At 41.7% G+C, this 144,179-nt stretch overlaps 13 protein-coding genes and 3 pseudogenes across 13 annotated transcripts; 8 read left to right on the top strand and 8 right to left on the bottom strand.

The window, feature by feature from the left end:
- Nucleotides 1–50,085: 50,085 nt before the first annotated feature.
- Nucleotides 50,086–50,634, bottom strand: LOC114505649 (ferritin heavy chain-like). Its single transcript, XM_036016887.1, has one exon. It carries the CDS (start codon nt 50,632–50,634, stop codon nt 50,086–50,088), a length of 549 nt encoding a protein of 182 aa, XP_035872780.1.
- Nucleotides 50,635–55,009: 4,375 nt separating this feature from the next.
- LOC114505032 (ferritin heavy chain-like) lies at nt 55,010–55,690 on the bottom strand. The gene has a single exon (XM_036016321.1). The coding sequence runs from the start codon at nt 55,632–55,634 to the stop codon at nt 55,089–55,091; it is 546 nt and encodes a 181-aa protein (XP_035872214.1). The 5' UTR covers nt 55,635–55,690; the 3' UTR covers nt 55,010–55,088.
- Nucleotides 55,691–56,432: 742 nt separating this feature from the next.
- Nucleotides 56,433–57,823, top strand: LOC114505648 (annotated as a pseudogene).
- Nucleotides 57,824–62,681: 4,858 nt separating this feature from the next.
- On the bottom strand, nt 62,682–64,611 carry LOC114505647 (ferritin heavy chain-like). Its single transcript, XM_036016886.1, has 2 exons — nt 64,534–64,611; nt 62,682–63,257 (listed from the first exon to the last, which is right to left on the bottom strand). The coding sequence occupies exons 1-2, from the start codon at nt 64,609–64,611 to the stop codon at nt 62,682–62,684; spliced, it is 654 nt and encodes a 217-aa protein (XP_035872779.1).
- A 3,240-nt stretch (nt 64,612–67,851) lies between these two features.
- LOC114505252 (ferritin heavy chain-like) lies at nt 67,852–68,439 on the bottom strand. The gene has a single exon (XM_036016630.1). It carries the CDS (start codon nt 68,437–68,439, stop codon nt 67,894–67,896), a length of 546 nt encoding a protein of 181 aa, XP_035872523.1. The 3' UTR covers nt 67,852–67,893.
- Nucleotides 68,440–80,787: 12,348 nt separating this feature from the next.
- LOC114504856 (ferritin heavy chain-like) lies at nt 80,788–95,880 on the bottom strand. Its single transcript, XM_036016562.1, has 3 exons — nt 95,150–95,880; nt 83,042–83,047; nt 80,788–80,810 (listed from the first exon to the last, which is right to left on the bottom strand). Exon 1 carries the CDS (start codon nt 95,747–95,749, stop codon nt 95,198–95,200), a length of 552 nt encoding a protein of 183 aa, XP_035872455.1. The 5' UTR covers nt 95,750–95,880; the 3' UTR covers nt 80,788–80,810; nt 83,042–83,047; nt 95,150–95,197.
- LOC114505646 (ferritin heavy chain-like) lies at nt 80,865–81,578 on the bottom strand. The gene has a single exon (XM_036016879.1). It carries the CDS (start codon nt 81,576–81,578, stop codon nt 80,865–80,867), a length of 714 nt encoding a protein of 237 aa, XP_035872772.1.
- On the bottom strand, nt 85,817–86,417 carry LOC114505154 (ferritin heavy chain-like). The gene has a single exon (XM_036016564.1). It carries the CDS (start codon nt 86,385–86,387, stop codon nt 85,836–85,838), a length of 552 nt encoding a protein of 183 aa, XP_035872457.1. The 5' UTR covers nt 86,388–86,417; the 3' UTR covers nt 85,817–85,835.
- LOC114505645 lies at nt 87,594–88,643 on the top strand (annotated as a pseudogene).
- Nucleotides 95,881–99,357: 3,477 nt separating the features above from the next.
- On the top strand, nt 99,358–99,959 carry LOC114504857 (ferritin heavy chain-like). The gene is given in 2 exon segments (XM_036016563.1): nt 99,358–99,837; nt 99,839–99,959. Coding segments are annotated over 2 exon segments (552 nt in total). The 5' UTR covers nt 99,358–99,387; the 3' UTR covers nt 99,941–99,959.
- A 4,239-nt stretch (nt 99,960–104,198) lies between these two features.
- Nucleotides 104,199–104,912, top strand: LOC114505644 (ferritin heavy chain-like). The gene has a single exon (XM_036016878.1). It carries the CDS (start codon nt 104,199–104,201, stop codon nt 104,910–104,912), a length of 714 nt encoding a protein of 237 aa, XP_035872771.1.
- A 12,372-nt stretch (nt 104,913–117,284) lies between these two features.
- On the top strand, nt 117,285–117,830 carry LOC114505267 (ferritin heavy chain-like). The gene has a single exon (XM_036016670.1). The coding sequence runs from the start codon at nt 117,285–117,287 to the stop codon at nt 117,828–117,830; it is 546 nt and encodes a 181-aa protein (XP_035872563.1).
- A 4,672-nt stretch (nt 117,831–122,502) lies between these two features.
- LOC114505642 (ferritin heavy chain-like) lies at nt 122,503–123,048 on the top strand. Its single transcript, XM_036016877.1, has one exon. It carries the CDS (start codon nt 122,503–122,505, stop codon nt 123,046–123,048), a length of 546 nt encoding a protein of 181 aa, XP_035872770.1.
- Nucleotides 123,049–128,054: 5,006 nt separating this feature from the next.
- LOC114505641 (ferritin heavy chain-like) lies at nt 128,055–128,626 on the top strand. Its single transcript, XM_036016876.1, has one exon. The coding sequence runs from the start codon at nt 128,078–128,080 to the stop codon at nt 128,624–128,626; it is 549 nt and encodes a 182-aa protein (XP_035872769.1). The 5' UTR covers nt 128,055–128,077.
- Nucleotides 128,627–134,255: 5,629 nt separating this feature from the next.
- LOC114505640 lies at nt 134,256–135,480 on the bottom strand (annotated as a pseudogene).
- Nucleotides 135,481–135,878: 398 nt separating this feature from the next.
- On the top strand, nt 135,879–136,572 carry LOC114505076 (ferritin heavy chain-like). Its single transcript, XM_036016320.1, has one exon. The coding sequence runs from the start codon at nt 135,905–135,907 to the stop codon at nt 136,454–136,456; it is 552 nt and encodes a 183-aa protein (XP_035872213.1). The 5' UTR covers nt 135,879–135,904; the 3' UTR covers nt 136,457–136,572.
- Nucleotides 136,573–144,179: the final 7,607 nt, after the last annotated feature.

Here is a 144,179-nt window from a genome sequence, read left to right as displayed (position 1 = left end):
CATAGTTAGATCTTGTATGGTGTGTGTGGAAGGAAAATAATTTTCTGTCTGCCCTTCTAGGTTCTTGGTTGAGAACCTCCCCCCAATCCCTGTAATAAAAAAAATAAGAGACTAACAGGAGAACAAACAGAAGTTTAATAAGATGTACACCTCCCATATACCTAGGAGAGATCCAGGACAATTGAGCAACAACCTGAAATGGCCCAAGCCATCATCTTAAATACCAGCTCCAGATAAAGATGAAAGGAGATGCTGGGGGTAGGGGACTGTAATGGGAGTTTACCAGGCAAAACACAAAAAAACAAAGCTAAGGTTGTTCTGAGCTTTAAATCCTTGATTTCTCCTTTGATAAGTTGATAAGATGTTCTAGCGATTTAGTCATCCTCATCTTCCTGGTACAGAGAGGGAGACACTCTTACAAGTGGAGATTTTCTTTATACATGTAGATGTCCCTTACAAAGGCTGACTTCTATAATGTCTTCAGAGCTCTTCTTGTGCCTACTGTTTCTTTAAAAATAACCAACTCAAGACAATCGTTATGCCAGAGACATATTTTGGGGTGGCAAATTCTGCTCCCTTCAAAGAGAAATGACTTATGGCCTACCAGGACATCTTCTTCTTTAGTGCCCCTCCCCTGTGGTTCTGTATCATCATATGGGGGCCTCTGCCTTTCTTTTACTATGACCCTAGATCTCAACGTATTTTAATTGTTTAATTGGGGCTCAAGGCAGACTGTCCTCAACTATGCCAAAATGGCATATTGATTGAAAGGACAAAACCAATGCCATTTGCTATTGTGATACCATTTGCCTAGCAGGCCTATGAGCTTGTTAACCATGACTGCAATTTTACTCTTCTGAGCTTATGTCCCCAGGACTGGAAATTACAGGAAAGCAAGAATAGAAGTGACTAATCCACTCCCTGCAGTCACCGGCAGAAGGTAACATTAGGACAAACTGCAGCCTAGTGTTACAACACCTTAACAGCCTAGGGGCCACACAACAGCAATGGCCCACCTTTTTTTAATCCAATTATAATCCAATAAAAGCTCAAAACCCCCAACCCTCAATATCAGTGTATCTCTCCATACCACCTCTCTCCTTTCTTAGTGAACAAAACTTTACTCTCTGTACTTTCTTGCCTTTCTGAGTTCTTTCACAGTCCATGTCACTGACCATCCTAACATTGATTACTTTGAATTAAAGTTACTTCAGAAGCAGCCAGTTCCAAATGGATAGTCTGACTCTACTTTATCCCCTTGAAAGCAAGAAGTAAATATGCAATATTGCAATAAATATGCAATGTGAAAGGTACCCTTCTTGTACCAACAGGTAGAGAGACATCCTATCACAGAGAGAGAGAATTCAGGACTATGGAGACTATATAAACAAACCTTGTCATTTGTTTACTAATTAAGCACCCAAGCCTATGTTTCTTTGTCCGGTATTCATGAATTTATCATTCCTTTGCCTAGAAAACATAAAAGCTACCTGCTTTAGTCATTTTTAGGGTCACATTTATATGATATTTCTGTATGTATGAATTAAATTTGTTTTTTTTTTCTCCTGGTAATCAGCTTAGTGTCAATTTAGTTGTTACACCAGCCAAAAGAACTAAGAAGGATAGGGAGGAATTTTTCCCCTTCCCTGACATAACCAAAAGAACATTGGTTATGTCTTTCAGGATCTTGGTCCTTAATTTTAACAGGTCTGAGGTAGTTCTGGTAATCTCCAGCATTGTTTCAGTCCTGACTTCTTACTCTTAGTAATATGGGGCTAAGGAAATTATTTTATTGTATTGTTTATTCTTCATTTTGTTCTTTAAAATTTTTTTCAGAGCGATTTTAGAAAGGATATGTACAAAAATTTCTCCTACTTTATTATAAACAACCAGAAATCTTAAAGTATGTTCTATTTTTATACTTGCTCCCTGAACTACTCCCACTGTTAAGTTGGGAAATGAGAACAGAGAGATTAAATTGTTTACCTAAGGAATACATTTAGCCATGCAGAAAGGAAAAAAATCCATCTTGCACAAGGGTCATTCTTGGTCAGCCTACTAATTACTTTATTATCTTGGAACTTAATTCTTAAAGAAATTATTTCCGCAACCTGACAAAAAAGGCAAAGCAGAAAAAGGAAAGGTGTTTAGTATAAAAAAATATTTCCAAAGCCAAGAGATGTTAGAAAGAATGAGCCCAAAAGAATTAGTTAATATAAGGTTAAATCAAAGTTTAAGCCAGTTTCAAATCTTAGGTTTTATTTTCCAATCTCTTATCCACACAACACATATACTACTTAAACTGCTGGATGCTTAGATTCAATGTATGAGGTCTATATGGAAAAAAAATCCAACTGTTGTTAAAATAATGACAATGATTTGCGTGACATTGATGTAACCTGGCAGCCAAGGAGAATAGACTAGAATGTGCGTGCATGAAAAATGACAACTTCGCTGTACTAGTCTATGGGGGCAGTAGATGCCCTTGAGTGAGCATGTGTACTGTGTGGCTGTCACATTCAAAATGGCTGAGCAAGTAGAGCAATGAATCTGCATCAAATTTTGTGTGAAGCTTGAACATTCCTTCATGGAAATCTATTCAGATGATTCAGAAGGTTGCAGCTATGGGCAACTGGTGATTGGCAGCTTTTATCACAAAAAGGCACCTGCTCATGCACCATGTCTCGTGCAGCGATTTTTGGTGAACCATCAAGTTATCCAGGTGACACAGCCCCTTTACAGCCCAGATTTGGTGCCCTGAGTCTTCTGGCTTTTCCCAAAACTAAAATCACCTTTGAAAGGGAAGAGATTTCAGATTTAGGAAAATATGATGGGGCAGCTGATGGCATTTGGGAGAACTGTGTGAGGTTCTAAGGTGCCTCCTTTGAAGGGGACTGAAGTGTCATTGTCCTATGTACAATGTATCTTGTATCTTCTTCAGTAAATGTCTCTATTTTTCATATTACATGACAGTACTTTCTGGACAGAACTTGTATATCTAGTGTTGCCACTCTTTTCTTAGACGTGGCTTTGCAATCATAAGAAATAACCCAAAATGGGTAGCTAAAGCCTAACAGTTCTGAAACAATCAATAGGCTTTAGCAGTTCAAGTACCGTCTTTCAGTTTAAATTGCATTGCAATGCTTTAAAAAAAAAAGGTTGCCACAGTAACCTCAGTTCTCCACCTCTTAAGAATCACATTAAATTTTTTTCATATTGTTCCTCTGGTAATTTATTGTTCCTGTAGAACTCAGAGAATGGAAAGAAGTTTGGGCTAAATGCTATAATTTTATATTCTCACTTGTTGGTTCCAAGCGGGACTAAAGGAAATTATCTTCTACCATGTAGGGTTTGTTTTTTGGGAAAGGAGAAGGCAGCCTTATATTCACACAGCTGCAGGCTATTAAAATCAAACAGTGTGCAATCAAAATAAATTGTGACATCAGAATGCAACACTTATAAGTACTTCTTTGGCTGTGTCTGCTCATATACAAATGTTGGAAAATCAAGCATGAACTAAATTTCTCAAACCAATGGTTAATTTTCAAACAATATGTGAGTAATCGATTGAGTGTATTCTACTATTGATTCAGACTGACTTCTTCACATTGGCCTCAACTTTTGATAATAATACATAGAAAACAGAGGGAATCCCCTAGCATTCACAGTGGGTAGTCTTTAAATGAATTTTTAAAACCCTATGGAATTTTCCACAATTGCTTTTATCCAGATGCTGCTTCATAAATGAATCTCTCTTGCTCTCTTTTTTCTCTCTGTCTCTCTGAAAAAGTTTTGATTAGTTATTTTTTTTGTTCCTCAAAATGTTTGTTTCGATCCAGTTAGTTATCTCCAAAGAGTTTAAAACTAAAGCCCTCTTTATGCTGTACCGAAGCATAAAGCACCAACAAGTTACAACAGGCACAGTGTAACTATGGAATGTACATATGCAGTGTTCCCAAATGAAAAATGTCAGTAAATCATAAGAGATTCAGGCAGGTGGATGGCTAGGTTACATGTAGCATATTCTATTTTCTCTTAAAATAGCTCCCCTTGCAATCTCTCTGCCTGTGCACAACCATGATGGGAAACAAAAAAACTTCATATTCCAGTTACAGTAATTCATATTTCCCTTTTGACATGTTGTCTTTTGAGTGGATGGTGTAGAGGTCATTTCTACTTTTATTTCAAATAAACTATAGGTCCTAACAAAACTTTTATACTTAGAAAATTAAAACATGTTTTATTTGGCTTTGTGTACAAAAACTCACCTGAATTTTTCTACAGATATTTAACTTATACATTTTCATAAGTCAATGTCATATTTTTAGATTAGAGTTTAATCTGAAAACAGGACCAATATTATTGAAAGATATGCTAATTTACACTGAGCACTTTGTTTTCAAATTCATTGTTAAGAGGAAGGGAGGGAGAGGGAGGGAAGAATATCAAGATAAATACCATATTTTTTGGACTATAAGAAGTAACGCCCCCTCCAATTTGGGAGGAATAATGGTTGTTAATGCTCCTGTTGAGTTCTGTTTACATTTACATCGGTGAAATATTATGTTATTCATGTTATTAAATATTTTACCACATTTTTTGCTTCAAAATTTTTTTTCCTATTTTCCACCTCTAAAATCTAGGAACGTCTTATGGTCCAAAAAATACGATACACATCATGTTACAATCAGTTTAAAAAGACTGGCACATACTATTGATGTGAACTTTATCAATTTCATTTTATAAAGTCATGCAATGCAGGACTTTTTTCAACTCTTCACAAAAATGTTATTTGTTCTCATCATATATAATTTTATTACTGATATCAAGAAATGTAATTATCAGCTCTGGCTGGTATAGCTTGGTGGATTGAGCATGGTTTGTGAACCAAAGCGTCTCTGGTTCAATTCCCAGTCATGGTACATGCTGGGTTGCGGGCCAGGTCCCCAGTTGGGGGAATGTGAGAGGCAACCACACATCTCTTTCTCCTTCCCTTCCTCTCTCTCTAAAATAAATAAATAAATAAATAAATAAATAAATTTTAAAAAAGTAATTATCAGGGTTGGATTTTTTACTTTTAATATTTCAGTAACACTCAACTGTATAATCTTTCTCTTTTTTTGAATGGTGCATCCATCCTTTAACTAGAACTAAACAATTTTTTATTATTGCAAGCTTTTGTGCATTCACACTAACATTTGTAATGTTAAAATTTTCTATTTATATGAGTTGTATGTGCAATCTACTCATGATTGATTGTTATTTAGAAACTCAGTTGTAAGCAATGTGCTCATTTTGAAACAGAAGCCAATGACATTGCTTAATATAAGACTTTATAATCAGTTATTATCGATATGCAGGAATGTTTCCTTCCAAATGACATCTCCTATATGATTTTAGCGGGAGCAAGGGTACAGTTATCTAGTAAGAGATAACAACACTCATTAAACAAATGCTGTTCTATAAAACTCTGACTTAATTCACATATTGGAAAATAAAGACAAATACTGCTACTCATGGGCTTTACCTCTTATACTGAGAGTTCACTATACATTGTTAGGAATGTGGGACATAGCCTTAGACTCTCAGAATAGATAAATTGATATGTTAATAAAGTGCTTTACAGCAAGATTTTACCATGCTGAAAAATGCTTAGGAGAGAGTTCTGAAAATGCATATCTACAGTGAGCTTCAGAAAAATGCAGAACATGTGGATGTGTTATACTCTCAGAAGCTCTCTGTTTATCAATTATTTAGCAAGTTTCAGCTGAGGTGTCAATATTTGCTAATTTAGTAAGCTACAGATAGGTAAGAACTTATAAATTCTTTCCATCTTCTGATTTCACATATACCTAGGTCTCTTTTCCATGTTATATCACAAGATACAGTAAGTTTCTGGTCTATTTACAAGGAAAAAGAGGGAATTTATAACAAATGTTCTTTAGGTTTTTAAATTTTTAGTTTGCTGGCTTGTTTCTTTTCCTCCCCACTTTTGTCTTTCTTCCTCCCCACTTCTTTTCAAAAGTATATGTATATCAAAATCTGGATTTTAGTGTTTTTTTTCCCTTCCTTGTGGGTTAACAATGAATGAAACTTTAACTAAAATAGAGAGTTCCAGCCAAGATGGAGGAATAAGTAGAAACCCTTCACTTCACACAACCAAAAGGGGGAGAACAACCAATCTAAAATTGTGACAGATACTGGCCAGCAGTATCCATCTCAGCTGTGGATGCTCGTTGAAACACGAGAAAAAACATACACAGAGACAACCAAGTCCTGTGGGGAAATAGGGACAGAATGGACACTCTCTCTAGTGGGGAGTGCCTCGTCTCCATTCCCAAGCAGATTCTTATTGAGAATACAGACTTAGTTTGTGGATTCACAGTCTGGCAGAAAAGATCAAAAGAAGTAGGTGACTTTCAAAGGTGCAGACAGAACTCCTGGTGTGATTCTGGGCAGAGATTGGAGTTTTAACATTTGAAAGGTCTAACAGGGCTCAAAGGGCTAGTTTTGGTTTCCTGTCTGTGCCTTCAAATTCTAATGTAATAACATCCTCCAGCAAACAGATCTCACAGGATCTTGCATATTCTATGTCCCAGGCCTGATTACCCTGGGGGTCTGCCGTTTCTGGTCTGGGCTGCACTGCCCCTACAGGCCTGAGTTAACAGAGAAGACAAAGGCAGCCAGGAGACTTGAATTTCTCACAAGGACTCAGGCTTTGACAAAGCCGAGGGGGCAGGGGTTGATGTCATCACCCCTTCTTATCTACAGCCCCAAGCCTCTTCCCTTAGGGCATTCCCACATGATCACATCTGTCTTATATTCATTCTTTTTCTTAGAGAATTGTTACCCGTCTTTGACTGCCAATCATGCAAGGGAGCCAGGCATTAGAACAGGCAGCGTTCATGCCAGGGAAATAAGTTTTGTCTCCTTAGTGGCTTCTGGTCCACAGGTCTTTCACTCAGCCTAAGTCACGGGGGGTTACAGCTTCCTGAGATCACGCAGGGCGGTCCCCAACATAAAATCAATAAACAACCAGAGGTACCACAAAATCAAACTGCATGGAACTCCAACAATCAAGGAATTAAAAAAAAATCAACCAGAACAACCAGACGGGCAGTGCTGCATGCAGTGCAGCAAAGAGGATTGCCTTGCCTGGGTGAATACCAAAGGCCCCACCCCCTTACAACTTATAAGCTGTGCCAACAGAAAGAAATATGGCCCAGATAAAAGAACAGAGCAAAACTTCAGAAAGAGACCTAAGCGATGAGTAGATAGCCAACCTGTCTCATGGAGAATTTAAAGTCCTGGTAATCAAAAGGCTCACAGATCTGACTGAGCTTGGTCAAAAATAAAAAAACAAATGAAAGATACCCAAAATGAAATAAAGCAAAATATTCAGGGAAACAACAGTGGCAAGAAGGAAACCAGGACTGAAAGCAACAAATTGGAACAAAAGGAAAAGATAATCATCCAACCAGAACAGAATGAAGAAACAAGAATTCAAAAAAGTGAAGAGAGACTTACAAACCTCTGGCACAACCTGAAACATTCCAATATCCAAATCATAGGTCTACAAGAAGGAGAAGAACAACAGCAAGAAATTGAAAACTTATTTGAACAAATAATGAAGGAAAATGTCCCCAGTCTGGTAAGAGAAATAGACTTTCAGGAAGTCCAGGAAGCTCAGAGAGTCCCAAAGAAGTTGGACCCAAAGAGGAACACACCAAGGCACATCATCATTAAGCTACCCAAGATTGAAGATAAGGAGAGAATCTTAAAAGCAGCAAGAGAAAAGGAGACAGTTACCTACAAAGGAGTTCCCGTAAGGCTATCAGCTGATTTCTCAAAAGAAACCTTGTAGGCAAGAAGGGGCTGGAAAGAAGTATTTGAAGTCATGAAAGGCAAGGACCTACATTCAAGATTACTCTATCCAGCAAAGCTATCATTTAGAATGGAAGGGCAGATAAAGCGCTTTCCAGACAAGGTCAAGTTAAAGGAGTTCATCATCACCAAGACATTATTATATGAAATGTTAAAGGGACTTAACTAAGAAAGAGAAGATAAAAAGTATGAACAATAAAATGACAACAAACTCACAACTATCAACAAATGAACCTAAAAGAAAAGAAAAACAATGAAAACAAAAACTAAGCAAACAACCAGAACAGAATCAGAGAAATGGACATCACACAGAGCGAGTTCAGTTGGGAGGGGGAAGGGAGGAATAGGGAGGAAAGGTACAGGGAAGAAGAAGCATAATCAGTAGGCATAAAATAGATGGGGAGAGATAAAAATGGTATAGGAAACAGAGGACTCAAAGAACTTACATGGGCAACCCATGGACATGAACTAAGTGGGGGAATGCTGGAGGGTTGGGGGGCAGGGTGGAGGGGGGATAAAGGGGGAAAGTTGGGAAAACTATAATAGCGTAATCCATAAAAATACTTTTAAAAATAAAATATTTATTATCTATATAAGAAAAGAAACTTTAGTTAAAATAAAGCCAACATAATTTTCACATATACTTTGGCAATTTCCCCATATTAGGCTTAGAAAAAAAGTCATGTATTTTCATGCATACACACATATAGAGAAAATGTATAAACTATAAATAAATATATACATGAAGTCTAATACAACACATAAATGTCAAGCAATTAAAAACATTGACATTTTCCCTGGCTGGCATAGCTCAGTGGATTGAGAGCGGGCTGGGAACCAAAGTGTCCCAGGCTCGATTCCCAGCCAGGGTACATTCCTGGGTTGCAGGCCATAACCCCCAGCAACCGCACATTGATCTCTCTCTCTCTCTCTCTCTCTCTCTCTCTCTCTCTCTCTCTCTCTCTCTCTTTCTCCTCTCTCTCCCTCTTCCCTCCCTAAAAATAAATAAATAAAATCTAAAAAAAAACAAAACATTGACATTTTAAGTGTGATTCTGAACATTTTATCAAAGTGCAAAACATGGATCCAGTCTTCCTGTGTTTCTTTTTTTAAAAGATTTTATTTATTCACATTGAGACAGAGGGAAAGGGAGGGAGAAAGACAGGCAGAGAAACATCAATGTGTGGTTGCTTCTTGTGCACCACTTACTGGGGATCTGGCCCACAACCCAGGCATGTGCCCTGACTGGGAATTGAACCAGCAACCCTATGGCTCATAAGCCGGTGCTCAATCCACTGAGCCACACCAGCCAGAGGTTTCTGGGTTTGTTTCTTAGGTCTGACTGTACTAGTTGTATTGCCTTGAGCAGTGTACTTAACCTATTTATGCCTCAGTTTTTTTTTTCGTCTATAAAGTGGGAATAATAATAGAATCTACTTTATAGGACTTTTGTGAGATTAAATAAATGAACACACATAAACCTCTCAGAACAGTACCTGGATCAGGAGCTTTAAATAAATACTTGATATCATTAATACTAAGGAGAATATATTACAAAGAGAAGACAGCTGAGATACAAAAACCATGTCACATAGGAAATTTGTTGAAAGGACAAACAGCAATTAACCTGGACAAAGACAGACCTAGAAAATACATTAAAATGTCTTTATGTGCTTCTCCTGAAAACAATGATAGAAACAAAGAGCAGTCACAAAAGAGGTCATCTTTGTTTCAGCCTAAGTATATGTCATATGATAAAGTATATTTCAGATGTTAAAATATTGAAATAGAGTGCTCTGGATATAGCATGACTGATGACTGCTGCCTACAAACTCTGTCACTTGTCCTAACCTGGTCTTAAATGTAACTTGGAAAATTCTTGTACTGGGAATGGGGGTCATGAGAGGAGTAGGAAGTGATAACTTTCTCATTAGGAGGGGAATTTCTGAGTTCAGTGTACACTTAGTTATGTGAACTGTGGACCAAAAAGAGGCCACATACTAAACCTGACAAGCTCAGGGGTGGCCTGCATGGTGGCCTTACAAACTTGGAGAATGTAAGTAACCACATGGGATGGTCTGAGCATAAAAATTCCTCACTAAAAGTGAGTCATGGCAGGTAGTCACATCCTAAGCCTGTAGCTTCCTTGGCAAAGGTCAATCTTTACCTTAAATGAGTCTGTTATCTTTTGTCATCTGAGATAACTTACTGTTGGAATGTCAGAGTCAGCCCCTTTTTCAGGACCCCTCAGGGTATACCCATCGCACCAGAGCCCCTCGTTGTTCTCTTGTTCCCTGAATACCATCTCTATGTGCTGTAAATGTTAACTATCCTGTACCTACCAATATAAAAAAAAGTATTTGCCTCTGTGTTTGCGCTTTATCTTTATCTCAGAAATTTTTCTGCTTTGCTTTCTCCTGCCGCCCTAATCTGTGACCAGTGAATTTCATGCAATCCCCATACATCTTCTCCTTTGACTGTAATGTATAAAGTAAGATACAAAACTGCCATTCTCTGGAGCATTTTCTCAATTTGTTGAGATTTTGTTTCCTGGCAATTGTCATCAATTATTTGAGTTTGGCTCAAATAAACTCATAAAAATTCTCTACAGGTTTGGATGTTTCTTATGTCGACAGAAGTGTAAGCTTCATTCTCTGTACTTTTGTGTTTTTGACAGGTCAGGCTGTTTGAAAGTCTTTTTTTAAACTCAAAATACTGTGACACCACACTGTATGTGATTAAATTTTTGGATACCCCACAGCACACTATAGTGGGCTTTTAGGGAAATCCCATTAGGGTTAGGACAGAGCCTACATTCTAAGCCCCCTGAGTGGACCTCTGCTGCCCAGAATCCTCACCTTTACTCTTGAGACCCCTTGAACCTCTCCATGATCAAGAAACTGCCCAGCAGGTCACCTTGAAGATGCTGCTCAAAAAGAAACCTTTTCTTCATTTGTCTAATCTTATTTGTCAGCCATTGCAGATATTAAATAGCTCCCAGGTTCCCATAAGTGTCTTATTTTTTCTTTTTGGCATTTACTGAGTGATAAGTATTTATATGTTTAGTGCCAAAAGGGCACGATCCTATTCTGTTTGATTCATTACTGTAAATAGAACCAAGAAGAGATTCCCACACAAAGGGGTATACTAAGTAGGTGTTGAATTAATGGATGAGTGAATACATTAATATATATCTATATCTTCTAAATACAGATGACCACTTTTTGAATAATGTGCTATATCTAAAATCTGGCAGGGAATTATCAACAAATTTGAATACATACAATAAATGCAATGTTGGAGACATTTAATAAATACCATGAGCAGACTTAAGATATTAATATTTGCATTTCATTGATATTAAAATTCATGTAATTTTTATCACAGTAGATGAAAAATCCACTCCTTACTTTAATGCTGCTAATTACAATGTAAAATACATTTTAATGTCATCATAATGGATGAGGTAATCTCTGCAAACTTGTGAAACATTATTTAAATAACTAATTAGATTTCAATAAGCATTTAGTAGTTTACCAATGATTTTAAGTCTGCGTAATGAATGATCGGAAACCTTATGAAATATAGCATATTAATAGCAAAGAATATGAATAACAAAAATAATTCAGGAGTACAAGATTTTAAGGGGTCTGTTAAAAAGGCATTCAAACTTTAAGGATATAAAGTTAATGTTAAAAAAGTAAAGTTTATGCCCTGGCTGGCATAGCTCAGTGGATTGAGCGCAGGCTGCGAACCAAAGTATCTCAGGTTCGATTCCCAGTCAGGGCACATGCCTGGGTTGCAGGCCATGACCCCCAGCAACCACACATTGATGTTTCCCTCTCTCTCTTTCTCCCTCCCTTCCTTCTCTAAAAATAAATAAATAAAATCTTTAAAAAAAAAGTAAAGTTTACTTATCTAACATATACATGAATATTTGATTTATGTATAATCTTATAAATGCATAAAATTGTTGAAGTATAAGGAACATTTTACCTTCAGGGAGAGGGAGTAATAGAAGGAATAGTTTGCTTTGGAAATATACTGGTGATAGAAATTCTAGAGGCAGCATGGGTTCATGACTTCAGCATCAGACCTGAATTCAGATTTCACCTTTACCACTGATTAGCTGGTGAGGCAGGAGATAATCAGGAGGGAGGAAACTCTGGAGGTGCCCCAAGATTAAAACAAAAGACATCAACACAGGCTAGAGACCCTGTTCTAAGACTGGTTAACCCTGCTCTCTGGAAAAGCACTGAATCATCGTGAATCATGACTGCATCTGCACAGAAGATGCTACATGACCCCTGCTTCATTATAGTGTTATAATAAGTTACTGTTGTGGGACCCCTTTCCTCCAGTGGGCAATCAAGGAAAATCATGGGAGACCACATGTGCAGTAGCTTAAAAGTAATATAACTACTTGTACATGCACAATAAAAGACCACAAAACTAGCCAGGAATATCTGCCCTATAAGAATAGAATCCCTCCAGTGCCTGAAGTCAATGTCTGCTTGAAGCTGACTATCCCCCATGTTCTGTGGAGTGTACTATCACTTAATAAATTTGCATTGTCTCTTTCTGCTATAATGCTGTGTGTTTGGTTTAATTCATTGTTTGTGATGACCAAGAACCTGGTTACCTGTGCCTACCTGTAATACTGGAAGACTTAGGAAAATTCTGAATACTTCCTAAGCCTGTCTGCCTGCCTTTGTTTGTTAATATTTGTCTTTCTTTCTTCAGTTTTTCATTCTCTTTTCCTTCTCCTGGCCTTCTCCAACTCTTTCTCTGTCTTCTCTCTCTCTCTCTCTCCTTCCCTCCCTCATATGCCCACACATAGATTTGGTAATTGAGAACCCCAAATTTCTTTCTTTATCAATGCAGTATACTGTTAGTAGCATTACTACTACAGAATTTCATTGCTTAATCATGCACAGGACTATTTCCCTTCTAGGGAGACATATGTTTCATGCAAAAGGCTAGCAAACATTATTACAAATATAATAAAGACTGAATTTATTGCACAGAGAAACATTACTCAACAACTCCCACCAATGTCTTCTGAGCCTGTTTTTGAGATAATCTAGTTCAAAAATGTATTGATCTGATTGAACATTTCTTGATGTGTTCAACTCATGTCCACATCTTCCTAGATTGACCAACAGATTTTGTTTTTCTCTGCCAGCCTCCTTTTTGCCCTAAATCCCAAGAGTAGACTAAGTCTAGTATAAGTCCAGTAACAAATAGATGACCAGCACCTTCAAGAAAAATATATATGAGCATAGTTTCTCCTTCTAGTTCACTCTCTCATTCAATAATTATAACTTTTTGATTGAAAATACCATCAGAGAATACAAAAACTTTCAAATATTTGTATTTTAGATTTTATGTAATAGCATGTGAAATATTTATATTTCATGCCTGCCTATGGGATCTAAAATAATGACGACACATTCGAAATAGCATTTTATGAAGTGGCACTATAACATTTCAAGGCAAAGCTGTGAAATAATGGACATAAATATTGTACATTTCAAGCTAGTGTAATAAAGTATCTTGGGATTCAACAACAAAGATGTATGTATCCTTGATTGACAAGGTTATCATACTTTCTGTTAAAAATCTTCCCTGATAATAATCATGGTAGTCCTCTTTGTAGAAGAGAATTTCAGTTCATAAAATTAATATTTTTCATTTTGTTATTCTAAATTTGTAGTCAATCCACTTTTACCTCTGCTCAATTATCATCATCTTTTTCAGTTTTTTAATATTCCATTGTGTCTTTATCATTTTCAAGATTCAGGCTACTTCCAATGATTCTCTGGGTTTCCCCACAAGCAGTAGAGTGCTTAGAAGAGAAGCAGGATGAGCCCAAGAAGCCAGAGATGAAGTCAAGTTAAAAATGATAAAGGATATATCTACAATGAAGATTTTCAGTGAAGATTAAGTTAGGTGGTATTTGTAAACTTGCAATAGAAGATGAACCTTTTAGTAGTCTGCTATACTAATATGGTAGTGAAATGTATCTCAATAAATGATAGTTCTTTTACTTTGTACCCAACTTTCTCTAATTTCAATTTTATATACATAGGCATCATCACATTATTTTTCTATATCTAACTCAGGAAATGGTTTCCAATTTCTTGACATGAATAAGGAACACTGGATTTGAAGTTAGAATAACCTTGTTTCAGAAAGGGCTTCATCACACACTAGCCCTGTGATATAAATTTAAGGCTCTTTATTTAATCTCTCTCAATCTTATTTATAAAATCAGGAAAATAGTTTACAATAGTAATGACTTGAACTGAGATCATGAGTAATGAATATGAACACAGTTTACAAGATATAAAACACCTCATTGTAGTTTAATTAAACAAACATTTGACTCCTCCAGTAGATTTACCCAGAAATCTTCAGAGAAAGACTTGGAAGTTCTCAAGGAAGATTTATTCAAGTAATCTCCCTCCCTAACCCACCTGTTATCTCACAGCCCTAGCCATATATTTTCCTTTTTGGGAGCAAGGAGAGGGATAAAAATAGCTTTGTCTCAAGGGCCTCCAATGCTTTAAAACAAGCATTATTTTCTTCAGAAAGCTATCTTACCAGTTCGAGCAACGATTAGGTGTAATTCTCAAAAGGCTGTTTAGTTTATTTATTCTGATTAGGAAAGTCCACAAGAATAATTTCAAACCTAAAATTGAAGTATGGTTGTGCATGTTAGTGGTGGGAAAATTAGAATTGGTGTAGAGTAGAAGGGTGTCTTTTTTTTTTAAATCACTCTAATGAGCTCTGTTTTTCAGTATTCCTAGGAGGCTAGATTATACCTAGAACTACAGTGAAAATTCATGCACTCAGGCCTGAAATGTGAACTTATCCTAGAGATGTTGAACCAGTAGGTTAAAACTTAATAGTGATGAGATTGAATTATCTGTTATGCATTAGTGAAGTATGTTCTGTTCTGTGATCTCAGGCTTACATCAGAAATTAGCCAATCGTGTTAGCATTGCATATCAAACTGAACTGGATAAATCAGCAAAAATATATCTCCATGATTACAAAAATACCTAGAATTATGTGCCGTACTCTTCTTAATTAGTACTATTATGTTGTGATTTGGAAAAAAGCAAATGGATTTTGAATACAAACTGATAAACTTTAAGCTGAGCCAGTCTCCCTCTGGCCATTAACTGGCCAGATATCTGGTCAGTTAATTTCAAGATGTAAATTTTACCCTTTTAAGTCAGAGCCAGGCCCAGCATAAAAGAGAAAGAGCAGAATAACACTTGATTAAAAAGATTTCCATGTCTGGAAATGATTGATTTTAAGGTGTACCTTATGCTACAGTGAGAGCTCATATTTATGATCAAGTCCCTCAAACCCCACAAGCATCCCTAGAATATACCAAGCACATAACAAATATTTATTCAGTGACTGATAACATGTCAGAAGACTTTGGTTGACTACTCTGTCAAGGATCAGCTCCCAAAAGACCACCAGAAAGGCCTGATGATCAAACAGGTCTAAGTTTATTAGATTAACTAGAGTAAGGGAGAACATTTGACAGACGGTTAGTAATGTTTCAAAAGTGGGGAAATTAGGAAAGAATATTTACAGGGTTTTGGGGCCTGGGATGGATGATTTTAAGTAAGGTCTTGCAATAGGGAGATTGACTGTGAGTGGACAGAGTTTATAACATAATAGCTTTCAATTGGTAAACAAGGAGGCAAGAGCTTGAAACAGTCTTGATGAGCAAGCTGTTAGTCTAGATAAAAAAAGTGTTTTAGTTGGCTCAGTCTTACCCTTGAGGAATGGTGTTTCTTGGTGCAAGAACTAAAGTGCTTTTCTTTGGTACCAGTACAATGGACATAAGGAAAGAAGGTATCCCAGTACTGTTTAACACAGGGACAGAAACTAATGTTGGTTTTCATTAATTAAAAAGAAATGAAAAATGAGTAAACCTTCAGTGAACCACCTAATGACAAAAATTATCTTCATGAAATAGCCACATTTACCTCATTGCAAATAAATTACTATCTTGATGCAAGGAAACCAATTGTATTATTCTGAGTTAATTATCTCTTTTTTATTTGATGTTTTCCTGAAAATAATTGAATGCATTGAGAGAGCCGTCATCCCTTTTCTGAGATAGTTAATTTAAATATATTTATAACATAAAAATGTTAATTAACTATTTTTGGCACTCTGTACACACAAGAGCTTTTTCATCTGGACATCTGTCGAACTTAGTATTTCATACTCCACGTGGGAGTCAGTAAGCTGTAAGAGAAGAATTTCTTTACTTTGAATTTCTTTTCTCTTTCTGCTTATCAATATTTCTGGCATTTCAAATGCTGGTACTTTGTTATATGCTGTAAATCTCTTTTTGGCTATATTACCTTCCTTGCATTTTCTATAGATTTTTGCTCCCTCTGCTTTGCTTCCTTAGCCCATGGCATCCATCTAGCAGGAGCTCACAGAAATCTCTTTTCTTCTGTTCTCTCTGTTGTTTGGGGTTTTTATATTTTCCCATTGCTTTGCTGTTCTTTAACGGGGTTTTAGGAGAAAAGAGTGTGTATTTGGTCTGTCATCCTGACTGAAAAACTCTTTGATTAATTTTGGGCATCAATTTGGATATTACATTTGTTTTTAACAGATTATTAAGTAATGAAACCTATCCTATTCTAAAATATATTATGTATCTTAATGGAAAGCAACATAGAATGATGAAAAATACCTCTATATTAAAGGTTAATTTAGTTCTAGTTCCAGTTTTGATGATTCTAATATATGAAGTTGAACAAATTACTTAACCTTTTTGATTTCAGTACCTTCATCTGTGAGGAACAGGTTATTCTACATGCCCTTCTAAGATTCTCCCAATGCCAATATTCTGATTCTATTTCATCCCAAGACAAGGTATCTAAATTAACTACATTTGAGTACAGAACAATTAGTACATGTTTTAAGACCATTAAATCTCAAATCCCAACTTGTCGATCTTAAGTCTCAGGTCTACATGCTTTCAAATATTATAATGCATTTATAGATATAGATATAAAGCAACTAAGTGTACTACAATTCAATTAAATTCTGACACTGACTACCTGGTGTTAGTGTCTGGTTCTGCAAGTATAAGGGCTTAGTCCCACAAGACTGGCCCTGGTTCAAATGGCAGTCACAAGTATTGTTTACCTGGATTACCCACACTTATGTCCTATTTGGCTACTAAGTTGAGGATTCTCACAACACCCCGTGAGTTTGATAATTTGCTAAAATGACTCACATAACTCAGGAATAAGTTATATTTACTATAACAGTTTGTTATAAAGAATACAAATGAACACCCAGATGTAGGCTACATAGGGCATGGTCTAGAAGGGTCCTGAGTTCAGAAGCCTCTGTCCCGTGGAGTTGGGGTGTGCCATTTTTCCAGCACACAGATTATTTCACCAATTCAGAAACTCCTTGAACTTCATCATTTAGGGTTTATATTCATTACATAGGCATGGCTGTGCCCATTGATGATGAACTCGGTCTTCAGCCCCTCTCAACTCCCTAGAGGTTTCAGGGAGGGGACTGAAAGTTCCAAGCTTCCAGTCAGAGCTTGATCTTTCTGGGACCAGCTCTCAGCCTGAAACTATTTAGGGGCCCACCAAGCGTCACCTCACTAGACCAGAAAATGTTCTTATCGCCCTTGTCACTTAGGAAATTTCCAGGGTTGTAGGAGATATGTGCCAGGAAATGGGGACAAAGATCAAATATTTTTCTTCTTATAAAATATAATATGTATGTATATATAAGTGAAATTTGATAGCTATTTCTTTCACATTTTAAAAATTCATTGAAACGTCTCCTCGTACTTTAAAAAGCCTTAGATTTTGATTCATTTCTTTACTAAAGGAACTTTGTAAGAAACTGATGAGATTACATAAGCAAACAATATCTAGAATTTTACACACACAAATTCAATTGGCTTCAGCAGGGGCATAAACTACTCCCTTGTGGTTTATTAGGTACTTTGGGAAGCTATGTTGACTCTTTGAGTCACCAGGGTACAATTTAGTAAATTGCAACTTCAGTGGATTATTAACTTTTTACATAATATATTTCAATTAAAACAGAATTGGATCTCAATGAAATCAAGTGCTTGATGCTGAGTTTAGTCTATGAGCAGGATAATAAGCACTAGGAATGTTGCTTAAGGATATATTATCTACAAGAAATCCTATCACTTATATTTGACTGCAGGCAAGCACATATAGAACCAGTAGATAACATATCTTAACCCTTTATTTTACTCAGAGAATTTCCTGGATATTATCTCCAAAAGAGAGATTTTCAAGGAAATCCTCACCTTAATACTACAAAAATAACCACTTTTAAAAATCTAACTTGAAAGGTATGGGTATTAATTTCTCCTCACATTAAATTATTTTGGGTAAGTTCAAATTCTTCAAATGTACTATACTTACAGACCTGGATTGTATCTATGTGTATAAACTACACTCTTCTAATAACTAACTCATTTTGAAAGTAGAATTAACTATTTCTTGACCACTAAGAGCCTGTTTGAATGCAGCGAAGAGCAGTCATTGTAACCCACATCACCTAAGCTTTTATATACTGGCTTATTTTTGAATTGTAACTTGAAGCCTTACTAGATTCACTGAATCTTATAGAAAGAAGAAGCATTTTATTATACTTATTTATGTTTTTTTAAAGATTTTATTTATTTATTTTCAGAGAGGGAAGGGAGGGAGGAAGAGAGAGAGAAACATCAATGTGGGGTTGCTGGGGGTCATGGCCTGCAACCCAGGCATGTGCCCTGACTGGGAATTGAACCTGCGATACTTTGGTTCACAGCCCGTGCTCAATCCACTGAGCTATGTCAGCCAGGGCATATTTATGGTATTTTTGACTGATTGGTTTTTGCTATACTATTTTAACTGTGTATGGTTATCATTGTCTATTCCTATTAGTGTCCTGATTGGCCTCTATACATAACCCACTGAGTAATGGATCCATTAAACTGTGCTACTGTTAGTACAATGACAGTTCTGTATAGTGCCAGTATAAATATTTAATGAAAAATTTCACTCTCTCTTGAGATCTTTTGACTTTCTCTTCCACCCTTCATATCTGTGCTTCTAATTTAAGTAGGCTAACTCAGTACTTCCTCATTCTGACTGAGTTAAATTTTTGGTGATACCTGTTTCTAACATATCCTCGTTTTTAGTTCTGTCCTTTTAAAATATATCTTCCACATTCTGTACACAGAAAATATTTTGATAGCAGAATGCAGCTAAATTGTTAAATAAAATATTCCCTCTTCCCTTCCTCTCTGTAAAAAAATATAGATATATAAAAATATAATTGCAATTGTTACTTCCAAATTACTACTTCATCATTTGACCATCATGAGCACATTGTAATCATGCTCACCTAATATAGCAAATGAACTAGTTTATAAAACATGATGAACTTGAAACAATTCAAGCTTGTTTAATGTAACTTTAATGGATGAAAAAAGACTTTATAATTTGGAATACCAACTGATCCCCTGTAACTAGCATCTCTTGTGGTATGGCTGTTCCAACTGAGAACCTCCATGTTATATAAATGAGCCAAAAGATGGTATCTGTGTATTGTTTATTTCATTTCTACAGAATGAGATTCATTAGCTCAAAAGCCCACTGGAGCCATACTCAAATGTTTCCACATTCAAATTATTATTGTTTAATTGAGATATATTTGACATATAACACAGTATACATTTAAGGTATACAACATATTGATTTGATACATTTATATATCAATCTATATTGCAATCTAAACAAGCAGATTTTCAGTCTTTTAGAGCCTACATGAAACTGTACCCAACATCAATCAGCCATAGGTAAGATATAGCTTGTGATTAAAGGATCCCAAACTGCTGCTACCCATTAGAACTTTCTGACCCAGAGATTTCCTGCTCTGCTGCTGAGTGACATCACCATGATATTTAAAGACCATTTCACTTGGTCTCACTCTCTTGTAAGTTCAGTAGCCTCTGGACAGTCTCTTGCTATGAGGAACTTCCTTGGAATGCAAGCATGTCAAAGCATTGTCCCCACAAAGCTTTTGTGTGTTCCTGTCATCTTGTAGCCATACCTTCTTCCTTGATCAACCTTCAAATCCCTTGAACCCAAGAGTATTTTATGATAATTTTCAATGCAGGGCATGCTTACAACAGAAACATACTTTTTCTTTCCATTTATTAGATGGGACAAGGTAAGTAGATTGTAATATATTTATACTGTTTTGAAAGAAGATTGAAAATAGTTAAACAAAGAGTATCTTAAGTTAAATCAAATTTTCTCATTTTCTTCAATCATTTTAGTAAGTCCTGTTTTTCTTATATTCTTTCACTGTATGCAATTTATTATCCATCAGCTATGTAAGAAATACTCTACCAGCAGTCATGGGGTATTCATAGATGAAAAACACGCAATTCATGTTGTTAAATTTTCAGTATGTAATTTTAAAATCTCATTTACATGAGATGTATGAGAAAGTCATATTTTCATTTCTACCATTTACAACAGATATAATGGTTCTAGATGATTTATTTTATTTGAAGCTGTGGTTTTACAAAAGCTCAAAGTTTTTATTATTGGAAAAACATCTACCAAGCAAAGGGAAAAATGCCCATATACTCAATTTATAAAGAAAGAATTTTAGAAATTAAAAAGATGTTTAAAATTTACATTATTTCAAAATAAAAAATATATATTATTTGAAATATATTTGAAATATATTATTTCAAAAAATAGGAAAAAATGGAAAAAGAACAAATAAAATTCCCTTAAAGTATGAGTCAATTTTGGTTTAATTCTACACTTAGATTAATTTACATTTTAATGTATTACAATATATACACATATACATACACAATAACATTTGATTTTATAGGTTTAAAACTTCTACTGCATTCTGAAATTTAGATTCATCTTTAGCAAATTTATTATCTCCTATAGACCAAGCAGAGTTCAAAAGAGCAGCTTATGCTAAACTAGGGCAAGGAATTTTTCAAATATTGTCCAAAAAACAACAGAGAGTGACATCAGTATCACGGGAGTATAAGACATCCTTTGTATTTGTCTTCCCCCAACAACAAAACTTCAGCATCCATCTACAGACAAAAGTGTCTTTGTGGGAGCTGTGGGGTCTAGCACCATATACCGAGGAACCTGAGAGGAGGCCATCCACCTATGTGTTAGATAAAAGGCAGAAAGACATCAATGACAGCTGTGGAACCCTAAATGGCCCTTGAACTGGCTCCATCCCCTCTTAGCCACAGTCCAGGAGCCCCTGGAATACACACTTAGACAATCACCCATGTATAAGAGAACCTTAGTGGAAGTCCAGGTTTCTAGAGAAGAAGTCACAGTTTGGATGCATTAGAGTGGGTAAGAAGAACAGCTTGACTTGACCCAAACCAGCCCTACCCCAAGAGGGCTCTGCTTATGGCCATGAGAGATCTTCCTGGCCCATGATTTCTCCTGCAAGGGAAAGGACTAGTGTGTGAGTGAGCACCTGGCTTCCCCAGGAGTATGGAGTACTGCTAAAAGAGCTAATTTCTCTCTCACCCTATCCAGAGTCCTGAATTTTGACTTACATAACTAGAACACAGAAAGAGGCTGGGAGAACAACAGATAGGACTCTTGCAAAGCATATAAGGCAGAGGTCCCCAACCTCCAGGCTGTAGACTGGTACAGGTCCAGGCCTACTGGGAACCTGGCTGCACAGCAGGAGTTGAGCTTAAAAGTAATGAGCTTGACTCAAAACCATCCCTGACCCTGACCTGTCCATGGAAAAATTGTCTTCCATGAAACTGGTCCCTGGTGCTAAAAATGTTGGGGACCACTGATTTAAGGTATGTAGATCCTGTTATCTGCATCACAGAGTCCATTGAGGAGCCTGCTCATAAGCATCTTGGAATGTTTCATTTGTAGATCACCCCCATCTGGCCCCCAGACACTCCCAGTACACTATGTGCCTCAACCACATACCACCCTACCTTGTGACTTGCCCACTGTGCATGCTCCTCATGGTGGTGGCAAAAGCAAGCTTTAGCAGATGGCTAGAGGACATATGCAGAAAGCTGCCCAAAATCTTCAGGCCAGGGAGAGACCATTAACATGAGCTGTAGGTCCACATTGGAAAAGACAAAAGAGAGGCTATCAGCACTTGGACTGGTGCCTTGCAGGATCCAGAGAAAACATATAAGCTTAAGAATTTTGCCACAAGAGGGAGCAAGAATCATGGACTGAGTGTACTCCTAGAAGGTCTGGGAAAGGCTCAGAATCTCTAGCAGGACTGATGAAAGTTATCTTTCTCCCAAAGGCATTTAGTAAAGACTTGAGAGGGTGATTGTTATTCATATACGGAGAGTAATACTTCATGGGTCATGAAAAAAATAAGAAAACATGACACCATCAAAGGGTTACAATAATCTTTCAGTAACTGAACCTGAAGACATGGACATCTGTGATTTAACTAATAAAGATTCAAAACAGCTGTTTATTTTAAAAAGATTTTATTTATTTATTTTTTAGAGAGGGGAAGGGAAAGAGAAAGAGAAGGAGAGAAACATCAGTGTGTGGTTGCCTCTCATGCACTCCCAGCTAGGGACCTGGCTGCAACCTAGGCATGTGCTCTAGACTGGAAATCAATCAGGTGACCCTTTGATTCGCAGGCCAGCACTCAATCCACTGAGCCATACCAGCCAGAGCTCAAAACAGCTGTATTAAGGAAACTTGGTGAGCTACAAGAAAACTCAGAAAAACAATTCAGGGAAATCAATACACCAACAAAGTGAGAGGTAAAGGAAAGAAATAAAAATCATATAAAAGAACCAAACAGAAATTTTGGAACTGAAGAATACAAAAACAACAACAAAAAAAAATGCAATAGACAGCATCAACTTTAGAATGGCCGAAGTGGAAGAAAGAATCTGTGAGTTAGAAGACATGAACTTTAAAATTAACCACTCAGAGGAGAATATAGGAAAAAAGATGTATGGGATACTATCAAAATGACCAATTTGTGTCCATCAGTAAATGAATGGATCAAAAAACTGTGGTACATTTACACAATGGAATACTATGAAGCAGAGAGAAAGAGGGAACTCCTAACCTTTTGCAACAGCATGGATGGATCTGGAGAGCATTATGCTAAGTGAAATAAGCTAGTCAGTGTGAGAAAAATACCATATGATCTCACTTATAAGTGGAACCTAATCAACAAAACACACAAGCAAGCAAAATACAACCAGAGACATTGACGTTAAGAACAAACTGGCAGTAACCAGAGGGGAGGTAGAAGGGGATAATGGGGGGAAAGGGGGGAAGAGTTTTCAGAAACATGTATAAAGGACATGCAGACAAAACCAAAGGAGGATAGGATCGAGGGAGGGAGATGGGGATGACTGGGGTTGGGGGGAGTGGGGAGGATGAGATAACTGTACTTAAACACAATAAAAAATGTGAAAATAAATAATACATAAAATTTTTTAAAAATCTAAGTAAAAAAATAACGAATTTGTGAATTGTTGGTGTCCCAGACAAAGAAGAAAGGGAGAAGGGGTACAGAAAGCTTGCTTAAAGAAATAATAGCTGAGAACCTCCAAAATTGGAAGAGATTTGTATATCCAAGTTCACAGGTCCATAACAACAAAAAATCAGCTTAAAGAAATCTTCTCCAAGGCACATTATGATAAAACTGTCTAAAATCAAAGACCAAGAGAAAAACTGAAAAACCAAGAGAAAATAAGCTTATATTTTTTTGTATCTGTATTTTTAATAAAAGCCTGCTCAGGAAGGAAAATGGGGTGCTCTCCACTAGAGAGAGTGGCTGTTTAGTCCCTATTTCTCCACAGGACTAGGTTGTCCATGTGTATGTTTTTCTCGTGTTTCGATGAGCATCTACAGCGATGGATACTGCTGGCCAGTATCTGTCACAGTAGAGTTTTTGTAGGCAATTGAAATTTAGTTGTTATTAGCATAGAAGAGACTTATATCTTTGTGATATTTTATGGTATCCTTATGATAACCTAAAAACAAAAATATACATAAGATTCACAAAAGATAAAGTGAAGGGAATCAAAGTATATCAATATGGAAAATCAATTCACAAAGGAAAGCAGAAATAGTCAAAAAGGAAAAGGGAACTACTAAACAGCCAGAAAACAATAACATGACATGAGTAAGTCCTTACCTATCAATAATTACTCAAAATATAAATGGATTGAATTTTATAATCAAAAGACATAAAGTAGTTGAATAGATGAAAAACAAGATACAACTATATGCTGTCTATAAGAACTCACTTTAGGTTTAAGGACACACAAAAACTTAAAGAAAAAGGATAGAAACAGATATTATAAGCAAATAGAAACCAAAAGAGAGCAGCGGTAGCCATACTTATGTCAGATAAAATAGACTTTAAGCAAAAGGTATTAAGAGAGACAAAGAGGCCATTTTATGTTGATAAAGAGGTCAATTCATCAAGAATTGAAAATGTATATACACCTAACATCAGAGCACCTAAATAAATTAGTCAAATACTAACAGATCTGAAGAAGAAATAGACAAAAATATGATAGTACCAGGGAACTTCAATACTTCATCTTCAGCAGTGGATAGATCATACTGACAGAAAATCATTAAGGAAACATTGGACTTAAACCATACTTTAAACTACGTGGTCCTAACAGACCTCTATAGAACATTCCATCCAACACTAGGAGAATACACATTTTTCTCATGTGCACATGGAACACTCTTTAGGATCATCACATAATAAGTCAAAAAACAATTCTTATAAATTTAAGAAGGTAAAAATCATATCAGACATCAAACTTTAAGTCAATAAATTAATTTCAATAAAATAAATTTAATAAACTTTATTAATTTATCTAATTCTTAATTAAATGTATTGCATTACATTGGCCAGCTAAATGAATTAAGTGTTGCAGGTGTCAACTCTCATATAACTGCATAGAAAAGTTCTTGTGCTATAACACAGCAGAAAAGAAAAACATTTTTGCTCTAAATGTAATTCTGAACTACCTAGTTTGAGTAAGGACCATCTGATCAACAGAATACGTGAGGGTGCACAAAATTTTGTTAATTGTGCTAACTCTTAATATTTGTAGTCATATTTTGAAGGAGAAATAATATTAACATTACTTCTTTTGAAATAAATGTGACAAGTTGCTAAATGATACTTATCCTCTTGACACACAATAACTAAACATATTTTAATTGCAACCTTTCTTTATAAAAGTGAATGTATTAGAGTCAAGATAAAAAGATAATTTACTTAATAATGCCATACTATGATTTTCTCTTATATACTGTAAAGTATCAACCTAGATTAGAGATGGAAGGATGAAAATATTCTTCAGAAATTAATATTGTGTAGAAAATATATGTTTGAACACTAAAATAACTGCAAGTGAAGAACAAGAGCCAAAGACTACAAAATCCTCATAGGATACTGGCCTGGTACTAGGTTTATAGGACTCCAGACTCACAAGTGATAAATAAACTCACTTCCTAGCAAGCCAGGAACCTTGAAGACCTTAGCATATTTTGAAGACCTTGAAAAGAAAGGAATTTATTAATTTGGGGGTATTACAGTTATATCTAAGGGAGAGAGTTTCTTGGCATTGACTTCCCAGCCCAGACTTTTATAGAGTCTTTTAAATGTTTCAATCCTAGATTCTTTAAGAAAATTTACAAACAAGAGCTAACAATTTTGTCTCAGTATCTGTTAAAAACTACATAATCAAGGAAGTTTATTTTATTATTTAACATCTCTTATTACATCTATGAAAAGAATCAGTCCAAACTATGATAAGGCCAACCTTTTTCTGATCAATATTTGGAGATAATTTTGGACTAAAATGAGGAATGCTATGAGGTGAATGTTTGTGCCCCACTACCTGAAAATTTTATGTTGAAACCTTAATCCCCAATGTGATAGTATTTGGAGATGAGATATTTGGAAGTAATTATGTCATGAAGTTGAAGCCCTCATGAATGGGAATAGTGCCCTAATAAGAAGAGCTGCGAGAGAGACCATCTGTCTTTCTGTCATGTGGGGACACAGCAAAATAATAGCCATAGGAAAACGAAGAAGGGGGCTCTCACCAGAAACTGGCCATGCTGGCACTCTGATCTTGGACTTCCCAGCCTCCAGAATTACGAGAAATAAATAGTTATTTCAGCCACCCAGTTTATTGTATTTGTTGTTCCAGTCTGCACTAAGACATGGAGAGATTTAAGAAAATTATTGAAGTTGAGCATCTTTTTATATATCTGTTGGCTATTTGTATATCTTCTTCAGAAAAGTTTCTGTTTAGGTCCCCTGCCCATTTTTTAATTGGATTGTGTGTTTGTTTGTTTGATATTGAGTTGTGTGAGTTCGTTATAAATTTTGGATATTAACCCCCTGCCAGAGCTGTTTGCAAATATCTCCTCTCATTGGTCGGCTGCCTTTTTGTTTTGTTGGTGTTTTCTTTTGCTGTGCAGAAGCTTTTTAGTTTGATATAGTCCCATTCATTTATTTTTGGTTTTACTTCCCTTGCTTTTGGGGTCAAATTCATAAAATCCTCTCTAAGACCAAGGTCTATAACTTTAGTACCTATGTTTTCTCCTATGTAATTTATTCTTTCAGGTCTTACATTTAGGTGTTTGATCCATTTTGAATTAATATTTGTACATGAGAACAAACTGTAATCTAGTTTCATTCTTCTGCTTGTGGCTTTCTAACTTTCCCAGAACCATTTTTTGGAGAAGCTTTCTTTTCTTTATTGTGTGTTTTTGGCTCCTTTGTCAAAAATTATTTACCCCTATACATGTGGTTTTATTTCTGGGCTCTCAATTATGGTCCAATAATCTGTCTTTTTTTTTTGGTCAATACCATACTGTTTTGATTGTCGTTGCTCTGTAGTATAATTTGAAGTCAAATTGTGTAATACCTCTGGATTTGTTCTCTTTTTCTCAGGGTTACTTTGGCTATTGGGGTCTTTTGTGCTTCTATATAAGTCTTTTAAAAATTTCATTGGAAATTTGATGGGGACTGAATTAAATCTGTATATTGGTTTCAGTAATATGGACATTTTAACTATATTGATCCTTCCAGTCCATTAACACAGAATATTGTGTTCATTGTGTCTTTTTCAATCTCTTTTCATAATGGTTTGTAGTTTTCAATATATAGTTCCTTCATATCTTTTGTTAATTTTATCCCTAGGCATTCTATTCTTTTTTGCAATTGCAACTTCACTAGATATTAGGGAAATGTATATCAAAACTACAATGAGATACCACCTTACACCTGTTAGAATGGCCATTATTATCAAGTCAAGTAATAAGTGTTGGAGAGGCTGTGGAGAAAAGGGAACCCTCATTCACTTCTGGTGGGAATATAAACTGGTACAGCCATTATGGAGAACAGTCTGGTGGTTCCTCAAAAAATTAAGAATAGAGTTGCCATATGACCCAGAAATCCCTCTTCCAGGTATCTACTGAAAAACCCGGAACCTTGAGAAGCTAGAAAACATTTATTTGCAAAGATATACACACCCTTATGTTCATTGCAGGATTATTCATTGTGGCCAAGACATGAAAACAACCAAAGTGTCCTCCTATAGATGACTGGATAAAGATGTGGTCCATATATACAATGGAGTACTACTCAGCCATAAGAAGAGATGAAATACTGCCATTTGTGACAACATGGATGGACCTTGAGAATATCATGCTGAGTGAACTGTCAGTCAGAAAAAGCAAAGAACCATATGATGTCACTCATATGTGGGATATAAATCTGAAACTCATAGACACAGACACTAGTATGGTGGTTACCAGAGGGAAGAAGGCAGGGGAGGGCAAATATGTGATGATGGAAGATGATTTGACTTTGGGTGGTGGGTACATAGTACCATGTCCAGATCATGTATCAGAATTATACACTTGAAACCTACATACTTTTATTAACCAATGTCACCCCAATAAATTTCATAAAAAAAGAAAATAATTAAAACTGAAAAAAAATGGTAGAAGAGGTAGATGGCACGTTTTTTCAACATTATCCTGAGACATTATTTAATTAGCTCACCCAAGGATAATATACTTTTCTAGGGGAATGTACCTTTGTTTCACTTTGCTATTTACTACTTGGTGCAAACCCAGGCACTATTAAGTTATTTAGTGTTATGTAACTTTATACCTGCTGGAAAAGATCATTGTGATGGTTATGATTTGACAATAATGAAGGACAATAATGAGTTGTATATCTGATTTAGCAGTCCTACTCTATAAAACTTTTAATTTTTAGATGACATTGTTGATAGACTATATAAATCCCTGTTCATCAAATGCTCTCAGAGCAAGTTTTACCATTTTAGTGGTTTTTCTTATTAATTAATGAGTTGAATAAAATTAAAATATGCTCATTTTATATTTATGTGTCATTTTTAACTTTTTAAATATTGTGACCCATGTAAGGCATTTTGTGTTTATTAAAGTTTCATTTTTATATAAATAGAAGAATTTATATGGGTAATCCCATAAGGATTCAATGTCATAGAACAGAAAACAAGGCTAGATTTCAGTCTCCTTTTACTTTGAGTTATACTATTTAAATTTCCTGATTCAGATTTTGGATTAATTGCATGTGTATCCTTCTGTGATGACAAAAAAGATGACAGGCATTCTGAACATAGATTAAATGGTCCTAATATCATGAACCAGGAACTGTTCCTAGAATTAACTGATCCCATTTTCTCAGTTACTTTCAGAAATGGCAGAATAATAGTGAACCTGCCAAAGCCAAAATTGTTTTTGGAAGATATTTTCCAGAGGTCATATTGGGAATACTAATGAAGCCAGCACAGCAATTTCGTTGTTTCAATGCACGTTTAGCAGCTAACTCAAACCTGCCAGGCCACTGGGAAGTGCTGTTGCACAAAGACAGTCAGAATTTTTTCCTCCATATGAGCAACACTTAAATTTTCTTCTGGTCAGGGTGGAATACACTCACATTTACACATTTCCTACATGAAGTGTGTATACCATACTCTGTAATATGGAACTCTGGGGTCTTCATCAACCACTTGCTAAGGCAGGTGAACAAATTCAAAGCTACTTGTAAGATAAATGCTGACAGAAAATTACTAGAGGTGAGAAATTAATTTATCTCATTTAGGAGACAATAAGGTCCTTTACAATCTTAATTTAAAGACTCATACTGCCATCCCTAACCTGCAGTATTTACACCTTTCTTCTTAGCAATTATCAACACATAATACCTTTTTATTTGTTGATTTTCTGTTTTCCTTACTAAAGTATAAACTTCATGAGTTCAGTGATTTTTGTCTGTGTATAGGGTGGGGCAAGAGCAGGTTTACAGTTGTTTGTATGAAAAATAATATAATAATTAATAATAATACAAAAATAAACTGTTTTGTGCACTCAAAACTGTAAACCTATTTTTGTCCCACCCTGTATTATTTTCCTGCCAAAACTCACTAGTTAATAAATGTGTCTGGTGCATAGTAAGTGTTCAGTACATATAAATTAAATGAACTGAATGAAATGAATGAATGAATAAATGAATGGGCCTTATCTAAGTCCATTTAATACTATGATAATATAAGAAACTTTTAAGCTGGCTAAAGCATCTCTACTTTGAAGATTCCTTTTATTAGATTATGAGATGCATATGACTTTTTTTGTTTTTATTTTGGTTTAGCAAAGTTTAATGTTTAATAACTGGCAGAAACTATTACCCCAGGTCATTACTATCTTACCTTCTTACAAATTTAACAATTTTTAAAGTTTTTTCTTTCCATTTTAGTAATTTCTTGTGTATCTTTATAGGTCATCTCAAATTCTCTTGTTAATCAGATAAAATATACATTATAAATAAATATCATCTATATATAACCCATAAAAATCCATTTTAAAAACTCTGAAATAGTTATGTTACTCATATACCTATTCTACCAAAATCCTCCAAAAAACAATATCAATTTGAAAGAGAAATATTTTTCTATGTTGCATGCATGAACAACCAACCCTGAATTTTGAATAATGAAAAAATTCCCACAAAATTATTACATACATTTAAGTTAATTTGTAGTAACGGAAGTTTTCTTTTAGGATATGTGCTATGCATACATTGGTAAGAGAAGTGCAACATTTTCCCCTATTGAAAAAGATGTGATGATCAAAGGCACTTAGTGTGGAGGAATAATTAAGTACACGCAAAAATTAAATTTTAACTTCTGGGAAGCTATGCCTTCTGTGTGGTGGGTTCAATTAAAAATTTTCCAGCATAAAAATAAGCTGTTAGATAGTATTACTTCACCATCAACAATTCCACTCAATCCACTTAGCTATACCAGGTTCGATTCCCAGTCAGGGCACATGCCTGGATTGTGGGCAGGGTTCCCAGTGGGGGCCACATGAGATGCAACCACACATTGATGTCTCTCTCTCTCTCTTTCTCCCTTCCTTCCCCTCTCTAAAAATAAATAAAAAATAAAATCTTAAAAAAAGACAAACTGTTTACTAAAAAAAAAACCCTCTCATTCTACTGAATTCATAAAGCATTTCCAGAAAAAAATAAATAACTGTACAATCCAAAAGGCACAAAATTACTCTTTTATTCTAAGGAATAAAAAATGACCTTTGAAACCTCTGCAATAGTAAGTACAAGAGAGAGTTGAATAGAATTTGCAATATTTTCAGAGAGAAAAGAACTAAAAATTTATATGCCAAGTTGTTTGTCAGTCACATACACAGGGTGAAGAAAGTGAACCACCCATGTTGTCTCATAAGGAAACCCTTGAAGATATATTCTAGCCAACATAAATATGTATTACTTTTGAATTTATTAATTAAACACTTAGTGATAGCTATCTGTAGTACAGTTATTACAGTCAGACATCATGGTAGGCACTCAGGATAAAAAGGTGGGCCAAATTTCACATATTAGTACAAAGTGGTACTTCTACTTATGCAGTACCAGAGAGTGTATAACTAAGAGAGAGGACCCACAGATAAAATCAAGGATACCTGAGAAAGTTTTCATTAAGTTTAGAACTAAAGAGTGAGTAGGAGTGGTCCAGTCTGGGTTGCTTAGTTGGTTCTAACATCGTCCCAATATGCCAAGGTTGCGGGTTAGATCCCCAGTCGGGGTACATCCTAGGATCAACCAATGAGTGCATTAATAAGTGGAACAACAAACTGATGTCTCTGTCTCTGTCTCTGTCTCTTTCTCTCTCTCCTATCTTCTCTCCCCTGTCTCTAAAATCAATTTAAAAAGGAATGAGTAGGAGTAATTAAAGTTATTGGGATGAAGTGGAAAGTATATTCAGAGGGAGTAACAACAACACGGTCATGGAACTGAAAGAAATCACTGTGACTATAGACAAGAAAAGAGGTTCATAATGCCACATGACAAATGGGAAGTGGTAGGAGACAGAGAGCGTGCAGGTCTTATAGGCCATATTAACATCTGTGGCCTTTATCTGAAAAGCATGGGAAGCCATTGATTAATTTAAGTATGTGTGTGTGGGGGGGTATATTTAGATTCACATTTTTAGAAGTTGACATTGGTTGAGGAATAGATGAAAAGAGAACAATTTGGGACAATATGGACATAGGGAAAGAATATATGGGGTTATTTTATTTGAACACCTCCAGAGATGGTGAATTAGAGTGGTGGCAATGGGGATGACGATGGCAAAAGTGAGCATCTTTAAAATGTGCCGAACTAAATAGTAGGTTTTTCATGTGTACAATTTATTGGACATTAATACTTTTCACTAAGAGTAAACATGTTCGAAGAGGTGGGTTCATTGTTGGGGAGGTTACATGTTCAGTGTGGGGAACTTTTAAAAGTGTATCCTTTGAGACATGTAAATGAAAATCTCAAATTTCAAGAAAGCAGTTGGGGCTGCATTTCTGAGAGTTCTCAGAGAGAGATACAAGTCTATGAATCTTAAAACATGGGATTTATTAAAAACTTTGGAACTGGATAGAACAGAGGAAAGACCTCACAAATGTATAAACCTAGTAAAGAGGAATTGGTGCTAAATCCTGAAAGAATTCAAAATTCAACTAATAATAACTATTTTTATAAACATAATTTTTTAAAGTTTCTTATGAGAAGATATATAATAAATGCTCTAATAAGATAGAGGTTTATTATTCTTCTTACCTAACAAAAGTTACATGTGTATGCAATCCAGGGCCTGTTTGGTAGTTTCAGGTTATCATGATCTTTAGTAATCATGATAACTAAACTAAATTTTAGTAAGTGATTTCGATTCTCAAATTTTCCTCTGGTTCTAAGATTCCTGCTGTGACCCTAACCTCATATCTTTGTTCCAGGCCAGGAAAGGAGGAATGATGGAAAATATCCAGGAGTCTTATCTGATTTATGCTCCATCTCACTGCTCACTCCTGGGCCCAAGGGCCTTGGGGAATGTAGTTTTGGGCTGGACACGTTGCCATCTGGAACTGAATGTGTTTTCTGTTAGTGAAGTAGAGAATAGGTATTGGGGAGGTAACTAGCTGTCTCTGCTATAAACATACTGTGGGGAAAGTACTCTCATATACTACTATTTATGGCATGCAGTATTACAGGTGCTCTGAATGAAATGTTAAAAAATTTTGTTCAGATAGTTAAAATGTTTATACATTTTGGTAGAGTGTTTTCACTTTTAGAAAGTCATTCTAATGAAATGGTAATTCTGTCTCACCAAGCAGACTTGGGAAGTTTATAGCTATGACTCTCTTGGTATTTAGGTTGGAAACAATCCAAGTGTCAAGAAGATTAGTCAAAGGTGTAGGTTCTGAATATCAACTAATTACTTCTTGAATGGGGTACAGAATATACAGTGTGGGCCAAAAGTGGATTTACAGTTGTTCATATGGAAAATAACACAATCATTAATATATAATGATACAATTATAAACTCTGTGTTTCACATACTCACATCTGTAAACCTACTTTTGCCACACCGTGTAGTTGTGCCCATGAAGAGAATTCAAATCTGACCTCCTGGTCTCATTATTATCTTTAATGATAAAGATTAACTAGTTACATCAAACTGAAGCCTTTCACTAAGTTTTGGTATCCTTTACCCTGGTCAGCTTTCCCAAAATAATCTATTCTTTCACTCTCACTTGTCTAATGCTCTGTAGCTTGCTACCAGTTAAATACTGTATATTACTCTGATCTGTCATCATTATTGGAGACAAGTAAGTCTTACCATTATCTGATTATATTTTGTGTTGTCAATCAGAGATTCCATGTCCTGATAAATGAGGAAATATGATATTTGGTTCATTCTTCATCTTGCAAAACCAGTTGAAATTTCTTCCTCTGTGTAGTGAGAAACCTTCAGTTATAATCAATTTATTTCTGAAGGATCCTAATTTTCCTAAACAATTTGGCTTATGTAAAAACTATTTGGAAAGGTACAAATTTATTCTTTATAAAAAGATAATTATCTAACAGAAAAAAATAATATACATTATACTTCCTTATCATTAAATAACAAAGTAAATACAAATAAATTACTATTATAAAGAGTCATGCATTTATTCACAGACTAAAATAATTAACAGTACTATTTTCTCTGTTATGTGCATATTGTCAAAACTTAGAAAATGAGAATACTTTTCAAAGGAGCTCATTTGTCCTTGCAATACACAAGCCATCTTTGAAATCCTCTTCATTTTTGGGCAGCCATGACATGTTGCAAATCATGGGATCAGCTACTATCCAAGAAGTGCTACCTGTTTTTCTTTTTCCTTTTTTCAAAAGGAGAGAAAAAGTATTGGAAACTAAATTCTGGGCATTGAGTATTGCATATCAGATTTTTCCACACAAGTAAGTTTGGTAGGTAGGAGGATTAATACTGAGTCAAACTGTGATGAGAACTAGAAAAGACACTACTCTTAAAAAGGCCACAAGTTCGTAACATTTACTGTTTAATGTTATTAATCTTTATTTTTTAATGTGAAGTTAAGTTTATTTTTTCAGTGGCATACACATAGATTATAAATCTTTCCCCAAAGTTTAAAATATGCCCCTTTTTCTTTTATAGTTTTCATGTCTCATTGACTTCCATTCTAGAGCCACTTCATTGTTTTTCATGACTGGTTACGGTAAGAGAAAGAAATGTTTTTAATGTTTTTGTTCTTTTAAGTCATCTTATTGAGAGGTAGTGAAATAAAATGTACAGAAATAAAGGTTTATTTCATTTTTATATTGTGCATATGAAGTTCTAGTTTATTAGAGATTGAAGTAATTATTTTAGATAAAATGTCAAAATGCACACTGTCATAATTACATTTTGTGATATATCTACAAAAATGTTTTAAGTTAAAACAGATCATTGTATGCAATTATTTTTAGCAAATATAATTATTAGTGGAACCATTAAGTGTGCTGTTATGAAGCATACCAGTTGTTATTTTGGAGCTCTCAATAATCCTTGTGCAAATATGATATATGAATACATAATAGTTAACTTATTAATCATTTATTTAAAATATCTGTTGATTATGTGTTCTGTGCCAAACATTCTTCAAGGTCTAGGGATACAATAATAAGCTCAATATTTACATCTCTCTTTTCCCATAAAATTACAAAACAGTTGAGAAAACACCCAGTTAAATAAAGGATTATAATATTATGGCAGGAGAAATTGTAATTTTATGGGAACTACAGCCATAGAACAAAATCTGTCTTCATGATGATCTTCTTGAGAATGCCACATTTAGGCTAAGAAATAGAGTGAATATTTAAGTCTTTTATCCACTTTGAATTTAGTTTTGTGTAGTGTAAGTTGGTGCTCGAGTTTCGTTTTTTTGCATGTAGCTGTCCAGTTTTTCCAACACCATTTATTGAAGAGACTGTTTTTACTCCATTTTATGTTGCTGCCCCCTTTGTCAAATATTAATTGACCGTAGAGACTTGGGCTTATTTCTGGGCTCTCTGTTCTGTTCCATTGGTCCATGTGCCTGTTTTTATGCCAGTACCAGGCTGTTTTGATTACATTGGCCTTGTAATAGAGTTCAGTATCAGGTATTGTGATCCCTCCTACTTTGCTTTTCTTTATCAAAGTTGCAGCAGCTATTCGGGGTTGTTTATGGTTCCATATAAATTTTTGAAGTGTTTGTTCTATGTCTATGAAATATGCCATTGGTCCTTTAATAAGTATTGCATTGAATGTGTAAATTGCTTTGGGTAGTATGGACATTTTGATGATATTAAAGAAAGAAGGAACTCCTCCCCTTTGCAACAGCATGGATGCAACTGGGAAGTATTATGCTAAGCGAAATAAGCCAGGTAGTGAAAGACAAATACCATATGATCTCACCTTAAACAGGAACCTAAACAACAAAACAAAGAAACAAGCAAAATGTAACCAAAGTCACTGAAATAAAGAACAGACTGACAGAGTTCAGAAGGGAGAGGAGAAGGAATTTCAGGGGAAAAGGGGAAGGGTTTATAGCAACGAGTATAAAGGACACATGGATAAAAACTAGGGGCAGGTGGAAATGGGAGGGAGGAAGGGAGGGCTGGGTGGGTGGGTTGGGATGGGAGTAAAAGATAGAAAATTGTACTGTAACAACAATTTAAATAAAATTAAAAAAAAGAAATAGAGTGAATAGATTTAGCCAGGCAGAAGGTGGAGGTTGGTTGCATCATGGAAGTGATGGCCTAGTGGAATGAATGTCATCTATTTTTAGGAGTCAGACATTATCCAGAGGACAAAAATAAGTCACGGAAGGAACTTAGGTAGTGAATGATCAAATTTGTATTTTTAGACATATTGTTTAGACTTGGAATTTTGAATTGTAGAGAGGCAGGGCTAGAGGCAACAGAGCAATTAGGAGGTTGTTTCAGAACTGCGGTAAGGGAGGATAATGGCCTAGAAAAGTGTGGGAAAGTGACAATAGAAGGATAGAAAATAACCCATATCCAAACCATCAAAAGGCCTGCTGAACTTTGTAAAAAAATTGATTTTAGAGAGAGTGAGAGAAAGGGAAGGGAGGGAGGAGGGGAAGAGAGAGAGAGAGATGGATTTGTTGTTCCACTTGTTTATGCATTAATTGGTTGATTCTTGTATGCATCGGGACCAGAGATTGAACCCACAACCTGGGCATACTGGGATGGTGCTGTAACTAAATGAGCTACCTGGCCAGGGCCCTAAAAGTCCCTAACATCAAAATGTTTCCAGAATCTGACCACTGCTCACCATCTGCCTTGCCACCATCATGCTACAAGCCAACAACAAATTTCATCTCAATTACTCTTAACTAAAATTGTCCGATATAGCCAATAAAAATTTTATCTGACAATCCTGCTCCTTACTGTTCTCCCACCTTCTGCCTCTTCTCCCCTGTCAGTCTCTTCTCAACATGGCAGCCAGAGCACCATTATGAAAATGCAGCTCAATTTTGAAAAGTTCTAAAAAGTTCAACTGGGCAAGATGTATTATGTTCTCTAAACACTGCTGGGTTAAATTAGCTAATATTTTGTCTAGGATAATATTTTGCACTTACGTTAGTGAGTCCTTTGGTCTCTAATTTCTCTTTCTCAGTTTGCCATGGTTGGGTTTTGCTATTGAAGTTACATTCTCATCATTGAATGACTTGTGTTGTGACCAATATTTTGGTCCCTCTATTCCAGGGGGTTCAAACTCATTTTCACTGGGGGCCACAGAAGCCTCTTGTTTGCCTTCAAAGGGCCGAATGTAATTTTCGGACTGTATAAATGTAACTACTACTTAACTAGGGGCAAGGACCTTGGTGCTGCCGCCAGGTAGAAACAAGGTGCCAGGCTAGATAAAACAAGGTTGAAGGCCAGGTTTGGCCCATGAGCCTTGTGTTTGCTACCTGCACTCTATTCTTTGCAAACTTGTTTATAAGATTAGATTTATCTTTTTAAATTTGGTAGAATTTGCCTAAAAAACCACTTGGGCCTGATGTTTGTTATCATTTTACATTTGAAAATACTCACTCAGCCCTGGCTGGCGTAGTTCAGTGGATTGAGTGCAGGCTGCAGACCAAAGCATTGCAGGTTCGATTCCCAGTCAGGGTACATGCCTGGGTTGCAGGCCAGGTCCCAAGTGGGAGCCATGTGAGGGACAACCACACATTGATTCTCTCTCTCTTTCTCCTTCCCTTCCCCTCTCTAAAATAAATAAATAAATAAACAAACAAATAAATAAAATAAAATCTTTTTTGTGCAAGCCACTTGACTAATGCAATTTTTTAAAGATTTTATTTATTTATTTTTAGAGAGGGGAGGGAGGGGGAGAGAGAGAGAGAGAGAGAGAGAGAGAGAGAGAGAGGGAGAGAAACATCAATGTGTGGTGCCTGGGGGTCATGGCCTGCAACCTAGGCATGTGCCCTGACTGGGAATCGAAACTTCAATGCCTGGTTCGCAGCCTGTGCTCAATCCACTGAGCTACGCCAGCCAGGGCAAATAAAATAAAATCTTTAAAATAAAAAAGAAAATACTGATTCAATTTATTTATTAGACAATTTTTGAGTCAATTTTTATAACATTATTTTCTAGGAAATTGATTATTTTGTCTAAATTTTCAAGTTATTTGTCATAAAATTCTTCATTGTTTTTTCTTGTAATCTGAGTTTTATCTCTACTTATGTCTTCCCTCTTATCATTTGTATGTGGGGCTGTTGTTATTGATTAGTTTTGCCAGCACCTGTGCAATTTTATTTTTTTAAATAATCGGCTTTTGTCTTACTGATTCTCTCCATTGTGTATTTGTCTTGAATTTCATTAATTTTTTATTTTATATTTATTATCTCCTAATTTCTATATTTTTGGTTTATTCTACTTTTCATATACTATTTTGTTTTTTTGTGTTTAAAGTTCTCATATTTTTTTCCTACTTGTCAAAATTTTATATAACTATTTGTTAGAGGTCTAGTTGATTCAGTTTATTTTATTTTATTTTGGCAAGAAAATTTCATCCTTATGAAATAAGCACTATTATATCTCAATAGCAGTGCAGTGTAATTCCTATTGATTATTTTATTTTATGTATGAGTTTCCTTAATAATGAACTGGTTACCTAAGTAAAATCTCAAGTAATGAACACTGAATGTTTAAGCAAAATTATGATAATCAGTGTTATTATTGATTTTAATAGATTTGATACATTTCAGTGCTTCTTTTTGAAGCTCATTGTCCTATTTTTGGCTAATGGGAGTCCAAGTTGCCTCCTGTGTTCTTGTATAGTATGTGACAGAGTCTAAATATAGGATTCTGACTTGACAAGGTAACCAGGCTCATTGTGAATATTTCTGGTCATAACTTGGAATGACACATAACTCCAAGGCACCCTGGTAGTTTTTTAGTGGAAAGTTATATTTAGAAAATATATCTGGGTGGTAGGTTTGCTTTTTCTACTGGGTTGTCAGTTTCTTCAGCATTTCAGTGGAGAGCTAAGAGACATGTATTTTACTTAGTTTAGAGTGAGAAAAAGAAATTCTACCTTCCCAGAGTACCCTGAAAGGAATCCATATGGTATTATTCTGTTTTCCTCTCAGAAAGGGAAACTTCACAATGTCTGGAGCCTGTGATGTCCTGTGAATGAAGGAGGAAGATATCCTCAAATTCCTTGCAGGAGGGACTTACTTAAGTGGCATCAACTTTGACTTCTAACCAGGACATCTACAAAAGGAAAAGTGATGGCATCTGCATCATAATCTGAAGAGAACCTGGGAGAAGCTTCTGATGGCAGCTCCTGCCATTGTTGCCATTGAAAACCCTGCTGATGTCAGTGTCATATTGTCCAGGAACACTGGCCAGCGAGCTGAGCACTTTGCTGCTGCCCCTGAGGCCACCTGTTGCCAGCTGCTTCACTCCTGGCACCTTCATTAACCACATCCTAGCAGCCTTCTGGGATTGGGGACTTCTGGTGGTCACTGATCCCAGGATCACCACCAGTCTCTCACAGAGGTGTCTTAGGTTAACCTGCCTATAGCACTGCTTCTGTGTAACAGAGACTCTCCTCTGCTCTAGGCGGATATTGCCGTCCTTTGCAACAACAAGGGGCCCCACTCAGTGGGTCTGATATGGTGCTTACGGGCCTGGGAAGCACTGCGCATGTGCAGTACCGTCTCACCGTAAACACCCATGGGAGGTCCTGCCTTAGGTCTACTTCTACAGAGACCCTGAAGAGACGGAGAAGGACGAACAGGTCGTTGCTGAAAAGGCTGTGACCAAGGAGGAATTTCAGGGTGGTTGGACTGCTCGAGCTCCCGAGTTCACTGCTGTTAACCCCGGAGGTTGTGGACTGGTCTGAAGGCGCAGGCGCCCTCTGCGCTTCTTCAGCGGTTCCTACTGAAGACTGTCCAGCGGACCCCATGGTTCAGGCCACTAAATGGGTAGGGGCAGCCACCGAGCAGCCTTAAGCTGGTCTTCCACAAACTCTTAAACAGAACGGAAATAAAGTTGAGGGAAAATAGTTTCTGAGAAAGTAAGTAGATAAATTCTGAGTTCATAGATTTAAGTCATTCTAATTTCCCAAATTTAAATGGAGATTATAGGATTTTATTTAACTATTTTGTATCCTTGTCTTTTATACTGAAAATCTTGATTCCTAACGATATTAGTGTAATTACTTAGATTCTTTCATCTACTTTGTGTATAGGGAAGTATGTGTATGTATTTATAATATGTTTAAAATTTTATGGTAACTTTTGGGTTGATCCCAGGTTTTGGTATGCAACAATTTAAATAAATAAAATAAAATTATACTAACATTAAACCTAATAACAGGACCACCAGCTGCAACTTAAGATTTAGTGATCTTTGTTTTTGGATTCACATAGGTATATACAGACGAAATCTTATTTTTAAACTCATTGCTTCACTATTTTCTTTCAAATATATACATAAACACGGTTCTCAGGTCAAAATTATAAAACGAGGAACAGTAGAAAATATCTAGCTTTTGTCTTTGTTCTTCCCATCATCTCTTTTTTGTCTTCTTCCCCTCTAAAGTTCACTATTTCTTTTAATTAAATTTTGGTTTATCTTCCTACTGTTTCTATTTGAAATTTTAGCAAATATGTGTGTATATGAATGAATGTGTATATGGGTTCCCACATCTTTGATACCTAAAAGATACTCAAAAAGGTGTAGCATATTTCTCTTTTTTTTACATCTGTTTTGCTTTTGCAAATGGTAGAGAAATAAATAGTCTTGTGCACAAGTCATTTCATATTTCTGTGCGTGTATCTTAGGGATAGTTACCTAGCAGTAGGATTACTGAGTCAAAGGGTAAATGAATGTCTAATTTCACTAATTAATAATTTGCATTTCCACTAGCAATGTGAAGATTATTGTTTTCTCACAGCCTAAAGAACAGAGTATGTTGTCAAAGTTTTTTGTTTTTGCCAAGGTTAGAAATGACACCTCACTGTAATTTTAATTTGCATTTCTTTTGTTATATATGTGATTATTTCATATGATTCAGGGCCATTGTCCTTAATCATGTGAATTGTTTTCCATATCATTTGCCTACTTTTTCCCTAAAATTTTGGGATTTTTCTTCTTATTTTTCATAAGTTCTTTATACAGGGTCTGGCAGAAGTAACACCTACTTGAGTGTGGTTGGTAGCGTAATAATATGGGTATAATAACTTGTAGTTTTAATTTGAATATTTCACCTAAAATGTCATGTGGTGTGCTTGAGTATGATATCGTTGTTACAGAATTACATGCTTATAATTTTGTAATAAAAGATTTTGTAATAAGAAGGGGCATTATTTGTGCTAGACCCTGTATAATAGTGATATTTGCTTTCTATATATGATGTAAGGTGTGACTATTTTATCCAACTTCATAATTTATATTCTTTCTCTTCTTTATTATTTATACCATGCACATTTTAAATGTTATTAAATTTATCAATAATTTTTCTTTTTGCTTCTAGATTTTGAATCATAGTAAGGCATTTTTTTATCCTTGTGAGATAATAAAGGAATTCATCCATATTTTGTGTTAATACTAATACAATTTTATTTTAGCATTGAGATATCTGATATTTTTAAATATTCTCATGGTGTACAACACATGCCATTTTTAGATATACAGCATTTTATTATTGGTTAGTTCTGAATATTTGTTAAAAATTTGTATTATGATTTTTTCAATAAGTTATTTAAAAACTAGGCTGTATCAAACCACTCCTTTGACATTTTTTTGAGACTTGCTTTAGGAATTAGGTGGTCATTTTCTAAATGTATAGTATATACTTAAGTTATTCTGCATTTGTTGCTGCAGATGTCTGCATATAGCCATTTAGTGAAGTGTGTTCAGAGTTTATTATTCAAAATTTCTATATTTTACTATTATGTCTGCCTAATTTGTCAGAAACTGAGAGAGTTACATTAAAATCTACTACTACATTGCTGGATTTGTCTGTTTCAACTTGTAGTTCTGGCCAATTTTGCTTCACATATTGTAAGAGTATTTTACCACATACAAAAATTAGCATTTGACCATCTTCTTCAAAAAGTGGCATTTTTCTATATACAAATATATTATTTATATTTAATATATACTAAATCAACCCTGCTGAAGTTTATTTTTTCTGATACTAGTGTAACTGACTCAACTGTAACTTCGTTAGTGTTTGCCTGGTATATATTTATTAACTTTTAAAATTTCAATCTTTATGTCACCTTGGGTTTTAAGTACATACATTATAAAGATCATGTAGCTGAAATTTGATATTTTTAAGTAACCTAAAAAATTGTATCTTAATTAATAAGCTTAGTTCATATATTATTGAGAGGTAAGAGTTAACTTGCTCCAGAACGGCCTCTGGTAGGTTGGTTCCCAGAAACAAAAAAGTTGAGTTCATATGCTAGTAGCTGTAAAGCTTCATGGAGATGAGTTATGGCCTGGTGACTAAGAAAATCATTCTTGGTATATATGAAGATTTGGACCTCAGCTCTTTATGATATGAAGGGAACATGCCAAGTCTTGCTGGTCTGTTGACCTATCACATGGCCTGATCCAGAATGGGCAGATAATGCTGTCTATCTACCATAAATGCACACTCCAAAGTTCCACCAGATTAATAATACAGTGTATGTTACTTAGTACTTGATGTTCTTTAGTCTGTCATAGCTATTTATACCTCATTTATCTATTTGTTCTTAAATCTTTTTTTTTTGTTATTGGATGTGGTGGGCAGAATTCTAAAGATACCTCCACCTAAGGTTCCTCCCCCTTGATTATTCAATCAAACAGTAATCTTGGGGCTGTTGTGAAGGAATCTTGCAGGTGTAATCAAAGTCTCAAGTTAGATGAAATTATCCAGGAAGGCCTGTCTTAATCAAATGAGCCCTTTAAAAGCAGAGTTTTCTCCAGCTGGTTGCAGAAAGAGAAGTCACAGAGATTTGAAGTATGGGAAGGAATTGACTCACTAATGCTTATTTAAAGATGGCCTGTAGGATAAGGGAGCATATGTGGAAAAGAATGTAAGCAGTTTTAATTTGCTGAGAGAGGCCCCTGACCAACAGCCAGTAAGAAAATGTGGCCCTCAGTCCCACTACTCTATGGAATTGAATTCTGCAAACAACTTGAAAGGGCTTATACACAGATTCTTCCCAAGAGTCTCCAGATAATAGACCAACCTGGTCAATACTTTGATTTTAGATTGTGAGACCTTGTGCTCAGACTTCTGACCAGCATAATGGTGATGGAATAAATAGGTACAGTTTTAAAATGCTAAATTTGTGATAATTTGTTATACAGCACTTGTATGCTTATATATTTGCTAAGAGAGTAGATCTTATATTAAGTGCTCTTTTAACAAAGGAAAAATGTTTTTTTAAAAAAGCAATAGAAAATTTGTATCCTGGTCCTCCATACTCCTGGCTCTCCTCTGACCATTATGACTACTTTATCTCTGGCTCATCTTCTGGATTCTCTTCCTTTGGCCAATTCTTAAATCTGGGGGTTTTCCATAGATATTCAGTCAATCACTACTTTTATAATTTTATCACCCAGAACAAGATAGTGCATCAATCTATGCAAAAGTCCTCTCTTTCTTTTTCCTTCTTTTTTTACTTTATGAGGGAATTGGCCTCATTGTGGTTGTGTTTAAATAGTATTTGCTAATATTGAGTATCATCCCACAATTCTTCAGTTCAAAGAAAAATATAAGGATGCATATAAATAAAGTATATAAACAATGTTTAAATTTTATACTAAAATTTCACGTGTAATTTAATTGAATCCATAATTTTTAAAACTATTCTAGTATTCCCTGATTTATTTCTTTTCTAATCTTTATTGTTTATTTGATTACATGTAGAATTTAATATTTTTGTGTTTAATACAAGTTTCTGACTTACAGAGAGAATGAGAACTAAAAAGGTGCTTCTGAAATAAAGGAGAGATGGGGCTATTTTGCAAAAGTTCCTCACACTGCATTATCTTGAATTTCTCTCCACTGTCAACATCTTAACTCAGCAGTAGCAATATCATAGTGCTACAACAGAGAAAGAGGAGGCTCATACACTATGTGTTTACGTTCCTTCCTTGCCATAAAGTGCACAAATCTATGTCCAGCATCTCCTGTGTATATCTACTCTGGCTATTTTCTTTTTGGCTTTATTAAGACACAGGGTTTTCGAAAGCAGATTCCTTGATTTGTTTTGACAGAGACAGCTAAGACGGCATTTGATAAATGCTACATAATCAGCACCTAAATATGTCTGCCAGAGCTGGAAGATCATGCCCATTTACCTTTCTCTCTCTAATGCCCACGCTGGCCTTCTGCACAGCTGGGATATAACAAGTTCTTTCCCATGATAAATAAGAATACCCTGAGGGCCATAGGCTATGGCGACCTAAGGTCATACCCAGCCACTGTGCTTCTCCTTTGTCCCAAATCTGAATTTATTCATGATTAGTTCTGCTCACAACTATAATCAGAAAAGCTAAGGAGGTCATATGGAAAGCAGAGGAAAAAGATGTGATGGATGTGGAAACAGTAGGAAATGATGAATGATCCTACAGTCTCCCTGGGCAAGAGGGTTCAAAAGAATGCATATGAAAGAATAGATTTTCCTGTGCTCTGAATGTATTCTCAAGAAATAAACTACTTAAAATGCACCTTTTTTAATGTTGTCATTTATCTTTTCTACATATCTCAACACACCCTTTTGCAAAAGTAAAATACCACTGCTTGATACAATACTACAAACCCCCACACATATAGTCTGTGATAAAATATTTAAGTGAGTGTGATTATAGGAATTTCAGAATATTATGATACAAGTTAAATGAAAATGAAGGTGAAGAACTATAGGAACATAGAAATTATTGATAATAAGATAAGAATAACAGCTACTGTTAATTAAACATTTTCCACATACTAGTCACACTGCTAAGCAGTTTATATAAAGTAGCTCATTCAATATTGTTTAAAAAGTGTAGTTATGTAGACAAAGGATAAAATGGAGGAAAGGTTTGTCAAAGGTCATACAGCAAATATAATATAGAATCTATAGTTTTGCCCATTTCTGTCTGACTCAAAATTAAAATACTTGATATACTGCCGCTCAAAAAGAATTACCATTGCCTTCGAATGTATTCCTTGAAAATGGGGATAGGGGACTTTTGTTGAAGATTTATATTTTATTTGATACTATTTTCCTAGTGCCATCCTAAAAATAACTGTTTCAGAAATAGAAATGTGCTCATGAACCACATTACTATGCATTTATTGCACTTCCCATGTCTTATGTCAATTGATGTTAATGGATAAATTTGAGAGAAATATGTGAGGTATATTTAAGAAGTAACATGCCTTCATCAGGTTAGATTACAAATGAAGCTGACACAGATTAAGGGAAATAGTGTGAATAAAAGGCTTCATTTTTTTCTAGATAAAAATATTTTCAAGCACAAATAGAATACATGAATCAAATTCAACTTAACTCCAATTTTTAAAATCTATTGAAAGATGCAAGCACAAAGTCTCTCTGTAATTCTGATGGTTTTTCTTTGTCTTTGTAGTTCATCTACTAATTTGAATATCATGTTAATAAAGCACTGGTTTTCTTTTGTGGTGTTTAAATTGATATCTTCTACATGGCAAGCTTATAATGACTCATTTGAATAGGTAACACATTGTAGTAGATGAAACAGAAATGTTGCCATACTTTTTGTGATAGATGTATTTTATATGTGGTAAAATAAAGATTTTTAAAGAATGTGCATATTTTATTTAAATTTTTATAGCTTTTATATCTACTGGATTTTGAAGATATGAATCTAATTTTCAGAGAGAACAAGAGATTTGTGGAAAATTATGAACAAATATCTAGCACATTATATTAAATGTTGTGATAGCCATCTTCAAAGAGATCTTGGAGCAGATAGCGTTAGCTACCATAGAGGATTACAGGGGTTTTTTTGTTGAATGCCTCTTCACAGAAGGTTTGATTGTAAGATGGGGCCAGTCCTAAAGAGTTTGGGGCTAGAACTAAATATACTCACTAGTGGAAAATTTGCTGGCAGGTGAGGAAGTCCAGCCATACTGTAAAAGTCAGTTATCTTGAGAGAAACTGACAGGCAACTGGCCAGCCTGAGGAGCTACAATAAAGGTGACACAGCTGGCAGACAGGGCGTAAAAAAAGGGAGCTACAGGAAGGCAAGATGGTGTTGAGATGTGGTAAGCAGATAGGCTATTACTTGTCAACATACATGAGGAAGCAGGAAGCCAGCCCTAAGGCATGGGGCATGAAGTTCAGAATCAGGTCTTAAGTGGCAAAGATGGGGGCATGAGAAAATCACAATCCCAGTCCTGAAGCCATTGATGTGCTGGGTTTCTTATTAAGATCGGGACTAATATTAGAGTCCAGGTAGGAAACTGAGTCATAAGGTATACTTGATCCCAAGAAGAAACTAAGTTTCTACAACTGGAACATAAAGTAGAACTACAGGAGCAGCCAGATCAACTTGAGTATTGATTGTAATCACGGTTTTCCTCTTCAGCAAGGCTCGAGATCTTTCTAAAACTGACACAGGGCCTACATGTTGGCATTAGTGCCTGTGGGCAGATGATTACATGAGACATTTTTAAAGTCTTCTAGGAACAATACACCTGAGAGATTAGGGTAAGGTTTCAATTAGGACTAGTATTTAAGGCAACAAGAGTATAATTCATTCTGGCTGTAGCTGAGTTTGTTTCCATAATCATTTTCATTATTAGCATATATACATGATAGAAGTAAAACATGGATAGAAAGAGCTACAGCTCAACAAACCAAATTGGAGAAAGTATATAAAGAAAAGGTACAATAAGATCCAAAATGTTACACTGAAACACCATTAAAAATTTATGTTCTGACACATAAAAACAGTAATGATTTGATCAGCCTGATAAGTTGCCCCTTTAAGGAAAACATTTGTCAACTTTGTGTTCAAGAACTTGACTGAGAGAAGGGAGATTTTACTTTTACTTCTAATTTACTCACTATCCAAATATGAGAATTCTTCGGGCCATTGGGTCATTCCTTCCCAAATAAGAAATTAAAAAAAAATAAGATCTCTTAGAAATACCTAATTAAATAATTCTCTATTCAAGGAAAATTACTGTAGCAATACACACTTGCTAATAGAACAGGATCTTGCTAATATCACTGATGTTTCAAAAGAGTATGTTAGTTAAAAAGTTAAATGATCACCTTAAAATTCTGATCACATATTTGCTTCTCAATCATAAGCACACACAAAGATTATAATCACCATCAGAAGAGATGTCTTTGAAAATGAAGTCTAGTGATAAATAGCTATAATTCCACAAATATCACCCCATTCTTCAAACTCTATTAATAATTTCAGTTCTCACTGTGGACTTTATATTCTAAATTATGTTTTATATTAAATGTATTAGTTTCTTTCAACAAAAATGAGATAAGCCAGTATATTATTATAAAGTGAGAGCAATGATATAAATTTGTACATTTTGTAACTTTAATGGAAAATTCAACTCATTTAGTTTAATGAGCATAGGTGGATTTCTTAGTACTTCAACCAATATAGAATTTTATATCTGTTTTTAAAAAGAAAAATAAGTAAATCAGTACTATTTGGGGATTTTGTACAACCAGGAAAAGAAAGGCTGACACAGCTAGCATTGAGGATGTGATGCTGAAATCATGTTTGCATACATAGAATCATTTTCTTTTCACATCTCAGAGTCACTGAGTTGCTGCTTGGTGGCCATGGCAGTTTGATTACTTTCCATGCTGGCATCTGCTTTTCTATAGCCTGATGGACTTAACTACCCAAGACAGATGCATATATTTGTTCTCCAAATGACTTCAAGGTAGCTACTTGAAGGTAACTGAGGCCCAATCCCTGAAGGTCTTACTTTCTTTTAATAACCCATGTAGTTTTTATATGCTCCCTTTATTCTTACTGCCCTCAGCTCCAAATCAGATAAATCGTAAGTGTTTTCAACAAATACACTTCAAGTTGGTAAACTGTCTTTACTGAAACCTAAGAAACATACTTATTGTCAAATTTTCCAGTGATACAAATATCTTAATAACTTAATACTTCACACCTTGGTTTCTTCATCTTTCAGGCTTTAGATGTTTTGCCGTAGAAGGGGAAATATCTGAATAGAATTTGCAATTAATACTAAGAAAAGGCTCAATGTGAGATGAAAATTTAAAAAAACTGACCCCCAATGTGGAGTGTCGGTGCGTCATCACTGACCCCCTAGAGGCCTTCACCCCTTTCACCAGGCTTGCCAGTCTCTGTCCTCTTAGGGAAGCACACACTTCAGTTCCCTCTGGCAGGAAACAGAAGATTTAGGTGCACCCTTAGAGAGAGCACTTAACTATGTGGATGTATTCATCACCTCCAACCTCATTTTTAGTTTCCCTGCCACTCAGTAAGCCTTTTTTTTTTTTAAGGCTTTCAGTTAAGATCTAAGGAATGAGCCACAGTAGTGGAGAATATCACTGATGTAAAATTGTCTTTCATTCATTCAATAAATACTTATTATCTAAAATGGCCCAGGCAGTAGTCTAGGGTTTGGGTAAATAATAGTAAGAAAGAGAGACTTCTTCTGTTCCCATGGGAATTGTATTCTAGTGCAGAAGCAGATCAAAGCACAAACAGACAGAAAACTGCCATCTTTCTCCCCTTTGTGTCCTAAGTAAATACACCCAAGATATTACACATGTATGGAAATTAAAAAGAAAACATGTTCTTACAATTCAAGGGTATTATAGTGAAACACATAAGACCAACTTAGGTATTTATAATTCATTTGTTTATGATTAATTCAACCACCAAACATATACTCGAAATATGTGTTGGACACTGAGATTCTGGAGATACACAGAAGAATCAAACGTGGGTCTGCTCTCAAGACCCAGCATAGAGTGACAGAATATTGTAAGTGCTCTCACATGGTGTGATGGTTATGAATAAAATGCCTACTTTCACTTAAGGCTTTATTCCCATGGCTTTGATTACTGTACCTTTTCTGAGTTGCCTATTTCTGTTTGGAAACTTATGCTATTTCATTTTTATTAAATATCTTATTGCTATTCTATTACAGTTGTCCCAATTTTCCCCCTTTGCCCTCCTCTGCTCAGGTCACCCTCACTCAGTGTTTATGAAAAAAACAAAGGATCAAATATCACAAGGTAAACTTCACAGTTTTAGAGGCTTTTAATTTGTTCATTTTGTAAAAATGGAATAATAACCATGTCTATTTGATGTGTTGATTGTAATGACAGAATCATACACTAGACATGGAAAAGAACTACATGATCAGTTGCTCAATAAGGTAAATTTTTAATCTGTATTTCCTTACATCAGTGTTTAGTGTTAATATAATTTTGACTTAATATAATTATATATTAAGCTTTAATATAACTGTAGACACCCCCTCCCTCCATCCAAGGTCCAGGGAATACCCCCTCTATCCTTACAGGGATACAGGGCTACCCCCTCCCTCCATGCAGTATCACACAGAATAGCCCCACCCTCCTCCAGGGTTCAGGGAATACCTCCCTCACCATCCTGATCCCAGGGAATATGCCCTCTCTCCTTCCAGAGTCCAGGAAATACACCCATCCTCCTCCAGGGTCCCAGAGATACCACCTTCTTCCATCCAGGGTTCAGAGAATACCCCCTCCATCCTTACAGGGAAACAGGGATACGCCTCCCTCGATCCAGTATCCCCAAGCATGCACTCACCCTCCTCCAGGGTTCATAGAATACCTTTAACTCCTTCTGGGCTCCAGGGAGTACCCCCTCCCGCCACCCAGGGTCCAGGTAATAACCCTCCTTCTATCCTCAGTCCTACCTAAGACCCCTCCCTTCAGCCAGGGCCCAGGGAATACCTCTCCTTTCCATCTAGTGTCCCACAGAATAGCCCCACATTCCTCCAGGGTTCAGGGAATACCCTGTCTCTCCATCCATGGTCCAGAGAATACCTCCTTTCTCCATCCAGGGTCCAGGGAATATCTCCTCCCTCCATTCATAGTCCAGGCAATACCCCTTTCTCCATCCTGGGTCCCACAGAATACCCCTCCCTCTATCCAAGCTTCAGGGAATAACCACTCTCCCTCCATCCAGCAACCAGGGTATACCCCCTCCTTGCATCTAGGTTCCCACAGAATAGCCAAACCCTACTCCAGAGTCATGGAACACCCCCTCTCTACCTCCTAGGTCCCCCAGTATACACCCCTCCATCCAAAGTCCTACCAAATACCCCTTCTTCCAACTAGTGTTCAGGAAATACCCCCTCCCTCCATCCCGGGTCCCACAAAATAATCCCCCGTTCTATCCACGGTCCCATGGAATATTCCCTACTGTCCATGGAGATAAGCTTAGAAGATGAGGGTTTTATACACATGAATTAATGAAGCAGCTTTACTTATTTACTAACCAATAACTTTGTTGGAAGAAATGATAAAACAGGAACATAAAAACTTAAGTGAACGTTTTGAAGGGCACTATGGCAATAGCCATGCTTGGCACAGTGACCAGGGGTAGTAACCCCGTGGCTCTCGGGAAGGCAATTCAGGATCAGTTGTTCTTGCTGTCGCCCAGAGTGAGCTTGTCAAAGAGGGACTCTGCCAGGCTAACTTCTGGGGCCCCCAGCTTGCCCAAGTTGGTGACATGGTCCCCCAACTCTTGGATGAACATCACTTGCTCATGCAGGTAGCCACCCTCCAGGAAGTGATAGGCCTGGCCGTGCTTCTCTTTGGCCACCTGGTGCAGACTCAGCAGGCTCTGCTGCACTCTCTTAGCCAGCTGCAAGGCGCACTCCAGGACCCTCAGGCCATTCTCCCAGTTCTCTTCCTCAGGCTTGGGCATGTTCCACAGGAGGGGGTTGCTGGCACTCCGGTTCTGCAGCCCCAGCAGATACTCTGCATGCTCCCTCTCCTTCTTGGACTGCTGAAGGAAGAACAGGCTGAAGTGCTTCAAGGCCACGTCTCCATGGTCTAAGTAGCAGGCCATGGACACGTACAAGTAGGAGGCGTGCAGCTCCAAGTTGACCTGGTTGTTGATGGCAGACTCACACTCGGGGTGGCAGCTTTGATGCACATGGCAGGGTCCCAATGTGGTTGCCATATCTGGGAACACGGGTGCGGGGTGGGGGTGCCAAAGTGAAAAAGAAGTCATGGAAGCTGGAGCTGGAGTTGTGGGGTAGCCTCAGAGCATCCCCAAGTGAGTCAGCGTCACTGCACAGGGGTGGTGTTCCAGTGGTCTGCAGCAGGCGACTGGTGGTTGGCTCTGAGATGGAACCGGAAAAGGGAGGGTGGGACCTGAAGACAGAAAAAGTGAGCAATTCTCGTGAGTGTTCCGGAGAAGGAACGAGGAGGATCCCTGGGGCAGGGGTGGAGTGGCAAAGGGTGGTGCAGGAGTGGGGGCGGTCCCAGTGGGAAGTGAATCAGCAGCATATTCCAGGTTCCATCTCAGCTTGGGTGAGACCGGGAGAATCTGTTCTGACATCTTGACATTTAATGTTTTCAAGTTTGCAATAATATGTCTATGTTGCAAGGACTTAATCTGTCATCTAATTCCTTCTATAGGAGACATTTTTATTGTATAGATCCATTTTCTTCCCTTAAAGTTGTGAGAATATGAATTTGAATTTTTGGTAAAATTCTCTTCTGTTTCCTGTGTTATATCTGGGTACCCCCTGCCCAGAAATAGTTCTGTGTATTCATTGTTCTTTTTTCTTTTATCTTCCTCATACATTTGGCAAACCTGTGTTCCTTTATAGTTAGGAATAAAGGACTTATTTCATCAACCAAGGTAATGAGCACGGATCTGATCTAGAGTTGTGATGTGCATTTTATTACAGGTTTTCTGCTCCAATGGAAGCCTGGAGTATGCTGAACTACTCAGTGGGTGTTCCTTTGAGGATACATGGCATGGCTTATAGGTAGGACAGGGACACTCCTCGTGACCAAATTAAATACGATATTTCTGACATTGGGAGACTAATACTTTTTTCTTCTCGGTAGATGTGTCCTACTGTGTCCCTTCTCTGGAGGTCTGAAATGTCTTAAGCTCAGTTGCTGTTTTAGGAGTTTACTTTGGGCAGATTAAAGATGTCAGATACCACAGTTGAATAAAATTCACCTGTGAAGCCATCCAGTCCAGGGCTTTTATTTGTTGGGTGTTTTTCTGTTTTTGTTTTCTCTAATGACTGCTTTGATTTTCTTAACTGTAAGCCATCTGTTCAAATTTCCAGTTTCTTCTTGATTCAGCTTCAGAAGATTGTATGTTTCTCAGAATTTATTCATTTCTTCCAGATTGTCTCATTTGGTGGCATATACTTGTTCATGATAGTTTCTTTTGCTGCTTACACACCTGAAACATAGATATTATTGTATCTGTCTCATCATACTAGTGGGTGGGTGAACAGTGCCCACTGTGGGTAATTAACACCTACTGTGCAGGAATGAGTCAGCATGGCAGGACTGGCACCACTGTCTTTAGAAAGGCCTCCTCTAGAGGTTGGGCCTTCGGCCTGGTGTCTGGGAACTTTAACTGGGGAGTGTTCCCACCTTTCCTAATTGATAAGCACGTCCTTGTGCCTAGAGTGGGTAAACAATATAATTTACACTGAACACATGTTTTGTTGCTGTGTGTATGAAGTCTTGATACTTGCTAAGCCAAGGGTGCCTACACACCCAGCCCCCTGATACAAACCGGGAGCAGTGGGTCTACAATGACCTCAGAGTTATCTACAAGATGGTTCAACTTGGATGTCCAACTGGCATCTCAGATTTTACATAATATGGCAGTCTCACCCATAGACAAAAGTCCTCAAATTAATAAATAGTATTACCATCAACCCAGGTATGCAATTCTAATCACCAGAACCTAGATTATTTTCCTGGCGTCCCACTCTTCACCTGTGGCCCATAAGCTGAACTTATCAGCTCATCCAGTCCCTGTGGAATTTGCCCACCTCTCTTCATTTTCTCAGTCACCACCAGAGTTCAACCCCCAGTGCCTTTCACCTGGATCAGCTACAAGATCTCTTACCTGGCCTCCCAGCTTCAGCTCTCCCCCTCCCTCTACATTCTTGAAAGCACTGAGTCACTGATAACGTGCAGGGGAATGTGTGCTACTTCATATTCAATGCCAGGAATTTGACTTTCGGCCTTGACTTTCTACTTTTTCCTACTATGGAGATAATTTTGTGTTTGGGTACCATATTGTCCCAATGCAAGAAAGAGGACAACCCAAGCAAAAAAAGTATATGTGGATGTTTTGTAAGGCTAATATTCACGACCAGGAAGGGGATCTTGGGAAGTCACTCGCATGTCCCTCAGAAAGGCAGCCTAAGGCTCGGCTATCATTGCAGTTGCTCAGTGAGAGCTTGTGGAACTGGTCCTCTACAGCGAACAGATCTGTGTGGCGTGGGGAATGTAGCCCAGCCCCTGACTCAGAAAATCCAGTGAGGAGGGAGTCGACACAGGACACAGGCCCACGGATAGGTTCTCCTGTGGGGAATCAGGCCTACATTGTACCTAGGCTGCTATGAGTCTTGCTCTTGCTGAAGCTTGCTCACTGTGAATTGAGGCATCAAAAGTTTACTTTACATCTTTAAAGTCACTTCCTAAAATCTATGCTAGAGTTGCCCTGTATGGAGTGTATCCAGTTCAACCACTTTTCCACTTGATCTGTCACATCCTTCTCTTTCAAGTAGTTAGCCACATTCTTTCCTTTGCTATCTGTAAAAAGCAATCAGCTACAGGAAACCTGTGCATAGTAAATGAGGGCCATTCTGGATATAACATACCCCGAAAAGCAATAGAATCCTGTCCAGGCAGGGGTCTGGGCCCTCTCTCTCAATTAGGGAACAGCTATGACGTCCGTTTTTCTCCACAGGACATCTGTAGTCCGTGTGAAGGTGTCCCTCACAGCCATAACACAGGGAACCTGTGGACCGGGGTTCGGATCAGTACTCTGCCAAGATCGCTTCTCCAGTCGTCATCTTGCTACATGTTTATTGTTAAGAAACATTAACAGTTGGGTACTATCGTAAAGTAAAAACTTTCAAATAAATTGTCAGAACCTTCTAATTCTTCCCCAATCTCACTCCATTTATTGTTCCTCCAGTGGCAAGCACAGCAATAATTTTAAGGCCAGGCTTTGTATTTGGAGCATGGACGTGCATCTGTTTCCATGCACCAGGGCCCCAGACCATCCACCTGACCACTCCCTGCCATATACCACATGGTTTCTGAGGAGCAGATAACCTCTGCATATTCCAGGGTCCCAAGGAAAACCCTCTCACTCCATCCAGGGTCCAGGGCATACCTGCTCTGTCCATTCAGGGTCCTGGGAGTACATACTCCCTCCATTCGGGATGAGAAAATACCCCTGCCTTCCATGTAGGATCCAGTGAATACCCCCACCCTCCATCCCAAGACCAGGGAATACCCCTCCATACATTCAGGGCCCAGGAACTACAACCTCCCTCCATGCAGGTTCCATATAATATGCCCTCCCTCCATCCAGGGTCCCACAATATAGCTCCATATTCCTCCAGGCTTCAATGAATACCCAGGCCCTCCACCCAGGGTCCTGGCTATACTCTCTCCCCCTATCAAGTATCCAAGGAATTGGTCCTCTTTCCATTCATGTCCCAGGGAAAATACCCTGCCTCCATGCTGGACCCAGGGATTAACCCCTCCCTCCAACCTGGGTTCCACAGAATGCTCCCCCCTCCACCCAGGGACCAGGAAATAATTTTTCCTTCCATTCAGGGCCCAGGGAACACTTCCTCCCTCCAAGCAGGGTCCACGTAATATTCCCTCTCTCCATCATGGCACCCATGGAACCCGCCTCCAGTATCTAATGTCCAACAGACAAGCCCCAACCTCCTCCTCGAGTGTTCAGGGAATACCACCTCATTCCACCCAGCATCCAGGGAATAGCCCCTCCCTCCATCCAGGGCCCAAGGAATAGCCCCTCCCTCCCTCCAGACTCCACAAAACACCTCCTCCCTCCATTCAGGGCCTAGGAAATACTCTCTCCTTCAATCCAGGGTCCCAGGATACCCCGTCTCTCTATCTAGTGTCCCACAGAATAGCCCCACCTTCCTCCAGGGATCAGTGAATACCCACTCCTTCCATCCAGGTTCCTGGGAATAACTCCTCTCCTCATCCATGGTCCCAGGGAAAAACCCTCCCTTCATCCTTTGTCCCACAGAACACCTGTTCCCTACAACCAGGGTCCCAAACCATACTTGCTACCTCTATCGATGGTCCCAGGAAATATGCCCTCCCATCCAAGGGGATCCTGATCTACAAGTGATGGGGTGTGTTTGGAAAAAGATTCCTACACACCTGTTTCATTACCTAGAAATTTTGGGTTTCAAACAAAAGGAATCAATGAAACACCTTTATTTATTTAGGAACCAATACCTTTATTGGAAGAAATGGCAAAACAGGAATATAAAAAACTTAAGTGCACGTTTTGAAGGGCAATACGGCAATAGGCATGCTCAGCACCGTGACCAGGGGAAGTCACCCCATGGCTATGGGGAAGGCAGTCCAGGCTCAGTTCTTCTTGCTGTCGCCCAGGGTGAGCTTGTCAAAGAGGTACTCTGCCAGGCCGGATACCTGAGCTCCCATCTTGCGCAGCTTGATGACATGGTCCCCCAACTCTTTGATGAACATCACCTGTTGGGGCAGGTAGTGGCTCTCCAGGAAATTGCACAAGTGGCCGTCCTCCTTCTCGGTGGCCAGCTGGTGCAGACTCAGCAGGCTCTGGTTCACTTTCTTCGCCAGGTGCAAGGCGCATTGCATGGCCCTCAGGCCATTCTCCCATTCGTCCCAGGGAGGACTGCTGATGTCCTGCAGGCGGATTCGGCCCCCGCGCTGGTTCTGCAGCCTCATCAGCCTCTCTGCATGCTCCTTCTCCTTGTTTGACCTCTGCAGGAAGAACTGGCTGAAGTGCTTCAGGGCCACGTCTTCACGGTCGAAGTAGAAGGCCATGGACGAGTACACGTAGGAGGCGTGGAAGTGTATGTTGATGTGGTTGTTGACGGCGGCCTCACACTCAGGGTGGTAGTTCTGACGCACAAACGAGGGCCCGGACAGCATCTCTGCGTCTTCAGGTGCAGGCGCAGTGCAGCGAGACTAAGGCGGGGCTGTAGCCGAGACTGCCGCGTAGGCTGAGGCAGGAACGAGGGTGGAGACTCCAGGAACTGGGAGTGTCCTGCAGAGGCGCGAAACACAGGCGTGCTCACGTGTCAGGCCTCAGGCGCTGCAGTTGGCTCTGAGGTTAGACCGGAAAAACCAACCCAATCGACTGTTTTGAGGGAGGGACTTGAGGGTCACACTGAGGGCACCGCCATGTTGGCGGGGGTGCTTGAGGGGGGCCCAATGGGGCCGCAGCATTGACACTTTCCAAGTTCCATACCAGCCTGGCTGACAGGGCCTCTCAGGGCTGGGCATCTGGCAGGTATGACATTTTAAATGTTCTTCAGGAATACGAGTGCTACGGTTTTGAGTTAATTCCCTGCATGTTTTACTTGAGCAGCGTATTTAAATATTGCCCTGATGTGACTGTTTCATTGAACATAGCCCTTTTGTGGTATCACGGGTTACATTTAATATTACAAAGCTTTGTTTGAGTGACTTCGCGGGGACAAGAGGACAGTTCCAACAGCCCCGCTGACTTCCTAGACCTTGTTCCTCCAGTGATCTCCCCTTTCTCCCCCATTCATGATCAGCTTCACATTTCGCTGGCGGCAGAGCAGTGCCTCCAGCGTCTCAGTGACTCGGGCACCTCTCCATCTTTCACTCTTGGAATTTGTTCTTCATTCGCTTTACTCTCTCCCGTCTTAACCTTTCAGCGCAGTCCGGGGACACTTTTCCTTCTGCCCTGTCAGCACCCCGATGTGGAGTGTCGGTGACGTCATCACTGACCCCCTAGAGGCCTTCACCCCTTTCACCTGGCTTGCCGGTCTCTGTCCTGTTAGGTAAGCTCAGACTTCAGTTCCTTCTGGCAGGAAACAAAAGGTTTAGTTAAATCCTTAAAGAAAGCACTTAACCATGTGGATATATTCATCACCTCCAACCTCATTTGTAGTTTCCCTGCCACTCAATAAGTGTTTTTTTTTTCTTTAAAGCTTTCAGTTAAGTTCTAAGAAACAAGCCACAGTAGTTGAGAATATCATTGACCCCAAATTGCCTTTCATTCATTCAACAAACACTTATCATCTAAAAGGGCCTAGGCACTAGTCTAAGGTTTGGGCAAATACTAGTAACGAAAAGAGACTTGTTCTCTTCCCATGGGATTTGTATTCTAGTGCAGATGCAGATACAAACACAAACAAACAGAAAACTGCCATCTTTGTCCTTTTTTTTGTCCAAAGGAAATACATCCACAATATTACACATATATGGAAATTTAAAAAAAGAAAATATATTCTTACAATTCAAGGGTATTATAGTGAAACACATAAGACCAACCTAGGTATTTATAATTCATTTGTTTATGATTAATTCAACCACCAAACATATACTCCAAATTAGTGTTGGACACTGAGATTCTGGAGATACACAAAACAATCAAAGGTGGCTCGGCTCTGCAGACACAGCATAGAGTGACAGAATATTGTAAGTGCTCTCACATGGTGTGATCATTATGAATAAAATGCCTACTTTCTCATAAAGTTATATTCTCATGGCTTTGATTACTGTACCTTTTTTGAATTGTCTATTTCTCTTTGGAGCTTATGCTATTTAACTTCTATTAAATAGTTTATTGTTATTCTATTACAGTTGTCCCAATTTTTCCTTCTTTACCCTCCTCCACCCAGTCTACCCTCATTCAGTGTTTATGAAGAAAACAAAGGATCAAATATCACAATGTAAAATTATCTAATTGGTTTCAGAGGTATTAAATTTGTTGGTTATATAAAAATGTTAAAATAACCATGTCTATTTGATGTGTTGTTTGTAATGATATAATCATACATTAGACATAGAAAAGAACTACATATCCATGTTTCTGGTGGGAACAACCTCCCCATGACAACCTGCCTCTCTCTAAGGATCTCCTTCATTCCTCTCCAGAAGAGAAGAGGAAACACAACAAGAAGCCCCTGGTGTAGATCCCCAATTCCTCCTTCATGGGTGGGAAATGCCCAAGATGCTAGAAGATCACCAATGTCCTTAACCATGCACAAATGGTAGTTTTGTGTGTTGTCTGCCCCATTGTCCTCTGTCAGCCTACAGGAGGAAAAGCAAGGCTTGCAGAAGGATGCTCTTTCAGAAGCAAGTAGCACGAAAAGCACCCTGAATCAGGAGGAGTGGGGGACCAACCGTGTAAACACATTTTGGATAGCAAAAAAGAACTACATGATCAGTTTCTCAATGATGTGAAATTTTAATCTACATTTCCTTACATCAGTGTTTAGTCTTAATTATAATTGTAGACTTTCCAAATATCTTTGGGAGATTTCATTGTATCTGTTGGGAGAACTCACTGTGAGAATCTGTTTAAATAGAAGAAATCTTGCTATTGTAGATTGTTTCTTATTATGTTCCAGTATTATGTAATAATTCATCCTTATCATTTTACTCTACCTAAGGTTGAAAAACTATCTTTTCTAAGGGAAATCGATAAATAAGCATGGGCTGGGAACCTCAGAATTCCATGAAGAAAATATACATATGTGTAAAGAAAAGTATCCCCTCCAGTTTTTCTTTAATGAGCAATATAAGAGTAAATATAAACACATAAAGAGAAATTATAACACAAGATCATATTTTTAAACAATATATGAATATAAGGCTATAAGATAAGGTTTCCTTGAAAGGTTTGTGGTCAGTGTCTATACTGTTTTAGTGTTAGTCAGAGTTCTCCAGAGAAACAGAACTGATAGAATATTATCTGTCTGTCTGTCTGTCTGTCTGTAAAGTAAAGAACTGGATCATGTGGTTATGAAGGCTCAAAATTCCCCAAATCTGCATTTGGCAAGCTTCAGACCAAGGAAAGCTGCTGTTGCAGGTCTGGTCCAAAGGCCAATAGGTTCAAGAGCCAAGAAGTGAAGTTGAAGGCAGGGGAAAGAAACAGTGTTCCCCACTCAAAGGCAGTTGAGAATGAGGAGTTCCTTCTTCCTCAGAGTTGGCTCAGCATTTTTGTTCTCTTCAGGCCTTCAACTGATTAGATGAGGCCCACCCACAGTAGGGAAGACCATCTGCTTTACTCAGTGGACTGTTTTAAATATTCATCTCATGGAAAAATACCCTGACAGGCACACACAGAATAATGTTTGATTGAATTATCTGGGTATACCCTGGTCCAGTCAAGTTGATATATAAAATTATACAACAGAGTCTTATTCATACCAAATGCAGAGTCAACAAATAAAAATTCTAGTGTCACAATTAGCAAAAACTCTGTCTTGACTTTTGGTTCCCTTCATCGATTAAAAATGCTACAGATCTAATAGTTACACCACTGATTTTAGACAATAAGTTTTGACTCAGTGTCAGTGATGAGCCTTCATTCATTCAAAATTCACTATATTTCTATTGAGTACATATTATATGCCACATATTTTATAGGTCCTAATATAAAAACCTGCCCCACAAGCTCATCACATATGAATTTTTTTGCAGGTAAGTGTTAATCAATGTTCTATATAATCTTAAAAAATTAATACGTGCAGTAGGCTTGATGATATATTTACAAGGAAGCAGATCATAAGTAGCAGCAGTTGGTGACTTACTCTGTGTGTGTTTGCATATGTATGAAACTCATTTAATAAAGCAGCAATGAAAAGTGAGAGCAATCCAAAATCAGTATTATATTATCCATCCTTAATATCATCTGTTCCTGGACTGTTGATACACTATTACCTCATTGTTACAGATACTCTCTCAGTTAATTTTTTACCATCACCAGCCATATTTTACAGATAAAGATGCTGTGAATTTGAGAGCCAGTAACATGCTCCAGCAAGCACACATCTTGTAATTAGCAGCCAGTGACACTGTGATCTGGATTCCTCTCTGGGTAATTTGGAATGTTTGGCTGCACCATGAGCTCCTTCAGGGCAAAGACTGTTTAACTGCTGTGATACTAAATTTCACGTAGTGGGGGCTCAGAAACACTAGTTAAAATGTTGAAGTCCTCATTAAAAGCTTTATTTTATTATTTCTCATCATGTCTCATTATTTCCCCAAATTAAAACTATGAGTGGGAGTGGGTGTTGAATGTGTTTAGACTGGGTTTCCTTGAGAAGGAAAAAAAATGAAAGACACCCAATGGTGACAAATTATTCTTATAATTTTCTTTTAATATGCACAAACATAAAACTAGGTATAAAAATCTCTATGCTTAAAGGCATGCCTCTCTGGCTGTAAAACTAACAATTTATAAAGATATGCAAATAAAACTACAACACTGAAATTAAGAAGATTCAGTCACACTTCAGATTATGCCTTTTGTCTTAAACATAATCACTTCTGACTGAGAATACACTTGCTGCCTCTTCTCTGTATGCTGGGATGCAAGTTCTCTTTCAAGTGTCATGCCTTCATTCCCTGATATGTGTGGACCATTTCAGGTCTGGACCACTCTTCTTTCTGGAACAGTTGGCACACTTTAGTTCTCTGGGTGATTCATGAAGTAAATTTTCTTTCAGTTAGTGGAAGGCATTTCTTAAGTATTGCCTGTCCATTTTTATAAACTTGTGAAAAGGAAAGTGATACTTTATCCTGATGTACTTATTCTGGTCTCATGAAGTACCATTAAAGGTCTCACTAATTTTAATAATTGAAGGTGCTGCAGTTTTGTTCTATTAAAATATTATATAAATTATGTAAATTAGCCTACAGATTCGGAATGTCTTGGTTGAAGTTGTAGATAATTTGCTTCACTAAAATCAAGTGTAAGTATTTCCAAATAAGTTAGGCCAAAAATATGATCATTATAAAATTGTCTATGCCTCATAGTCATATTGACCTTGAGTGCTAATACAATAAATTTTACATGTAATCATTTTTGTTCATGATTGGATATGAGCTATTTTTCTCCCATTTTAAATTTTTTTTAACTTTTCTTTCATACTCTCAAATGTTTATATGCTCTTTCTCTCATTCATAAAAATATAATAACCTCAACTAGCCTATGTAAAACTCAGTAAAAAACACCACTTACAAAGGTAGATTTTGCATAGTGTTTTCTGTGTGCTATTCACAGAATTACCTTCCTTCGAAGCTTTTCACTCTTCAGTTTTTGCTCATACTTGAAGAATAAACAATGTCCTTTAGATTTATTTCCTTGAAGGGTTTTCCCATTTTCCCAAAAACAAGCAAACAAACAAACAAAACCCCGTCAGTATTTAAGGTCAGTTAAACATATTAAGGCAATTTCAAATTCCTAGGAAATACCTGATTATTTGGTAGCTGTCTGCCAAAATGATTTTAAACTTAATTTATTTCAATGTCAATCAATGGGTTGGGATATATTCTTTAGGTAGAATATAAATACTTTGCTTTTGCTTCTGTGGATGGAGTTCTCAAGTTCTGGGCACTTACCTGGCAAACACTTAAGAGGAAAGGCTCATTAATCTGCCGAGTACTGTCAGCTGTATGACTTATTTCTCCTTCAGTAATGTTATCCCTTGAATTTACCTAGCCAGAAGAGTGCTGATTTCTTCCAAACCATTAGCAGTGATGCAAATATAGTGTGTGTGTATGTATGTCCGCATGCCCCTATGTATATGTAGGTATTTACACACACACAACAACAACAACAACAACAAGAGGCACTGAGTGCAAAGACAAAACCTAGGATTCCTTTAAACACATCAATCAGTTGAGTTACAGAGTTATTGGAGGAGCTGGTGAGGCCAAAGGCAGCCCACTTGAGGGAAGAGGCTGTCAAATGCCAATACCTCATTCAGTGTCTGACAGAACAGCCCCATCCACCTCCAAGGTTCAGGGAATACCACCTCACTCAATACAGCATCGAGGGACACCCCCTCCCTCCATCTGGGGTCCAGGGAATACCTCTTCCTTACATTTTGGTCAAGGAATACACCTGCCTCCATCCAGGGTCCAAGGAATACTTCACCCACAATACCGGGTCCCACAGAATTCTCCTCCCTCCATTTTAGCCCAGGGAATACAGCCTCTCTCCATCCAGCATCCAGAGAATAACTCCTCCCTCCATCCAGAGTCCCAGGGAATATCACTTCCCTCTATCCAGGGACCAAGGAATAAGTCCTCCCAGCATATAGTACATAGGTGATAAACACAAGGCCCCTGGGCTGAATCCGACCCTGTACCTTGTTTTTATCCAGCCTGGTACCTAATTTCTACCCTCTGGAAGCAATGAACCCTTGCTTAACAGTTAAGGAGTAGTTACATTTATGCAGTCCTAAAATTACCTGCAGCCCTTTGAAGGCAACCTCGAAGCTGATGTGGCCCCCTGTGAAAATGAGTGCGATACCCCTAACTTGGGGTCACACAGAAAACCCGCTCACTGCATGGTCCCAAGGTGTACCCACTCCCTCCATCCAGGATCTTGGGAATACCTCTTCCCTCCATTCAGGGTGGCAATGATAGCCCCTGCCTCAATCTAGGGTCCAGGGCATACACCCTAATTCCTTAAACTGTGCAGCATATACCTCCTCCCTTCATTCAGAGTCCTACAGAAACATCTAAGATCTGTCCAGAGCCCCAGGGAATACCTTCTCCCTCCATCCAGGGTAGTCCGGAATACCCTGTCACTCCACTCAGACTCCCAGGGAATAGTTCACCCTTCATTCAGGGCCCAGGGAATACCCCTACCCTCCATCCAGGATCCATGGAATGCCTCCTTCCATCCAGGGTCCCACCAGATATCCCCTCCCTCCAGCCATGGAGATCCCATTCTGCACACAATGGGGCATGGGTGAGTGAAGAGACTCCTGCACACTAATTTTAAAACTTAAAAGCTGATGGCTTTGCACACACAGACCAATGAAACACCTTTAATTATATAGCAACCAATAACTTTAGGAAGTAATGATAATACTCAAACATAAAAACTTAACTGAACATTTCGTAGGGCAATTAGGTAATAGGCATGCTCAGCACAGTGGCCAGGGCAGGTCACCCCCGCGGCTACTGGGTAGGCAGTCCTTCTCAGTTCTTGCTGTCGCCCAGAGTGAGCTTGTCAAAAAGGGACTCTGTCAGGCTATCCTCCGGGGCCCCCAGCTTGCGCAGGTTGGTGATATGGTCCCCCAACTCTTGAATGAACACCACTTGCTCATGGAGATAGTCACACTCCAGGAAGTTGCAGACACGGCCCTGCCTCTTGGTGGCCAGCTGGTGCAGACTCAGCAGGCTCTGGTGCACTCTCTTCGCCAGCTGCAAGGCGCACTCCAGGACCCTCAGGCCATTCTCCCAGTTCTCTTCCTCAGGCCTGGGCATGTTCCACAGGCGGGGGTTGCTGGCACCCGGGTTCTGCATCCGCAACAGATACTCCACGTGCTCCCTCTCCTTGTACGACTGCCGAAGGAAGAACAGGCTGAAGTGCTTCAAGGCCACGTCTCCACGGTTGAAGTAGGAGGCCATGGACATGTAAATATAAGAGGCGTGCAGCTCAAAGGCGACCTGGTTGTTGATGGTGGCCTCACACTCGGAATTGTAGTTCTGAAGCAGATGCCAGGGAGCAAAAGCATTCCCTATGTCTGGTAGCGCAGGTGAGGGTGGGGGCACCTACGCGAAGAAGAAGTGGTGGAAGCTGGAGATGGAGTTGCAGGTAACCTGGGTGCGCCCTGGGTGAGTCAGCAACACCGCAGGTGGGTGGTGCTCCAGCGGTCTGCAGCAGGCGACTGGTGGTTGGCTCTGAGATGGAACCAGAAAAGCGAAGGTGAAACCTGAAGACTGGAAAGGTGACGATTCTCGCGAATGTTGTGGAGAAGGCGCAAAGAGGATCCCTGGGAAGGGGAGTGGCAAAGCGGGGTGCGGTGGGAGGGGTTGTCAAAGTTGGCAGTGCACCAGAGGCCACTTCCTGGTCCCCTCACAGCCCGGGTGAGGCGGGGAGAATCTGTTCCATTTAATGGATTCAATTTTGCAATAATGTGTCTATTTTGCAAGGACTTTGTCCTGTAATTCTTTCTGTAGGAGAAATTTTTATTGTATCGATCCATTTTCTTCCCTTAAAGTTCTGAGAATATGAATTTGAATTTTTAGTAAAATTCTCTTCTGTTTTCTGTGTTAGACCTGGGGTCCCCCTGCCCAGAAACAGTTCTGTGTATTTTTTGTCTTTTTTACTTTTATCTTCGTCATGCATCTGGCAAACCTGTGTTCCTGTACAGTTAGGAATAAAGGACATATTTGATCCGCTGAGGTAGTGAGCACTGGTCTGTTCTGGAGTTGTGATGTGCATTTTCCTACAGGGCGCCTGCTGCAATGGAAGCCTGGAGTGTGCTGAGTTACTCAGGGGGTGTTCCTTTGAGCATGCATGGCATGGCTTATAGGTAGGAAAGGGACACTCCTTCTGGAAAAAATAAATACGATATTTCTGACATTGGGAGACTAATACTTTTTTCTTCTAGGTAGATATGTCCTATTGTGTCCCTTTTCTGCATGTCTGCATTATGTTAAGCTCATTGACTGTCTTAGGAGTGTACTTTGGGGAGATTAAAGATGTCAGATACCACAGTTGTATAAAATTTACCTGTGAAGCCATCCACTCCAGTGCTATTGTTTTTGGGGAGTTTTTTTAATATTTTTTTTTCTTAATGACTAGTTTGATTTCCTCAGTTGTAAGCCATGTGTTCAAATGTCCAGTTTCTTCTTGATTCAGCTTCAGGAGATTGGATGTTTCTCAGAATTTATTCATTTCTTCCAGATTGCCTCATTTGGTGGCATATACTTGTTCATGATAGATCTCTTTGCTACTTACACACCTTAAACACATATCATTATGTCAGTCTCATCATACTAGTGGGTGGGTGATTAGTGCCCACTATGGGTAAATAACACCTACTGTGCATGAATGAGTCAGCATGGCAGGACTGGCACCACTGTCTTTAGAAAGACCCCCAAGAAGGTTCCACTTCGGCATGGTGTCTGGGAACTTTGATTAGGGAAGTGTTCCCACCTTTTCTAATTGCTAAGCATGTCCTTGTGCCTAGAGTGGGTAAACAATATAATTTACACTGAACACATGTTTTGTTGCTGTGTGTAGGAAGTTTTGCTACTTGCTAGGCCAAAGTTTCCTACGCACCCAGCCTCCTGATACAAACCTGGAGCACTGAGTCTATAACAGCCTCAGAGTTATCTACAAGATGGTTCCACTTGGATGTCCAACTGGCATCTCAGATTTTACATAATATGGCAGACCTACACCTGGAGAAAATCTTCAAATTGATAAACAGTGCTAGAATCAACCCAGGTATTCAATTCTAATAACCAGAACCTAGATTATTTTCCTGGTGTCCCACTCTTCACCTGTGGCCCATAAGCTGAACTTATCAGCTCATCCAGTCCCTGTGGAATTTGCCCACCTCTCTTCATTTTCTCAGTCACCACCAGAGTTCAACCCCCAGTGCCTTTCACCTGGATCAGCTACAAGATCTCTTACCTGGCCTCCCAGCTTCAGCTCTCCCCCTCCCTCTACATTCTTGAAAGCACTGAGTCACTGATAACGTGCAGGGGACTCTGTGCTACTTCATATTCAATACCAGGAATTTGAGTTTCAGCCTTGATCTTGTATTTCTCCATCCTATGGATATAATTTCATGTTTGGGTTATCATGTTGACCTAGTGAAAGAAAGAGGACAACTGAAGCAAAAAACTGTATTTGGAAGTTTTGTAAGGGTAAAAGCATGACCAGCATGGGGACCTTGGGAAGACACTCCCATGTCTCTGGGAAAGCCAGCCTCAGGCTCAGCTATCAGTGCAGTTGCTCAGTGAGAGCTTGTGGAACTGGTCCTCTACAGGGAACAGATCTGTGTGGCATGGGGAATGTAGCCCAGCCCCTGACTGAGAAAATCCAGTGGGGAGTGAGTCCACACAGAAGACCCAGGCCCACGGATAGGTTCTCCCATGGGGAATCAGCCTGCATTGTACCTAGGCTGCTATTTGTCTTATTTTGCTAAAACTGCCTCAGCCTGGATTGAGGCAGCAAATGTTTACTGCATACCTTTAAAGTAATTTACTAAAGGCTATTCTAAACCTCCCAAGTGTGGAGTATAGCCAGTTCAACCACTTTTCCCCTTGGTCTGCCACATCCTTCTCTTTGAAGTAGTTAGCAACATTCTTTCCTTTGTTATCTGTAAAAGGCAGTCACCTACTTAGAACCTGTACCTAGTAAATGAGGACCATCCTGGATGTCATATGCCCAGAAAACCAAGAAAAGCCTCTCCAGGCAGGAGTCGGGTATTCTCTATCACTCAGAGAGCTGCCACGCTGTCCCTTTTTCTCCACAGGATCCGTAGTCCCAGTGAATGTGTTCCTCACAGCCACAGCACAGGACCCCGCAGGCTGGAGTCTCCATCAGGACTCCATCAAGATTGCTTCTGGGGTCTTCATCTTGCTGCATAGGTGTTGTTAAGAAACAGTAACATTTGCATACTCTGGTGAATTACAAACATTAAAGTAAAATATAAGAAACCTCTAATTCTTGCCCAATCTCACTCTCTCTCTTTTTTCTTCAGTGGCAAGCACAGCAATACCTTTAATGCAAGGCTTTGTATTTTGAGCATGGACATGCATCTATTTTCACCAGGGCATCAGACCATCCACCTGACTGCCCCCTGCCATATGCCACATGGTTCCTAAGAAGAAGAAAAAGTCTACATTTTCCAGGATCCCATGGAAAGCTCTTTCACTCCATCCAGCACCCAGGGAATACCTCCTCCATCTGGGGCCAAGAAGATACAATCTCCCTCCATTCAGGGTCCAGAGAATACTCCACCTCAAGACAGGCTCTCACGAAATGCTCCTCCTCCATTGAAGGCCCAGGGAATACCTCTCCCCTCCATTTTAAGACCGTGAAATACCCTCTGTCTCCATCCAGGGTCCAGGGAATCCCACCTCCCTCTGCCCAGTGTACAGGGAATACCTTCTCCCTCCATCCAGTATCCCAGGCAACCCCTTCCCTATATCCAGGGTCCAGGTAATGCCCCCTCCCTCCACCCAGGGTCCACAAAATACATCCATCCTCCATTCAGGGCCCAGGGAACACTCTTACCCTCCATCGGGGGTCCCAGGATACCCCCTGGCTCCAGCCATTATTCCTCAGAACACCCCACCCTCCTCCAGGGATCAGTGAATACCTCCTCCCTCCATCCAGGATCCCACAAAATGTCACACCCTCACCCAATGTTTATCCCCCTCATCCATTAAGATCCAGGGTACAGCCCCTCCCTCCATCCTGGTTCCTAGGGTATGCCCCCTGCATCCATGGTCCAGGTTATACATTGTCCATCCATTCATGGTCTAGAAAATATGACCTCCCGCCACCCAGGGTCCAGGTAATATTCCCTCACTCCATCCTGGGAACCACGAGATGCCCCTCCTTCATCCAGTGTCTCACAGAAGAGTCCCAACCTCCTGCAGGGATCAGGGATACCACCTCACTCCATCCACGATCCCAAGATAACTCTTCCCTCCATCCAAGGCCCAGGGAGTACCTCCTCCCTCAATCTAGGGCCAAGAAAATACAATCTCCCCCCATCCAGGGTACAGGGAATACTCCACCCACAAGACTGGGTCCCATGGAAGGATCCTCCCTCCATCCCTGGTCCCAGGAGTAGCCCTTCCCTCCCTCCAGGGCCCACAAAACAGCTCCCTCCATTCAGGTCCCAGGAAATACTCTCTCTTACAATCCAGGGTCCCAGGATACCACCTCTCTCTATATAGTGTCCCACAGAATAGCCCCACCCTCCTCTAGGGATCAGTGAATACCCACTCCCTCCTCCCAGGTTCCTGGGAATAAATCCTCTCTCCATCCATCCTCCCAGGGATACCCCCTCCCTTCATCCTCCATCCCTCAGAACACCTGTTCCCTCTATCCAGGTTCCCAAAGAAGTTTGGCACCCTGTATCCATGGTCCCAGGGCATATGCCCTCCCATCCACAGTAATCCTGATCTACCAGTGATGGGGTGTACTTGGAAAGAGACACTCCTACATACCTGTCTTACTACCTAGAAGGTTTGGGGTTCACACACAGGAATCAATGAAACACCTTTATTTAGGAACCAATAACTTTATTGGAAGGAATGGTAAAACAGGAACATAAAAAACTTAAGTGAAGGTTTTGAAGGGCAATACGGCAATACACTTGCTCAGCACGGTGACCAAGGGAAGTCACCCCATGGCTATGGGGAAGGCAGTCCAGGCTCAGTTCTTCTCGCTGTCGCCCAGGGTGAGCTTCTCAAAGAGGTCCTCTGCCAGGCCGCATTCCGGAGCTCCCATCTTGCGCAGGTTGGCGACGTGGTCCCCCAACTCTTCGATGAACATCACCTGTTGGGGCAGGTAGTGCCTCTCCAGGAAATTGCACAGGTGGCCGTCCTCCTTCTCGGTGGCCAGCTGGTGCAGACTCAGCAGGCTGTGGTTCACTTTCTTCGCCAGGTGCAAGGCACACTCCACGGCACTGAGGCCACTCTCCCATTCATCCGAGGGAGGACTGCTGTTGTGCTGCAGGAAGATTTGGCCCCCGCGCTGGTTCTGCAGCCTCATCAGCCTCACTGCGTGCTCCTTCTCCTTATCTGACCGCCGCAGGAAGAACTGGCTGAAGTGCTTCAGGGCCCCGTCTTCACGTTCGAAGTAGATGGCCATGGACGAGTACACGTAGGAGGCGTGGAAGTGCACGATGATGTGGTTGTTGACGGCGGCCTCACACTCAGGGTGGTAGTTCGGAGGCACAAACGAGGGCCGGGACAGCATCTCCAGGTCTTGAGGTGCAGGCACAGGGCAGCGAGACTCCGGCGGTGCGGTAGCTGATGCTTCCGGGTGCGCTGAGGCAGGGACCTTGGAGACTCCCGGAACTGGGAGTGTCCTGCAGTGGCGCCAACGCGGGGGTTCTCAAGTGTCAGGCCTCAGGCACTGCAGTTGGCTGGGAGGGGGGACCGGAAGAACTAAGGCTCTTAAAAATGTTGAAGGGGCGGGGAGGCACAATCTGGTACCTGGGCTTGTGGGTGGGGCTCAGGGCAGGGCCTCGTTGGTGGAGGTGCTTCAGGGGGGCCCAATGGGGCCATTGGCATCGGCACTTTCCAAGTTCCATGCCAGCGTGGCTCACAGGGCCTGTCACGTATAGGCATGTGGCAGATATGACATTTTAAAATGTTCCTCAGGAATATAAGTGCAACTGTTTTAAGTTAATCTCATGCATGTTTTACCTGAGCACCTTATTTGAAAATTGCCCTGATGTGATTGTTTCATTGGAGATATGAAACAATCGTGGTATCACGGGTTACATTTAATATTACAAAGCTTTGTTTGAGTGACTTCGCGGGGACAAGAGGACAGTTCCGAAAGCCCCGCTGACTTCCTAGACCTTGTTCCTCCAGTGATCTCCCCTTTCTCCCCCATTCATGATCAGCTTCACCTTTCGCTGGCGGCAGAGCAGGGCCTCCAGCGTCTCAGTGACTCAGGCACCTCTCCATGTTTCACTCTTGGTATTTGTTCTTCACTTGCTTTATTGTCTCCCGTCTTTACCTTTCAGCGCAGTCCTGGAGACACTTTTCCTTCTGTCCTGTCTGCACCCCAATGTGGAGTGTGGGTGACGTCATCACTGACCCCCTAGAGGCCTTCACCCCTTTCACCTGGTTTGCCAGTCTCTGTCCTCTTAGATAAGCTCAGACTTCAGGTCCCTCTGTCAGGAAACAGAAGACTTAGGTACACCCTAGGAGAAAATACTTCACTTCTATTCTATCCTACTTACTTGACCAACAGTGATACTTGCATCCTGCCATTTCTACTTGTCTGTGATTTTTAAAACAAGAAAAGGAAACTTTGGGGCAATAAAACAAAATGGTGGCTCATTTTTTATTCCTTTTCTGTGGGCCAATATAGAAGTGAATGGATTGAAATGCTTTTCTTCAAAATATGACGTTTAGATTGGTAGTAAAATGTTAATCATCTTTTGTTACTCGTCAGAGAATGTTGGATTAGAAAATCAACGCTAATTCATATAGTTTCAGTTTGTTACTAAGCATTATATTAATTGATAAGTATGGTCACTGGATAGGACATTGAAAATAATCCCTTCCTACTTCCCTTTCACCTTCCTCTTACTATTGCATATGTCCAATAAATGTCTTCTAAAGATCCATGCAGCTGTCTGCGGCCCTATCAATGCCAGGATTCACTTGTCTGAATCTGTGCATTACATTAATACAGAGCAGAAGGCTCTATGCTCAAATTTACTGCCCTTCTTACAATAACTCCAGAAATCTCTTGGACATTTCAGAGCACAGGCTATGTCAGTTTATACTATTGTTCCTTAAGTGATTGAACCTGTTATGGATGTGTGCCACTGGACTGACATTCCCGTTACACCAGGCTTTTAGGATCTCTTCCCTACTAACATCCTGCAGCAGACACATTATAACTCACATTATTGCCACATTATAACTCACTGGGCTTGTAAACTTCTCATGTATTCAATACCATGTAGACTCATAGTTAAGTTCTCAGGCCCTTAAGTTACACTGCATGTGTTTAAATTTAAGTGCAGCCATTTATTAAGCTGTGGGACATTAGGGAATTGATGAATCTCTAAATTCACTGTGATCATCTGTGAAATGGTGGTAACGATAGTACTGCCTTTGGTGTTATTGTGAGGAGGATATGAAATAATGCATGTAAATGCCTTAATCTGATGTCTAATACAGAGTGAGCTCTCAATAATTATAAGCTATTTTTATTACTGGATGCAGGAAGTGATGCTATAAAAGCTTTCAATAAGTACATATATTTCTTTCTTAAATAGAGAAGTGCCATTGGGGATGCCCTAGTTGTTGTTTTTTTTTTTTTTTTAGATGACATCGATGTATAGATTTCTTACAGATTGGAATCACAGTGTAAATAACACTTGTAGTTCTGAAAACATGTTTTCAATCTAGTCCCTTAGAAGACTCCTGTGTGATTCATACTAGTGAAACATACCTTCAAGGGCTTCCTCTTTTTCATGCAAGTAGAGCATACACTATGTAAACAAATGAGTAATCTTCTTTGTGAAAATTTAATTTGATAATTATGTTGTATTGTTGCTCTTCTTCAAATTCTTTCTTCCCCTCAGGTGAGGACTTTCACTATCTGCAAGAGGAAGTCCTTTAATACACGATTTTGACAGCATAAGTGTTCAGATGATTGTCAGTATCACGATGCTTCAGATTAGTTTAGGGGCCACTATTCTGAGCGAAAGAATAGCTGGCCTACATTCTCCCACACACCTTATTAAAACAGTCTGCATTTCCACTTGTGAGAGTTTGTTGAGAGACTGTGTAGCATACCTGTTTCTAAAGTGGACAGTAATAAAGGAAAACACTGCCTATCTATATGCTAGGTTTCACTGGTTAGTAAAATCATCTCCTATTGGTTCAGCATTTTACTTTTAGGAAATTGGCAAAATGCTAATATATTTGTTTCAACTAGACCAAGTCCATGTAGTTTTTAACTGTGATTCCCCAGCACAAACTCACTTCCTAAGAATAAATGTGTGTTCGGTGTGTCCTGTAGCTTGGAAATGGCCCCAAGCCTGGCACTAGGGAAAGCCAGCATTGCTTCAAAGCCCTGCCAGTCACAGGAGCCTCCAGGTCAAACACGGGCAGCTCCTCATGCAGATCACTTTGTATCTCCTCCCAGCCGCCCCTGGCTAGGAACAGCTGCTGAACTGAGCCTGCACCAGAGACCCTCCCAAGAGGCCCCAGAACCAGCACTGCCTGTGCCCTGTTTCAACCACAGCAGAGCACCATCCAGAGCTTCTCCAACAACACACCAAAGGGTGGGATTGGCAGGCACCACTCAAACCTATCCTGTTCTGTGTAGTCCACCCCCACACAATAGCACATCACCTGTACTCAGGGCCAGTCTCCACAGCCAGGCAGCCTGAGGGTCAGTCCTGTCCACTGATGTGCCAACAGCAATCAAGGCTCAGCTACAATAGGAAGGCACAGGAAAGCCACACAGGTGACATGCCTGGGGAGCCCAGCTCAGGTGACCAGGGACAATGTGCCATTGGGCTGCACAGGAAACCTACCACATAATGCTACCCTCCCAAGATGGGGAACTATAGGAGATCTGCCTACAGAGAAAAAACACAGGCAGGCGGCCACAATGAGGAGACGGAGAAGAAGCAAATAAAGGGATGAAACACAACTCCGGAAAGAGAACTAATCAAAATCGGGGCAAGCCATCTACAGATACAGAGCTCAAAACACTGCATATGAAGCTGCTCAATGAATTCAGGGGAAGAACAGATGAACTCAGTGAGAAATGACAGAGATAGAAACCATGAAAAATAACCAGTCAGAAATGACTGAAAGGAACAGTGCTTCAGATAGAATCAACACAAGTTTAGATGAAGCCGAGAATCGAATCAGCAATTTGGAAGACACACAATTACAAAACATCCGATCACAATAGCAACAAGAAAAAAAATTAAATGAGGATAGGTTAAGGGACCTGTGGCAAAACATCAAGGGTGACAACATTCACTTCACAATAGTACCCGAAGGAGAAGAGAGACAGCAAGGTACTTGAAAACCTGTTTGTGGAATAGTGAGAGAAATCTCCCATAACCTGGTGAAACAAATAGACATGTAAGTCCAGGCAATGCAAAGAGCCCCAGCCAAATGAGCCTGAGGAGGGTGACACAAAGACACAGCCTTATTAAAATCCCAAATGTTAAAGACAAAGACACATGCTTAGAAGCAACAAGGGAAAAGCAGTTAGTTACCCTCAAGGGGCCTCCCATAGACTATCAGCTGTTTTCTCAACAGAAACGTTGCAGGCCAGAAGGGATGGGCACAAAATTTTCAAAATGATGAAAAGGGAGAACTTACAACCGGGATTACTCTACCCGGCAAGGCTATCATTTAGATCAAAGAAGAGTTAAAGAGCTTCCTAGACAAGAAAAAGCTGAAGAAGTTAATAGCCACCAACCAGTACTACAAAAAATGTTGAAGGGACTACTTCAAATAGAAGAAAAAATAAAAAATATGAATAGTAAAATGGCAGGGACTACATTCCTACCAATAACTACTTTAAATGCAAATGGTTTAATGCTCCAATCAAAACACATAAGGTGGCTGAATGGATAAAAACACAAGAGTTATATATATGCTACCTACAAGAACCCCACTTTATATCAAAATACACACAGAGGGAAAGTAAAGGCATACAAAAAGGCATTTCATGGAAATGAACAGGAAAAACAAAAACTGCACTAGCTGAGCTTATGTCATACAAGATAGACTTTAAAACAAAGGCTACACTAAAAGGTACCAAAAGATATCACATAAGATAAAGGGATCCATCCCACAACAGGATATAACCCTTGTAGGCATTTATGCACCCAATGTAGAAGCATCTAAATATATAACAAAAACATTGACGGACATAAAAGTGGACATCAAAAGTAGTATAGTAATAGGAGGGGATGTCAACACCTTGTTGACATCAGGGAAAAGGAAAAGATTATTTGGATAACTAATCAACAAGGAGATACTGGGTTGGCTGAAAATCCATTGACATTTTCCCATAAAATAAAAGACACATTTTTCATTTTCACTACTAACTTTCTTGATTTGGATATTTTAAGTATGTTGGCTAGATGCTGCTACTAGCTTCCAGTGACTAGAGGCCAGGGGTCCTGCCAAACATCTTCCAATGCATAAGACAGCCCCGTAGGAAAGAATTATTTGGCCAAGGTACCAATAGTACCAAGAAATGTCACAAACCACTTTTGACACATTTGATCAGTCACAGCACCTTGTCCATACACTGCAAAGATGTTCTTTTCACGTTTCGGTTGCATTTTACCTTTCTTGAAATAATAAACCATAATATGCCAAAAATGTCGCATAGCTTCTTCCACCTTCAGTAGTAAAATGGCTGCACAAAAGTTCACCAGGTTTGCTTCTTTTTAATGCATGCTGTTATGACAATTGTCACAACACAATCTAACAAAATTGTTTCAAATGAATTCCAAGATAACTAAGCACTGCTAGAGCCATTGTATGCATAAAAACTAAACGAACTTTCTGGCCAGCCCAATAATTGTCTTTAAGGGTACATTAGAGCAGATTGACATCACTGATATCATTAGGACATCACACCCAAAAGCAGCGGAATATACATTCTTTTTGAGTGTACGTGGAACATTTTACAGGATAGAACACATGTTAAGACACAAAACAAGTCTCGATAAATTTAAGAACATTAAAACCCTAACAAAACCCTATCTTCTCTGATCACAATAGTATAAAATTAGAAATCCATTACAAGGAGAAAACTAAAAACTACGCAAACACATGGAGGCTAAATAACATGCTAGTAAACAATGCAGGTCTATCCTGGCTGGTGTAGCTCAGTTGATTGAGCGTGGGCTGCCAACCAAAGTGTTGCAGGTTCGATTCCCAGTCAGGACACGTGCCTGGGTTGCAGGCCACAGCCCCCAGCAACCGCACATTGATGTTTCTCTCCTTCTCTCTTTCTCCCTCCCTTCCCTCTCTAAAAAATGAATAAATAAAATCTTTAAAGAAAAACAACAATGAAGGGCTTAATGAACAGATTAAGGAAGAAACCAAAAGCCCCCTTGAGATAAATGATAATGAAAACACCATGACCCCAAATCTATGGAACACAAGCAAAGCAGTTCTGGGAGGGAAAACATAGCAACACAGGCCTACCTCAAGATGAAAGGCAAGCCTTAAGCAATCTAAATTCACACCTAAACGAAATAAGAATAGAATGAGAAACAAAGCTCAAAGTGACTAGAAGAAATGAAATAACAAATATCAGAGCAAAAATACATGAAATAGAGTCTAAAACTACAATAGAAATGATCAATCAAATCAAGAGCTGGTTCTTTGAGTAGAGACACAAATTTGACAGACCTTTAACCAGATTCATCAAGAAAAAAAGAGAGGATCCCAATAAATAAAATCAGAAATGAAAGCGGACAAATGACACCTGACAGCACACAAGGCAAAGGAATAGAAGAGAATACTGTGAACAATTTATATGCTGACAAATTGAACACCCTAGAAGAAAGAAATTCCTACAAATATACAATTTTCAAGACTGAATCAAGCAGAAACAGTAAACCTAAAGTGGGCAATAAATACTAACAAAATCAAGTCAGTTATTAAAAAACTCCCCACAGACAAAAGTCCTGGACCAGATGGCTTCACAAATGAATTTTACCAACTATTCCAAACATTAACATGTATCCTTCTTGTACAATTCCCAAGATTGAATAGGAGGAAAGGCTCCCAAGCTCAATCTATGAGGCTACCATTACTCTGATTCCAAAACCAGATAGACACTCCCAAGAAAGAAAATTACAGTCCAATATCCCTGATGAAAGTATATGCAAAACTCCTGAAAAAATATTAGCAAACAGAATTTAGCAATACATTCAAAAGTTCACACACCACGATCAGGTGGTATTTGTTTCCAGAATGTGAGGTTAGTTTAAGAGTAACGTGACACCACAGAAACAGAAGAAAGGATTCTATGTTTTTTAAAAAATGGGCAAAGGACCTGAATAGACATGTCTCCAAAGAAGAAATACGATGGCCAATAGACATATGGAAAGATGCTCAATGCCACTAATCATCAGAGAAATGCAGATGAAAACCGCAATGAAATATCACCTCACAATGATCAGGGTGGCCATCATAAATAAGCCAACAAACAAGTGCTGGCGAGGATGGGGAGAAAAGTGAGCCCTAGGGCACTGTTGCTGACAGTGCATACTGATGCAGCCACTGTGGAAAGCAGTACAGAGGTAACACAAAAACTGGAACATGGAGCTGCTTTATGGCCCAACCATCCCACTTCTGGGAATATATATGAAGAAACTAGAGACACCACTTGGAATGAACATAAGCACCCCTATATTCATTGCAGCATTACCGTCGCCAGGTTGGAGAAGCAGCCCAGGTGTCCATCAGTAGATGAGTGGATAGAACTACTATGGGACCTTTACACAATGGAATACTACTTGGCCACAAATAAGAAGAAAATTTGACACTTTGGGACAGCATGAAGGGGCCTGGAGAACATTATACCAAGTGAAACAAGCCAGTCCCAGAAAGACAAATATGATTTCACTCATATATGGAATCTAATGAATACACTGAACTAACAAGCAAAATAGCGCCAGACTCACAGATAAGAGAGCAGGCTGACAGCTCTTGGAGGTACTTAGGAGTGGAGGGATTGAGCACAAAGGGGAAAGACTCATGGATGCAGAGAACAGTGTGGTGATTGCAGGGGGGAGGGGGTAAAAAGGGGATAAAAGGTAATGGGAAAATACACTGAAACGTCTGAATGGCTATTAATAAAATTACAAACCCCAAGTGTTGGCAAGGGTGTCAATAGAAGGGAACCCTCCTCATGCATTGTTGGTGAAATTTCCATGGGTGCTTGCCATGGAGAACAGTATGGAGGTCCTCAAAAAATTAAAAGATAGAACTACTATATGACCCATCAATCCCATTTATGGGCATTTACCCAAAGAAATCCAAGACATTAATTACCAAAGACTTATGCACTCCTACGTTTATTGCAACATTATTTACAAAAGCCAAGAGATGGCTTTTGTAAAGAAGAGGTACATTCACACTGTGGAATATTACTCAGCCATAGTAAAGAGTGAAATTTCATCGTTTGAACAAAATGGATGCACCTAGAGGATGTTATGCTAAGTGAGCTACGTGAAACAGAGGAAGGCCAATACCCTATGATTTCATCTATATGTGGAATCTAAAAAGCAAGATTCACGAACAAACAAAACAAAAGCAAACTCATGGAGGTCAAACTATTTGTCAGATGGGTTGGATTTGGGAGGCTGGGTGGAAAAGGTGAAGGAGTTAAGAGGTACAAATTGATAATCACAAAATAGTGGTGGGGATGAAAGGCAAGCCACAGAGAACACAGTCCATGTTATTGGAATAATTATGTGTGCTGGCACATGGGTATTAGACTTCATAAACTATATAAATGTCCAACTACTATGTTGTTGTATACCTGAAACTAATGTAATATTGAATTTCAAGTGTAATGAAAAACATTTCTGTTGTTTACAAAAGAATAAATTCTTGTTGAATAGAATTAGGCAGCCAAAGAATAGACAAATAAAGGTCGTGGTTAATAAGATGGATCAGACTCAGGTACAATTCTTGTTGAGAAGTTGACCTTAGTTATTTTGTGATTTCCTAGCAAAATATAGACTATTTTGCAGATTGAGAAAATAATGGCGTCGTGTTATGTTGGTATTTGCCTAGGACCGAAATAGGCATTTTATCAAATTCGTTGGAGGTGTCATGAGAATTGAGACCTGAGAGTAGTTGCGGGAACATGTTTAAATTAAAAAATCTGCAAGAGTTCACCTTTAGATAGTGCCCCACACCAACTACTCTTTGGGATTAGTGCCGTTGCAATGTATGGAATTGCATCATGTATTTTAGGTCTGGAGAGAAACCTGACAGGCCCTCTATCGAACTCAAGGAGAAATGTATTGCAATCAGGTACTCACCCAAAACCGAATACTCGTATAGGCCGTAATATTGATGATCTCCATTGGAGGGAAAAGATGAAGTGCGAGATGCTGAATAGGAAGCACATTGTTTACTGTGTCCTTATTTCTTATGATCTCATTGATTCTTTCATTGAAGCACTTATCCAATTATATTTTCTTATAGTCTTTAAACTTATTTTAATTTTTCAACTACAGTTGATATATAGTAAATTATATATTTACTAACAATCCGGACTTTATTAATAAAATGCTTTATAGCATATATGCCTTGTTCTGTTTTCTCGCAGTTAAGTGTCTGCATCACTCCAAATGAAGTGCTAAGAAAAAAGAAAATTCAGAGCAGTATGTATAACAATTTAATTTGTGAAGGGGGAAATATAAATATGTATAATATATATTTATATATTCTGGAATTTTATCCAAGAAGCTGCTGTGTGAAGCTCAGCTATCAGAGGATGTCCCACTGTACTGCTGAAAGCTTTTATCATGAATATGTACTATTGAACATTTTTACTTTAATTTTTTAAAAATGTCTGAGTTTTGAGGAACTTCTGCACTTTATTTCCCCAAAAACACAGGCACAAATTGCTTTCGACCCAAAGGTGTGTAACTGACCAAAGTTCAGCAGTCTAGTCTGGAAAATGAAAATGAGGAATTCTGCTGTTGGTGAGATTAAGACATAGGGCGAGAGGCAGGTGAGAAATGTAAACTACTTAGCCTTTCTCCCTTTGATTTAAGTACTGAAAACATATCATTGTGGTCATTCCCAGAAAGCCATTCAGTTACAAACAGAAATTAGAATATGATGGAAAAAGACCATGTTAGGAGTCACCCATTGGGGAACAAAACGGGTATGTGTGATAGCTACCGACTGTCATGGTGAGGGCCCTGCATTACATTTACTGTCCCAAAATGTACTGTGCTGGAACCTTCACAGCAAACTTTCCTATTTCTCATAAAGCATTCTTTTTTAAAAAAATATTTTATTTATTTATTTTTAGAGAGGGAAGGAGGGAGATAAATAGAGAGAGAGAGAGAGAGAGAGAGAGAGAGAAACATCAATGTGCGGTTGCTGGGGGTTATGGCCTGCAACCCAGGAATGTACCCTGGCTGGGAATTGAACCTGGGACACTTCGTAAAGCATTCTTAATGAAAATGACTGAGGTGTAGCTACAGGGATGTGCTTGTGGAACAACACATGATGAGATCTTTTAACATTGTTTCCAAGGCTACCTTTTTGCAATGGTGTTCTATGAGATTTGGTAGAAAAAGGATCCCATGATTAGAATGTTTTGGGAACGGTGAATATTTTATCCCCGCGTTATAAATTTACAACGTATGTTTTTTACATCAGAGACGTAAGGTTCCTAAACAATAACGGAAACGCTAAACCAGAAATCCCTCTAATTTGACTGATACAAACAAGTGTGTGTGCATGTGTGTGTATGAATTCCTTTTATGCTGAACACCTGCCAGTATTTTGTGGCACTGGCTGATACTGAACACAGTCTTGGAAAGGCTGGTCTAAAAGTTCAAGACCTGCAAATTAAGGTGAAAACACTTTCAGGCCAGAAGGGAGGCCTGTGGTAGCAGCCTTCATTAGTCTCCATTCCCATCCAGGCAATTATTTGTTTTTATCCCTCATACTCTTTCATCTTTATTTTTTCTTTACAGAGGAATCTGTACTAGGGACAGAGAGAAAAATGTCATTTACTCCTACAGTAAATACAGTAGGTATTTACAGTAAATACAGTAGATATTTACAGTAAATACAGTAGGTATTTACTGTAAATAGTTATGGCATAGCCTGGTAAGGTTGTGGTGATAATAAGGACACATACTAGCTTAGGCTCTCTTGGGAGCAAGTAAGACTTACTAAATTAGAATCGGATACCTGAAACCTAAAGGCAGATATACAGCCAGGCTCAGGAAAGGTCTGGAATGCAGCCACCTCATATCTGATTATGCCGTCACTGAAGTGGTTTTGAACAAAGGGTGTCTTCCTAAGCAAACGTTTTCAGAATCTAGTCTGCACATTCAAAATGGACTGCAGTGCTGAAACTATATATGAACTTTTATACATGAAATATATATATATATATATATATATATATATATATAAAACAAATGAAAGAAAACATGCATAAGTACACGTATCTGTTTTCTCACCACAGTGCGCAAGCCCGGCATTGGTGACTATGGAGTCACTCCTCTGACTCTGGGGAAGCCAGCCTGAGGCTCACTTGCCAGTGTCACTTCTGTCCAGTGTTAGCTTCTCAGGGATACTCCACCCTTAGGACTTCCAAGAACCCCATCTGGCTACACAGACTTAACTATTAGTTTCTGCATGATTTAATGAACATAAACATGTCATGTAAAGCTGATTATGCCTTTATTTTAGCCCCTGCCCAACACCGTTCTTCACTACTTCCTTACAGGAAACCAGTATCATGATTTTCCTACTGTTTTTAGTATGCTTTCACCATGCACAGGCAACCTACTTAACCAGGGCCCTACCTGACCTCACCCTCAGGTACCTACATTGTTTATAAGGGGAGATTGATTCTGCCTCTCCCAGGGTCCCATGCAGTACTTCCTGCCTCCATCCAAGGTCCCCCGGAATGCCTCTCCCGCCATCCAGGGCCCAGGGAATAAGTCCTCCCTCCATCCAGGGCAGAGGTGGCAAACACAAGGCCCGTGGGCGGAATCTGGCCCTGCACCTTGTTTTTGTCCATCCCAGCACCTTGTTTCTACCCCATGCAAGTGCTCAGCTCTGGCTTAACAGTTAAGGAGTAGTAACACTGATAGAGCCCTAAAAATGCCTGCAGCCCTTTCAAGGTAACCACGAAGCTGATATGTCCCCTGGTGAAAGTGAGTGTGATACCCTGATCTAGGGTCACACAGAATACCTGCTCCCTCAGGGGGACCAAAGTGTACCCACTCCCTCCATCCAGGGTCCAGGGCATACTCCCTAACCCCGTAGTAAAGAGTGCAGGGTATACCTCCTCCCTCCATCCAGGGTCCCACAGAAACCTCTACCCTCTGTCCAGAGCCCCAGGGGATGCCTCCTCACTCCATCCACAGTGCCAGGGAATACCTTCTCCCTCCATCCATCCAGGGTCTCAAGGAATGCCCCTCCCTCCCTCCAGAGTCCAGGAATTACCTCCTTCCTCCATCCACGGTAGCAGGCAATACCTCTTTACTCCACTCAGGGTCCCACGGAATAAGTCCACCCTTCATTCAGAGCCCAGGGAATACCTCCACCCTACATCCAGGACCCATGGAATACCTCTTTCCATCCAGGGTCCCACCATATCCCCTTCCTCCATCCATGGAGATCCCAAGCTGCACACGATGGGGCATGGGTGAGTGAAGAGAATCTTGCATACTCTTTTTGAAACAAAAAGGGTGACAGTTTTGCGCACACAAAGCAATGAAACACCTTTAATTATTTAGCGACCAATAACTTCAGCAAGTAACGATAACACGCGAACATGAAAACTTAACTGGACGTTTCTTAGGGCAATATGGCAATAGGCATGCTCTGCATGGTGACCAGGGCAGGTCGCCCCGTGATTATTCGGCAGACAGTCACGGCTCAGTTCTCGCTGTCGCCCAGAGTGAGCTTGTCAGAGAGGGACTCTGTCAGGCCATCGTCCTGAGCCTCCAGCTTGCGCAGGTTGGCGATATGATCCCTCAACTCTCGCATGAACATCACTTGCTCAAACAGGTAGCCGCCCTCCAGGAAGTTGCAGACGTGGCCGTGCTTCTCTTTGGCCACCTGGTGCAGACTCAGCAGGCTCTGCTGCACCCTCTTCGCCAGCTGCAAGGCGCACTCCAGGACCCTCAGGCCATTCTCCCAGTTCTCTTCCTCAGGCATGGGGATGTTCCACAGGCGGGGGTTGCTGCCACGCTGGTTCTGCAGCCCCAACAGATAGTCCACGTGCTCCATCTTCTTCTTGGACTGATCAAGGAAGAACAGGCTGAAGTGCTTCAAGGCCGCGTCTCCACGGTCGAAGTAGGAGGCCATGGACTTGTACGCGAAGGAAGCGTGCACCTCCAAGTTGACCTGGTTGTTGATGGCGGCCTCACACTCGGGGTGGCAGTTCTGGTGCAAATGGCAGGGCGCGAATGCAGTGGCCATGTCTGGTAGCGCAGGTGCGGCGTGGGGGCACCGAAGCAAAGAAGAAGTCGTAGAAGCGGGAGCTGGAGATGCGGAGTAGTCTCTGAGCGTCCCGGGTGAGTCAGCGGCACTGCACAGGGGTGGTGTTCCAGCGGTGTGCAGCAGGCGACTGGTGGTTGGCTCTGACATAGAACAGGAAAACGGAGGGTGGGACCTGAAGACAGAAAAAAGTGATCAAGTCTCGCGAGTGTTCTGGAGAAGGTGCAAGGAGGATCCTTGGGGGAGGGTGGTGAGCAAAAGGTGTGCAAGGGGGGGGGGAGGGGGCGGGTTCCATGTGGGCGAGGCGGGGAGAATCTGCTCTGACCTCTTGACATTTAATGTTTTCAAAATTGCAATAATATCTTCATCCTGCAAGGACTTTGTCCTCTAATTCCTTCTGTAGGAGGCATTTTTATTGTATAGGTCCATCTTCTTCCCTTGAAGTTCTGAGAATATGAATTTGAATTTTTGGTAAAATTCTCGTCTGTTTTCTGTGTTATATCTGGGTTCCCCCTGCCCAGAAACAGTTCTGTGTATTCCTTGCCTTTTTTTCTTTTATCTTCCTCATACTTTGGGGAAACCTGTGTTCCTTTATACTTAGGAATAAAGGACTTATTTCATCAACGGAGGTAATGAGCATGGATCCGATCTGGAGTTGTGACGTGCATTTCCCTACAGGGCGCCTGCTGCAATGGAAGCCTGGAGTGTGCTGAGTTACTCAGGGGGTGTTCCTTTGAGCATGCATGGCATGGCCTATAGGTAGGACAGGGACACTCCTTTTGGCAAAAATAAATACGATGTTTCTGACATTGGGAGACTAGTACTTTTTTCTTCTAATACATGTGTCCTATTGTGTCCCTTTTCTGCATGTGAGCATTGTGTTAAGCTCATTGACTGTGTTAGGAGTGTACTTTGGGGAGATTAAAGGTGTCAGATGCCACAGTTTCCTAAAATTTACCTGTCAAGTCATCTACTCCAGGGCTTTTGTTCTTTGGGAGGTTTTTAGTTTCTGGTTTTTTTTTTTTTTCTTTAATGACTGCTTTGGTTTCCTTAGTTGTAAACCATTTGTTCAGATCTCCAGTTGTTTCTCAATTCAGCTTCAGGAGACTGTATGTTTCTCAGAATTTATTCATTTTATTCAGGTTGTCTAATTTGGTGGCATACACTTGTCGGTAATAGTTTCTCTTGCCACTTACACACCTGAAAGATAGATATTATTGTATCTGTCTCATCGTACTAGTGGGTGGGTGATCAGTGCCCACTGTGGGTAAGTAACACCTACTGTGCATGAATGAGTCAGCATGGCAGGACTGGCACCACTGTGTTTAGCAAGGCCTCCTCTGGAGGTTGGGCCTTCGGCCTGGTGTCTGGGAACTTTGATTTGGGCAGATTCCCAGCTTTCCTAAATGATAAGAATGCCATTGTGCCTAGAGTGGGTAAACAATATAGTTTATGGTGAACACATGTTTCGTTTCTGTGTATGAAGTCTTGGTACGTGCTAAGCCAAGGGTGCCTACACACCCAGCCCCCAATACACACCAGGAGCACTGGGTCTAGGAAGAGCTTCAGGGCCTCAGAGTTGTCTACATGATGGTTCCACTTGGATGTCCAACGGGCACCTCAGATTTTATGTATTATGGCAATCCCTCCCTGGGCCAAAAGTGCTCAAATTAATAAACAGTGCTACCATCAACCCAGGTATGCAATTCTAATCACCAGAACCTAGATTATTTTCCTGGCGTCCCACTCTTCACCTGTGGCCCATAAGCTGAACTTATCAGCTCATCCAGTCCCTGTGGAATGTGCCCACCTCTCTTCATTTTCTCAGTCACCACCAGAGTTCAACCCCCAGTGCCTTTCACCTGGATCAGCTACAAGATCTCTTACCTGGCCTCCCAGCTTCAGCTCTCCCCCTCCCTCTACATTCTTGAAAGCACTGAGTCACTGATAACGTGCAGGGGACTGTGTGCTACTTCATATTCAATGCCAGGAATTTGACTTTCGGCCTTGACTTTCTACTTTTTCCTACTATGGAGATAATTTTGTGTTTGGGTACCATATTGTCCCAATGCAAGAAAGAGGACAACCCAAGCAAAAAAAGTATATGTGGATGTTTTGTAAGGCTAATATTCACGACCAGGAAGGGGATCTTGGGAAGTCACTCGCATGTCCCTCAGAAAGGCAGCCTAAGGCTCGGCTATCATTGCAGTTGCTCAGTGAGAGCTTGTGGAACTGGTACTCTACAGCGAACAGATCTGTGTGGCGTGGGGAATGTAGCCCAGCCCCTGACTCAGAAAATCCAGTGAGGAGGGAGTCGACACAGGACACAGGCCCACGGATAGGTTCTCCTGTGGGGAATCAGGCCTACATTGTACCTAGGCTGCTATGAGTCTTGCTCTTGCTGAAGCTTGCTCACTGTGAATTGAGGCAGCAAAAGTTTACTTTACATCTTTAAAGTCACTTCCTAAAATCTATGCTAGAGTTGCCCTGTATGGAGTGTATCCAGTTCAACCACTTTTCCACTTGATCTGTCACATCCTTCTGTTTCAAGTAGTTAGCCACATTCTTTCCTTTGCTATCTGTAAAAAGCAATCAGCTACAGGAAACCTGTGCATAGTAAATGAGGGCCATTCTGGATATAACATACCCTGAAAAGCAATAGAATCCTGTCCAGGCAGGGGTCTGGGCCCTCTCTCTCAATTAGGGAACAGCTATGACGTCCGTTTTTCTCCACAGGACATCTGTAGTCCGTGTGAAGGTGTCCCTCACAGCCATAACACAGGGAACCTGTGGACCGGGGTTCGGATCAGTACTCTGCCAAGATCGCTTCTCCAGTCGTCATCTTGCTACATGTTTATTGTTAAGAAACATTAACAGTTGGGTACTATCGTAAAGTAAAAACTTTCAAATAAATTGTCAGAACCTTCTAATTCTTCCCCAATCTCACTCCATTTATTGTTCCTCCAGTGGCAAGCACAGCAATAATTTTAAGGCCAGGCTTTGTATTTGGAGCATGGACGTGCATCTGTTTCCATGCACCACGGCCCCAGACCATCCACCTGACCACTCCCTGCCATATACCACATGGTTTCTGAGGAGCAGATAACCTCTGCATATTCCAGGGTCCCAAGGAAAACCCTCTCACTCCATCCAGGGTCCAGGGCATACCTGCTCTGTCCATTCAGGGTCCTGGGAGTACATACTCCCTCCATTCGGGATGAGAAAATACCCCTGCCTTCCATGTAGGATCCAGTGAATACCCCCACCCTCCATCCCAAGACCAGGGAATACCCCTCCATACATTCAGGGCCCAGGAACTACAACCTCCCTCCATGCAGGTTCCATATAATATGCCCTCCCTCCATCCAGGGTCCCACAATATAGCTCCATATTCCTCCAGGCTTCAATGAATACCCAGGCCCTCCACCCAGGGTCCTGGCTATACTCTCTCCCCCTATCAAGTATCCAAGGAATTGGTCCTCTTTCCATTCATGTCCCAGGGAAAATACCCTGCCTCCATGCTGGACCCAGGGATTAACCCCTCCCTCCAACCTGGGTTCCACAGAATGCTCCCCCCTCCACCCAGGGACCAGGAAATAATTTTTCCTTCCATTCAGGGCCCAGGGAACACTTCCTCCCTCCAAGCAGGGTCCACGTAATATTCCCTCTCTCCATCATGGCACCCATGGAACCCGCCTCCAGTATCTAATGTCCAACAGACAAGCCCCAACCTCCTCCTCGAGTGTTCAGGGAATACCACCTCATTCCACCCAGCATCCAGGGAATAGCCCCTCCCTCCATCCAGGGCCCAAGGAATAGCCCCTCCCTCCCTCCAGACTCCACAAAACACCTCCTCCCTCCATTCAGGGCCTAGGAAATACTCTCTCCTTCAATCCAGGGTCCCAGGATACCCCGTCTCTCTATCTAGTGTCCCACAGAATAGCCCCACCTTCCTCCAGGGATCAGTGAATACCCACTCCCTCCTCCCAGGATCCTTGGAATAACTCCTCTCTCCATCCATGGCCCCAGGGATACCCTCTCCCTTCATCCTCTGTCCCACAGAACACCTGTTTCCTCTGTCGGGGTTCCCAAAGCACACTTGCTTCCTGTATTCATGGTCCCAGGGAATATTCCCTCCCATCTACAGAGATCCTGATCTGCAAGTGCTGGGTGGTGGTTGGTAAAAGAGACTCCCACATACCTGTTTTACTACCTAGAAGGTTTGGGGTTCACACACACGAATCAATGAAACACCTCTATTGGTTTAAGAACCAATAACTTTATTGCAAGAAATGGTAAAACTTGGACATAAAAACTTAAATGAACGTTTTGAAGGGCAATATGGCGATAGGCATGCTCAGCACGGTGTCCAAGTCACCCCATGGCTATCGGGAAGGCAGTCCAGGCTCAGTTCTTCTTGTTGTCGCCCAGGGTGAGCTTGTCAAAGAGGTCCTCTGCCAGGCCGGATACCTGAGCTCCCATCTTGCGCAGCTTGATGACATGGTCCCCCAACACTTTGATGAACATCACCTGTTGGGGCAGGTAGTGGCTCTCCAGGAAATCGCGCAGGTGGCCATCCCCCTTTTTGGTGGCCAGCTGGTGCAGATTCAGCAGGCTGTGGTTCACATCCTTTGCCAGGTGTAAGGCACAGTCCATGGCCCTCAGGCCACTGTCCCATTCATCCCAGGGAGGACTGTTGATGTCCTGCAGGCGGATTCGGCCCCCTCGCTGGTTCTGCAGCCTCATCAGCCTCTCTGCATGCTCCTTCTCCTTGTTTGACCTCTGCAGGAAGAACTGGCTGAAGTGCTTCAGGGCCACGTTTTCACGGTCGAAGTAGAAGGCCATGGACGAGTACACGTAGGAGGCGTGGAAGTGTACGTTGATGTGGGTGTTGACAGCGGCCTCACACTCAGGGTGGTAGTTCTGAAGCACAAACGAGGGCCCGGACAGCATCTCCATGTCTTCAGGCTCAGGCACGGGGCAGCAAGATTAAGGCAGTGGGGTAGCCGAGACTTCTGGGTGGGCAGTGGCAGGCAGGACTGTGGAGGCTAGAGGGACTTGGAGCGATTCCACATTGGGCAAAGTTGTGAGCTGTGGAGGCTGCTGGATCTTGGAGGGTCCTGAAGTGGCACCAACGCAGGCGTGCTCACGTGTCAGGCAACAGTCACTGCAGTTGGCTCTGAGTTGAGACCGGAAAAACCGACCCACCTAATAGTGTGGGGTGGTAGGATCCGGTATCTGGGCGGGGCTTGGGCGTCCGGGGTTGGGGTCAGGACACGGCCTTGTCAGCAGGGGGTGCTTGAGGGGGGCCTAAGGGCGCCAGCGGCATTGACACCTTCCAATTTGCATGCAAGCCTGGCTGACAGGGCGTCTCAGTGCTGGGCATCTGGCAGGTATGACATTTTAAAATATTATTCAGGACTGCAAGTGCTACTGATATGAGTCTATCACCTGCTTGATTTATTTGAGCAGCTTATTTGAATATTGCCCTAATGTGATTGTTTCATTAAACATAGCCCTTTCGTGGTATCACGGGTTACATTTAATATCCCAAATCTTTGTTTGAGTGACTTCGCATGGAAATGAGGACAGTTCCTACAGCCTCACTGACTTCCTCGACCTTGTTCCTCTAGTGATCTCCCCTTTCTCCCCCATTCATGATCAGCTTCACATTTCGCTGGTAGTAGAGCAGGGCCTCCAGCGTCTCTGTGAGTTGGGCACCTCTCCACCTTTCACTCTTGGAATTTGTTCTTCACTCGCTTTACCCTCTCCCCTGTGTTCATCTTTCAGTGCAGTCCTGGAGACACTATTCCTTCTGCCCTGTATGCACCCCATTGTGGAGTGTGGGTGACGTCATCACTGACCCCCTAGAGGCCTTCACCCCTTTCACCTGGCTTGCCAGTCTCTGTCCTCTTACGTAAGCTCAGACTTCAGGTCCCTCTGGCAGGAAACAGAAGACTTAGGTACACCCTAGGAGACAGTACTTAACCATGTGGATGTATTCATCCCCTCCAACCTCCTTTGTAGTTTCACTGCAATTCAGCCAGCCTTCTTTTTTTTTTTTTGAAGCTTTCAGTTAAGTTCTAGGGAAGGAGCCACAGCAGTTGAGAATATCACTGATCTCAAATAGCCCTTAATTCATGCAACAAATACTTATTATCTAAAATGGTCCAAGCAGTATCTAGGGTTTGGGTAAATACAAGTAAGAAAGAGACACTTTGTCTGTTCCCATGGGATTTGTATTCTAGTGCAGAAGCAGATCAAAACACAAACAGAAAACTGCCATCTTTCTCCCCTTTGTATCCCAAGTAAATACATCCAAGATATTATACATGTATGGAAATTAAAAAGAGAATGCATGTTCTTACAATTCAAGTATATTATAGTGGAAGACATAAGACAAACCTAGGTATTTGTAACTAATTTGTTTATGATTTATTCAACCACCAAACACACACTCGAAATATGTTTTGGACACTGTGATTCTGGAGATACACAGAACAATCAAACTTGAGTCCGGTCTCAAGAACCAGCATAGAGTGACCGAATATTGTAAGTGCTCTCACATGGTGTGATAGTCATGAATAAAATGCCTACTTTCCCTTAAAGTTTTATTCCCATGGTTTTGATTACTCTTCCTTTGTGTTGTCTATTTCTCTTTGGAAGCTTATGCTATTTCATTTTTCTTCAATATTTTATTGTTGTTCTATTACAATTGTCCCGATTTTTCCTCCTTTGCTCTTCTCCACGTAGTTAACTCTCATTCAGTGTTTGTGAAGAAAACAAAGGATCAAATATCACAAATTAAACTTATCTAGTCAGTTTTAGAGATATTCAATTTGTTGATTATGTAAAAATAGAATAATAATGGAGTCTATTTGATGTGTTTACTGTAATGACAGATCATACATTAGACATTGAAAAGAACTAGAGGATCAAGTTTCTGTTGGGGACCACATCCCTATCACAACCTGCCTCTCACTAATGATCTCTGTCATCCCTCTCCAGAAGAGGAGAAGAGGAAACACAAGAAGAAGCCCCTGGTGTATATCCCCAGTTCCTCCTTCATGGGTGGGAAATGCCCAAGATGTTAGAAGATCACCAATGTCTTTAGCCATGCACAAATGGTAGTTTTGTGTGTTGTCTGCCCCATTCTTCTCTGTCAGCCTACAGGAGGAAAAGCTCACAGAAGGATGCTCTTTCAGAAGCAAGTAGCACGAAAAGCACTCTGAATCAAGAGGAGTTGGGGACCATCCCAATAAACACATTTTGGATAGAAAAAAAGAACTACATGATCAGTTTCTCAATGATGTGAAATTTTAATCTATATTTCTTTACATCAGTGTTTAGTCTTAATGTAATTGTAGACTTTCCAAATTTCTCTGGGAGATTTCATTATAGATCTCACTGTAAGAACCTGTTTAAATAGAAGAAACCTTGACATTGTAGAATGTTTCTCATTATGTTCCAGTATTATGTAATAATTCATCCTTATCATTTTACTCTACCTAAGGTTGAAAAGCTATCTTTTCTAAGGGAAATAAATAAACAAGCATGGGCCGGGAACCTCAAAATTGCATGAAAGAAATATGCATATTTATAAATAAAAGTATCCCCTCCAGTAGTAAATATAAACACACAATGAGAAACTATAAGTTAATATTATATTTAAAAAATATGAATATAAAACTGTAAGATGTCCTTGAAATGTTTGTGGTCAGTGTTTATACTGTATTATTATTTGTCAGGGTTCTCCAGAGAAACTGAACTGATAGAATATTACCTCTCTGTCTGTCTGCCTGTCTGTCTGTAAACTAAAGAATTGGCTCATGTGGCTATGAAGGCTCAAAATTCCTCAAATCTGCATTTGGCAAGCTTCAGACCAAGGAAAGCTGCTGTTGCTGGTCCAGTCCAACGGCCAATAGGTTCAAGAGCCAAGGAGTGAAGTTGAAGGCAGGGGAAAGAAACAGTGTTCCCCACTCAAAGGCAGTTGAGAATGAGGAGTTCCTTCTTCCTCAGAGTTGGCTCAGCATTTTTGTTCTATTCAGGCCGTCAACTGATTAGATGAGGCCCACCCACAGTAGGGAAGACCATCTGCTTTACTCAGTGGACTGTTTTAAATATTCATCTCATGGAAGAACACCCTGACAGGCACACACAGAATAATGTTTGATTGAATTATCTGGGTATACCCTGGTCCAGTCAAGTTGATATATAAAATTATCCATCACAATATTATGCATGACAAATGCAGAGTCACCAAATAAAAATTCTAGTGCCATAATTAGCAAAAACTCTGTTTTAACTTTTGGTTCTCTTCATTCTTTCAAAATGCTACAGATCTAATAGTTACACCATTGATATTAGACAATAAGTTTTGACTCAGTGTCAGTGATGAGCTTTTATTCATTCATTCACTATATTTCTATTGAGTACATATTATAATGCAGGTATTTGTATAGGTCCTAATATAAAAGGCTGTCCCACAAACTCCTCACATATGCCTTTTTGCAGCTAAGCATTAATTAATGTTCAATGTTGTATTTAATCTTTTCTTTAAAAATTAATATGTGCAGTAGACTTGATGATATATTTACAAGGAAGCAGATCATAAGTAGCAGCAATTGGTGACTTACTCTGTGTGTGTTTGCATATGTATAAAACTCATTTAATAAAGCAGCAATGAAAAGTGAGAGCAATCCAAAATCAGTATTATCTTATCCATCCTTAATATCATCTGTCTCTGGGCTGTTGACACTCTATTACCTCACTGTTACAGATACTCTCTTGTTAACTTTTCACCTTAACCAGCCATATTTTACAGATAAAGAAGCTGTGAATTTGAGAGCCAGTAACATGCTCCGGCAAGCACAGATCTTGTAATTAGCAGCCAGTGACACTGTGATCTGGATTCCTCTCTGGGTAGTTTGAAAAGTTTGGCTGCACCATGAGCTCCTTCAGGGCAAAGACTGTTTAACTGCTGTGATACTAAATTTCACATAGTGGGGGCTCAGAAACGCTAGTTAAAATGTTGAAGTCCTCATTAAAAACTTTATTTTATTATTTCTCATCATGTCTCATTAATTCTTCAAATAATGGAGTTGGACTGGATATTGAATGTGTTTAAATTGGGTTTTCTTGAGAAGGAGAAAATCAAAAACACTCAATGGTGACAAATTATTCTTATAATTTTCCTTTAATATGCACAAACATAAAACTAGGTATAAAAATCTCTGTGCTTAAAGGTATGCCTCTCTGGCTGTAAAACTAACAATTTATAAAGATATGCAAATCAAACTACAACATTGAAATTAAGAAGATTCAGTCACACTTCAGATTATGCTTTTTCTCTTAAACATAATCCTTCTGACTGAGAATACATTGCTGTCTCTTCCCTGTATGCTGGGATGCAAGTTCTCTCTCGAGTGCCATGCCTTCATTCCCTGATATGTGTGGGCCATCTCAGGTCTGGACCACTTTTCTTTATGAAACAGTTGGCACACTTTAGCTCTCTGGATGATTCATGAAGTAAATTTCCTTTCAGGTAGTGGAAGGCATTATTTAAATATTGTCTGTCCTTTTTTATTAACTTGTGAAAAGGAAAGTGATACTTTATCCTGATGTAGTTATTCTGGTCTCATGAAGTACCATTAAAGGTCTCACTAATTTCAATAACTGAAGGTGCTGAAGTTTCCTTCTATTAAAATATTTTTCATTTCCTGATTATTACTTTAAAAGGAAATACTAGTTTTTGAAGCTGATGAAATCAGTCAATGTGACTATATATGTGGACATGGGACAGTTGTCTTTTTTACACTTGGACAGACCAGTCAGCAACAATCACACTCGGCAGGATTCAAAACATGTGCAATTGTGCACACTGTATCTGTGTGGCTGTGACGAGCTATAAAGAGATTGAGAGAATCCTGAAAATGCCTCCAGTATTTTTTCTTTGTTTTCCTTCTTTAAACTTTATTTTTACTGTTGACATTATTATAGATTTTCCTCTTCTTTGCCCCTTTGCCAACCTCCACCCAGCCCACACCCCCTTCCCTCTGGCCATCACCACACTGTTGTATTTCAGTTAGATGTAAACACAAGAACAAATACAGATAAAGAACACTGAGTTAGAATGACACAAATGTACCATATATCTAATCAGTACCTATTTAGCATCTAATGTAAGTCCAACTTTGTGCTGAATGAGTGCAACTGGCAGTGACTTTGATTTCATGGGCCCAAGAGTCTGTTTCAGTTCCTTTGTTCACCAACATTATTTATATATATCTATATATATAGGTTAAAATTAGTTCCAGATGAGTTGATAATAAGAATGTTTTTTGATATGTATTTACCTTGAACTATTCACATGTATTCAGTAATATTTTATTTAAAATCTTTCCTTCTATTGTCACAAGTACAGAAGTTGCTACAGAAGTGTTCATACCCTTTCCTTTATAACAATTATGTTTGACAAAAAAATATTTGCTGCAATTAAGTTCATTAGCCTATAGATCCAGGTCTTGGTTGAAGGTGTAGATATTTTGTTTCACTGAAATCGAGTGTAAGCTTTTCCAAACAAGTTAGGCAAAAAGTACAATCTTATAAAATTGTCTATGTTTCGCAGTCATATTGACCTGGAGTGCTAATAGGATAACTTTTGCATGTAATCATTTTTCTTCATGATTGGCCATGAGTAATTTTCTCTCATTTTTAATTTTTTTAACTTTTCTTTTATACTCTCAATTGTTTATATGCTGATCTTCTCATTCATAAAAATATAATAACCTCAACTAGCCAATGTTAAAACTTGGTAAAAAACACCACTTACAAAGGTAGGTTGTGTATAGTGTTTTCTGTGTGCTATTCACAGAATTACCTTCCTTCTGAGCTTTTCATTCTTCAGTTTTTGCTCATACTTGAAAAATAAACAATGTCCTTTAGATTTATTTCCTTGAAGGCTTTTGCCATTTTCCCAAAACAGACAAATAAAACCCCCTTCGTATTTAAGATCAGTTAAACATATTTGGGCAATTTCAAATTCCTAGGAAATATCTGATTATTTGGCAGCTGTCTGCCAAAATGATTTTAAACTTAATTTATTTCAATGTCAATCAATGGGTTGGGACATATGCTTTAGGTAGAATATAAACATTTGGCTTTTGCTTATGTGGATGGAGTTCTCAAGTTCTGGGTACTTACCTGACAAACACTCAAGAGGAAAGGCTCAGTGATCTGCCGAGTACTGTCAGCTGCATGACTTGTTTCTCCTTCAGTAATGTTATCCCTTGAGTTTGTCCAGCCAGGTAAGTGCCGATTTCTTCCAAACCATTGGCAGTGATGCGAATTTATACTGTATGTGTGTGTGTATGTATGTATGCATGCCTCCATGTATGTGTAGGTGTTTACACACACCACCACCACCACCAAGAGGGACTGAGTGCAAAGACAAAACCTTGCATTCCTGAAAGACATGATTCAAAGGAGTTATGGAGTAATTAGTGGAGTTTGTGAGGACAAAGGCAGCCCACGTGAGGGAAAATGCTGTTGAATGCCTCTCCCTCATTAATTGTCTGACCGAACAGCCCCATCCTCCTGCAAGGTTCAGGGAATACCACCTCACTCCATACAGCATCCAGGGATACCCCCTCCCTCCATCCAGGGTCCAGGGAATATTGTGGGGGGAATACTCCACCCACAATACCAGGTCCCACAGAATGCTCTTCCCTCCATTAAAGGCCTAGGGCATACCCTGTCTCTCTATCCAGGGTACAGGCAATACCTCTTCCCTCCACCCAGGTCTCAGGGAACATCTCCTCCGTCCACCCAGGGTCCACAGAATACCTCTCCTGCCATACAGTGTCCCACAAATAGCCCCACTTTCCTCCAGGTTTCAAGGAAAACAACCTTCCTCCCTCCAGCTCCAGGAAATACCCCTCTTACCATCCAGGGTCCAGTGTACACCTCCTCCCTCCACCCAGGGTCTCACAAAATAGCCCCACCCTTCCCAGAGTTTCAGGGAATAACCCTACTCTCCATGCAAGGTGCAGGGAAAAGCTGTACATTCCATCCTGGGTCCCACAGAATGCCTCTCCCTCCCTCCAACACCCAGGTAATACGTGTCCCTCCATCCACGGTTCAGGGAAGACCCTCTTTCTACATCGAAGGTCACAGGGATACACTGTCACTCCATGCAGTGTCCCACAGAATAGCCTAACCCTCTGCCAGGGTTCAAAAATACACCCTCTCTCCATCCAGGGTCCAGGTAATACCCTCTCCCATCATCCAGCCAGGTAATACTGCCTCCCACCTTCCTGGTTCCCAGGGATACTCCCTCTCTCCATACAGTGTCCCACAGAATAGTCCCACCCTCTTTTAGGGTTCAGGGAATACCCCCTCCTTAATCAAGTTTCCTGTAAATATATCCTTTCTCCATCCAGGGTCCAGGAAACTTCTTCCCTCCATCCAGAACACAGGAATGCCCCCTCCTCCCATTGAGGGTAAGGGAATAACCCATTTCTGCTTCCGGGGTCCCAGGGATACCGTATCACTCCAACCACTGTCTCACAGAATAACCCTACCCTCCTCCAGGGTTCAGGGAAAATGACCTCCCTCCATCCACAGTACAGGGATTAGCCCCTCCCTCTATCCACAGCCCTGGAAACACCTCCTCCCTCCATCCAGGGTCCAGAGAATACCCTCTCCCTTCATCTAGGGTTCAGGGAATACTCCTCCTTCAATCCTGGCTCCCACAGAATGCTCCTCCTTAGATTCAAGGCCCAGGGGATACCTTGTCCCTCCATTTAGGGCCAAGAGAAGAACCCCCTCTCCCTCCACACAGGTCCCAGAGAATACCTCCTTCCTCTATCCAGGACCCAGAGAATACCATCTGCCTCATCCAGGGTCCAGGGAATACCCCCTACCTCCATCCAGGGTCCAGTGAATAGGGTCCAGTGAATACCTTTTCTCTCCATTCAGTGCCCAAGGAATAACCACTCCCTCGATCCAGTGTCCAGAGAATACCTCTTCCATCCATTCTGAGTCAAGGGAATATCCCCTCCCTCATTCCAGGGTCAAGGATACCTACTCTCTGGGTATCCTTCTGGGTTCCAAGGAATCCCCCTACGTCCATCCAGGATTCAGGGAATACCCACTTCCTCCATCCTGCGTCTCTTGGAATGCCTCCCCCTCCATCCAGGTTGCAAGGAACACTCCCTTCCACCCTCCAAGGTCCAGGGAATACCCTCTCCCTGCATCCAGGGTCCAGGTAGTAGTCCTCCCTCAACCTGGGTCACACAGAATGCACCTCCCTCCATTGAAAGCCTATGGAATACCTTGTCCCTCCAATCAGGGCCCAGGGAATACACTCCCCCTCCATTCAGTTCCCAGGGAATACCCCTCCCTCCATCCAGTGTCCCACAGGATAGCACCACTTTCCTCCATGGTTCAGTGAATACTCCCTACATCCATTCAGGGTTTAGGGAACACCTCCTCCCTCCATCCCTGAAGATCCCGAGCTGCACGGGATGGGACATGGGTGACTGAAGTTATCCTGCCTGCCTATTATAAAACTTAAATAGCAAGGATTTTGCACACACAAATCAATGGAACGCCTTTACTTATGCAGCAACCAATAATTTTTGGAAGTAATGATAAAACTCGAACATAAAAACTTAACTGAACATTTTGTAGGGCAGTATGGTGACAGGCTTGCTCGGCACGGTGGCCAGGGCAAGTCACCCCGCGGCTATGGGGAAGGCAGTCCCGGCTCAGCTGTTCTTGCTGTCACCCAGGGTGAGCTTGTCAAAGAGGTACTCTGCCAGGCTGGATTCCGGGGCCCCCAGCTTGCGCAGATTGGTGATGTGGTCCCCCAACTCTTTGATGAACATCACTTGTTCATGCAGGTAGTGACGCTTCAGGAAGTTGCAGACGTGGCCGTCCTTCTTCTCGGTGGCCAGCTGGTGCAGACTCAGCAGGCTCTGGTTCACTGTCTTCGCCAGCTGCAAGGCGCACTCCATGACCCTCAGGCCATTCTCCCAGTTCTCTTCCTCAGGCCTGGGGATGTTGCGGAGGCGGGGGTTGCCGCCACGCTGGCTCTGCAGCCACAACAGCTTCTCCGCGTGCTCCCTCTCCTTGTTCGACTGCCGAAGGAAGAACAGGCTGAAATGCTTCAAGGCCACATCTTCACGGTCGAAGTAGAAGGCCATGGACAGGTACACGTAGGAAGCGTACAGCTCCAAGTTGACCTGGTTGTTGATGGCGGCCTCACACTCGGGGTGGTAGTTCTGACGCACATGCCAGGGCGCGAATGCGGTCGCCATGTTCGGTAGCGCGGGTGCGGGGTGGGGGCACCGAAGCGAAGATGTCCTGGAAGCGGGAGCTGGAGATGCAGGGAAGCCTCGGAGCGTCCCCTGGTGACTGAGCAGCACCTCAGAGGGGTGGTGCTCCAGCGGTCTGCTGCTGGTTGGCTCTGAGATGGAAGTGGAAAATGGAAGTTGGGACCTGAAGACGGAAAAAGTGACCAATTCTCGCGAGTGTTGTGGAGGCGGTGCGAGGAGGATCCCTGGGAAGGGGGCGTGGTAAAGGGGGGCCTCAGGGGGGTCTAAGTGGGCAGTGCACCAGCGGCATGTTCCAGGTTCCATCACAGCCTGGGTGAGGCAGGGAGAATCTGTTCTGACCTCTTGACATTTAATGTTTTCAGTTTTGTAATAACGTTTTTATTTTGCAAGAACTTTATCTGTTCTCTAATTCCTTGTATAGTAGACATTTTTATTTTATAAATCCATTTTCTTCTCTTACAGTTCTGAGAATATGAATTTGAATTTTTGGTTAAATTCTCTTCTGTGTCCTGTGTTATGTCTGGATTCCCCCTACCTGGAAATAGTTCTGTGCACTCATTGTCCTTTTTTCTTTTATCTTCCTCATACATTTGGCAAACCTGTGTTCCTTTATAGTTAGGAATAAAGGACTTCCTTGATCGACTGAGTTAATTAGCATTGCTCTGATCTGGAGTTGTGATGTGCATTTCACTACAGGGCTTCGGCTGTAATGCAAGGCTGGACTGTGCTGAATTACTCAGTGGCTTTTTCCTTCGAGGATACATGGCATGGCTTATAGGTAGGAAAGGGACACTCCTTATGGCCAAATTAAATATATTTCTGACATCGGGAAGCTAATACCTTTTACTTATAGGTAGATGTGTCCCATTGTTTTTCTTCTCTGCAGATCTGTAATTGCCTTAAGCTCATTCACTGTCTTTGGAGTGCAGTTTGGAGAGATGAAAAGGGTCAGGTGCCACAGTTGCATACTGCCCTGTGTAAGTAGGGCTGGGGGAGGGTTAGAGCAGGGCAGGGTAAAGCAGGCCTGCTGTACACAGAGTAGCTCTTTAATTTCACAGTTGACCAAGGACCCTCTACAGCGCTGTAATTTCGTTTACTCTCTTCTTAGACTTTCTCTGAATGTGATCAGGTTTTCTACTGTCGTTGTTTCAAATTCTCTGCAATAACCAATCTGGTAGCCTCCGCTTTTCCTGTCTTTCAAGAATCCCTCATAATTACGGGTTTCCTAATGACATTCTTTCGTGTGTGTGCGCAATAATGTCTGTGTTTAGTTTAAAAACATGATTCAATGAACATTTCCTAAGCATTTAAGAATGAAAATACCCACTTTTTCAATATCCAATACATTCACAGATTTCAGAATCCACAGAGTTCTCTCTGAAGGCCACCATTGGGTATTATTTGTTATAATCAGGAGAAAAAAAAGAATTAAAAACAAGAATACTCATGTACTCATGTTAGGAAAAATACAGTCAGAGTGAAGAAACTTTACAAGCATATTCCTGAGTAGCAAATTTTTTCAAGTGCATGTAGACCATTTACCAAAATAAACCATATCCTAAGCTACCATACAATGTTCAATACATATAACATTCATATCGTGAAAGACATGTCCTCTGCTCACAATGAAATTGGATTAGAAATAATTACATAAAGATATCTGAAAAACACTCAAATATTTGGAAGCTAATAATACATTTCAAACACTCCAAGTGTTGAAAAAGAAATTATTTGGGATTTAATGTCAACAAAAACTCAGCCTATCCACATCTGTAAGTTAAAGCAGTAGTTGCATATTAATTTATATTGTTGCATCCCTATATTTGAAAAGAGGAAAGTTCTCATATCTATTATGTAACTTTTAACCTTAAAAAGTAGAAAAAGACTAAAATAAACCCAAGTCAGGGAGAAAGAAGGAAATTATAAAGACAGGAGCAGGTAACAATGAAATGGACCCCTTGGAAAAACAAAAACTCTACCAAATCAATGAAATCAAAGCAGTTTCTTTGAGAAAATTGAACAAACAAATAAAAACATAAATCTCTAGACAGGCTAACCAGAGAGAGAAGGAGATGGAGGAGGAGGAAGAGATGAGAAGGAGGGAAAAATTGGGAGTCAAGAAAGAGAAGGAGAAGAAGACAGAACAAGAAAAAGCACAAATTAACAGTTTTAAGAATGAGAAAGAAGACATCACTATGGATCATACACTTACTCAAAGGATGAACAGAAAATACAATTTTGATACTGTATTATAGGAAATGTATATTTTGGTTTTCACTCCCAGCCCCTGGCCAGAGCTCCTAAAACCCTTCTCATAGTTCTGTAGTTTCTCTTTGTTACTAGTATTTACTCAAACCCTAGAGTATTGCTGGGGCTTTTTAGTTAAAAGTGTTTGTTGAATGAATGAAAGTCAATTTGAGATCAGTGGTATTCTCAACTGCTGTGGCTTCTTCCCTAGAACTTAACTGAAAGCTTTAAAAAAAAGAAGAAGGCTGACTGAATGGTAGTGAAACTACAAAGGTTGGAGGGGATGAATACATCCACATGGTTAAGTACTTTCTCTAAGGGTGTACCTAAGTCTTCTGTTTCCTGCCAGAGGAACCTGAAGTCTGAGCTTCCCTAAGAGGACAGAGACTGGCAAGCCACGTGAAAGGGGTGAAGGCCTCCAGGGGGTCAGTGATGAGGTCACCCACACTCCACATTGGTGTGCAGACAGGGCAGAAGGAAAAGTGTCTCCAGGACTGCGCTGAAAGATGGATGAAAAAAGGAGAGAGAGAGTAAAGCGAGTAAAGAACAAATTCCAAGAGTGAAAGATGGAGAGGTGCCCGAGTGACTGAGGTGCTGGAGGCCCTGCTCTGCCACCAGCGAAATGTGAAGCTGATCATGAATGGGGGAGAAAGGGGAGATCACTGGAGGAACAAGCTCTAGGAAGTCAGCGGGGCTGTCGGAACTGTCCTCATGTCCCCACGAAGTCACTCAAACAAAGATTTGTGATATTAAATGTAACCCGTGATACCACAAAAGGGCTATGTTTAATGAAACAATCACATTAGGGCAACATTTAAATAAGCTGCTCAAATAAAACATGCAGGGGATTGATTCAAATCAGTAGCACTCATTACCCTGAAGAATGTTTTAAAATGTCATACCTGCCAGATGCCCAGCCCTGAGAGATCCTGTTACCCAGGCTGGCATGGAACTTCGAAGTGTCAATGCTGCTGGCTTCATTGGGCCCCCCTCAAGCACCCCTGCCAACAAGGCCCTGCCCTGACCCCTACCCTCATGCACCACCCAGGCACCTGATGTTGCCTGCCCCTGCCTCGATGAACACTATTGAATGGGTCAGGTTTTTTTGGTCTCACCTCAGAGCGAACTGCAGCGCCTGAAGCCTGACACGTGAGCACACCTGTGTTCGCGCCACTGCAGGACACTCCATGTTCCCTCACCCTCACGGTCACCCATGGTGGAGACATTCCAAGTCCCCACAGCTCACAACTTTGCCCAATGTGGAATCGCTCCAAGTCCCTCTAGCCTCCACAGTCCTGCCTGCCACTGCCCACCCAGAAGTCTCGGCTACCCCACTGCCTTAATCTTGCTGCCCCGTGCCTGAGCCTGAAGACATGGAGATGCTGTCCGGGCCCTCGTTTGTGCTTCAGAACTACCACCCTGAGTGTGAGGCCGCTGTCAACACCCACATCAACGTACACTTCCACGCCTCCTACGTGTACTCGTCCATGGCCTTCTACTTCGACCGTGAAAACGTGGCCCTGAAGCACTTCAGCCAGTTCTTCCTGCAGAGGTCAAACAAGGAGAAGGAGCATGCAGAGAGGCTGATGAGGCTGCAGAACCAGCGAGGGGGCCGAATCCGCCTGCAGGACATCAACAGTCCTCCCTGGGATGAATGGGACAGTGGCCTGAGGGCCATGGACTGTGCCTTACACCTGGCAAAGGATGTGAACCACAGCCTGCTGAATCTGCACCAGCTGGCCACCAAAAAGGGGGATGGCCACCTGCGCGATTTCCTGGAGAGCCACTACCTGCCCCAACAGGTGATGTTCATCAAAGTGTTGGGGGGACCATGTCATCAAGCTGCGCAAGATGGGAGCTCAGATATCCGGCCTGGCAGAGGACCTCTTTGACAAGCTCACCCTGGGCGACAACAAGAAGAACTGAGCCTGGACTGCCTTCCCGATAGCCATGGGGTGACTTGGACACCGTGCTGAGCATGCCTATCGCCATATTGCCCTTCAAAACGTTCATTTAAGTTTTTATGTCCAAGTTTTACCATTTCTTGCAATAAAGTTATTGGTTCTTAAACCAATAGAGGTGTTTCATTGATTCGTGTGTGTGAACCCCAAACCTTCTAGGTAGTAAAACAGGTATGTGGGAGTCTCTTTTACCAACCACCACCCAGCACTTGCAGATCAGGATCTCTGTAGATGGGAGGGAATATTCCCTGGGACCATGAATACAGGAAGCAAGTGTGCTTTGGGAACCCCGACAGAGGAAACAGGTGTTCTGTGGGACAGAGGATGAAGGGAGAGGGTATCCCTGGGGCCATGGATGGAGAGAGGAGTTATTCCAAGGATCCTGGGAGGAGGGAGTGGGTATTCACTGATCCCTGGAGGAAGGTGGGGCTATTCTGTGGGACACTAGATAGAGAGACGGGGTATCCTGGGACCCTGGATTGAAGGAGAGAGTATTTCCTAGGCCCTGAATGGAGGGAGGAGGTGTTTTGTGGAGTCTGGAGGGAGGGAGGGGCTATTCCTTGGGCCCTGGATGGAGGGAGGGGCTATTCCCTGGATGCTGGGTGGAATGAGGTGGTATTCCCTGAACACTCGAGGAGGAGGTTGGGGCTTGTCTGTTGGACATTAGATACTGGAGGCGGGTTCCATGGGTGCCATGATGGAGAGAGGGAATATTACGTGGACCCTGCTTGGAGGGAGGAAGTGTTCCCTGGGCCCTGAATGGAAGGAAAAATTATTTCCTGGTCCCTGGGTGGAGGGGGGAGCATTCTGTGGAACCCAGGTTGGAGGGAGGGGTTAATCCCTGGGTCCAGCATGGAGGCAGGGTATTTTCCCTGGGACATGAATGGAAAGAGGACCAATTCCTTGGATACTTGATAGGGGGAGAGAGTATAGCCAGGACCCTGGGTGGAGGGCCTGGGTATTCATTGAAGCCTGGAGGAATATGGAGCTATATTGTGGGACCCTGGATGGAGGGAGGGCATATTATATGGAACCTGCATGGAGGGAGGTTGTAGTTCCTGGGCCCTGAATGTATGGAGGGGTATTCCCTGGTCTTGGGATGGAGGGTGGGGGTATTCACTGGATCCTACATGGAAGGCAGGGGTATTTTCTCATCCCGAATGGAGGGAGTATGTACTCCCAGGACCCTGAATGGACAGAGCAGGTATGCCCTGGACCCTGGATGGAGTGAGAGGGTTTTCCTTGGGACCCTGGAATATGCAGAGGTTATCTGCTCCTCAGAAACCATGTGGTATATGGCAGGGAGTGGTCAGGTGGATGGTCTGGGGCCGTGGTGCATGGAAACAGATGCACGTCCATGCTCCAAATACAAAGCCTGGCCTTAAAATTATTGCTGTGCTTGCCACTGGAGGAACAATAAATGGAGTGAGATTGGGGAAGAATTAGAAGGTTCTGACAATTTATTTGAAAGTTTTTACTTTACGATAGTACCCAACTGTTAATGTTTCTTAACAATAAACATGTAGCAAGATGACGACTGGAGAAGCGATCTTGGCAGAGTACTGATCCGAACCCCGGTCCACAGGTTCCCTGTGTTATGGCTGTGAGGGACACCTTCACACGGACTACAGATGTCCTGTGGAGAAAAACGGACATCATAGCTGTTCCCTAATTGAGAGAGAGGGCCCAGACCCCTGCCTGGACAGGATTCTATTGCTTTTCGGGGTATGTTATATCCAGAATGGCCCTCATTTACTATGCACAGGTTTCCTGTAGCTGATTGCTTTTTACAGATAGCAAAGGAAAGAATGTGGCTAACTACTTGAAACAGAAGGATGTGACAGATCAAGTGGAAAAGTGGTTGAACTGGATACACTCCATACAGGGCAACTCTAGCATAGATTTTAGGAAGTGACTTTAAAGATGTAAAGTAAACTTTTGCTGCCTCAATTCACAGTGAGCAAGCTTCAGCAAGAGCAAGACTCATAGCAGCCTAGGTACAATGTAGGCCTGATTCCCCACAGGAGAACCTATCCGTGGGCCTGTGTCCTGTGTCGACTCCCTCCTCACTGGATTTTCTGAGTCAGGGGCTGGGCTACATTCCCCACGCCACACAGATCTGTTCGCTGTAGAGGACCAGTTCCACAAGCTCTCACTGAGCAACTGCAATGATAGCCGAGCCTTAGGCTGCCTTTCTGAGGGACATGCGAGTGACTTCCCAAGATCCCCTTCCTGGTCGTGAATATTAGCCTTACAAAACATCCACATATACTTTTTTTGCTTGGGTTGTCCTCTTTCTTGCATTGGGACAATATGGTACCCAAACACAAAATTATCTCCATAGTAGGAAAAAGTAGAAAGTCAAGGCCGAAAGTCAAATTCCTGGCATTGAATATGAAGTAGCACACATTCCCCTGCACGTTTTCAGTGACTCAGTGCTTTCAAGAATGTAGAGGGAGGGGGAGAGCTGAAGCTGGGAGGCCAGGTAAGAGATCTTGTAGCTGATCCAGGTGAAAGGCACTGGGGGTTGAACTCTGGTGGTGACTGAGAAAATGAAGAGAGGTGGGCACATTCCACAGGGACTGGATGAGCTGATAAGTTCAGCTTATGGGCCACAGGTGAAGAGTGGGACGCCAGGAAAATAATCTAGGTTCTGGTGATTAGAATTGCATACCTGGGTTGATGGTAGCACTGTTTATTAATTTGAGCACTTTTGGCCCAGGGAGGGATTGCCATAATACATAAAATCTGAGGTGCCCGTTGGACATCCAAGTGGAACCATCATGTAGACAACTCTGAGGCCCTGAAGCTCTTCCTAGACCCAGTGCTCCTGGTGTGTATTGGGGGCTGGGTGTGTAGGCACCCTTGGCTTAGCACGTACCAAGACTTCATACACAGAAACGAAACATGTGTTCACCATAAACTATATTGTTTACCCACTCTAGGCACAATGGCATTCTTATCATTTAGGAAAGCTGGGAATCTGCCCAAATCAAAGTTCCCAGACACCAGGCCGAAGGCCCAACCTCCAGAGGAGGCCTTGCTAAACACAGTGGTGCCAGTCCTGCCATGCTGACTCATTCATGCACAGTAGGTGTTACTTACCCACAGTGGGCACTGATCACCCACCCACTAGTACGATGAGACAGATACAATAATATCTATCTTTCAGGTGTGTAAGTGGCAAGAGAAAATATTACCGACAAGTGTATGCCACCAAATTAGACAACCTGAATAAAATGAATAAATTCTGAGAAACATACAGTCTCCTGAAGCTGAATTGAGAAACAACTGGAGATCTGAACAAATGGTTTACAACTAAGGAAACCAAAGCAGTCATTAAAGAAAAAAAAAAACAAAACAGAAACTAAAAACCTCCCAAAGAACAAAAGCCCTGGAGTAGATGACTTGACAGGTAAATTTTAGGAAACTGTGGCATCTGACACCTTTAATCTCCCCAAAGTACACTCCTAACACAGTCAATGAGCTTAACACAATGCTCACATGCAGAAAAGGGACACAATAGGACACATGTATTAGAAGAAAAAAGTACTAGTCTCCCAATGTCAGAAACATCGTATTTATTTTTGCCAAAAGGAGTGTCCCTGTCCTACCTATAGGCCATGCCATGCATGCTCAAAGGAACACCCCCTGAGTAACTCAGCACACTCCAGGCTTCCATTGCAGCAGGCGCCCTGTAGGGAAATGCACGTCACAACTCCAGATCGGATCCATGCTCATTACCTCCGTTGATGAAATAAGTCCTTTATTCCTAAGTATAAAGGAACACAGGTTTCCCCAAAGTATGAGGAAGATAAAAGAAAAAAAGGCAAGGAATACACAGAACTGTTTCTGGGCAGGGGGAACCCAGATATAACACAGAAAACAGACGAGAATTTTACCAAAAATTCAAATTCATATTCTCAGAACTTCAAGGGAAGAAGATGGACCTATACAATAAAAATGCCTCCTACAGAAGGAATTAGAGGACAAAGTCCTTGCAGGATGAAGATATTATTGCAATTTTGAAAACATTAAATGTCAAGAGGTCAGAGCAGATTCTCCCCGCCTCGCCCACATGGAACCCGCCCCTTCCCCCCTCCCTTGCACACCTTTTGCTCACCACCCTCCCCCAAGGATCCTCCTTGCACCTTCTCCAGAACACTCGCGAGACTTGGTCACTTTTTTCTGTCTTCAGGTCCCACCCTCCCTTTTCCTGTTCTATGTCAGAGCCAACCGCCAGTCGCCTGCTGCACACCGCTGGAACACCACCCCTGTGCAGTGCCGCTGACTCACCCGGGACGCTCAGAGACTACTCCGCATCTCCAGCTCCCGCTTCTACGACTTCTTCTTTGCTTCGGTGCCCCCACGCCGCACCTGCGCTACCAGACATGGCCACTGCATTCGCGCCCTGCCATTTGCACCAGAACTGCCACCCCGAGTGTGAGGCCGCCATCAACAACCAGGTCAACTTGGAGGTGCACGCTTCCTTCGCGTACAAGTCCATGGCCTCCTACTTCGACCGTGGAGACGCGGCCTTGAAGCACTTCAGCCTGTTCTTCCTTGATCAGTCCAAGAAGAAGATGGAGCATGTGGACTATCTGTTGGGGCTGCAGAACCAGCGTGGCAGCAACCCCCGCCTGTGGAACATCCCCATGCCTGAGGAAGAGAACTGGGAGAATGGCCTGAGGGTCCTGGAGTGCGCCTTGCAGCTGGCGAAGAGGGTGCAGCAGAGCCTGCTGAGTCTGCACCAGGTGGCCAAAGAGAAGCACGGCCACGTCTGCAACTTCCTGGAGGGCGGCTACCTGTTTGAGCAAGTGATGTTCATGCGAGAGTTGAGGGATCATATCGCCAACCTGCGCAAGCTGGAGGCTCAGGACGATGGCCTGACAGAGTCCCTCTCTGACAAGCTCACTCTGGGCGACAGCGAGAACTGAGCCGTGACTGTCTGCCGAATAATCACGGGGCGACCTGCCCTGGTCACCATGCAGAGCATGCCTATTGCCATATTGCCCTAAGAAACGTCCAGTTAAGTTTTCATGTTCGCGTGTTATCATTACTTGCTGAAGTTATTGGTCGCTAAATAATTAAAGGTGTTTCATTGCTTTGTGTGCGCAAAACTGTCACCCTTTTTGTTTCAAAAAGAGTATGCAAGATTCTCTTCACTCACCCATGCCCCATCGTGTGCAGCTTGGGATCTCCATGGATGGAGGAAGGGGATATGGTGGGACCCTGGATGGAAAGAGGTATTCCATGGGTCCTGGATGGAGGGTGGGGGTATTCCCTGGGCTCTGAATGAAGGGTGGACTTATTCCGTGGGACCCTGAGTGGAGTAAAGAGGTATTGCCTGCTACCGTGGATGGAGGAAGGAGGTAATTCCTGGACTCTGGATGCAGGGAGGGGCATTCCTTGAGACCCTGGGTGGATGGAGGGAGAAGGTATTCCCTGGCACTGTGGATGGAGTGAGGAGGCATCCCCTGGGGCTCTGGACAGAGGGTAGAGGTTTCTGTGGGACCCTGGATGGAGGGAGGAGGTATACCCTGCACTCTTTACTACGGAGTTAGGGAGTATGCCCTGGACCCTGGATGGAGGGAGTGGGTACACTTTGGTCCCCCTGAGGGAGCAGGTATTCTGTGTGACCCTAGATCAGGGTGTCACACTCACTTTCACCAGGGGACATATCAGCTTCGTGGTTACCTTGAAAGGGCTGCAGGCATTTTTAGGGCTCTATCAGTGTTAACTCCTTAACTGTTAAGCCAGAGCTGAGCACTTGCATGGGGTAGAAACAAGGTGCTGGGATGGACAAAAACAAGGTGCAGGGCCAGATTCCGCCCACGGGCCTTGTGTTTGCCACCTCTGCCCTGGATGGAGGGAGGACTTATTCCCTGGGCCCTGGATGGCGGGAGAGGCATTCCGGGGGACCTTGGATGGAGGCAGGAAGTACTGCATGGGACCCTGGGAGAGGCAGAATCAATCTCCCCTTATAAACAATGTAGGTACCTGAGGGTGAGGTCAGGTAGGGCCCTGGTTAAGTAGGTTGCCTGTGCATGGTGAAAGCATACTAAAAACAGTAGGAAAATCATGATACTGGTTTCCTGTAAGGAAGTAGTGAAGAACGGTGTTGGGCAGGGGCTAAAATAAAGGCATAATCAGCTTTACATGACATGTTTATGTTCATTAAATCATGCAGAAACTAATAGTTAAGTCTGTGTAGCCAGATGGGGTTCTTGGAAGTCCTAAGGGTGGAGTATCCCTGAGAAGCTAACACTGGACAGAAGTGACACTGGCAAGTGAGCCTCAGGCTGGCTTCCCCAGAGTCAGAGGAGTGACTCCATAGTCACCAATGCCGGGCTTGCGCACTGTGGTGAGAAAACAGATACGTGTACTTATGCATGTTTTCTTTCATTTGTTTTATATATATATATATATATATATATATATATATATATATATATATATATATTTCATGTATAAAAGTTCATATATAGTTTCAGCACTGCAGTCCATTTTGAATGTGCAGACTAGATTCTGAAAATGTTTGCTTAGGAAGACACCCTTTGTTCAAAACCACTTCAGTGACGGCATAATCAGATATGAGGTGGCTGCATTCCAGACCTTTCCTGAGCCTGGCTGTATATCTGCCTTTAGGTTTCAGGTATCCGATTCTAATTTAGTAAGTCTTACTTGCTCCCAAGAGAGCCTAAGCTAGTATGTGTCCTTATTATCACCACAACCTTACCAGGCTATGCCATAACTATTTACAGTAAATACCTACTGTATTTACTGTAGGAGTAAATGACATTTTTCTCTCTGTCCCTAGTACAGATTCCTCTGTAAAGAAAAAATAAAGATGAAAGAGTATGAGGGATAAAAACAAATAATTGCCTGGATGGGAATGGAGACTAATGAAGGCTGCTACCACAGGCCTCCCTTCTGGCCTGAAAGTGTTTTCACCTTAATTTGCAGGTCTTGAACTTTTAGACCAGCCTTTCCAAGACTGTGTTCAGTATCAGCCAGTGCCACAAAATACTGGCAGGTGTTCAGCATAAAAGGAATTCATACACACACATGCACACACACTTGTTTGTATCAGTCAAATTAGAGGGATTTCTGGTTTAGCGTTTCCGTTATTGTTTAGGAACCTTACGTCTCTGATGTAAAAAACATACGTTGTAAATTTATAACGCGGGGATAAAATATTCACCGTTCCCAAAACATTCTAATCATGGGATCCTTTTTCTACCAAATCTCATAGAACACCATTGCAAAAAGGTAGCCTTGGAAACAATGTTAAAAGATCTCATCATGTGTTGTTCCACAAGCACATCCCTGTAGCTACACCTCAGTCATTTTCATTAAGAATGCTTTACGAAGTGTCCCAGGTTCAATTCCCAGCCAGGGTACATTCCTGGGTTGCAGGCCATAACCCCCAGCAACCGCACATTGATGTTTCTCTCTCTCTCTCTCTCTCTCTCTCTCTCTCTATTTATCTCCCTCCTTCCCTCTCTAAAAATAAATAAATAAAATATTTTTTTAAAAAAGAATGCTTTATGAGAAATAGGAAAGTTTGCTGTGAAGGTTCCAGCACAGTACATTTTGGGACAGTAAATGTAATGCAGGGCCCTCACCATGACAGTCGGTAGCTATCACACATACCCGTTTTGTTCCCCAATGGGTGACTCCTAACATGGTCTTTTTCCATCATATTCTAATTTCTGTTTGTAACTGAATGGCTTTCTGGGAATGACCACAATGATATGTTTTCAGTACTTAAATCAAAGGGAGAAAGGCTAAGTAGTTTACATTTCTCACCTGCCTCTCGCCCTATGTCTTAATCTCACCAACAGCAGAATTCCTCATTTTCATTTTCCAGACTAGACTGCTGAACTTTGGTCAGTTACACACCTTTGGGTCGAAAGCAATTTGTGCCTGTGTTTTTGGGGAAATAAAGTGCAGAAGTTCCTCAAAACTCAGACATTTTTAAAAAATTAAAGTAAAAATGTTCAATAGTACATATTCATGATAAAAGCTTTCAGCAGTACAGTGGGACATCCTCTGATAGCTGAGCTTCACACAGCAGCTTCTTGGATAAAATTCCAGAATATATAAATATATATTATACATATTTATATTTCCCCCTTCACAAATTAAATTGTTATACATACTGCTCTGAATTTTCTTTTTTCTTAGCACTTCATTTGGAGTGATGCAGACACTTAACTGCGAGAAAACAGAACAAGGCATATATGCTATAAAGCATTTTATTAATAAAGTCCGGATTGTTAGTAAATATATAATTTACTATATATCAACTGTAGTTGAAAAATTAAAATAAGTTTAAAGACTATAAGAAAATATAATTGGATAAGTGCTTCAATGAAAGAATCAATGAGATCATAAGAAATAAGGACACAGTAAACAATGTGCTTCCTATTCAGCATCTCGCACTTCATCTTTTCCCTCCAATGGAGATCATCAATATTACGGCCTATACGAGTATTCGGTTTTGGGTGAGTACCTGATTGCAATACATTTCTCCTTGAGTTCGATAGAGGGCCTGTCAGGTTTCTCTCCAGACCTAAAATACATGATGCAATTCCATACATTGCAACGGCACTAATCCCAAAGAGTAGTTGGTGTGGGGCACTATCTAAAGGTGAACTCTTGCAGATTTTTTAATTTAAACATGTTCCCGCAACTACTCTCAGGTCTCAATTCTCATGACACCTCCAACGAATTTGATAAAATGCCTATTTCGGTCCTAGGCAAATACCAACATAACACGACGCCATTATTTTCTCAATCTGCAAAATAGTCTATATTTTGCTAGGAAATCACAAAATAACTAAGGTCAACTTCTCAACAAGAATTGTACCTGAGTCTGATCCATCTTATTAACCACGACCTTTATTTGTCTATTCTTTGGCTGCCTAATTCTATTCAACAAGAATTTATTCTTTTTGTAAACAACAGAAATGTTTTTCATTACACTTGAAATTCAATATTACATTAGTTTCAGGTATACAACAACATAGTAGTTGGACATTTATATAGTTTATGAAGTCTAATACCCATGTGCCAGCACACATAATTATTCCAATAACATGGACTGTGTTCTCTGTGGCTTGCCTTTCATCCCCACCACTATTTTGTGATTATCAATTTGTACCTCTTAACTCCTTCACCTTTTCCACCCAGCCTCCCAAATCCAACCCATCTGACAAATAGTTTGACCTCCATGAGTTTGCTTTTGTTTTGTTTGTTCGTGAATCTTGCTTTTTAGATTCCACATATAGATGAAATCATAGGGTATTGGCCTTCCTCTGTTTCACGTAGCTCACTTAGCATAACATCCTCTAGGTGCATCCATTTTGTTCAAACGATGAGATTTCACTCTTTACTATGGCTGAGTAATATTCCACAGTGTGAATGTACCTCTTCTTTACAAAAGCCATCTCTTGGCTTTTGTAAATAATGTTGCAATAAACGTAGGAGTGCATAAGTCTTTGGTAATTAATGCCTTGGATTTCTTTGGGTAAATGCCCATAAATGGGATTGATGGGTCATATAGTAGTTCTATCTTTTAATTTTTTGAGGACCTCCATACTGTTCTCCATGGCAAGCACCCATGGAAATTTCACCAACAATGCATGAGGAGGGTTCCCTTCTATTGACACCCTTGCCAACACTTGGGGTTTGTAATTTTATTAATAGCCATTCAGACGTTTCAGTGTATTTTCCCATTACCTTTTATCCCCTTTTTACCCCCTCCCCCCTGCAATCACCACACTGTTCTCTGCATCCATGAGTCTTTCCCCTTTGTGCTCAATCCCTCCACTCCTAAGTACCTCCAAGAGCTGTCAGCCTGCTCTCTTATCTGCGAGTCTGGCGCTATTTTGCTTGTTAGTTCAGTGTATTCATTAGATTCCATATATGAGTGAAATCATATTTGTCTTTCTGGGACTGGCTTGTTTCACTTGGTATAATGTTCTCCAGGCCCCTTCATGCTGTCCCAAAGTGTCAAATTTTCTTCTTATTTGTGGCCAAGTAGTATTCCATTGTGTAAAGGTCCCATAGTAGTTCTATCCACTCATCTACTGATGGACACCTGGGCTGCTTCTCTAACCTGGCGACGGTAATGCTGCAATGAATATAGGGGTGCTTATGTTCATTCCAAGTGGTGTCTCTAGTTTCTTCATATATATTCCCAGAAGTGGGATGGTTGGGCCATAAAGCAGCTCCATGTTCCATTTTTTGCGTTACCTCTGTACTGCTTTCCACAGTGGCTGCATCAGTATGCACTGTCAGCAACAGTGCCCTAGGGCTCACTTTTCTCCCCATCCTCGCCAGCACTTGTTTGTTGGCTTATTTATGATGGCCACCCTGATCATTGTGAGGTGATATTTCATTGCGGTTTTCATCTGCATTTCTCTGATGATTAGTGGCATTGAGCATCTTTCCATATGTCTATTGGCCATCGTATTTCTTCTTTGGAGACGTGTCTATTCAGGTCCTTTGCCCATTTTTTAAAAAACATAGAATCCTTTCTTCTGTTTCTGTGGTGTCACGTTACTATTAAACTAACCTCACATTCTGGAAACAAATACCACCTGATCGTGGTGTGTGAACTTTTGAATGTATTGCTAAATTCTGTTTGCTAATATTTTTTCAGGAGTTTTGCATATACTTTCATCAGGGATATTGGACTGTAATTTTCTTTCTTGGGAGTGTCTATCTGGTTTGGAATCAGAGTAATGGTAGCCTCATAGATTGAGCTTGGGAGCCTTTCCTCCTATTCAATCTTGGGAATTGTACAAGAAGGATACATGTTAATGTTTGGAATATTTGGTAAAATTCATTTGTGAAGCCATCTGGTCCAGGACTTTTGTCTGTGGGGAGTTTTTTAATAACTGACTTGATTTTGTTAGTATTTATTGCCCACTTTAGGTTTACTGTTTCTGCTTGATTCAGTCTTGAAAATTGTATATTTGTAGGAATTTATTTCTTCTAGGGTGTTCAATTTGTCAGCATATAAATTGTTCACAGTATTCTCTTCTATTCCTTTGCCTTGTGTGCTGTCAGGTGTCATTTGTCCGCTTTCATTTCTAATTTTATTTATTGGGATCCTCTCTTTTTTTCTTGATGAATCTGGTTAAAGGTCTGTCAAATTTGTGTCTCTACTCAAAGAACCAGCTCTTGATTTGATTGATCATTTCTATTGTAGTTTTAGACTCTATTTCATGTATTTTTGCTCTGATATTTGTTATTTCATTTCTTCTAGTCACTTTGAGCTTTGTTTCTCATTCTATTCTTATTTCGTTTAGGTGTGAATTTAGATTGCTTAAGGCTTGCCTTTCATCTTGAGGTAGGCCTGTGTTGCTATGTTTTCCCTCCCAGAACTGCTTTGCTTGTGTTCCATAGATTTGGGGTCATGGTGTTTTCATTATCATTTATCTCAAGGGGGCTTTTGGTTTCTTCCTTAATCTGTTCATTAAGCCCTTCATTGTTGTTTTTCTTTAAAGATTTTATTTATTCATTTTTTAGAGAGGGAAGGGAGGGAGAAAGAGAGAAGGAGAGAAACATCAATGTGCGGTTGCTGGGGGCTGTGGCCTGCAACCCAGGCACGTGTCCTGACTGGGAATCGAACCTGCAACACTTTGGTTGGCAGCCCACGCTCAATCAACTGAGCTACACCAGCCAGGATAGACCTGCATTGTTTACTAGCATGTTATTTAGCCTCCATGTGTTTGCGTAGTTTTTAGTTTTCTCCTTGTAATGGATTTCTAATTTTATACTATTGTGATCAGAGAAGATAGGGTTTTGTTAGGGTTTGAATGTTCTTAAATTTATCGAGACTTGTTTTGTGTCTTAACATGTGTTCTATCCTGTAAAATGTCCCACGTACACTCAAAAAGAATGTATATTCCGCTGCTTTTGGGTGTGATGTCCTAATGATATCAGTGACGTCAATCTGCTCTAATGTACCCTTAAAGACAATTATTGGGCTGGCCAGCAAGTTCGTTTAGTTTTTATGCATACAATGGCTCTAGTAGTGCTTAGTTATCTTGGAATTCATTTGAAACAATTTTGTTAGATTGTGTTGTGACAATTGTCATAACAGCATGCATTAAAAAGAAGCAAACCTGGTGAACTTTTGTGCAGCCATTTTACTACTGAAGGTGGAAGAAGCTATGCGACATTTTTGGCATATTATGGTTTATTATTTCAAGAAAGGTAAAATGCAACCGAAACGTGAAAAGAACATCTTTGCAGTGTATGGACAAGGTGCTGTGACTGATCAAATGTGTCAAAAGTGGTTTGTGACATTTCTTGGTACTATTGGTACCTTGGCCAAATAATTCTTTCCTACGGGGCTGTCTTATGCATTGGAAGATGTTTGGCAGGACCCCTGGCCTCTAGTCACTGGAAGCTAGTAGCAGCATCTAGCCAACATACTTAAAATATCCAAATCAAGAAAGTTAGTAGTGAAAATGAAAAATGTGTCTTTTATTTTATGGGGAAAATGTCAATGGATTTTTCAGCCAACCCAGTATCTCCTTGTTGATTAGTTATCCAAATGATCTTTTCCTTTTCCCTGATGTCAACAAGGTGTTGACATCCCCTCCTATTACTATACTACTTTTGATGTCCACTTTTATGTCCGTCAATGTTTTTGTTATATATCTAGATGCTTCTACACTGGGTGCATAAATGCCTACAAGGGTTATATCCTGTTGTGGGATGGATCCCTTTATCTTATGTGATATCTTTTGGTACCTTTTAGTGTAGCCTTTGTTTTAAAGTCTATCTTGTATGACATAAGCTCAGCTAGTGCAGTTTTTGTTTTTCCTGTTCATTTCCATGAAATGCCTTTTTGTATGCCTTTACTTTCCCTCTGTGTGTATTTTGATATAAAGTGGGGTTCTTGTAGGTAGCATATATATAACTCTTGTCTTTTTATCCATTCAGACACCTTATGTCTTTTGATTGGAGCATTAAACCATTTGCATTTAAAGTAGTTATTGGTAGGAATGTAGTCCCTGCCATTTTACTATTCATATTTTTTATTTTTTCTTCTATTTGAAGTAGTCCCTTCAACATTTTTTGTAGTACTGGTTGGTGGCTATTAACTTCTTCAGCTTTTTCTTGTCTAGGAAGCTCTTTAACTCTTCTTTGATCTAAATGATAGCCTTGCCGGGTAGAGTAATCCCGGTTGTAAGTTCTCCCTTTTCATCATTTTGAAAATTTTGTGCCCATCCCTTCTGGCCTGCAACGTTTCTGTTGAGAAAACAGCTGATAGTCTATGGGAGGCCCCTTGAGGGTAACTAACTGCTTTTCCCTTGTTGCTTCTAAGCATGTGTCTTTGTCTTTAACATTTGGGATTTTAATAAGGCTGTGTCTTTGTGTCACCCTCCTCGGGCTTATTTGGCTGGGGCTCTTTGCATTGCCTGGACTTACATGTCTATTTGTTTCACCAGGTTATGGGAGCTTTCTCTCACTATTCCTCAAACAGCTTTTCAAGTACCTTGCTGTCTCTCTTCTCCTTCTGGTACTATTGTGAAGTGAATGTTGTCACCCTTGATGTTTTGCCACAGGTCCCTTAACCTATCCTCATTTAATTTTTTTTCTTGTTGCTATTGTGATCGGATGTTTTGTAATTGTGTGTCTTCCAAATTGCTGATTCGATTCTCGGCTTCATCTAAACTTGTGTTGATTCTATCTGAAGCACTGTTCCTTTCAGTCATTTCTGACTGGTTATTTTTCATGGTTTCTATCTCTGTCATTTCTCACTGAGTTCATCTGTTCTTCCCCTGAATTCATTGAGCAGCTTCATATGCAGTGTTTTGAGCTCTGTATCTGTAGATGGCTTGCCCCGATTTTGATTAGTTCTCTTTCCGGAGTTGTGTTTCATCCCTTTATTTGCTTCTTCTCTGTCTCCTCATTGTGGCCGCCTGCCTGTGTTTTTTCTCTGTAGGCAGATCTCCTATAGTTCCCCATCTTGGGAGGGTAGCATTATGTGGTAGGTTTCCTGTGCAGCCCAATGGCACATTGTCCCTGGTCACCTGAGCTGGGCTCCCCAGGCATGTCACCTGTGTGGCTTTCCTGTGCCTTCCTATTGTAGCTGAGCCTTGATTGCTGTTGGCACATCAGTGGACAGGACTGACCCTCAGGCTGCCTGGCTGTGGAGACTGGCCCTGAGTACAGGTGATGTGCTATTGTGTGGGGGTGGACTACACAGAACAGGATAGGTTTGAGTGGTGCCTGCCAATCCCACCCTTTGGTGTGTTGTTGGAGAAGCTCTGGATGGTGCTCTGCTGTGGTTGAAACAGGGCACAGGCAGTGCTGGTTCTGGGGCCTCTTGGGAGGGTCTCTGGTGCAGGCTCAGTTCAGCAGCTGTTCCTAGCCAGGGGCGGCTGGGAGGAGATACAAAGTGATCTGCATGAGGAGCTGCCCGAGTTTGACCTGGAGGCTCCTGTGACTGGCAGGGCTTTGAAGCAATGCTGGCTTTCCCTAGTGCCAGGCTTGGGGCCATTTCCAAGCTACAGGACACACTGAACACACATTTATTCTTAGGAAGTGAGTTTGTGCTGGGGAATCAAAGTTAAAAACTACATGGACTTGGTCTAGTTGAAACAAATATATTAGCATTTTGCTAATTTCCTAAAAGTAAAATGCAGAACCAATAGGAGATGATTTTACTAACCAGTGAAACCTAGCATATAGATAGACAGTGTTTTCCTTTATTACTGTCCACTTTAGAAACAGGTATGCTACACAGTCTCTCAACAAACTTTCACAAGTGGAAATGCAGACTGTTTTAATAAGGTGTGTGGGAGAATGTAGGCCAGCTATTCTTTCGCTCAGAATAGTGGCCCCTAAACTAATCTGAAGCATCGTGATACTGACAATCATCTGAACACTTATGCTGTCAAAATCGTGTATTAAAGGACTTCCTCTTGCAGATAGTGAAAGTCCTCACCTGAGGGGAAGAAAGAATTTGAAGAAGAGCAACAATACAACATAATTATCAAATTAAATTTTCACAAAGAAGATTACTCATTTGTTTACATAGTGTATGCTCTACTTGCATGAAAAAAGAGGAAGCCCTTGAAGGTATGTTTCACTAGTATGAATCACACAGGAATCTTCTAAGGGACTAGATTGAAAACATGTTTTCAGAACTACAAGTGTTATTTACACTTTGATTCCAATCTGTAAGAAATCTATACATCGAGGTCATCTAAAAAAAAAAAAACTAGGGCAGCCCCAAAGGCACTTCTCTATTTAAGAAAGAAATATATGTACTTATTGAAAGCTTTTATAGCATCACTTCCTGCATCCAGTAATAAAAATAGCTTATAATTATTGAGAGCTCACTCTGTATTAGACATCAGATTAAGGCATTTACATGCATTATTTCATATCCTCCTCACAATAACACCAAAGGCAGTGCTATTGTTACTACCATTTCACAGATGATCACAGTGAATTTAGAGATTCATCAATTCCCTAATGTCCCACAGCTTAATAAATGGCTGCACTTAAATTTAAACACATGCAGTATAACTTAAGGGCCTGAGAACTTAACTATGAGCCTATATGGTATTGAATACATGAGAAGTTTACAAGCCCAGTGAGTTATAATGTGGCAAAGTCTGCTGCAGGATGTTAGTAGGGAAGATATCCTAAAAGCCTGGTGTAACGGGAATGTCAGTCCAGTGGCACACATCCATAACAGGTTCAATCACTTAAGGAACAATAGTATAAACTGACATAGCCTGTGCTCTGAAATGTCCAAGAGATTTCTGGAGTTATTGTAAGAAGGGCAGTAAATTTAAGCATAGAGCCTTCTGCTCTGTATTAATGTAATGCACAGATTCAGACAAGTGAATCCTGGCATTGATAGGGCCGCAGACAGCTGCATGGATCTTTAGAAGACATTTATTGGACATATGCAATAGTAAGAGGAAGGTGAAAGGGCAGTAGGAAGGGATTATTTTCAATGTCCTATCCAGTGACCATACTTATCAATTAATATAATGCTTAGTAACAAACTGAAACTATATGAATTAGCGTTGATTTTCTAATCCAACATTCTCTGACGAGTAACAAAAGATGATTAACATTTTACTACCAATCTAAACGTCATATTTTGAAGAAAAGCATTTCAATCCATTCACTTCTATATTGGCCCACAGAAAGGAATGAAAAATGAACGACCATTTTGTTTTATTGCCCCAAAGTTTCCTTTTCTTGTTTTAAAAATCACAGACAAGTAGAAATGGCAGGATGCAAGTATCACTGTTGGTCAAGTAAGTAGGATAGAATAGAAGTGAAGTATTTTCTCCTAGGGTGTACCTAAGTCTTCTGTTTCCTGACAGAGGAACCTGAAGTCTGAGCTTATCTAAGAGGACAGAGACTGGCAAACCAGGTGAAAGGGGTGAAGGCCTCTAGGGGGTCAGTGATGACGTCACCCACACTCCACATTGGGGTGCAGACAGGACAGAAGGAAAAGTGTCTCCAGGACTGCGCTGAAAGGTAAAGACGGGAGACAATAAAGCGAATGAAGAACAAATTCCAAGAGTGAAACGTGGAGAGGTGCCTGAGTCACTGAGACGCTGGAGGCCCTGCTCTGCCGCCAGCGAAAGATGAAACTGATCATGAATGGGGGAGAAAGGGGAGATCACTGGAGGAACAAGGTCTAGGAAGTCAGCGGGGCTTTCGGAACTGTCCTCATGTCCCTCAGAAGTCACTCAAACAAAGCTTTGTGATATTAAATGTAACCCGTGATACCACGATTGTTTCATATCTCCAATGAAACAATCACATCAGGGCAATTTTCAAATAAGGTGCTCAGGTAAAACATGCATGAGATTAACTTAAAACAGTTGCACTTATATTCCTGAGGAACATTTTAAAATGTCATATCTGCCACATGCCTATACGTGACAGGCCCTGTGAGCCACGCTGGCATGGAACTTGGAAAGTGCCGATGCCATTGGCCCCATTGGGCCCCCCTGAAGCACCTCCATCAACGAGGCCCTGCCCTGAGCCCCACCCACAAGCCCAGGTACCAGATTGTGCCTCCCCGCCCCTTCAACATTTTTAAGTGCCTTAGTTCTTCCGGTCCCACTCCCAGCCAACTGCAGTGCCTGAGGCCTGACACTTGAGAACCCCCGCGTTGGCGCCACTGCAGGACACACCCAGTTCCGGGAGTCTCCAAGGTCCCAGCCTCAGCGCACCCGGAAGCTTCCACTACCGCACCGCCGGAGTCTCGCTGCCCTGTGCCTGCACCTCAAGACCTGGAGATGCTGTCCCGGCCCTCGTTTGTGCCTCCGAACTACCACCCTGAGTGTGAGGCCGCCGTCAACAACCACATCAACATACACTTCCACGCCTCCGAAGTGTACTCGTCCATGGCCATCTACTTCGAACGTGAAGACGGGGCCCTGAAGCACTTCAGCCAGTTCTTCCTGCAGCGGTCAGATAAGGAGAAGGAGCACGCAGTGAGGCTGATGAGGCTGCAGAACCAGCGCGGGGGCCAAATCTTCCTGCAGCACAACAGCAGTCCTCCCTCGGATGAATGGGAGAGTGGCCTCAGTGCCGTGGAGTGTGCCTTGCACCTGGCGAAGAAAGTGAACCACAGCCTGCTGAGTCTGCACCAGCTGGCCACCGAGAAGGAGGACGGCCACCTGTGCAATTTCCTGGAGAGGCACTACCTGCCCCAACAGGTGATGTTCATCGAAGAGTTGGGGGACCACGTCGCCAACCTGCGCAAGATGGGAGCTCCGGAATGCGGCCTGGCAGAGGACCTCTTTGAGAAGCTCACCCTGGGCAACAGCGAGAAGAACTGAGCCTGGACTGCCTTCCCCATAGCCATGGGGTGACTTCCCTTGGTCACCGTGCTGAGCAAGTGTATTGCCGTATTGCCCTTCAAAACCTTCACTTAAGTTTTTTATGTTCCTGTTTTACCATTCCTTCCAATAAAGTTATTGGTTCCTAAATAAAGGTGTTTCATTGATTCCTGTGTGTGAACCCCAAACCTTCTAGGTAATAAGACAGGTATGTAGGAGTGTCTCTTTCCAAGCACACCCCATCACTGGTAGATCACGATTACTGTGGATGGGAGGGCATATGCCCTGGGACCATGGATACAGGGTGCCAAACTTCTTTGGGAACCTGGATAGAGGGAACAGGTGTTCTGAGGGATGGAGGATGAAGGGAGGGGGTATCCCTGGGAGGATGGATGGAGAGAGGATTTATTCCCAGGAACCTGGGAGGAGGGAGTGGGTATTCACTGATCCCTAGAGGAGGGTGGGGCTATTCTGTGGGACACTATATAGAGAGAGGTGGTATCCTGGGACCCTGGATTGTAAGAGAGAGTATTTCCTGGGACCTGAATGGGGGGAGCTGTTTTGTGGGCCCTGGAGGGAGGGAAGGGCTACTCCTGGGACCAGGGATGGAGGGAGGATCCTTCCATGGGACCCAGTCTTGTGGGTGGAGTATTCCCTGAACCCTGGATGGGGGGAGATTGTATTTTCTTGGCCCTAGATTGAGGGAGGAGGTACTCCCTGGGCCTTGGATGGAGGGAAGAGTTATCTTGGGATCGTGGATGGAGTGAGGTGGTATCCCTGATCCCTGCAGGAGGTTGGGACTCTTCTGTGAGACACTGGATGAAGGAGGGGCTTCTCGTGGTTCCCAGGATGGAGTGAGGGAATATTACCTGGACCCTGGGTGGCGGGAGGTCATATTTTCTAGACCATGAATGCAAGGACAATGTATAATCTGGACCATGGATGCAGGGGGCATACCCTAGGAACCAGGATGGAGGGAGGGGCTGTACCCTGGATCTTAATGGATGAGGGGGATAAACATTGGGTGAGGGTGTGACATTCTGTGGGATCCTGGATGGAGGGAGGAGGTATTCGCTGATCCCTGGAGGAGGGTGGGGTGTTCTGAGGAATAATGTCTGGAGCCAGGGGGTATCCTGGGATCCCCGATGGAGGGTAAGAGTGTTCCCTGGGCCCTGAATGGAGGATGGATGTATTTTGTGGACCCTGGGTGGAGGGAGGGGGCATTACCTGGACCCTGGATATAGGGAAGGGGTTGCCTGGGATACCGGATGGAGGGAGAAGGTATTCCCTGTACACTGGGCAGAGGGAGGTGGGATTCCCTGGACCCTGGATGGAGACAGAGGGTATTTCATGGGCTTAAAATGGAGGGGAGAGGTATTCCCTGGGCCTTCAATGGAGGAGGAGCATTTTGTGAGAGCCTGTCTTGAGGTGGAGTATTCTCTGGACCCTGAATGGAGGGAGATTGTATCTTCTTGGCCATAGATGGAGGAGGTATTCCCTGGACACTGGATGGAGTGAAAGAGTTTTCCATGGGACCCTGGAAAATGTAGACTTTTTCTTCTTCTTAGGAACCATGTGGCATATGGCAGGGGGCAGTCAGTTGGATGGTCTGATGCCCTGGTGAAAATAGATGCATGTCCATGCTCAAAATACAAAGCCTGGCATTAAGGTTATTGCTGTGCTTGCCACTGGAGAAAAAAGAGAGAGAGTGAGATTGGGCAAGAATTAGAGGTTTCTTATATTTTACTTTAATGTTTGTAATTCACCAGAGTATGCAAATGTTAATGTTTCTTAACAAAACCTATGCAGCAAGATGAAGACCCCAGAAGCAATCTTGATGGAGTCCTGATGGAGACTCCAGCCTGCGGGGTCCTGTGCTGTGGCTGTGAGGAACACATTCACTGGGACTACGGAAGTCCTGTGGGGAAAAAGGGACAGCGTGGCAGCTCTCTGAGTGATAGAGAATACCCGACCCCTGCCTGGAGAGGCTTTTCTTGGTTTTCTGGGCATATGACATCCAGGATGGTCCTCATTTACTAGGTACAGGTTCTAAGTAGGTGACTGCCTTTTACAGATAACAAAGGAAAGAATGTTGCTAACTACTTCAAAGAGAAGGATGTGGCAGACCAAGGGGAAAAGTGGTTGAACTGGCTATACTCCACACTTGGGAGGTTTAGAATAGCCTTTAGTAAATTACTTTAAAGGTATGCAGTAAACATTTGCTGCCTCAATCCAGGCTGAGGCAGTTTTAGCAAAAGAAGACTCATAGCAGACCAGGTACAATGCAGGCCTGATTCCCCATGGGAGAACCTATCCGTGGGCCTGGGTCTTGTGTGTGGACTCGCTCCCCACTGGATTTTCTCAGTCAGGGGCTGGGCTACATTCCCCACGCCACACAGATCTGTTCCCTGTAGAGGACCAGTTCCACAAGCTCTCACTGAGCAACTGCACTGATAGCTGAGCCTGAGGCTGGCTTTCCCAGAGACATGGGAGTGTCTTCCCAAGGTCCCCATGCTGGTCTTGCCTTGGACCCTTACAAAACTTCCAAATACAGTTTTTTGCTTCAGTTGTCCTCTTTCTTTCACTAGGTCAACATGATACCCCAAACATGAAATTATACCCATAGGATGGAGAAGTACAAGATCAAGGCTGAAACTCAAATTCCTGGTATTGAATATGAAGTAGCACACATTCCCCTGCACGTTATCAGTGACTCAGTGCTTTCAAGAATGTAGAGGGAGGGGGAGAGCTGAAGCTGGGAGGCCAGGTAAGAGATCTTGTAGCTGATCCAGGTGAAAGGCACTGGGGGTTGAACTCTGGTGGTGACTGAGAAAATGAAGAGAGGTGGGCAAATTCCACATGGACTGGATGAGCTGATAAGTTCAGCTTATGGGCCACAGGTGAAGAGTGGGACGCCAGGAAAATAATCTAGGTTCTGGTGATTAGAATTGAATACCTGGGTAGTACTGTTTATTAATTTTAGGACTTTTGTCCAGGGGTGGGACTGCCATATTATGTAAAATTTGAGATGCCCATTGGTTGTCCACGTGGAACCATCTTGTAGATAACTGTGAGGCCGTTATAGACCTAGTGCTCCAGGTTTGTATGGGGGGCTGGGTGTGTAGGCACGCTTGGCCTAGCAAGTATCAAAACTTCATACACACAGCAACAAAACATGTGTTCAGTGTAAATTATATTGTTTACCCACTCTAGGCACAATGACGTGCTTATCCATTAGGAAAATTGAGAACACTTCACTGATCAAAGTTCCCAGACTCCATACCCAAGGCAGAACTTTCTTGGAGGCCTTGCTAAAGACAGTGGTGCCAGTCCTGCCATGCTGACTCATTCATGCACAGTAGGTATTACCCACAGTGGGCACTGCTCACCCACCCACTAGTACGATGAGACAGATACAATAATATCTATCTTTCAGGTGTGTAAGAGGCAAAAGAAACTATTACCAACAAGTGTATGCCACCAAATTAGACAATCTGGAAGAAATGAATAAATTCTGAGGAACATACAGTCTCCTGAAGCTGAATTGAGAAACAACTGGAGATCTGAACACATGGCTTACAGTTAAGGAAATCAAAGCAGTCATTAAAGAAAAAAAAAAAACAGAAACAAAACGCCTCCCAAAGAACAAAAGCCCTGGAGTAGATGACTTGACAGGTAAATTTTAGGAAACTGTGGCATCTGACACCTTTAATCTCCCCAAAGTACACTCCTAACACAGTCAATGAGCTTAACACAATGCTCACATGCAGAAAAGGGACACAATAGGACACATGTATTAGAAGAAAAAAGTACTAGTCTCCCAATGTCAGAAACATCGTATTTATTTTTGCCAAAAGGAGTGTCCCTGTCCTACCTATAAGCCATGCCATGCATGCTCAAAGGAACACACCCTGAGTAACTCAGCACACTCCAGGCTTCCATTGCAGCAGGCGCCCTGTAGGGAAATGCACGTCACAACTCCAGATCAGACCAGTGCTCACTACCTCGGTTGATGAAATAAGTCCTTTATGGCTAACTGTACAGGAACACAGATTTGCCAAATATATGAGGAAGATAAAACAAAAAAAAGGAATACACAGAACTATTTCTGGGCAGGGGAAACCCACATATAATACAGGAAACAGAACAGAATTATACCAAAAATTCAAATTCATATCTCAGAACTTTAAGGGAAGAAAATGGATTTATACAACAAAAATGTCTCCTATAGAAGGAATTAGAGGACAAAATCCTTGCAAAATAGACACATTCTTGCAAAATTGAAAACATTAAATGCTAAGAGGTCAGAACAGATTCTCCCGGCCTAACCCAGGCTGTGATGGAACCAGGAACAGGACTCTGGTGCACTGCCCACTTTGTCAACCCCTCCCACCGCACCACACTTTGCCACTCCCCTTCCCAGGGATCCTCTTTGCGCCTTCTCCAGAGCACTCGCGAGAATCTTCACCTTTTCAGTCTTCAGGTCCCACCTTTCCTTTTCCGGTTCCATCTCAGAGCCAACCACCAGTCGCCTGCTGCAGACTGCTGGAGCACCACCCACCTGCGGTGTTGCTGACTCACCCAGGGCGCACCCAGGTCTCCAGCAACTCCAGCTCCAGCTTCCGCCACTTCTTTGCTTCGGTGCCCCCACGCCGCACCTGTGCTACCAGACATGGCGAATGCTTTTGCACCCTGGCACCTGGGTCAGAACTGCAATTCCGAGTGTGAGGCCGCCATCAACAACCAGGTCAGCTTGGAGCTGCACGCCTCCTACGTGTACAAGTCCATAGCCTCCTACTTCAACCGTGAAGACGTGGCCTTGAAGCACTTCAGCCTGTTCTTCCTTCAGCAGTCGAACAAGGAGAGGGAGCACGCAGAGTATCTGCTGGGGCTGCAGAACCGGAGTGCCAGCGACCCCCTCCTGTGGAACATGCCCAAGCCTGAGGAAGAGAACTGGGAGAATGGCCTGAGCGTCCTGGAGTGCGCCTTGCAGCTGGCGAAGAGAGTGCACCAGAGCCTGCTGAGTCTGCACCAGCTGGCCACCGAGAAGCACGGCCGCGTCTGCAACTTCCTGGAGCGTGACTACCTCCATGAGCAAGTGATGTTCATCAAAGAGTTGGGGGACCACGTCACCAACCTGCGCAAGCTAGTGGGCCCGGAAGTTAGCCTGGCAGAGTACCTCTTTGACAAGCTCACCCTGGGCGACAGCAAGAACTGAGTAAGGACTGCCTGCACAATGGCCGTGGGAGTGACCTGCCCTGGTCACGGTGCAGAGCATGCCTATTGCCATGTTGCCCTACGAAATGTTCAGTGAAGTTTTTATGTTCGAGTGTTTTCACTTCCTGAAGTTACTGGTTGCTATATAATTAAAGGTGTTTCATTGGTCCGTGTGTGCAAAGCCGTCACCTTTTAAGGTTTAAAATAAGTGTGCAAGAGTCTCTTCACTCACCCATGCCCCATTGTGTGCAGAATGGGATCTCGATGGCTGGGGAGAGGGGATATCTGGTGGGACCCTGGATGGAAGGAGGTATTCCATGGGTCCCGGATGGAGGGTGGGGGTATTCCCTGGGCCCTGAATGAAGAATGGACTATTACTTGGGACCCTGAGTGGTGTGACAGGGTATTCCCTACTACCATGGATGGAGGAAGGAGGTAATTCCTGGACTCTGGATGGAGGGAGGGGCATTCCTTGAGACCCTGGATTGATGGAGGGATGAGGTATACTCTGCATTCTTTATGGAGTTAGGGTGTATCCCTGGACCCTGCAGTGAGGCAGGGGGTATCCTTGTGACCCTGAATGGAGGAAAGAGGTTTTCCCAAGATCCTGGATGGAGGGAGTGGGTTCACCTTGGGACCATACAGGGAGGGGGTTTTCTGTGTGACCCCAGATTAAGGGTATCACACTCATTTTCACAGGGGGCCACATCAGCTTCGAGGTTGCCTTCAAAGGCCTGCAGGTAATTTTAGGACTGCATAAATGTAACTACTCCTTAATCTTTAAGGCAGGGCTCACTGCTTGCAGAGGGTAGATATAAGGTGCCAGGCTGGATAAAAACAAGGTGCAGAGCCAGATTCAGCGCAGGGTCCTTGTCTTTATCACCTGTGTACTAGATGCCGGGAGGACTTATTCCTTGGTCCCTGGATAGAGGAAAGTGATATTCCCTGGGACTCTGGATGGAGGGAGGAGTTATTCTCTGGACCGTGGATGGAGAGAGAGGGTATTCCCTGGGCTAAAATGGAGGGAGGAGCGTTCTGTGGGACCTGGTATTGTGGGTGGAGTATTCCCTGGACCCTGGATGGAGGCAGGTGTATTCCTTGACCAAAATGTAGGGAAGAGGTATTCCCTTGGCCCTGTATGGAGAGAGAGGGTATTCCAAGGCCTGAAATGGAGGGGAGAAGTATTTCCTGGGCCTCAAATGGTGGCAGGAGTAATCCCTGAGACCGTCTTGTGGGTGGAGTATTTCCTAGTCTTTGAATGGAGGGAGATTATATTGTCTTGGCCCCAGATTGAGGGAGGAGGTATTTCCTGGGCCATGGGTGGAGGGAACAGGTATCCCTGGATGCTGTGTAGAGTGAGGTGGTATCCCTGAACCCTGGAGGAGGTTAGGGTTTTTCTGTGGGACAATGGATGATGATGGAGGGGCATTCTGTGGGTCCCAGGATGGAGTGAGAGTATATTACTTGGACCCTGAATGGAGAGAGATCATCTTCCCTGGGCCCTGAATAGAAGGAGAAATTATTTCTTGGGTCCTAGATAAAAGGCTGTGCATTCTGTGGAACCAGTGTTGGAGGAATGGGTTAATCCCTGGATCCCACATGGAGGGAGGGTGTTTTCCCTGGGCCCTGAATGAGAGAGAAGGAATTCCTTGGACACTGGATGTGGGAAGTGTACCCAGGACCCTGGGTAGAGGGCCTAGGTATGCATTGAACACTGGAGCAGCATAAAGCTATTTTTGGGGACCCTGGATGGAGGGAGCACATATTACATGGAATCTGGGTGGAGGATGGTTGTATTTCATGAGCCCTGAATGGACAGAGCAGGTATGCCCTGGACTCCGGATAGACGGAGAGGGCTTTCCTTGGGACCCTGGAAAATGCAGAATTTATTTGCTACTTAGAAACCAGGTGGTATATGGCAGGGGGTAATCAGGTGGATGGTCTGATGCCCTGGTGAAAATAGATGCATGTCCATGCTCAAAATACAAAGCCTTGCATTAAAGTTATTGCTGTGCTTGCCAGTGGACAAAAAAACAGAGAAGTGAGATAGGGCAAGAATTAGAGGGTTCTTACGTTTTACTTGTAGGTTTTTAGTTTACTATAATACATGAATGTTAAAGTTTCTAAACAATACCTGTTTAGCAAGATGAAGACCTCAGAAGCAATCTTGACAGAGTACTGATGCAGAGCCCAGCTCGCGGGGTCCCTGTGTTGTGGTTGTGAGTAACACATTCACAGGGACTACAGAAGTCGTGTGGAGGAAAAGGGACCACCTCGCCACTCTCTAAGTGAGAGAGAGGGCCGGGACCACTGCCTGGACAGGCTTTTATTGCTTTTCTGAGTACATTACATCCAGGGTGGTCCTCATTTACTATCCACAGGTTCCCTGTAGGTGATTGCTTCTTGCAGATAACAAAGGAAAGAATGTTGCTAACTACTTCAAAGAGAAGGATGTAGCAGATCAAGGGGAAAAGTGTTTGAAATGGTTAACTCCATACTGGGGAGGTTTAGTATAGATTTTAGGAAGTGACTTTAAAGATATGCAGTAAAAATTTGCTGCCTCAATTCAGGGCGAGGGAGCTTTAGCAAGAGCAAGCCTCATAGCAGCCTAGGTACAATGCAGGCCTGATTCCCCACAAGAGAACCTATCCGTGGGCCTGGGTCTTCTGTGTTGACTTGCTCCCCACTGGATTTTCTGAGTCAGGGGCTGGGCTACATTCCCCACACCACACAGATCTGTTCCCTGTAGAGTACCAGTTCCACAAGCTCTCACTGAGAAACTGCACTGATAACTGAGCCTGGGGCTGGCTTTCCCAGAGACATGGGAGTGTCTTTTCAAGGTCCCATTCTGGTCATGCATAGGACCCTTACAAAACATCCAAATACAGTTTTTCCTTGGCTTGTCCTCTTTCTTCCATTAAGGAAACATGATACTCCAAACAGGAAATTATCTCCATAGGATGGAAAAATTCATAGTCAAGGCTGAAGGTCAAATTTTTGGTGTTGAATATGAAGTAGCATACATTCCCCTGCACATTATCAGTGACTCAGTGCTTTTAAGAATGTGCAGAGAGGGGGAGAGCTGAAGCTGGGAGGCCAGTTAAGAGATCTTGTAGCTGGTCCAGGTGAAAGGCACTGGGGGTTGAACTCTGGTGGTGACTGAGAAAATGAAGAGTGGTGGGCAAATTCCACAGGGACTGGATGAGCTGATAAGTTCAGCTCATGGGCTAGAGGTGAAGAGTGGGCCATGAGGAAAGTAATCTGGGTTGTGCTGATTAGAATTGAATACCTGGGTTGAATACCTGTGTAGCACTGTTTATTAAATTGAGGACTTTTGTCCAGTGGTGGAACTGCCATATCATTTCGCAAAATCTGAGATGCTCATTGGTCATCCAAGTAGAACCATCATGTAGATAACTTTGAGGCCCTGAAGTTCTTCATAGACCATTGCTCCATGTTTCTATTGGGGGCTGGGTATGTAGGCAACCTTGGCTTAGCAAGTACCAAGACTTCATACACAGAAACGAAACATGTGTTCGCCATAGCCTATATTGTTTACCCACTCTAGGTACAATGACATGCCTATCAATTAGGAAATGTAGGAATACTCCCCAAAACAAAGTTCCCAGACACCAGGCCGAAGACCCAACCTCCAGAGGAGGCCTTGCTAAAGACAGTGGTGCCAGTCCTGCCATGCTGACTCATTCATGCACAGTAGGTGTTACCCACAGTGGGCACTGATCACCTACCCACTAGTACGATGAGACAGATACAATAATATCTATCTTTCAGGTGTGTAAGAGGCAAAAGAAACTATTACCAACAAGTGTATGCCACCAAATTAGACAATCTGGAAGAAATGAATAAATTCTGAGAAACATACAATCTTCTAAAGCTGAATCAAGAAGAAACTGGAAATTTGAACACATGGCTTACAGTTAAGGAAATCAAAGCAGTCATTACAAAAAAATGAACAAAAAACCTACCAGCAAACAAAAGCCCTGGACTGGATGGATTCACAGGTGAATTTTATACAACTGTGGTATCTGATACCGTTAATCTCCCCAAAGTACACTCCTAACACAGTCAATGAGCTTAACACAATGCACACATGCAGAAAAGGGACACAATACGACACATCTACCTAGAAGAATAAAGTACTAGTCTCCCAATGTCAGGAATATTGTATTTATTTTTGCCAGAAGGACTGTCCCTTTCCTACCTATAAGCCATGCCATGTATGCTCAAAGGAACACCCCCTGAGTAACTCAGCACACTCCAGGCTTCCATTGCAGCAGGCGCCCTGTAGGAAAATGCACATCACAACTCCAGACCAGACCAGTGCTCACTACCTCAGCGGATCAAATATGTCCTTTATTCCTAACTGTACAGGAACACAGGTTTGCCAGATGCATGACGAAGAAAAAAGAAAAAAAGACAAGGAATACACAGAACTATTTCTGGGCAGGGGGAACCCATATATAACACAGAAAACAGACCAGAATTTTACCAAAAATTCAAATTCATATTCTCAGAACTTCAAGGGAAGAAAATGGATCTACACAATAAAAATTTCTCCTATAGAAGGAATTAGAGGACAAAGCCTTTGCAACATGGACATATTATTGCAACATTGAAAACAGTAAATGCTAAGAGGTCTGAACACATTCTCCCCGCCTCACCCAGGCTGTGATGCAACCAGGAACTGGCCTCTGGTGCACTGCCCACTTTGACAACCCCTCCCACTGCACCCCGCTTTACCACTCCCCTTCCCAGGGATCCTCCTTGAGCCGTCTCCAGAACACTCGCGAGAATTCGCCACATTTTCAGTCTTCAGGTCCCACCTTCCCTTTTCCGGTTCCATCTCAGAGCCAACCACCAGTCGCCTGCTGCAGACCGCTGGAACACCATCCCTGTGCAGTGCCACTGACTCACCTGGGACGCTCAGAGGCTACTTCACATCTCCAGCTTCTGCTTCCACCATTTCTTCTTCGCTTCGGTGCCCCCACCCCGCACCTGCGCTACCAGACATGGCCACCGGATTCACGCCCTGCCATGTGGGTAAGAACTGCCACCCGGAGTGTGAGGCCGCCATCAACAACCAGGTCAACTTGGAGCTGTTCGCCTCCTACGTGTACCTGTCCAAGGCCTGCTACTTCGGCCGTGGAGACGTGGCCTTGAAGCACTTCAGCCTGTTCTTCCTTCAGCAGTCGAAGAAGGAGAGGGAGCACGCGGAGTATCTGCTGGGGCTGCAGAACCGAAGTGCCAGCAACCCCTGCCTCTGGTACATCCCTAGGCCTGAGGAAGACAGCTGGGAGAATGGCGTGAGTGTCCTGGAGTGCGCCTTGCAGCTGGCGAAGAGAGTGCAGCAGAGCCTGCTGAGTCTGCAACAGCTGGCCACCGAGAAGTACGGCCATGTCTGCAACTTCCTGAGGCACCACTACGTACAAGAACAAGCGATGTTCATCCAAGAGTTGGGGGACCATATCACCAACCTGCGCAAGCTGGCGGCCCCGGAAGAGAGCCTGGCAGAGTCCCTTTCTGACAAGCTCAGTCTGGGCAACAGCAAGAACAACTGAGCCTGGACTGCCTTCCCCATAGCCGCAGGGTGACTTGCGCTGGCCACCGTGCTGAGCATGCCTGTTGCCATATTGCCCTATGAAATGTTCAGTTAAGTTTTTATGATCGAGTGTTTTTAATTCCTAAAGTTATTGGTTGCTATATAATTAAAGGTGTTTCTTTGGTCCATGTGTGCATACCGTCACCTTTTAACTTTTAAAATAAGTGTGCAAGATTCTCTTCACTCACCCATGCCCCATCGTGTGCAGCTTGGGATCTCAATGGATGGAGGGAGGGGATATCTGGTGGGACCCTGGATGGAAGGAGGTATTCCATGGGTTCTGGATGGAGGGTGGGGTATTCCCTGGGCCCTGAATGAAGGGTGGACTATTCCCTGGGAGTCTGAGTGGAGTGACAGGGTATTCCCTGCTGCTCTGGATGGAGGGAGGAGGTAATTCCAGGACTGTGGATAGACGGAGGGATATTCCTTGGGACCCTCGATGGATGGAGGGAGAAGCTATTCCCTGGGACTCTGGATGGAGTGAAGAGGCATCCCCTGGGGCTCTGTACAGAGGGTAGAGGTTTCTGTGGGACCCTGGATGGAGGGAGGAGGTATATCCTGCACTCTTTATGGAGTTAGGGGTATGCCCTGGACTCTGGATTGAGGCAGGGGGTATCCTTGTGACCCTGAATGGAGGGAAGAGGTATTCCCAAGATCCTGGATAGAGGGAGTGGGTACACCTTGGGACCATGGAGGGAGGGGATATTCTGTGTGACCCTACATCAGGGGTATCAAACTCATTTTCACAGAGGGCCACATCAGCTTCCAGGTTGCCTTGAAAGGGCTGCAGATAATTTTAGGACTGTGTAAATTTAACTACTACTTAACTGTTTAGCCAGAGCTCAGCACTTCCACGGGGTAGAAACATGTTGATGGTCTGGATAAAACAAAGTGGAGGGCCGGATTAAGCCTACAGGTCTTGTGTTTCCCAGCTCTGCCCTAGAATGAGGGACTACTCATTCCTGGACCCTGTATGGAAAGAGAGGGTATTCTCTGGGCTTGAATGGAGGGAGGAGCATTCTGTGCAACCCAGTATTGGGGATGGAGTATTCCCTGGACCCTGAATGGAGGCAGGAGTATTTTCTTGCCCAAATTGTGGGGGAGAAGTATTCCCTGCTCCCTGGGTGAAGGGGGGTATGTGCCTGGATGCTGTATGGAGTGAGGGGTCATTCCCTGAATCTTGCAGGAGGATGGAACTGTTCTGTCAGACACTGAATGAGGTAGAGGCATTTAACAGCCTCTTCCCTAAGCTGGGCTGCCTTCGGCCTCACCAACTCCACCAATTACTCCATAAGTTGTTTGAATCACATACTTAAAAGAATGCTAGGTTTTGTCTTTGTACTCAAGCTCTCTTGTTGTTGTATGTGTGTAACACCTACACATATATAGGGGCACATGGACATACATACACACACACTGCATTTGCATCACTGCCAGTGGTTTGGATGAAATCAGCACTTTTCTGGCTGGACAAACTCAAGGGGTAACATTACTGAAGGAGAAACAAGTCATGCAGCTGACAGTACTCGGCAGATCAATGAGCCTTTCCTCTTGAGTGTTTGTTTGTCAGGTAAGAAACCAGAAGCAGAAGCAAAATGTTTATATTCTACCTAAAGCATATGTCCCAACCCATTGATTGACATTGAAATAAATTAAGTTTAAAATCATTATGGCAGACAGCTACCAAATAATCAGATATTTCCTAGGAATTTGAAATTGCCTAAATATGTTTAACTGACCTTAAATACTGAGGAAGTTTGGTTTGTTTATTTGTTTATTTGCTTGTTTTTGGGAAAATGGCAAAACTCTTCAAGGAAATAAATCTAAAGGACATTGTCTATTTTTCAAGTATGAGCAAAAACTGAAGAATGAAAAGCTCAGAAGGAAGGTAATTCTGTGAATAGCACACCGAAAACACTATACAAAATGTACCTTTGTAAGTGGTGTTTTTTACTGAGTATTAACATTGGCTAGTTGAGGTTATTATATTTTCATAAATGAGAAAAAGAGCATATAAACATTTGAGAGTATGAAAGCAAAGTTAAAAAAATAATGGGAGAGAAAATTGCTCATGTCCAATCATGAACAAAAATGATTACATGTAAAAGTTACTGTATTAGCACCCGAGGTCAATATGACTATGAGGCATAGACAATTTTATAAGGATTATACTTTTTGCCTAACTTGGTTGGAAATACTTACACTCAATTTTAGTGAAACAAATTATCTACAGCTTCAACCAAGACATTCAGAATCTGTAGGCTAATTTACATAATTGCAGCAAATATATTTTCCCCAAACATAATTGTTATGAAGGAGAATGTATGAACACTTCTGTAGCACCTTCTTCATTTGTGACAACAGAAGGAAAGATTTTAAATAAAGTATTATTGAATACATGTGAATAGTTCAAAGTAAATATATCACAGCACATTCTTATTATCAACTCATCCGGAACTCATTTCATATTACATATATAGATATATAATGTTGGTGAACAAAGTTAACTGAAACAGAGTCTTGGTTCCAGGAGATAAATGTCACTGCCAGTTGCACTCATTCAGCACAAAGTAGGACTCACATTAGATGCTAAGTAGGTACTGATTAGATATATGGTATGTTTGTGTCGTTCCACTCAGTGTTACTTATGTGCATTTGCTCTTGTGTTTACATCTAACTGAAATACAACAGTGTGGTGATCGCCAGAGGGAAGGGGCTGTGGGCTGAGTGGAGGGTGGCAAAGGGGGAAAGAAGAGGAAAATCTGTAATAATGTCAACAGTAAAAATAAAGTTTGAAGAAGGAAAACAAAGAAAAAATATTGGAGGCATTTTCAGGGTTCCGTCGATCTCTTTATAGCTCATCACAGCACAGAGACACAGTGTGAACAAATTGCATGTGTTTTGAATCATGCTGAGTGTGATTGCTGCTGGCTGGTCTGTCCAAGTATAAAAATGACAATTGTCCCATGTCCACGCATATAGTCACACTGACTGATTTCATCGGCTTCAAACACTATAATTTCCTTTTAAAGTGATGAGTGGGAAATGAAAAATATTTGAATAGGAGGAAACTTCAGCACCTTCAGTTACTGAAATTAGTGAGAACTTCAATGGTACTTCATGAAACCAGAATAACTACATCAGAGTAAAGTATCACTTCCTTTTCACAAGTAATAAAAAAATGACAGGCAGTATTTAAGTAATACCTTCCACTACCTGAAAGGAAATTTATTTATGAATCACCCAGAGAACTAAAGTGTGCCAACTGTTGCAGAAAGAAGAGTGGTCCAGACCTGAGATGGCCCACACATATCAGGGAATGAAGGCATGGCACTCGAGAGAGACCTTGCATCCCAGCATACAGAGAAGAGGCAGCAAGTGTATTCTCAGTCAGAAGTGACTATGTTTAAGACAAAAAGCATAATCTGAAGTTTCACTGAAACTTCTTAATTTCAGTGTTGTAGTTTTATTTGCATATCTTTATAAATTGTTAGTTGTACAGCCAGAGAGGCATACCTTTAAGCATAGAGATTTTTTATACCTAGTTTTATGCTTGTGCATATTAAAGGAAAATTATAAGAGTAATTTGTCACCATTGGGTGTCTTTGATTTTTTCCTTCTCAAAGAAACCCAATTTAAACACATTCAACACCCACTCCCACTCATAGTTTTAATTTGGGGAAATAATGAGACATGATGAGAAATAATAAAATAAAGCTTTTAATGAGGACTTCAACATTTTAACTAGTGTTTCGGAGCCCCCACTATGTGAAATTTAGTATCACAGCAGTTAAACAGTCTTTGCCCTGAAGGAGCTCATGGTGCAGCCAAACATTCCAAACTACCCAGAGAAGAATCCAGATCACAGTGTCACTGGCTGCTAATTACAAGATGTGTGCTTGCTGGAGCATGTTACTGGCTCTCAAATTCACAGCATCTTTATCTGTAAAATATGGCTGGTGATGGTAAAAAATTAAAAGAGAGTATCTGTAACAATGAGGTAATAGTGTATCAACAGTCCAGGAACAGATGATATTAAGGATGGATAATATAATACTGATTTTGGATTGCTCTCACTTTTCATTGCTGCTCAATTAAATGAGTTTCATACATATGCAAACACACACAGAGTAAGTCACCAACTGCTGCTACTTATGATCTGCTTCCTTATAAATATATCATCAAGCCTACTGCTCATGTTAATTTTTAAAGAAAAGATTATCTAGAACATTGAATAACACTTAGCTGCAAAAAGGCATATGTGAGGAGTTTGTGGGACAGGTTTTTATATTAGGACCTATAAAAATACCTGGTGTATAATATGTACTCAATAGAAATATAGTGAATTTTGAATGAATGAAGGCTCATCACTGACACTGAGTCAAAACTTATTGTCTAAAATCAGTGGTGTAACTATTAGATCTGTAGCGTTTTGAAAAGATGAAAGGAACCAAAAGTCAAAACAGAGTTTTTGCCAATTATGACACTAGAATTTTTATTTGTTGAGTCTGCATTTATTATGAATAATACTGTGATGGATGATTTTATATATCAACTTGACTGGACCAGGGTATATCCACATATTCAATCAAACATTATTCTGTGTTGTCTGTCAGGATATTATTCCATGAGATGAATATTTAAAACAGTACACTGAGTAAAGCAGATGGTCTTCCCTACTGTAGGTGGACCTCATCTAATCAGTTGAAGGCCTGAAGAGAACAAAAATGCTGAGCCGACTCTGAGGAAGAAGGAACTCCTCATTCTCAACTGCCTTTGAGTGGGGAACACTGTTTTTTTCCCCTGCCTTCAACTTCACTTCTTGGCTCTTGAACCTATTGGCCTTTGGACCAGACCTGCAACAGCAGCTTTCCTTGGTCTGAAGCTTGCCAAATGCAGATTTGGGGAATTTTGAGCCTTCATAACCACATGAGCCAATTCTTTAGTTTACAGACAGATGGACAGACAGACAGAGAGGTAATATTCTGTCAATTCAGTTTCTCTGGAGAACTCTGACTAATACTAAAACAGTATAGACACTGACCACAAACCTTTCAAGGAAACCTTATCTTATAGTCTTATATTCATATATTGTTTAAAAATATTATCTTGTGTTATAGTTTCTCTTTATGTGTTTATATTTACTCTTATATTGCTCATTAAAGAAAAACTGGAGGGGATACTTTTCTTTACACATATGTATATTTTCTTCATGGAATTCTGAGGTTCCCAGCCCATGCTTGTTTATTGATTTCCCTTAGAAAAGATAGTTTTTCAACCTTAGGTAGAGTAAAATGATAAGGATGAATTATTACATAATACTGGAACATAATAAGAAACAATCTACAATAGCAAGATTTCTTCTATTTAAACAGATTCTCACAGTGAGTTCTCCCAATAGATATAATGAAATCTCCCAAAGATATTTGGAAGGTCTACAATTATAATTAAGACTATACACTGATGTAAGGAAATGTAGATTAAAATTTCACATCATTGAGAAACTGATCATGTAGTTCTTTTTTGCTATCCAAAATGTGTTTACTGGGTTGGTCCCCCACTCCTCCTGATTCAGGGTGCTTTTCGTGCTACTTGCTTCTGAAAGAGCATCCTTCTGCAAGCCTTGCTTTTCCTCCTGTAGGCTGACAGAGGATAATGGGGCAGACAACACACAAAACTACCATTTGTGCATGGCTAAGGACATTGGTGATCTTCTAGCATCTTGGGCATTTCCCACCCATGAAGGAGGAATTGGGGATCTACACCAGGGGCTTCTTGTTGTGTTTCCTCTTCTCCTCTTCTGCAGAGGGATGATGACGATCCTTAAAGACAGGCAGGTTGTCATGGGGAGGTGGTCCCTGCCAGAAACGTGGCCACGTAGTTCTTTTCTATGTCTAATGTATGATTCTATCACTACAATCAACATATCACATAGACATGGTTATTATTCCATTTTTACATAATCAACAAATTGAATACCTCTAAAACTGATTAGATAAGTTTACATTGTGATACTTGATCCTTTGTTTTCCTCATAAACACTGAATGAAGGTTAACTACGTGGAGAAGAGCAAAGGGGAAAAATTGGGACAACTGTAATAGGACAACAATAAGACATTAAAGAAAAATGAAATAGCATAAGCTTCCAAAGAGATATAGACAACTCAAAAAAGGTACAGTAATCAAAGCAACAGGAATACAACTTTAAGTGAAAGAAGAATTGTATTCACAATGATCACACCATGTGAGAGCACTTATAATATTCTGTCACTCTATGCTGGTTCTTGAGACCGGACTCAGGTTTGATTGTTTTGTGTATCTCCAGAATCTCAGTGTCCAACACTAATTTGGAGTATATGTTTGGTGGTTGAATTAATCATAAATAAATGATTTATAAATACCTAGGTTGATATTATGTCTTCCACTATAATACCCTTGAATTTTAAGAACATATTTTCCCCCATTTAATTTCCATGTATGTATAATATCTAGGATGTATTTCTTTGGAACACAAAGGGGACAAAGATGGCAGTTTTCTGTTTGTTTGTGTTTTGATCTGCTTCTGCACTAGAATACAAATCCATGGGAACAGAAGTCACTTTTTGTTACTAGTATTTGCCCAAAACTTAGACTAGTGCCTGGGCCTTTTTAGATAATAAGTATTTATGAAACAAATTCAGGGCAGTTTGAGATCAGTGGTATTCTCAACTACTTTAGCTCATTCCTTAGAATCAAGTGAAAGCTCCAGGAAAAACACTTATTGAGAGGCAGGAAAACTACAAATGAGGTTGGAGGTGATGAATACACCCACATGGTTAATTGCTTGCTTTCAGGATTTAACTAAACCTTTTGTTTCCTGCCAGAGGGAACTGAAGTCTGAGCTTACCTAAGAGGACAGAGACTGGCAAACCAGGTGAAAGGGGTGAAGTTCTCTAGGGGGTCAGTGATGAGGTCACCCACATTCCACAATGGGGTGCAGACAGGGCAGAAGGAAACGTATCTTCAGGACTGCGCTGAAAGATTGAGACAGGAGAGAGAGTAAAGCGAGTGAAGAACAAATTCCAAGAGTGAAAGATGGAGAGGTGCCGGAGTCACTGAGACGCTGTTCCGCAACTTCCCCCAATATGGAATCACTCCAAGTCCCTCTAGCCTCCACAGTTGTGCCTGCCACTGTCCACCCAGAAGCCTCGGCTACGCACTGCCTGAGTCTCCCTGCCCTGCGCCTGCACCGGAAGACATGGAGATGCTGTCCGGGCCCTCGTTTGTGCGTCAGAACTACCACCCTAAGTGTGAGGCCGCCGTCAACACCCACATCAACGTACACTTCCACGCCTCCTACGTGTACTCGTCCATGGCCATCTACTTCGACCGTGAAGACGTGGCCCTGAAGCACTTCAGCCAGTTCTTCCTGCAGAGGTCAAACAAGGAGAAGGAGCACGCAGAGAGGCTGATGCAGCTGCAGAACCAGCGCGGGGACAGAATACGCCTGCAGGACATCAGCAGTCCTCCCTGGGATGAATGGGACAGCGGCCTCAGTGCCATGGAGTGTGCCTTGCTCCTGGCGAAGAAAGTGAACCAGAGCCTGCTGGATCTGCACCAGCTGGCCACCAAGAAGGAGGACGGCCACCTGTGCAATTTCCTGGAGAGGCACTACCTGCCCCAACAGGTGATGTTCATCAAAGAGTTGGGGGACCATGTCATCAAGCTGCGCAAGATGGGAGCTCCGGAATGCGGCCTGGCAGAGGACCTCTTTGAGAAGCTCACCCTGGGCGACAGCGAGAAGAACTGAGCCTGGACTGCCTTCCCCATAGCCATGGGGTGACTTCCCCTGGTCACCGTGCTGAGCATGCCTGTTGCCGTATTGCCCTGCAAAACCTTCACTTAAGTTTTTATGTTCCTGTTTTACCATTTCTTCCAATAAAGTTATTGGTTTCTAAATAAATAAAGGTGTTTCATTGATTCCTGTGTTTGAAACCCAAACCTTCTAAGTAATGAAACTGGTGTGTAGGAATCTCTTTCCAAACACACCCCATCACTTGTAGATCAGGAATGTGTGGATGGGAGGTCATATTCCCTGGGACCATGGATACAAGGAGCATGTATGCTTTGGGACCCTGGTTGTAGGGAACAGGTGTTCTGTGGGACAAAGGATGAAGGGAGGGTTTTTCCCTGGGACCATGTATGAGGAGAGGATTTATTCCCAGGAACCTGGATGGAAGGAGTGGGTATTCACTGATCCCTGGAGGAGGGTGGGGCTATTCTGTGGGACACTAGATAGAGAGGGGGGTATCCTGGGACCCTGATTGAAGGAGAGAGTATTTCCTGGGCCCTGTATTGAGGGAGGAGTTGTTTTGTAGACCCTAGATCATGGTAGGGGCTAGTCCTGGGACCCTGGTTGGAATGAGGTATATTCCCTGTGCCCTGGATGGAGGGAGGAGGTATTCCCTGATCCTTGGATGAAGGTGGGGTATTCCGATGGATAATGGCTGGAGCCAGGGTGTATCCTGGGACCCTGGATGGACTGAGAGAGTATTCCCTGGGCCTTGAATGGAGGAAGGAGGTATTTTGTGGACCCTGGGTGGAGGGAGGGGGCATTACCTGGACCATGGATATATGGAGGGTCTTGCCAGGGATACTGGATGGAGTGAGAAGGTTTGACCCGAACACTGGACAGAGGGATGTGGTACACCCTCGACTGTGGATTCAAGAAGAAGGTATTCTCTGAGCTCTGGGTGGAGATAGGAGGTATTCCCTGGGCCCTGGATGGGGAAAGAGGGTATTCTGTGGGCTTAAATGGAGGGGAGAGGTATTCCCTGGCTCTTAAATGGAGGGAAGAGCAATCCATGAGACCGTCTGCTGGGTGGAGTATTCCCTAGTCCCTGGATGGACTAGTATTCTTTAGTCACATCATATTTTCTTGGCCCTACACTGAGGGAGGAGGTATTCCCAGGGCCCTGGATGCAAGGAATTGGTATCACTGGATGCTGGTTGGAATGAGGTGGTATTCCCTGAATCCTGGAGGAGATTTGGGCTTTTCTGTGGGACACTGGATGATGGAGGAACATTCTGTGGGTCCCAGAATGGAATGAGAGAATATTACCTGGACACTGGATGGAGGGAGGTCATATTCCTTGGGCCTTGAATTAAAGGAGAAATTATTTCATAGGCCCTGGATAGAGAGGGGTGTATTTTTTGCAACCAATGTTGGAGGGATGGTTAATCCCTGGATATTGGATGGAGGTAGGAGGTTTCCCTGGGCCCTGAATGAGGGAGAAGGAATTCCTTGGACACTGGATGTGGGGAGGAAGTATATTCAGGACCCTCTGTGGAGGGACTGAGTATTCACTGAACCCTGGAAGAGGTATAGAGCTATTTTTTGGGACCCTGGATGGAGGGAAGGAACATTACAAGGAACCTGTTTGGAAGAAATTTGTATTTCCTGGCCCTGAATGGACAGAGCAGGTATGCCCTGGACCCTGGATAGAGTGAGAGGGCTTTCCTTGGGACCCTGGAAAATGCAAAATTTACCTGCTCCTTAGAAACCAGGTGGCATACGGCCGGGGGTGGTCAGGTGGATGATCTGATGCCCTGGTGAAACAGATGCATGTCCATGGTCAAAATACAATGCCTGGCCTTAAAATCATTCCTGTGCTTGCCACTGGAGTAACAAGAAAGGGAGTGAGACTGAGCAAGAAGTAAAGGGTTCTTACATTTTATTTGAAGGTTTTCAGCTTACTATAGTACCCAACTGTTAATGTTTCTTAACAATAAACATGTAGCAAGATGACGACTGGAGAAGCGATCTTGACAGAGTACTGATCCGAACCCCGGTCCACAGGTTCCCTGTGTTATGGCTGTGAGGGACACCTTCACACGGACTACAGATGTCCTGTGGAGAAAAACGGACGTCATAGCTGTTCCCTAATTGAGAGAGAGGGCCCAGACCCCTGCCTGGACAGGATTCTATTGCTTTTCGGGGTATGTTATATCCAGAATGGCCCTCATTTACTATGCACAGGTTTCCTGTAGCTGATTGCTTTTTACAGATAGCAAAGGAAAGAATGTGGCTAACTACTTGAAACAGAAGGATGTGACAGATCAAGTGGAAAAGTGGTTGAACTGGATACACTCCATACAGGGCAACTCTAGCATAGATTTTAGGAAGTGACTTTAAAGATGTAAAGTAAACTTTTGCTGCCTCAATTCACAGTGAGCAAGCTTCAGCAAGAGCAAGACTCATAGCAGCCTAGGTACAATGTAGGCCTGATTCCCCACAGGAGAACCTATCCGTGGGCCTGTGTCCTGTGTCGACTCCCTCCTCACTGGATTTTCTGAGTCAGGGGCTGGGCTACATTCCCCACGCCACACAGATCTGTTCGCTGTAGAGGACCAGTTCCACAAGCTCTCACTGAGCAACTGCAATGATAGCCGAGCCTTAGGCTGCCTTTCTGAGGGACATGCGAGTGACTTCCCAAGATCCCCTTCCTGGTCGTGAATATTAGCCTTACAAAACATCCACATATACTTTTTTGCTTGGGTTGTCCTCTTTCTTCCATTGGGACAATATGATACCCCAAACATGAAATTATCTCCATAGTAGGAAAAAGTAGAAAATCAAGGCTGAAAGTCAAATTCCTGGTATTGAATATGAAGTAGCACACAGTCCCCTGCACGTTATCAGTGACTCAGTGCTTTCAAGAATGTAGAGGGAGGGGGAGAGCTGAAGCTGGGAGGCCAGGTAAGAGATCTTGTAGCCGATCCAGGTGAAAGGCACTGGGGGTTGAACTCTGGTGGTGACTGAGAAAATGAAGAGAGGTGGGCAAATTCCACAGGGACTGGATGAGCTGGTAACTTCAGCTTATGGGCCACAGGTCAAGAGTGAGAGATGAGGGAAATAATCTAGGTTCTGGTGATTAGAATTGAATACCTTGGTTGATGGTAGTACTGTTTATTAATTTTAGGACTTTTGTCCAGGGGTGGGACTGCCATATTATGTAAAATCTGAGATGCCCATTGGTTGTCCAACTGGAACCATCTTGTAGATAACTCTGAGGCCGTTATAGACCCAGTGCTCCAGGTTTGTATGGGGGCTGGGTGTGTAGGCACCCTTGGCTTAGCAAGTATCAAGACTTCATACACACAGCAACAAAACATGTGTTCAGTGTAAATTATATTGTCTACCCACTCTAGGCACAATGACATTATTATCAATTAGGAAAGGTGGGAACACTCCCCTGATCAAAGTTCCCAGACACCAGGCCAAAAGCCCAATCTCCAGGGGAGACCTTTCTAAAGACAGTGGTGCCAGTCCTGCCATGCTGACTCATTCCTGCACAGTAGGTGTTAATTACCCACAGTGGGCACTGATCACCCACCCACTAGTACTAGGAGACTGACATAATAATGTGTGTTTAAGGTGTGTAAGTAGCAAAAGAAACTATCAGGAACAAGTATATGCCACCGAATTAGACAATCTGGAAGAAATGAATAAATTCTGAGAAATATACAATCTTCTAAAGCTGAATCAAGAAAAAACTGGAAATTTGAACAAATCGTTTACAACTAAGGAAACCAAAGCAGTCATTAAGGAAAAAAAAAAACAGCCCTGGCTAGCATAGCTCAGTGGATTGAGCGTGGGCTGCGACCCAGTGTCACAGGTTCGATTCCCAATCAGGGTACATGCCTGGGTTGCAGGCCATGACCCCCAGCAGCCACACATTAATGTTTCTCTCTCTCTCTCTCTCTCTCTCTCTCTCTCTCTCTGTCTCCCTGCCTTCCCTCTCTAAAAATAAATAAATAAAATCTTAAAAAGAAGAGAGAAAAAAACAGAAACAAAAAAACCTCCCCAAAAAGAAAAGCCCTGGAATCTATGACTTCACAGGTCAATTTTATACAACTGTGGCATCTGACACCTTTAATCTCCCCAAAGTACACTCCTAAGACAGTGAGTGAGCTTAACACAATGCTCACATGCAGAAAAGGGACACAATAGCACACATGTGTTAGAAGAAAAAAGTACTAGTCTCCCAATGTCAGAAATATCCTATTTATTTTTGTCAGAAGGACTGTCCCTGTCCTGCCTATAAGCCATGCCATGTATGCTCAAAGGAACACCCCCTGAGTAACTCAGCACACTCCAGGCTTCCATTGCAGCAGGCGCCCTGTAGGGAAATGCAGGTCACAACTCCAGACCAGACCTGTGTTCATTACCTCGGTTGATGAAATAAGTCCTTTATTTCTAACTGTACAGGAACACAGATTTGCCAGATATATGACGAAGATAAAAGAAAAAAAAGAACAATGAATGCACAGATCTAATTCTGGGCAGGGGGGGACCCAGATATAACACAGAAAACAGAAGAGAATTTTACCAAAAATTCAAATTCATATTCTCAGAACTTTAAAGGAAGGAAAAGGAATTATAAAATAAAAATGCCTTCTGTAGAAGTAAGTAGAGGACAAAGTCCTTGCAAGACAGAAATATTCTTGCAAAACTGAGAACATTAAATGTTAAGAGGTCAGAGCAGATTCTCCACACCTCACCCAGGCTGTGATAGAATCTGGAACACGCCGCTGGTGCACTGCCCAATTGGAACCCGCCACCCACCCTGAAGCCCCTGCACACCTTTTGCTCCCCACCCATCCCCAGGGATCCTCTTTGCGCCCTCTCCGGAAAACTCGCGAGTCTTGGTAACAATTTCTGTCTTCAGGTCCCACGCTCCCTTTTCCTGTTCTATCTCAGAGCCAACCACCAGTCTCCTGCTGCAGACCACTGGAGCACCACCCCTGTGCAGTGACGCTGACTCACCCGTGATGCTCAGAGACTACTCGGCATTTCCAGCTCCTGCTTCCACCACTTCTCCGCTTCGGTGCCCCCACCCCGCACCTGCGCTACCAGACATGGCCACTGCATTTGCGCCCTGCCATTTGCAACAGAACTGCCATCCCGAGTGTGAGGCCGCCATCAACAACCAGGTCAACTTGGAGGTGCACGCCTCCTACTTGTACAAGTCCATGGCCTCCTACTTCGACCTTGGAGACGTGGCCTTGAAACACTTCAGCCTGTTCTTCCTTCGGCAGTCCAAGAAGGAGATGGAGCACGTGGACTATCTGTTGGGGCTGCAGAACCAGCGTGGCAGCAACCCCCGCCTGTGGAACATCCCCATGCCTGAGGAAGAGAACTGGGAGAATGGCCTAAGGGTCCTGGAGTGCGCCTTGCAGCTGGCGAAGAGAGTGCAGCAGAGCCTGCTGAGTCTGCACCAGGTGGCCAAAGAGAAGCACGGCCACTTCTGCAACATCCTGGAAGGCGGCTACCTGTTTGAACAAGTGATTTTCATGCAAGTGTTGAGGGATCATATCGCCAACCTTCGCAACCTGGAGGCTCAGAAGATGGCCTGACAGAGTCCTTCTCTGAGAAGCTCACTCTGGGCGACAGCGAGAACTGAGCCGTGACTGTCTGCCGAATAATCACGGGGCGACCTGCCCTGGTCACCATGCAGAGCATGCCTATTGCCATATTGCCCTAAGAAACGTCCAGTTAAGTTTTCATGTTCGCGTGTTATCATTACTTGCTGAAGTTATTGGTCGCTAAATAATTAAAGGTGTTTCATTGCTTTGTGTGCGCAAAACTGTCACCCTTTTTGTTTCAAAAAGAGTATGCAAGATTCTCTTCACTCACCCATGCCCCATCGTGTGCAGCTTGGGATCTCCATGGATGGAGGAAGGGGATATGGTGGGACCCTGGATGGAAAGAGGTATTCCATGGGTCCTGGATGTAGGGTGAGGGTATTCCCGGGGCTCTGAATGAAGGGTGGACTTATTCCGTGGGACCCTGAGTGGAGTAAAGAGGTATTGCCTGCTACCGTGGATGGAGGAAGGAGGTAATTCCTGGACTCTGGATGGAGGGAGGGGCATTCCTTGAGACCCTGGGTGGATGGAGGGAGAAGGTATTCCCTGGCACTGTGGATGGAGTGAGGAGGCATCCCCTGGGGCTCTGGACAGAGAGTAGAGGTTTCTGTGGGATCCTGGATGGAGGGAGGAGGTATACCCTGCACTCTTTACTACGGAGTTAGGGAGTATGCCCTGGACCCTGGATGGAGGGAGTGGGTACACTTTGGTCCCCCTGAGGGAGCAGGTATTCTGTGTGACCCTAGATCAGGGTGTCACACTCACTTTCACCAGGGGTCATATCAGCTTCGTGGTTACCTTGAAAGGGCTGCAGGCATTTTTAGGGCTCTATCAATGTTACTACTCCTTAACTGTTAAGCCAGAGCTGAGCACTTGCATGGGGTAGAAACAAGGTGCTGGGATGGACAAAAACAAGGTGCAGGGCCAGATTCCGCCCACGGGCCTTGTGTTTGCCACCTCTGCCCTGGATGGAGGGAGGACTTATTCCCTGGGCCCTGGATGGAGGGAGGAGCTATTCCCTGGGCCCTGCATGGAGGGAGAGGCATTCCGGGGGACCTTGGATGGAGGCAGGAAGTACTGCATGGGACCCTGGGAGAGGCAGAATCAATCTCCCCTTATAAACAATGTAGGTACCTGAGGGTGAGGTCAGGTAGGGCCCTGGTTAAGTAGGTTGCCTGTGCATGGTGAAAGCATACCAAAAACAGTAGGAAAATCATGATACTGGTTTCCTGTAAGGAAGTAGTGAAGAACGGTGTTGGGCAGGGGCTAAAATAAAGGCATAATCAGCTTTACATGACATGTTTATGTTCATTAAATCATGCAGAAACTAATAGTTAAGTCTGTGTAGCCAGATGGGGTTCTTGGAAGTCCTAAGGGTGGAGTATCCCTGAGAAGCTAACACTGGACAGAAGTGACACTGGCAAGTGAGCCTCAGGCTGGCTTCCCCAGAGTCAAAGGTGTGACTTCCATAGTCACCAATGCCGGGCTTGCGCACTGCGGTGAGAAAACAGATACGTATGCTTATGCATGTTTTCTTTCATTTGTTTTATATATATATTTTTTTTCATGTATAAAAGTTCATATATAGTTTCAGCACCGCAGTCCATTTTGAATCTGCAGACTAGATTCTGAAAATGTTTGCTTAGGAAGACACCCTTTGTTCAAAACCACTTCAGTGACCGCATAATCAGATATGAGGTGGCTGCATTCCAGACCTTTCCTGAGCCTGGTTGTATATCTGCCTTTAGGTTTCAGGTATCCGATTCTAATTTAGTAAGTCTTACTTGCTCCTAAGAGAGCCTAAGCTAGTGTGTGTCCTTATTATCACCACAACCTTACCAGGCTATGCCATAACTATTTACAGTAAATACCTACTCTAGAGGAGTAAATGACATTTTTCTCTCTGTCCCTAGTACAGATTCTATGTAAAGAAAAAATAAAGATGAAAGAGTATGAGGGATAAAAACAAATAATTGCCTGGATGGGAATGGAGACTAATGAAGGCTGCTACCACAGGCCTCCCTTCTGGCTTCAAAGTGTTTTCAGCTTAATTTGCAGGTCCTGAACTTTTAGACCAGCCTTTCCAAGACTGTGTTCAGTATCAG

The sequence above is a fragment of the Phyllostomus discolor genome, chromosome X, assembly GCF_004126475.2.
Source record: "Phyllostomus discolor isolate MPI-MPIP mPhyDis1 chromosome X, mPhyDis1.pri.v3, whole genome shotgun sequence".
Taxonomy (NCBI): Eukaryota; Metazoa; Chordata; class Mammalia; order Chiroptera; family Phyllostomidae; genus Phyllostomus; species Phyllostomus discolor.
The sequence above is the reverse complement of the archived record's forward strand: the minus strand, read 5'-3'. Positions and strand labels throughout refer to the sequence as shown.

What these genes read in the sequence shown, in the direction of transcription:
- LOC114505649 (XM_036016887.1), bottom strand. Translation starts at nt 50,634, where the DNA reads ATGGCAACCACATTGGGACCCTGCCATGTGCATCAAAGCTGCCACCCC.
- LOC114505032 (XM_036016321.1), bottom strand. Translation starts at nt 55,634, where the DNA reads ATGCTGTCCGGGCCCTCGTTTGTGCGTCAGAACTACCACCCTGAGTGT.
- LOC114505647 (XM_036016886.1), bottom strand. Translation starts at nt 64,611, where the DNA reads ATGCCGAAGTGGAACCTTCTTGGGGGTCTTTCTAAAGACAGTGGTGCC. An exon ending in TGCTGACTCATTCATGCACA is followed by an intron (nt 63,258 to 64,533) that starts GTAGGTGTTATT and finishes TTCTTCGCGTAG; the next exon opens with GTGCCCCCACCCTCACCTGC.
- LOC114505252 (XM_036016630.1), bottom strand. Translation starts at nt 68,439, where the DNA reads ATGCTGTCCCGGCCCTCGTTTGTGCCTCCGAACTACCACCCTGAGTGT.
- LOC114505646 (XM_036016879.1), bottom strand. Translation starts at nt 81,578, where the DNA reads ATGTCAGAGCCAACCACCAGTCGCCTGCTGCACACCGCTGGAACACCA.
- LOC114505154 (XM_036016564.1), bottom strand. Translation starts at nt 86,387, where the DNA reads ATGGAGATGCTGTCCGGGCCCTCGTTTGTGCTTCAGAACTACCACCCT.
- LOC114504856 (XM_036016562.1), bottom strand. Translation starts at nt 95,749, where the DNA reads ATGGCGACCGCATTCGCGCCCTGGCATGTGCGTCAGAACTACCACCCC.
- LOC114505644 (XM_036016878.1), top strand. Translation starts at nt 104,199, where the DNA reads ATGTCAGAGCCAACCGCCAGTCGCCTGCTGCACACCGCTGGAACACCA.
- LOC114505267 (XM_036016670.1), top strand. Translation starts at nt 117,285, where the DNA reads ATGCTGTCCCGGCCCTCGTTTGTGCCTCCGAACTACCACCCTGAGTGT.
- LOC114505642 (XM_036016877.1), top strand. Translation starts at nt 122,503, where the DNA reads ATGGCGAATGCTTTTGCACCCTGGCACCTGGGTCAGAACTGCAATTCC.
- LOC114505641 (XM_036016876.1), top strand. Translation starts at nt 128,078, where the DNA reads ATGGCCACCGGATTCACGCCCTGCCATGTGGGTAAGAACTGCCACCCG.
- LOC114505076 (XM_036016320.1), top strand. Translation starts at nt 135,905, where the DNA reads ATGGAGATGCTGTCCGGGCCCTCGTTTGTGCGTCAGAACTACCACCCT.